General features: G+C 37.9%; 3 protein-coding genes and 2 non-coding genes across 8 annotated transcripts; 2 read left to right on the top strand and 3 right to left on the bottom strand.

Annotated features, from left to right (window-relative positions):
* Positions 1-27,756: 27,756 nt before the first annotated feature.
* On the top strand, positions 27,757-84,356 carry GPR1 (G protein-coupled receptor 1). 2 transcript variants are annotated; one of them, XM_037849840.1, is made up of 4 exons: positions 27,757-27,789; positions 33,842-34,012; positions 38,372-38,523; positions 82,952-84,356. In XM_037849840.1, the coding sequence occupies exon 4, from the start codon at positions 82,979-82,981 to the stop codon at positions 84,044-84,046; it is 1,068 nt and encodes a 355-aa protein (XP_037705768.1). In that variant the 5' UTR covers positions 27,757-27,789; positions 33,842-34,012; positions 38,372-38,523; positions 82,952-82,978; the 3' UTR covers positions 84,047-84,356. The 2 variants fall into 2 exon arrangements, with proteins under 2 accessions (XP_037705768.1, XP_037705769.1); XM_037849841.1 differs by lacking the exons at positions 27,757-27,789; positions 33,842-34,012; positions 38,372-38,523 and adding an exon at positions 82,501-82,566.
* An 8,496-nt stretch (positions 84,357-92,852) lies between these two features.
* Positions 92,853-95,889, bottom strand: EEF1B2 (eukaryotic translation elongation factor 1 beta 2). Its single transcript, XM_037850075.1, has 7 exons — positions 95,873-95,889; positions 95,495-95,644; positions 94,823-94,945; positions 94,075-94,201; positions 93,712-93,778; positions 93,165-93,290; positions 92,853-93,051 (listed from the first exon to the last, which is right to left on the bottom strand). The coding sequence occupies exons 2-7, from the start codon at positions 95,572-95,574 to the stop codon at positions 92,897-92,899; spliced, it is 678 nt and encodes a 225-aa protein (XP_037706003.1). The 5' UTR covers positions 95,575-95,644; positions 95,873-95,889; the 3' UTR covers positions 92,853-92,896.
* LOC119545031 lies at positions 93,424-93,556 on the bottom strand. Its single transcript, XR_005219012.1, has one exon. It is a non-coding gene; the product is annotated as a small nucleolar RNA SNORA41 (small nucleolar RNA).
* On the bottom strand, positions 93,862-93,941 carry LOC119545028. Its single transcript, XR_005219010.1, has one exon. It is a non-coding gene; the product is annotated as a small nucleolar RNA SNORD51 (small nucleolar RNA).
* Positions 95,890-96,043: 154 nt separating the features above from the next.
* NDUFS1 (NADH:ubiquinone oxidoreductase core subunit S1) lies at positions 96,044-139,090 on the top strand. 3 transcript variants are annotated; one of them, XM_037850074.1, is made up of 20 exons: positions 96,044-96,241; positions 96,322-96,576; positions 99,585-99,646; positions 100,177-100,271; positions 102,544-102,651; positions 103,417-103,493; positions 104,205-104,286; positions 104,378-104,508; positions 105,686-105,871; positions 118,593-118,727; positions 119,393-119,507; positions 120,244-120,389; positions 126,281-126,409; positions 127,606-127,735; positions 130,479-130,639; positions 133,262-133,416; positions 136,516-136,691; positions 137,268-137,402; positions 137,503-137,575; positions 138,839-139,090. In XM_037850074.1, the coding sequence occupies exons 3-20, from the start codon at positions 99,586-99,588 to the stop codon at positions 138,928-138,930; spliced, it is 2,187 nt and encodes a 728-aa protein (XP_037706002.1). In that variant the 5' UTR covers positions 96,044-96,241; positions 96,322-96,576; position 99,585; the 3' UTR covers positions 138,931-139,090. The 3 variants fall into 3 exon arrangements, with proteins under 3 accessions (XP_037706002.1, XP_037706000.1, XP_037705999.1); XM_037850072.1 differs by lacking the exon at positions 96,322-96,576 and having other exon boundaries at positions 99,582-99,646; XM_037850071.1 differs by lacking the exon at positions 96,322-96,576 and having other exon boundaries at positions 96,045-96,241.
* Positions 139,091-144,179: the final 5,089 nt, after the last annotated feature.

Raw genomic sequence — 144,179 nt, 5'->3', positions numbered from 1 at the left:
ATGGATAATAAGGTTTTGACATGCCCAGGAGTTACTGGTCCTATGAGTATGGCTGCAATCAATCAAAACAGGACAATCAAGAGCCACCATAGAGCAATCATAAAAGATAAATAATCCAATAGAAAATGGAAATTAATATGATCAGGCCATTCACAGAAGAAATAGATGTAGTCTATAAATGTATAAAAGAATATTCTATATTTGATTTATTTGCTCATCAAAGTGACAAAAAATTTACAGTAATATTAAGGTCTGGCAAGGGTGATAGAAAACAGATATTCGCATTTACTAATGGTGTTATCTAAATTGGAAAAGCCTTTGTGGAGGGACATTGAAGGGTATATGAAGCTTTGGACCAAGAAACTCCATTTCTGAGACCTATGTTCCACAATTTTCTCACAACTGCACTGAGAAATATATGTAAGCATTTTCTCTATAACATTGCAATTTTAAAAAAACAGCCATGAAGTATCTAAATGATTACAGTAGGAAAATCAGCAAATAAATAGCAAGGAATACTTACTATTCATCCATTAAAAAGAATGGCTCAGGGTGTCAGCAAACTATGGCCCATCTGGCCTGTTCTTTGTATGGCCTGCAAGATGAGAATGAGAATGTTTTTTACATTCTTAAATGGATGTTAAAAAAAAAAAAGCAGAATATTTGACAGAGACCATATGTGGACCACAAAGCCTAAATTATTTACTATCTGGCCCTTTACAGAAAGTTTCCTGTCCCCTGGGTTAGATCTTTATTTCCTGACATGGAAAGATTTCCAAGTGAAGTTATGAACTGCTATTATCATATTTATGTTTTTTGAAAGTCTTAGATATATGCACAGACATATCTAAGATAAATGCACAGACAAAAGATTAGACAGATAGGAGGTAAATTGAAATTTCCTTAGGGGAGTAATGTGGGAACTGTGGAGGTTGGGGTCTGTATTTGTTTCTTTTTGGAGCAATGGGGTTGTTTTCAAATTGATTGTGGTGATGGCTGCACAACTCTGTGATTATACCTATTGATTGTACACTTTGGATGGATTGGATGGTGTGTAAATGAAACTGTTAAAATAAAAGCTCTAAAAAAAAAAAACAAAAAACAAATACCATACAAAGGTTGGCTTAAATAATGGGAATTTATTGGCTCACGGTTTTGAGGCTAGGAGAAGCATCAACAAGGTGAAGCTTTCTCCCTGAAGACTGTGGCAAATTTGCAGCTAGCTGTTAGTAATACTTCAGTCCTTGGCTCTTCTGTCACATGGCAATGCACATGACAGTGTCTTTTCCTTTCTCTTCTGGGTTCTGTTGACTTCCAGCTTCTTGCTCTTCCCATGGCTTTCTCCTTCCATGTTTATTTTCCTTTGCTTATAAGGACTTCAGCTGTATTAGATCAAGGCCCACCCTCATTCATTTTGGGCACATCTTAACTAATAACATTTTCAAAGATCCTGTTTACAAATAGGTTCACACCCACAGGACCAGGGGTTGGGACCTGAACATGCCTTTTCTGGGGAACATGATTCAATCCCTAACAGGATCTGAAAGTGGAACTGCTTTCTACTCTATAGATTTGTTTTGTTTTTCTACAAAGAGAATACCTTCATGTGTTGCTTTTATAACATAAAAATAACAAAAAGAGAAAATAATAATACTTTGATAAAAGGTACTAGAGTGCCTATAGCAGATTGGTACTCAATATCCATTCCAGTCTCTTTCTAATGTCCCTTCCTCTAGCAGAGAGATTGAAGGAAAAGAAATCCTTCATGCTCCAGACTCCCTTGCAGCTTGGCTCTAGATGTGGTTTAGAGCCCTCTAATCAGGTAGAAACCCTGCTTTTGTTACATCTGTGTTTTTGCTTTAAGGATGGTTATGGATGCATGTGGTTTATATGAAGGAGAAATAGTAGAGGTCCCAGCATCCAGGCACTAGCTCTGCTGTTTAGAGGCAGGGCAGACTAGAAGTTATGGTATGGTTCTGAAGCTGGTAGCTGAGGAGCAGCTTTCTACCCGTGGTAGCTTCATGATTGAGTCAATGGTGGTGTGACTTCATGGCCAGCGTTTGTTGTGACACTTTCCCAATTTAGCAGATGGCCTCCTGATAACAGAATATGCAGGAGCTCCCTTGGTGGCCTGGTTCTGCAGTGTGGCTTTGAGAACACTCAACCTGGAATCTGTTCCTTTAGCCCTCCAAATATTGACTACTTTTCTGCTTTAACCAGCATTGAGTAGAATCTGTTTTCTACAAATGAACTCCAACAGCAACAGTAACCTGTTTAAGTCCTATAAAGGAGAATAAAGAAGGAATTCCAAGGAGGTCACATGCATTCTTTCTTATCCTGACAACATATGAGGTATGATTCCCATTTCAGAGAAAAGAAAAGAGTCTGAAAGAGATGAAATTCCTGGGTCAAGATATAATTATTTATGTAATTACTAAATAGCAGAACTGGGATTTGAATCCAGTTCCACCTGAATATAAGACCCATGCATTCACCCAGTCATCCATTTGTACCTCCACCTGAAGTCTGGGGAGCTTACCCGTCTTCATTCTTCCTTCCACCTCTGGTCTTTTACTGTGCATTCCTTTCCAGACTCACCTTGGTTTTCACCTGGAATAAGGAACTTGCCTTCTGACTCTTTAGATGATAGACTGGGGCACCAAAGTTTTAGGTGCTCTCTTGGTCCAAGAAAGAGCGTTTCTTCTGGTCTCAGATCATCACCTGTACTTTCACCCCCAAACCAAATCCAAGTGGCTCTTCTAAGAGCAAATACAAATTAATGATAATAATAATAATAATAACAATAATGGACTTCTCTCTGTCTAAAGGAAGAGACTTCCTCTTGCTTTCCATCTCTCTTTGCATTTACTTTAGAAAACTTGTCATTATAAATTCTCTTTTTCTTTGTCCTTTTAAAAGGTATATACATTTAAATGTATCTCAAAGTTTGAATAAGCCTCTTGCAGATTTCACCACACAAGAAGGTCTCCCAAAGGAAGGCATTCATTTCTTGGTAATAAAATCAAGGAAGATATTGCTCTTATCTCCCAGTATCCTGGGAAGAAATTAGCAGAATTTCGAGGGGGGTCCTGGCTCCAAATTGCAAAACTACCTCCAAAATAACTTGAGAATGTGTATGTAATGGGTTGTATCTGCTTAACCACATAAAGGTGAACTTTCTTTCTGTCTTTGCAATCTCGTTGTGGATTTCCTGTGATGTAGCACATTCAGGTTTAATGCTTATTCAATAATAAAATTGATTTTCTTTCTCTTCTATCTCTGTGGAAAGGTTCTCCAGGTTGGGAGAAGATTTTATTTTAAATTATATTTCCTCAACCTCTCCATTTCCACCTTTTGCAAGATCCATTTCAGTTGCAGAGTTATTAACCCCCCAACACATTCACCCCCACCATGCACTTGCACACAAACCTCTCAAAGCCGTGAAAAGGACGATTCAGAGGCTTCTCTCAGGCTTTCAGACTAAGACAATGGATGGAATATTTGAACATCTCATTTGATTCAAAATCCAATGTTTTTTTTCATTCTTATTGAAGTGAAATTTCTAGACAGAGCAATCCACAACTCTTAAGTGTAAAATTTGATGAGTTTTGACAAATGTAACATCATCCATATCAAGATGTAGAACATTTACATCATGTTAGAAAGTTTCCTTATGCGTCACTTCTGTCAGTCTAACAGGCAAACTGTTCTGATTTCTATCATTACGTGTTAACTTTGGCTATTCATGAACTTCACATATATGAAAACATATACAATGTACTCTTTTGTGGCTAGCTTTTTTGCTTTGTAGTAGTTATGTTTTGCTCAGCATAACTACTATGAATTGATCCATATTGTTGTGTTTCAGTAGTTCATTCTTTTGTATGTTGAGCAGTAAGCTTTTATTTGAATGTAACATAATTACTTTAACCATTTTCATGTCGATGGTCATTTGGGTTATTTTCAAGTTTTGGCTATTATCAATAAAGCTGCCATGAAGATTCACACACACACACACACACACACACACAAAATACAAAAAAACAAACAAACAAAAAACATGCTTTCCATACATGCAAAAGCATGTAAGTCAGCCTGGCAATCATGGTCCTCAGGCTCATTATGAGGGTGAAAGTTGCTGCTGCTGCTGCTGCTGTTGTTTTCATTATTGCTTTAAGTACAAATCCACACATCAGTAATGCACACAGGTTAAGTGTCAGTAGCTTTATGTGACCCAGACTTTTTTCTCTTCTCAAAGTACACCAATGGTTTTCAGTTTGGGGGAGGTCTCTAACCCCAGTGAGAATCTGATGAAATTATAAATCCTTTCTCCAGAGAAAGTTCACATTCAATTTCAGGAAGTTCATATACCCAGGTTAAGAACATATTCAATAAATTTTATTCCTTTGAGCTTCACTTAGTCATAAGGTTCCAAGAGTTTGCTTGATCTTAAAGCAGCTCTATAATTGTGCTTTCATTCTTCCCAAGAATTGTCATGCAACCTCCCTAGTGAACTTTTCTTAGGAGGTTCATCTCTCAAACAACTCCCAATTCTAGGCTTTCTTTGTGGTGTTAAGATGCGCTTTCTTCATGGTGTTAAGGTGCACTTACTTCGGTACAATTCTTGCTTACAAGGCTCTACCTACATCCAAATATGCCTGGACCTCCAGGCTCACACACATCTACCATCATGCTTTGTTTTGTGGAAAAATATTCCTTTGTGCCTCATTTGTCCATGAAAGTACTAACATGCATCCAGTTTAGTTGAATCAAAAAACCTAGAGAATGTGGAAATTAATCACAGCCACTTTAGTGTAATCCATGTTCTCCAGGCCACATCAGCATGGAGGTTAAAAAAAAAAAGTCAAAATCGACATCACCTAAGAGAATAGCCTGCATTTCATTCTCATCTAGGTTGTGGGAACTCCAGACCTCCCTCAAATTCCTCTCAAATTCCTACTTGTTTCTGGTAGGTGCCTCTGTAGATATATCTTTGAAGCAACCCTCCATTTGAATCACTCAGCAGTAATATCTGGGGCCAAGCCCTCTGAAGCTACCATTCTGTTGTTGAGGCCCAATGTCCTTCCTGCTTCTACTCCATGAGTCAGTGTCCACTGCTGCTCCAACAGCATCCAATGAGTAAAATACCCTCTGGATGGAAAATACTAAAAAGCAAATTTACTGCAGTTACTTCTGCAGAATATAGAAATGTGCATGATTTATATCAAAGGAAAAAGAAATCTCTTCACTGTTCCCTTCTCCATACAGACACTGGTGAAGGAAGGAGGAAAAGGAAAGCTGAAATATCAAAGACACAGCTCTTCTGGACTTCTAAACTGTGTAACACAGAGTAGATAGCCCATTATTTTAGCAGAGACATTTATGAGACCAGATAGAAGAAGAAAGGCCTTAAGAACCAAGAAAGGGTAGAGAATTGAAATTGGTGTCAACAAAGGAAAATATAGAGACTGGTTAACTCAGTTTGGTTTCTCCCAAAAGCAACCCCTGAGGAAAGGCTTGGTTGGTTGCAGGCAGTTTGTTTGGCAGGTGTTGCCAGGAAGCACAAGTGAGGCAGTGGGTCAAGTGCAAGATGGGGAAGAGAGAGAAGCCAATAAAGGGTATATTAATGAGTGGATGACTGGTGTGGGAAACTATGGCTCAGTCCTCCTGGGGACCCTGTGAGAAACTGTGTTGAACATGCTACACAACTGTCCCAATAAGGCATCAGGAAGCTGGGTATTTATCTACTTATTTCTGTCCCTCCTTGGCTAAGGGACGGCTCAAGAGGATGGCTCAAGAGACAGAGCATTAAATCCCCTGTCCTGGGCCTGAGGAAGCACTTCTAGTGGCTGAAAAAGCCATTAGGCAGCCAAGCCCTCAGGGCCTTGACATGGAATGTGGTCAACATGCTTGATAACCACCCACCTAAGTGGCCAGTGACCCTAGAGGCAGGCAGATCCCTGGTGAGATAAGAAGATTCTTCAGGGGAGGTTGCACAATGTGGAGATATGAAACCATTCCTGGACTCTAAAACTTCAGTTAGTGCTGCCACATATACAGACACCTTATGTGATGGCCTCTTTAAAAGTACCTGAGTTTCAAGAAAGGAAAACTACAGGCCAATTTCCCTAATGAATGTAGATGCATAAATTCTTAACAAAATACCTGAAAATCGAATCCAACAGCACATTAAAAGAATTATATACCACATCCAAGTGGGTTTTATTCCAGGTGTGCAAGGGTGGTTCAACACTAGAAAATCAATGAATGTAGTACAACACGTTAACAACCCAAAAGGGAAAAATCACATGAACATCTTGATTGATGCTGAAATGGTATTTGACAAAATTCAGCATTCTTTCTTGATAAAAACACTTCAAAAGGTAGGAATCAAGGGAAACTTCCTTAAAATGATAAAAGGTATATATGACAAACCCACAGCTAACATCATACTCAATGTGGGAGACTGAAAGCCTTCCCTCTAAGATCAGGAACAAGACAAAGATGTCCCCTGTCACCACTGTTGTTCAAAATTGTGCCAGAAGTTCCAGCCAGAGTAGTTAAGCAAGAAAAAGAAATAAAAGGTATCCATATAGGATAGGAAGAAGTAAAACTCATTATTTGCAGATGACATGATCCTATATTTGGAAAATCTTAAAAAAAACTATGACAAAGCTACTTGAGCTAACTAACAAATTCAGCAAAGTGGTGGGATACAAGATTAACATGCAAAAATCAGTAGTGTGGCTAGCTCGCAGCTCTGCTCTCCCTGGCTCCACCATATTGAAATTTCTTTCAAGATCACACTGATGTCCAACCTGCGACTGCCCTACAAAGTACTCAGTGTTCCTGAAAGCACCCCTTTCACAGCAGGCTCAAAGTTTGCAGCAGATGAATTTAAAGTTCCTGCAGCAACAAGTGTGATTATTACTAATGATGGGATAGGAATAAACCCCACACAGACTGCTGGGAATGTTTTTCTAGAACATGGATTATCCCGAGATTGTGTTGGACAAGGTTAACATGTGCCATTTGGAGCACGAGTAGCTTCAGAATAAATATTGGTTTTTTTGTTTTTTTGTTTTTTTGTTTTTTGTTTTTTGTAAAATTGAAATCAGCCAATTTGAAATACTCTGAAAAGGCCAGTTGTCAGTGAAGTAAAGACAGATGACTGTTGTATCTCATTCTGTGAAGGGGGAAGCTTGTACCATGAGGCAGCCACTGCTACCACATTTTGCTGCTGCCCCTCAATCAACTGCTCATTCATTTGGATAAATGGATTATCTGGCTGTGTTTTATACTGGAAGATGCTTTTCACGATATCTTCTGAAAACATTTGGAAAGTTAAAGTGTACTAAATTGTAATTATTTATCTTTGGGTTGAAATCTTTTTAAAAATATATGGTTCAGTGTGTGGTAATGAAGGTGTCAGGGATTGATTTTGGGGATAAATGCACAACTATGTAACGGTACTGTGAACAATCAAATGTATGATTTGTTTTGTATGACTGCATGGTATGTGATTATATCTCAATAAAATGAATTTTAAAAATATATATATATGGCTCATAGATGGCAGATTGCTGGATAGCATCTGACTTGCAGGGCTCATAAATAGGTGAATTTCTAGTTATATGTAGTTTATGATGAGGGTCATAGACTTGCCAGTGAATACACAACTGTTTTCAGTATTTATCCTTTAGCTAGGTTTTTTACATTTCAAACTTCCTGTGTGCCTATACATTTCAATTTAATATCAAAGTGCCAATTTTTTTAGCTGGCTCTCATGAATAAATTGATATCCCATACCAAGTGATTTTAACTGTTAACAGAGTCCATTCCCTCAGTGGTGAGAACTGGTAGCACATAAAGAAGAAACTTCTGCTGAATTACGCATTTCTTTACCAATCATTTTAGTACCACCTACAAGAATCCTCAAGAAACCATTGTCTTTTTGAGGATAATAAATCTAAATAGCATTCAGGGGGAGATTATTATTTGCATAGATCTGAAACTTAATAGCAGAGCTCAAGGAAATGCTCATTGGAAATGCTGATTTGTTCTACTAGACCCAGCATTCAAGGAAGAGTTAAGATAAGTCTCTCAAGTGAATCAGAAGCCAGGAAAGGGAAGCTGGGGAAGCCCAGTGGCCAGGCTGGTAAGGAGGAAAGCAAGAGAGGGCCATGGTGAGGGGCAATAGAAAACTGAAGCCAAGGGGGCCCAGAAAGAGCCAACTGGGCAGACAACTGCGGAGGGCGTGCTGGGGAGGTTGAGGGGGAAAGCAAAACACAGAGCATTGTCAGAAGGAGCAGAAGGCAACTGGATCAGTCAATGTATAGTCCTTGTCAACACACAGATTTCAGAATGCTCTCAAGGAAACCCAGAGAAAGGCACGCAGAAGGAAGGATTTTGTTTATGCTTATAGAGGAAACCAGTATCTCTGCAAGTCCTACAAGAGGAAATGAAGAAAGGAAGGCCCCTGGTAATTGAGAAGCAGAAGGCAGCCTGGATTTCTAGGGGGCCAGAGCTCTGAGAGCAGGCACTGCACCTGTCCAGTTCTGTCCACAACTGGAAATACAGTAGGCCTTCCATAAACATTTGTTGAATTCTTCATGACTTAGGTCATCTCTAAGACCAGTTTTCATCTATGGTCATCTCCCTGTCATGGGCTCTGGCTTCACTGGGGAAAAATTAACAAGAAAACGCAACAGAATCAGCCTCTGAAGGGTGGCCTTGGTAATCAAGTTTAAGAAGTTAGACAGATATTGATCACGACTTTGGCAAATGAACTGTAGGATTCTGAATTATCAAAGGGGAAACATCTTTGCTGAGGTAGAAAAATATACTACTGATATTTAGAGAAGTTTTTATTTTTATAGACAATATGATGCTCATAGATTCCTAGTCCTTACAAAGTTGAGCCTCATTTAACCAGACGTGAACACCCATTCACTGAATTTTTGGTTTAATTTAGAGTCTTCATACTGTTTCTAGCCCAAAAATCTGCCTACTGGGTTACATAAATAAGTTTATGATGTCCTGTGCCACAAAGTGATTTGTATACTATTTTTGTTCTTTGGTTTTGGAAATTTTATTGTAGTAAGTTCTTAACATTTTAAACAACTAGACATTTTGTTAGGAAATGTGACCTGTAAGTTCTTATTTTGTTCCAAATATTTTGAAGTATTTAGTTTAAATGCATTAATGGTATGTAATTAATACCTTAAGAAAATACATTTTGTTTTCCATAAAAAAATCAACAGTGTTTCTATACATTAGTAATGAGCTATTTGAGGGGGTAATTAAGAAAAAAATTCCACTCACAATAGCAACTAAAAGAATCAAGTATCTAGAAGTAAACTTAACCAAGGATATGAAGGACCTGTAAACAGAAAACTACCAAACATTGCTAAAAGAAATCAAAGAAGACCTAAATGGGTGGAAAGACATTCCATGTTCATGGATTGGAAGACTAAATATACTTGAGATGTCAGTTCTACCTAAATTGATTTATAAATTCAATGCAATATCAATTAAAATCCCAACAACTTACTTTGCAAAAATAGTAAAATCAATAACCAAATTTATTTGAAAGGGCAGGGTGCCCTGAGTAGCCAAAAATATCTTAAGAGAGAGAAATGAAGTGGGAGCTCTCACACTATGTGGCTTTAAAGCATATCACAAAGCTACAGGCTCAAAACAGCATAGTGCTGGCATAAGATAGATATATCCACCAATGGAATCAAACTGAGGTTCAGAAATAGACCCTCTCATCTACAGACAATTGATTTTTGATAAGGCAGTCAAGCCAATAAATGGTGTTTGGAGAACTGGATATCCATATCCAAAAGAATGAAAGAGAACTCCTATATCAAACCTTATAAAAAAATTAACTCTAAATGGATCAAAGACATAAACATTAGAGCTATGACCATAAAACTTTTAGAAATAAATGTAAGGAAATATCTTAAAGACCTAGTAATAAGAGGTGGTTTCCTAGACCTTACACCCAAAGTGCAAGCAATGAAAGAAGAAATAGACAAATGGGATCTCTTCTAAACTGAACACTTTTGTGCATCAAAGGACTTTGTCAGAAAAGTAAAAAAGGCAGCATATGCAATGGGAGGCAATATTTGGAAACCACATATCAGATAAGGGTTTAATATCCAGAATATATAAAGAAATCCTAAAACCCAACAACAATAATACAAACAGCCCAATTATAAAATGGGCAAAAGACATGGACAGACACTTTTCTGAAGAGGAAATACAAATGACTCAAAGAACATATGAAAAGATGCTCAACTTCACTGGCTATTAGGGAAATGCAAATCAAAACCACAATGAGATATCATCTCACAGCTACTAGAATGACCATTATCAAAAAAACAGAAAGTTACAAGTGCTGGAGAGGATGTGGAGAAAGACACACACTTATTGACTGTTGATGGTAATGTAGAATGGTGCAGCCACTCTGGAAGGCATGTGGCAGTTCCTCAAGAAGCTAAGTATAGAATTGCCATATAATCCAGCAGTTCCATCACTCGGTATATACTTGGAGGAACTGAAAGCTAAGACAAGAACGGACATTTGTAAACTGATGCTCATAATGGCATTATTCATGATTGCCAAGAGATAGAAACAGCCCAAATATCCATCAACAGACAAGTGGATAAACAAACTGTGATATACACATGTGTTGGAATATTACACAGCTGTAAGACAGAATAAAGTCACAGAGCATATAATAATGTGGATGAACCTTGAGGACTTTATGTTGAGCAAAATTAGCCAGAAACAACATGACAAATACTGTATACTCTCATTAATTTGAACTAACATTAATGAGCAAATTTTGAGAGTTAAAGATGAAAACACAGGTTATCAGGAGATTGAAAGAGGGTAGAGATCAGGCATTTGATGCTGAAGGAGTATAGAATGTTCAACAGGATTGATTGTATAGATCCAGAAATTGATAGCACTATACTGTGTGATGGTAGTGCAATATTGTAAGTACACTGAACAAAGATGGCTGTCAGTACAGTTGAAAGAGGAAGGCAGTTTGACACCAGAAAGAAAGATAGAAGATAAAGACTGGGACTATGTAACTTAGCGAAACCTGGAGTGGTCAAGGATGGTGATTAAATGTACAAATATAAAAATGTTCTCACCTGAAGGAGAAAAAATGAATGTCAACTTTGCAAGGTGTTGACAATGGGATGGTATTGGGGAAAAAATATAATCAATGCAAACCAGAGTCTCTAGTAAACAGTAACATTGTAATATGCTTTAATTAATTATAACAAAGGCAATATACCAAAGCTAAATGTCTATAAGAGAGGGATATAAGGGAGGGGTATGGGATTCTTGGAGGTGGCACTGTTGTCTGACCTTTTTAGTGTATTGTATTTTTGTTTTTTCTCTTTTTTATTATTCTTATTTTAATTCCTTTTGGAGTAATGAATGCATTCAAGGGTTATTGTGGTGATGAATGCACAACTATATGATGACACTGTGAACAAATTGTGCACTGTGAATGGTTGTATGGTATGTGAATATATCGCTATAAAATTGCAGGGAAAAAATAAACCGGGATACAAGTGCTGGAGAAAATGTGGACAGAGGGACATATACCTGTTCACTGTTGGTGGGGAAGTAGAATGATGCAGCCCATCTGGAGGACAATGTGGTGGTTCCACAAGAAGCTGAGAATGGGGGTGCCATAAGGTCCTGCAACCCCGTTATTGGGTGTATACTTGGAAGAACTGAGAGCAGGGATATGAATGGATGCACACTGGAGTTTATGACAGCAGTATTCACTATTTGCAATGGATGGAGATGGCCTAAGGGTACATCAGCTGATGAACAGAATGGTTAACTGTGGTGTATGCATACAATAGAATATTGAGCAGCTGCAAGAAGGAGGAATGAAGTTGTGATCCATGCTATTAGGTAAAAAGACCTTGAGGACAGCATTTTGAGTGAAATAAGCCAGAAACAAAAAGACAAACATTATGACGCCTCACTAATACAGACTAACTGTAATGTGTAAACTCTGAGAAGTGAATCTTAGAGCATAGGTTTTCAGGGGAAGGCTTATTATAAAGGTCCCTAAATTGTAAGCTCTTACAGCAGTCACATCAGTTCCTGAGTTGTAATGGTTATCTCCAAATGTTGAGGTGCTGTGCTCTTTGTATGTAACCTGGTCAGTCTCTGGAATTTCAGGTAACTGTTTAACACCTGAGACTCAGAGCTAGAGTTTGGCAGCTATTAATGTCAGTATTACTCCATACAGCAACTGTTTAGAAAGCTGAAAAAGAGTTCAGACTTCAGTTAGAGATATGAATAAAACAGATCTGGTTAGGACTAAGGCAAATCAGACTAAAGGGTAAAGAATGATAATGACAATGTTTTAAAACTTCAACTTCTGTATGAGAACAAAGAAAGTGATGTTTATTTGGTGCAAAATCTATATTTTCTGTAGCACACTCCTATATTCAGACACCATAATTACATAGAACTTTGAATTGGGAGTGATATCCGATTGGTTTATTCAGTTTAGTGTGAAGCCCCAATATATCCCAAAGTAATTTGGGCAAAGAATGAACAGTATTTGCAAAGCCCCCTTGAGGGGCTGGGGGAAAATGTGGAAATAAACTTCCCCACCTGGGAAATTACTGATATTCTCACAAGCATGGAGGACTATCAATTTAGAATGCTGAGCCCTTGATCTTGGGGTTTACCCTTATGAAGCTTGTTACTACAAAGGCGAGGCTAAGCCTACTTATAATTATGCCTAAGAGTCAAACCCAGAGAACCTCTGTTTTTGCTCAGTTGTGGCCTCACTCTCCAAGCCAACTTGGCAGGTAAACTCACTGCCCTCCCCCTCTACATGGGGCATGACTCCCAGGGATGTAAATCTCCCTGGCAATGTAGGACATGACTCCTAAGGATGAGCCCAGGCCTGGCATCTTGAGACTGAGAAAGCCTTCTTGACCAAAAGAGGGAAGAGGAATGAAATAAAATAAAGTTTCAGTGGCTGAAAGATTTCAAATGGAGTAGAGAGGTCATTCTGGAGGGTATTCTTATAGGTTATATAAATATCTCTTTTTAGTTTTTAGTGTATTGAAATAGCTAGAAGGAAATACCTGAAACTGTTGAACTGCAACCCAGTAGCCTTGATTCTTGAAGACAATTGTATAACTATATAGCTTCCATGGTGTGTCTGTGTGATTGTGAAAACCTTGTTGCTCACGCTCCCTTTATCCAGTATATGAACAGAGGAGTAGAAAAAGGGGGAGCAAAAATTAAATGAATAATGGGGGGATCGGGGGATGGGATGTTTTGGGGTGTTCCTTTTTACTTGTCTTTTATTCTTATTTTTATTATTTTTGGAGTAATGAAAATGTTCAAAATTGTATTGTGATGAATGCACAACTATATAATGGTACTGTAAACGATTGTACACAGTGGATGATTGTATGGTATGTGAATATATCTCAATAAAACTGAATTTTAAAAAAACAAAAAAGGAAAGTACTGACATAAAGATAGACATATTGATCAATGGAATCGAGAGTTCAGAAATAGACCCTCAGACCTATGGTCAATTGATTTTTGACAAAGCCCTAAAATCCAGTGAACTGCCACAGAATAATCTCTTCAATAAATGGTACTGGGAGAACTGGATATCCACATCCAAAGGAAAGAAAGAGGACCCCTACCTCTCACCCTAAACAAAAATTAACTCAAAAACCTAAAGAAGAGCCAGTAACATAAAACTCCTAGAAGAAAATACAGGGAAACATCTTTCAAGACCTAGTGATAGGAGGTGGCTTCTTAGACCTTACACCCAAAGCACAAGCAACAAAAGAAGAAAAGAAATAGGAACTCCTCAAGATTGAATATTTCTGTGCTTCAAATGACTTTGTCAAAAGGGTGAAAAGATAGCCAACTTAAAGGGAGAAAATATTTGGTAACCACATATCTGATAAGGGTTTGATATCCAGTATATATAGAGAAATCCTACCACTCAACAATAAAATGGTAAACAACCCAATTATAAAATGGGCAAAAGACATTTCTCCAAAGAGGAAATACAAATGACTAAAAAGCACATGAAAAGATGTTCATCTTCATTAGCTATTAGGGAAATACAAATCAAAACCACAATGAGATATCATCCCACACCTATTAGAATGGCCACTGTTAAACAAACAGGAACCTACAAGTATTGGAGAGGATGTGGAGAAATAACTTATTCACTGTTGGTGGGAATGCAAAATGGTACAGCCATTATGGAAGACAGTTTGGTGGTTCCTTGGAAAACTAAATATTGAGATGCCCTATGACCTGGTAATTCTGCTACTTGGTATATACCCAGAAAGCAGGGACATGAACAAACATTTGCACACAGATGTTCATAGCAGCATTATTCACAATTCCCAAAAGAGTAAACAATCCAAGTGTGCATCAACCAAAGAATGGATAAACAAAATGTGGTATATATATAAAATGGAATATTACTTAGCAGTAAGAAGGAAGGAAGTCCTGAAGCACGTGGCAAACATGGATGAACCTTGAGGACATAATGCTGAGTGAAATAAGTCAGACACAAAAGGACAGATATTATATGATTTCACTAATATGAACTAACTAGAATATGTAAACTCATACCCATAAAACATAGAATATAGGTTACCAAGAGATAGATTGAAGCTGGAGAATGAGGAGCTGTTGCCTAATATGTACAGAATTTTTAACAAGGTTGAACGTAAATGTTTGGAAATGGATAGAGGTGAGTGTAGCTTGTTATTGAGATTCTAAGTAATAGGACTGAATTGTAGGTGAATTTGGTTGAAAGGGGTTGTTTAGAGTCATGTATGTCACCAGAAGGAAAGCTAGAAATTTAAATATGGGATTGTATAACACAGTGAATCTTGAGGTGGATGTTGTTTAAGATTAACACTACAAATATAAATAAGTTCTTTCATGAACTAGTACAAATGTAAAATATGCACAAAGAGTTAATGGACTGTAATTAACAGTAATATCTTAATATTCTTTCATCAACAGTAACAATATTAGGGGTCAATAATAGAGGGATGAGGTGTATGGAATGTTTTGGGTTTTCTTTTTTCTGTCTGTTATTTTGCTTTTTGGAGCAATGAAAATGGTTTGAAATTTAATGTGATGATTACACAGTGAGGTGATGACACTGTGAGAAGTATACTTTGGGTGGATTATATGGTATGTGAATATATGTCAATAAAATTTGCAGTTAAAAAAAGTACTTGAGTTTCAAATCTGGGTCAGTGGAGAAGAGCAGAGAGGGTTGAGGGAGGAGATGGAGAGTTCATCGGGAGCAGGAGCCAGACAGAACAGTGAAAATTCGGGGTGCTCTGATGAGGCTTCAAAGCATAGTCTCCTAGTCCTTTTAGTATCTTATAGAAGTTGATGGTGAAACAGATCTTTCCATTTCACTTGCTACTGATTTTATCTCCCTCTCCCAGGACTCAGGTGTGCTGTCCAGTGAGCTGGGGCAGAGGGTAAACCAAGTGACAGACATCCACCAGAATACTCAGAGCTGTCCTCAGAATCCCCTGCTCCAACAATTGCCCTCTCCCTGTCTATGAATCCAACCTGTGAACATCAACTCTTTCTTCTCTTAAGATGATTTTTGTTCTACAAAGCTCCTAACACAAAAAAGCCAACCCTCTGTCACATTTCAGCCTTCCAGATCATGCCCAAGTAAGTCTGAATCCTAGGATGAACTCAGCTTAGGCGAGCAGGGATCCCCACAATAGCAAAACTGCCAGAAGGGTAGATAGTATCAGTCCTCACCATGGTTGGCTAATTGCTGCCTACTTGCTGAAATAAACCACAAAGTCAGCAGTTCTGTCAGCACTTTCAGAAACAAACCCTGCAGTGAGCCAGAAAGAGCTGTTTTCCTGTCTGTCGAAAATATTTCTGAAGACAAAGCCTGGTCCTGTGAAGCATTAGCTAGGATGTGATATGCCATGGGCAAAAAAATCACATTCCTTCACAGTGGGGCTCACAGGAAGGAAAACTGGGAGTATTGCTAAAAGGTAACAGCAGTGTCTGAATAGACTTCCGAAGATAAAGGCAGGAAACATATTCCAGATCCAGCCTGCAGATGGGGAAGGAGTTCCTAATATCCTGTTATGATTGGTTCTCAGAGTTTCCAGGCCTCAACTGTGTCAAAATTTCCAATCATTTGACTTTCCTTAATAGTATTTTTTGAACATTTACCAAGTCGCCTACAAGACTTTCTAAAATTCAGCGTCTCATACTGCAACTGCCCCATCCCTAGCCCCTGCTCCAGTCCCTGGCCCTACCCCAATTCCAATTCCAGCTACTTCCTCAGCAACAGACCCAGCCCTACCCCAACCCTTTCTGCTCTGTTTCTGTGGCCACTTACTGCCTCTTACTGCTACTGAAACCCATTTTAACAGGGACAAAAGGGCCAGGTATCATGGTGCTGGCAACAGGAAAATCTATTTTCAGCTTCCATTCCTGTGAAAAGAAATGTAAAATCTTCTTTGGAAACATAGAACAGTGGTCCTTAAATCCTAAATATCTTTTACTTTATAATAGTTCCCTCTTTTTTCCTTCTTCCCCATACCACAGATATGTTGGAGAAATATTTGTCCTTTAGAATGTTCTAAATTCTGGATGTGGCTGATTGTTTTCTCTTAGTAGTCTTTGACTTTTCCTTCATCTCCTGCATTTCCTGTAAAATTGTTATATGTAGAGGCTTGATTAGATTTGTTTCAATTTATTTTATGCTAGAATACTTCATAGGTGGTGCTATGCACTTTCTATTGCATAGCATTAAAAGGCATATGATGTCTGTTTGTCCACTCTCAGTGATCCTAGGATTGAACAATGGGTTCAGGTAGAGACAGCCTGTAACTTAACATTCCCCATCGATCTTTAGCCTAATTTTTTTAGCATCTATTGAAGGTAATCACATAGGTCTTTTATATCTTTAAAGGTTGCAAAATAGTAATTTTCTAATTCTATCATTTTTTCAATAATTATTAACTGGAATTCTCCTGTAAATAATTAAAAGTTTATTAAAAGTTAATAAAGGAGAGGACAGAAGAAGATGGTGGTCTAGAGAGGAGTGGAAGTTAGTTAGTCCCCCAGGAGCAACTAATAAACAACCAGGAACAACTAGTAAATAATCAGGAATAATTGCTGGGGGACAACCGTTACTGTCCACACATTGTGCACCAACCTGGATTGGGAGGAATGCCTGAGATCACAGTGTGGAATCTGTGATTAGAAACTGCTAACCCAGGCCAGGAGTCCCCTCCCCCCAACGGCAGCCCCAATTGCAAAGCCTCGCTGTGATAGAGAGCAGCACTCTCTGAACAAGCAAATATTCATCAGTCCAGCTCCAACAGGGGTTTTAATTGGCAAATGTGGACTGCTCAATGCAAGCTACAAATCCCCAACAAGCAGAAGCTTTTAGTGATGACTGACACTGAAGAGCCTGGGGACTTCTCTGTCCCAGGAGGGGGAGCCCAGAAGACTGTGTGCAATCTCTGGCTGGTGGGTGAAACTGGGGGCCATGGACTGGCCCTGAAAGGGGACTTTCTGTCCCTTTTTCTCCCTCACAACCTGAGTGGCTCAGTGGAGGAAGTCTCAGCCATTTTCAGTTCACAGCATCCTGACCCAGACAAGGGTGGAGATAACATAGTCAGAGAGACAAAGAACCTATTCAAATGCAGATGGTAACTCCCTAGGGGGTGTATCTTCCCTAAGAGGAAGGAGGTGTGCTCAGCTCAGCTTCCATTCAGAACCAGACCACAGAGCCTGGGGGAAAACAGCCAAAACAGAAACTAAGTGGGCCACACCTCCTTACACCAGTCAGGAGCTACAGGCTGACAGACGCCACCTGCTGGGCAGGTTAGGAAAAGAACAGCACTTTGAGGTCTCATAGGGTGTGTCAATCTTCTCTAACACACCCTCAGGGAAACCTGATAATGAATATTGCCCCCTTCTGGGACCTGAGCCAGTTCTGGTCTGGGAAAACCTGATTGGGGTAACCAAGGAAACCAGATACCTAGAAAACAGAAAACTACAGCCTACACTAAGAAAAATGAAGTTATGGCCCAGTCAAAAGAACAAACTTACCCTTCAACTGAGATACAGGAATTGAAACAACTAATGCTAAATCAATTCAACAAATTTAGGGAAGATAAGGCAAAAAAGATGAAGCATATAATGAAAACCACTGGGCGTACATAAGGTAAAATTGAAAGTTCAAAAAAACAACTGGCAGAATCTATGGAAGTGAAAGGCACAACACAAGAGATGAAAGACACAATGGGGACATACAACAGCAGATCTCAAGAGGCAGAAGAAAACACTCAGGAACTGGAGAACGAGACACCTGAAAGCCTATACACAAAAGAACAGAGAGGGAAAAGAATGGAAAAATATGAGCAACATCTCAGGGAATTGAATAACAACATGAAAAGCATGAAAGTACCTGTCATGGGTGTTTCAAAAGGAGAAGAGAAGGGAAAAGGGGCAGAAGCAATAATAGAGGAAATAATCAATGAAAATTTCCCGTCTCTTATGAAAGACATAAAATTACAGATCCAAGAAGTGCAGTATACCCCTAACAGAATAGATCTGAATAGGCCTATGCCAAGACATTTAATAAATCAGATTATCAAACATCAAAGACAAAGAGAGAATCCTGAAAGCAGCAAGAGAAAAGCTATCCATCACATACAAAAGGAAGCTTGATAAGACTATGTGCAGATTTCTCAGTAGAAACCATGGAGGCAAGAAGTAAGTGGTGTGATATATTTAAGATACTGAAAGAGAAAAATTGCCAGCCAAGAATACTATATCTGGCAAAACTATCCTTCAAATATGAGGGAGAGTTTAAAATATTCTCTGACAAACAGACAATGACAAAGTTTGTGAAGAAGATACCTGCTCTACAGGACATACTAAAGGGAGCACTACAGACAGATGGGAAAAGACAGGAGTGAGAGGTTTGGAACACAATTTGGGGTGATGGTAGCACAGCAATGTAAGTACACTGAACAAAGATGACTGTGAGTATGGTTGAAAGAGGAAGGCTAGGAGCATGTGGGATACCAGAATGCAAGAGGGAACATAAAGACTGGGACTGTGTAACTCAGTGAAACCTAGAGTGCTCAACAATTGTGATAAAATATACAAATATGTTTTTTCATGAGGGAAAACAAATGAATGCCAACCTTGCAAGGTGTTAAAAATAGGGAGGTGTTGGGGAAAGAATACAATTAATGCAAACTAGAGACTATAATTAACGGAAACATTGTACTATACTTCCTTTAATGTAACAACGGCAATATACCAACACTAGATGCATGTAAGAGGGGGACATAAGGGAGGGGTATGGGACTCTTGGCATTGGTGATGTTGTCTGACTCTTTTATTGTACTTTAGTTTAATTCTATCTTTTCTTTTGTTGCTTCCTAGCTATCATGGTTTTTTTTTTCCTTGTTCTTTTTTCTCTTTCTTTTTTCTTTTTCTTTTGTCTCTCTACCCTTTTTGACTCTTCCTCCTTCTTTGTGGATAGTGGTGATGGTGGTGAATACATAAATACATGTCTATACAGGGAACCATTGATTGTTTACTTAGGATGGAATGTATGGTGTGTGAACAAAACTGTCTTTAAAAAATGGGTTGATGAAGAAAACTTGACACTATATTGAGTGAAACAAGTCGGACACATAAGGACAAATATTGCAGAGTCTCACTGATATGAACTAATTGTAATATGTAAACTCATAGACATGAAATATAAGTTACCAGGATGTAGAACGAGGCTAAAGAATGGGGAGCGGTTGCTTATTATGAGCAGAATGTTCAACTAGGGTGAACTTATATGTTTGGAAATGGATAGAGATAATGGTTGCATGTTGCGAGAATAATTAACAGTGCTGAATTGTGCATGAATGTGGTGGAAAGGGGAAGCTCAGAGTCATGTAGGTCACCAGAAGGAAGGTTGGAGGTTACAAGATGGGAATGTATAAAATCTTGTCGTGGGCAATGTCCATGATTTAACTATATAAATATTAGAAATCTCTTTTATGAACCTGAACAAATGTATGACACTATAACTAGAAATTAATAATAGTTGGGCATATAGGGAAAAATATATACCTATTGCAAACTATATACTACAGTTAGTAGTATTTTAACATTCTTTCATCAACAGTAACAAATGTACTAGACCAAAACTATGAGTCAATAATGGAGGAGGGTGTTTAGGTGTATGGGAGGATTTGAGTTTCCTTTTTTTTTGTCTTTATTTCTTTTCTGGAGTAATGAAAATGTTCTAAAAATTGAAAAAAAATTAGTTATGGTGATAGATGCACAGCTGTATGATGGTACTGGGGGCAATTGATTGTACACTTTGGATCTCTGAATAATTGTATGGTATGTGAACAATCACAATTAAAAAAAAAAAGGCGTAAGGAAAAAAAAAGAGACCGGGACCCAGTTAGTCAACAGGGTTTTGAAGGAAGGATAAGGTAGTATGGTACACCAACCATTTTGAAACAAATTGCCCAAAAGTGACAATGAATTGCTGGTCCTGGGGGATCTCAATGGCCAGGATAAGGGATGCCAAGTGAATAACAGGGTTGCGAGCTGACCAAGTACCAGATGACCTCTGATCTCCAATATCTTTACTTTGCCCAAAGCTTTTGGGATTTTATCCAAACCCAAGGCAAGCCTCCAGAGACTGAAATTAAGTCTCTTGCTTTCCTTTCCTGCCAGTCTGCCATAATGAGGTCTCAGTCAAAACTCAAGCTAAGCTCTAGATAGTTAATGTTCTTGCACAGCTGAGTCCACAGACCAAAATTTATAACAGTTACAATTAAAAAGTGTACATGGTGACACACTGGTTAAAAAAAGTTAATAAAGGAAAACTTTATCAACTTTTGGCTAATCTGTATTGCAGTGTGTAGAGGAAATACAAGAAAAATGCTTCTTTCCCTATTTTCAGAGTAGTGAGAGAGAGAAATGAAGAGTGATACCCTATCAACCTCCAAATGGTGACTGTTGAGTTGGGCTTTTTAAGTATCATTATGAACTTATACATTTTCATATTTTTGATGTGTTTCAGTTATTATTTATCTTGATTCCCCACATACAAAAAAAAAATTGCCTCTTCTCAGGCCAGAGGAGGCCCCTTCAAGATGGTTCTTTTATTCTTTTGACTTGATTCCATAATTTCCTTATTTCCCAAGCTCAAATTTGCCTTTTTTGGTTATTTTTTCAAGGAGCCCTAGTAGCATCTTGAAAAAAATGGGTATTTACAGACTGCAATCCAGAGCTACTGGTGCTCACTGCTACTGGGCTTTTATTGATTGTAGGTCTTTCAGAGGACAGAGTTAGTATGCACATTTTTTAAAGAGAAAAATAACTTTGAATTCATCTTTATATTTCCAATTCAACTTTAAGATTACAGAATTTTTACTTAACTTCCTTGATTTTTATGCAATATTCCTTTGCTTTTTTTACTGAGTATCTTTTTCCTAATGATATTAACATAATTTCTTATTTTACCTTATTTTTCAGTATATCTGTTTTAGTTTCCAAGCTGCTGAAACAAATAGCATACAATAGAATAGCTTAATAACAGGAAGTTATTGGCTCACAGTTTCAGAGACTAGAAGGCTTGCTTCCTCCTGGGTCAGTATCTTCTGGCTGGCTGGCAATCTTTGGAGTTCCTTAGCTTTCCTGTTACATGGAAATGCACATGGCAGTGTCTTCTTTCTGTTATGGGCGCTCCCCACTGCTTCTCTCTCCATATGACTTTTACTCTACTTACAAAGGACTCCAATAATCCGAATTAAAGCCCAACCTGATTCAACTGGGGGCACCTTCACTGAGGTAACGTCTTGAAGAAACCCTGTTCACAGTGGGTCCATACCCACCAGAATATGGAGCAAGATCAAGAACATGTCCAAAATGGTGTACACAATTCAATCCACCACAATCTATAATTCCAAACAATGATTCCAATATTTCTACTAATAGTAACTACCGGTGGCCGTTTAAAATTTCATTGCTGTTATTTTGTCCTTGTTTTATATCCTACAAGGATGTAAAACAAAATACTATATTTTATAGTCACTTGATGTAATTTTTTCCTCAGTATGGGTATGCCACCAACTTGATATGCAGTTGGGTTCATTAATTTCCATTTGTTTTCAATTTTTAAGTATTGTGTTCTTCATTTTATTCAGTTTTTATTTTAGTTATGTAAAACAAATACATGGTTAAAGGAAAAAATTAAAATCAAGGTTTAGAGAGGTCTAGCTGTCTCCTCTATCTCTTCCACCCTGTATCATACACCCTCTGTAGATAACCATTTTAATGGATTTTTATATATGCATGTAGAGGGGTGTATGTTTGTGTGTGTTTGTGTATATATATATATACCATTTCTAATTCAAAAGGTAGCATACTACAACATGATCTGGCACCTTTCTTTTTTCACTAAAATATATCTTGGGGATCACACTAATTCAATATATAAGGATATTCTATATTCCTTTTTTACCTGCAGAGGAAACTCATTGTGTGGATGTATAATCTCTTTAAGTTTGCCTCTTATATATCACATAGAGATGATTTAGCTTATCTTTTAATGCCACTAATAAAAGATTTATAATTTTAGAGTGTGGCATTAGTTTTACAGAATATATGTATGACATATCTATGAATGATACCATAGAAAATATTTCCTTCCACTTAACTTAGGTCAAATTTGGATAAATAGGGCAGAAATTCTGGGAAAGCAGTAATCTTATCTTTTGCATGTTTTCCACATAATCTAGGACACTGACTGTTCAATAAGATGTCTGTGACAAATTCATTCTTAGTTCACTGCCAATGTTTTCAGAAAAACCGGTCTTCTCAGTCCAGTGAAAATAAATTTAAGGTGAGATAGACACACATTGTCTGGGAGCTGTTGCTTCCATTTTATTGCTCTTTTACACCTTAACAAAAAAGCAGTGTGATGCTAAAACAGACTAGGACAACAAAAAGTCCTCCTCATGTGAATAGGGTTTCTGACAAGGATGTCCATCTGAAATTTTCAGTCACCTGTTAGTTACATTAACAACTACATGTTGGCTTGAAGATCCCTGCAGATATTTTCACATTTCAAAAACTTCATGCAGAGCCACTGAGATCATTCCTATTCCATGTTGTGTTGTACTAGTTGTATCACTACCAAATAGGAGTAGAGAATCAGGATGTGGTGAGCCAAGCTCTCGCTCCAGGCTCAGCTGTACTTTTCTGAATTTACATCCTGCCTAAGCTTTGAACAATGACATAATCAGTTCAGAACTTGGGCACAGGGTACAGTTATATGATTTCTCTCATATTCCATAGACATAACATCAGGAGATTATAAGTTGTTGCCTGCTACTCTCCTCAAGTAGAAGGCCACTTCTTTTGTGCTTCCAGACACAGTCTATTGACTTTTCTCCATGCCTTGTCTTCTCATTCACTTTTGCATTAAAATCCTCCTGAATAATGAATTTGTCAGATAAGGAGTTTAGGTAAATAATAATAATAATACAGAATACCAACTGCTGAACTATAAAAATGATTGTCATCGGTTCTTACTACCAGGACTAGGCAAGATTTTTCTCTGGCTTGGCTCCTTGTACCATAGCCCTATATTGTTAGCCACTATGACCCGAGTAGTCACTCCATGCCAGGGATTGTATTAGACAAGTCAATTATATGTTTTCTTTACATTTCTTCCTTACAACTCTGTGTGGTAGAGTTCTTAGTTAGCTAAATGTCTTTTGTTGTTTCAAAAACCAGCTCTCCGGGTTATTGCAAGTAACAAAACTTTATTATAATGATACCATGAATAATGAAGTTGTCATTATTTTCTAATGGATTTATCATGGTGTGATGTATGTGAGTTACAATTTGGTTTGGAAACAACAAAAAAGAATACAACATACCCAATGTAACAGCGATATAAATATATGAATGCTTGTGACTCTCAAGAAACAAGAAGTTTAGGAAAAGAAACTTGGCATTACCTTCAGTACTCAAGAATTTCAGGTTTGAGATCTCTAAGATTTTAAGAGTTTTTTGTAAATTTTTGCCTTGACTTGTCCTTCCCTTATAGTTCCAAAAGAGCTGCTGAAGCTCTAGCCATCTTGCCAACCCTTTAGGCAGAGTCTGCTTTCCTTGAAGCCCTACTCAATGACTTCTACTTAACTTTCAGTGGCCATTCTCAGCCTCAGTGGAAGCTGACCCAAATAAAATTGTGTTTCTGATGGTAAGAAAAAAGGAGGTTCTTGTGGTCTCTGTGGCCAAGTGAATAGGTGGTAATAGCACCTCATCAATAGAAAGTATAACCAGAAAGCACTTGGGCAATTCATGGCAAGTAATAATAACAGCATAAACATTTATTGACTGTTTATTCTTTAAGTGCTTTACGTATATTGTCTCACTGAAACCTCACAATACCATTACGATGTAAGTAATATAATTCTCCCCATTCTGCAGGTAAGAAAACCAGTACTTGTAGAATTTCAGAAACTTTCTTAAGGTCATTCAGCCAATCAGTGAGGGAATAGCCAGCGTTAGAACCCAGGTCCTTCTAAAGTGCAAGATTTTGCAGTCAACGTTTGATGATTTCTCCTCTCTCTCTGAAACAAATGACTAATTGCAAAATTGAAAAATGAGAATCACTGTTCTATAGAGGAAAGGCCTCTTCTGGAAAATGTGTGGCTCCTTTCTTGGGATTGTGCCCTTCACTTCAAAGTGCAATGTTACTTAATCAATCTGACTTTGTTTTTCCTCAACAAGTCATTTCTGTAGAGTCATTTCCATTTTCTGTTTTGGCCAATAGAGCTCTGCCCTTTACATTTATCATCCTTATGTGCATTGGTGTCATAATAATTTTTTCCTGAGGTAAATTTCCAAATGTGACATTTGTTGTACCTTTTTAATAGCTGAAATGAAATAAAATATTAAATATTTTATTATGGTTTACAGTGCCAAATATTTTTGTTCATGAGAGAGTTTGTGGACTCTTGGCTGAAGTTATAAACTTATAACTCTGTTGTTAACTAACTCCAGAAGATGTAAGAGACACTTTCATTTTTCATTTCAATATGCTTATAATTCAACAAAAATTTCTCCCTGCTTTGCTTCCTGAAGCTCGTAAAATTTAACTGGAAAGTATTAAATACTTAATAGCAGAGCACACCAAGTAGTATGCTTGGCATGACTTAACATTTTAAAAATCTGGAGTCTCATTATATTAAATATGTCTTATTATTATAATTATACTGCTACAAATGCAGTGGATAACACATCACATCATTATTTAATTTTATGGAAAAGCTTTCTAAGTTGTTTTCTTATAGATCATATCAGATTTTGTTTCTAATTTATAATTTATATATATATGTAATTTATAGCCTGTGGTAGAGTTTTATATTTCACTATAATATTTCTTAAAATGTGCTTATCCTTTGGGATTCAGCTTGATAGTACATTATGTCAGGATAAGATGTACCAGTGATTGCTTTAAAGGCAGATTTGACAGCACTGAAACTTTTGTGTTTTGGAGTCAGAATAAAGTTGCCACATTTTAAAATGCCTTGAAAAACATCTATGGAAAGTGATATTTTGCAGTCATTAAAAACAAGCTTTTGAATAATATGTGATAACATGGGAAAATGCTTTTGCTGTAAGTAAAACAAGCAGGTTACAAAACTGTAGGTGCACCCTAATTTCACAGAGACATTTAAAGAATATAGAAATATACCAAAATGTCAAAATTTTTATTTCTCTAAACAGTAGTGTTAAGAATGATTTTAATTTCCATTTTTATATGTTTTTTCTTGTATTTTCTGAATACACTATGATAAGCATGCTACTTTTTAACTGAAAAAGAATATTATTTTAAAAGTTACTTTGAATGGGTGGGTGGAATGTGTTACGGCAGGTCATTGACTTGAGAGCAATAAAACCAAAACAACTGGTTCCAACTCATTACATGGGAGTTTCAGTCTAAGAATACCAAGAATCTTCAAACCTGTGGTAAAAATAATATCCTAGGCCCCTTTTTAGCCTCCTCCTCCCAGGATCTTGACTTGGAACTCAGTATTCCAGCCAAGTCATAGCCAGGACCTACATGTACTTCCTTTCTATCTATTCAAATTGCCACTGTGAGGTTGGCTCCCTCACCCCTCACAGGGCTGTTCTTCCTGCCTTCCTCTCCCTGCAGTGCTTCAGGCTGGCTGCTTAGCCTGGGGTCCTTCCTTTGCCTAACCCATCAGCAGAAGCCTTCTTTTTAAAATTCAGTACAGACGACAACTCCAGCACAATGAAATAAACCCAGGGGACCTGGACATACGTTGCTCAGCTCATGACTGTCCCCGTGTGCCTTGGCAGAGGGGCACTTGTACATTGACACCTGGGACAGATCAATCTTTAGCACCCCCTCAATAGGACAAAATTATTTTCATATCATGAAATGAAACAAAAATAAATATAGACTATGAGAATTTACATTTAATGAACTTCATATATAACTATGCCAGGAAACAACTTTATAAATAAATAAATAATACATATTGTCGCTACAAAAAAAGAAAAAAAAAATGGCAACTATTTATTCAATAGTTTTTATATCTAGCTACCAACTTGACATAGATTTGTTATAGGCTGATATAATAATATTTCATGTAAATAATTGTCCCCCCAATTAATAACTGAATTTTAATAAAACTAGAATGTCTAACAATTTAGATAACTACTGAGTCACATCATTGCCAGTTTTTACTTTTTTATTCAGTCTTTTATTTTACAACAAATAATTTAAAAAGAATGTCTTTCAATTTTAAAGATATTATCCAAATTCAGTAAAAAAAAAGTACATCTGTGAACAAAAATATACATTTGCCAAACAAAAAATATTATACCTTGAAGCTCACACTTTGTTTCGCAGCTTTAAATTTTCAATACAAATTAAAACTCCAAGTGGTCACATGGAATGAAGAAATTTAAGTGACTCAAGTTCTATTTCTTTGTCTTTACCATGACTGTGCTAGCACTGTGTATTTCAAATCCCCCAGTTAAATGCAGGAATATGTAACATCAAGGGTTGAGACCCACACCAGTGATTCTGAACCATCATTAAAAATCCCCAAATCAGCAGGTAATGGAGACCACCTGTATTGTTCGGGTCCATTGCGTAACTGTGAGTTCTTCCAGTTAATGTCCATGTAAAATGTATTGTCTATTAAAGGATAGATAACAAAAATAAAAATAAGAATAATCAATTGCCATGTAAAATACATTTTCTATGAAAAAATAATTAAAAGTGCATATGTATATATAGATATACATACATACATATAATTAAAACTCCAATATATGTAGATATACATACATATATATAATTAAAACTCCATAATCACAATTGTTTAGAAATTAAACCAACAAAAGATTTTTTGAGGGGAGGAGTATTGCATCATTAGTGTTGTTTAAAATTGCTGCCACATGATGATAACAAAAAGCAGTCTGGGACTTCCAGGGAAGATGGCAGAGTAGAGAGGTCCAGGACTCAATCCTCTCACCAAAACAACTACTAAACAGGCAGGAGCCATCTAAAACAACTATTTTGAAATTCAAGAAGCCAGAAGAACACTATGCAGCGTCCAGGGAAGAGAAGGAAGAAGAGGCTGATCAATTAAGGTAAAGAATAGTAAATTGCTTTCTCCACACCATGGCTACTGGTGCACACCCCCAACTTTAGCGGCAGGCTGCCATGGTGTCCAGTACCTGGCTGGTTGCTGGTGACAGGGATATAAGGGTCCTCTTCCCCAAGAACAGGGGTGTGCATGGCTGATCACTGGTCATGGCTTTTGATTAGCAAATCTGGATCTCTGGGTCTTGGCTCTAAAGGCAGCTATTGTTGCAACCTGCCTCGGACAAAGGCAGCAGAAGCCATTGTTTCAACCCTCCACAGATGGGGACAGAAGTGGTAGAGATTTAAAGACACAGGACTTCCTTAGGACTGTGGAGGAAGATTAGCAGAACAGCTACATTTGCTGGGCAGACCAGGAAAGCTCAGCTTTGGGGACCCATTGGAGAAGTTTTTGGCACACTTCCTGACCCCCTCCACAGGGCACTTTGGAGCCAGTCTCCATCCTCTTCATAGATCCTGTCCCCTGTTTTGGCTGAGAAAGACAAAATAGGGAATTCCTCCCCAGGGTTCCCCTCCCCCCCCCCCCCAAATTTGCCAGCCAGTTAAAAGCAGCATAAGAAAATGAAAAGAGTTTAAAAAACTATAGAGGTGGATATTCTGGGACAAAGTTCTGCCAGCTTCAGTTACCTGGGAGAGAGAAATTTGTCCCCTGGTAAACAGAGGAGAAAACCAAACTCCCATAAACAGGAGAATGCCGAAACGATTAAAAAGCAAAAGCCCAGGACAAGACAGAGGCCCAGTAAGACAGGGAAAACCCTACACACTGCATTTGCCTCAGGCAGAACTTCCTGTTTTATCACCAACTGGTTACAAATCCAAGAAACACACATCCCAGGGACTAAATACGAGAGTTAACATTTTAAAATATTAAAATGTACAGTGTGCAACAAGAGTACAAGACAATGAAACAGGAAATGAGGGCCCATCCAAAGGAAGAGGGTAAAAATCCAGAAAACACCAATGAAGATGAGAATGTGACATACTGAACAAAGCCTTTTTAAAAAAATTATATTAAAAGTGCTTAAGGACTGAGAGAGACAAGGAAGAGACAACCAAAAGAGAGCTGAGGTGGCTAAACTAATATCAGATAAAATAGACTTCAAGTAAAAAATAGTTATGAGAGACAAGGATGGTCATTACATACTGATACAGGGGATAATTCAACAGGAAGATGTAACAATTATAAATATATATATGAACCTAACAGCAGAGCCCCAAAACATATGAAGCAAATACTGACAGATTTGAAAGGAGATACTGACATTTCTACATTAATAGTAGGAGACTTTAACACACCACTCTCAATAATGGATAGAACATCTAGTCAGAGGATCAATAAGGAAGTACAGGACTTGAATGATACATTAAACCAACAAGACCTAACAGACAGATGGAGAACACTGCACCCAAAGAAAACAGAATATATATTCTTCTCAAGTGTGGATCATTCTCCAGGATAGACCATATGTTGTGTAACAAAGTAAGTCTGAATAAATTCAAAAATATTAAAATCATGCAATGTATATTCTCTGACCAGAAAGGAATGAAGCTAGAAATCAACAACAGAGGGAGAAGGAGAAAATTCACAAATATGTGCAAATTAAACAACATATTCTTAAACAACCAATGGGTTAAAGAGGAAATCAGAAGCAAAATTAGGAAATAACTTGAGGTGAATGAAAATGAAAATACAACAAACCAAAATTTATGGCATGCAGTGAAGGCAGTGCTGAGAGGGAAATTTATAGCTCTAAAGGCTTATATTTAAAAAGAAGAAAGACTTCAAATTAGAGAGCTAACCTCAAAACTGGAAGAATGAGAAAAAGAAGAGAAAACTAAACCCAAAACAAGCAGAAGGAAGGAAATAACAAAGATTAAAATGGAGATAAATGAAATAGAAAACATCAACAACAAAAAATAGAATCAACAAGTCCAAAAGTTGGTTCTTTGAAAAGATCAACAAAATTGACAAATATTTAGCTAGACTGACAAAGAAAAAAAGAGAGAGAATACAAATAACGAAAATCAGAAATGTAAAGGGGGACCTTGCTACCAACCCTGCTGATATAAAAAGGACTGTAAGTGGATACTATGAACAACTGGATGCCAATAAATTAGATAACCTAGATGCAAATTCTAGAAACACATAAACCACCTACATTGCCTCAAGAAGAAAGAGAAGGTATCAATAAACCAATTACTAGTAAAGAGATTGAATCAGTAATCAAAAACCTCTCAACAAAGAAATGCCCAGGACAGATGGTTTCAAAGGGGAATTCTACCAAACATTCCAAGAATTGACTCCAATTCTGCAGAGACTCTTCCAAAAAATTGAAGAGAAGGGAACACTCCCTAACTCATTCTACAAGGCCAATATCACTCTCATACCAAAGTTGGATAAAAATACCAAAAGAAAAGAAAACTACAGACCAATATCTTTTATGAATATAGATTCAAAAATCCTTGACATAATACTAGCAAACTGAATCCAACAGCACATTAAAAGAAGTATATACCATGATCAGGTGAGATTTATCCCGCATATGTGGGGTTGGTTCAACATAAGAAAATCAGTTAATTTAATACACTACATTAATATAATGATGGAGGAAAAACATGATCATCTCAATTACTGGAGAAAAGGCATTTGACAATATACAGCACTCCTTTCTTGATAAAAACACTTAGAGCACTTGGAATAGAAGGAAGCTTCCTCAACATGATAAAGGGCATAATGAAAAGCCCACAGCTAACATCATTCTTAATGGTAAAAGACTGACAGCTTTCTCTCAAAGATCAGGAACAAGACAAGGATGCCCACTTTCACCATTGTTATTCAACATTTTACTGGAAGTTCTTGCCAGAGCAATTAGGCCAGAAACAGAAAGAAAAGGCATCCAAATTGGAAAGTAAGATGTAAAACTTTCCCTATTTGTGGATGATATGCTGCTACATACAGAAAATCCTGAAAAATCCACCACAAAGTTCCTAGAGCTAATATATAAATTCAACAAAGTGGTGGGGTACAGGATTAATACCCAAAAATCACCAGTGCCTCTATGCCCAAGCAGTGAACAATCTGAAGAAGAAATCCAGAAAAAAATTCAATTCCCAATAGCAACTAAAAGAATCAAATATCTAGGAGTAAATCTAACCAAGGATGTAAAGGATTTGTACACAGCAAACTACAAAATATTGCTAAAAGAAAGTAAAGAAGACTTAAGTAAATGGAAAGATATTCTGTATTCATGAATAGGAAGACTAAATATTTGTCAAGATGCCAATGCTACCCAAAGCAACTTATAAATTCAATACAATAATGCAATCCCAATCAAAATTCCAACAACCTTCTTTGCAGATATGGAAAAGCCAATAACCAAGTTTTTATGGAAGTGTAGGGGACCTAAATAGTTAAAGGTACCTTTAAAAAGTGTGAAGTTGGAGGACTTACACTTCCTGATCCCAAAAACTTATTAAAAAGCCACACTAATCAAAACAACATGGTACTGGCACAAGGACAGACATATAGACCAATGGAATAGAACAAAGAGCTCAGAAATCAACCCTCACATTTATGGCCAATTGATTTCTGACAAGGTGGCAAAGGCCACTCAACTGGGAAAGAATAGTATCTTCAACAAATGGTTCTGGGAAAACAGGATCTCCAAGTGCAAAAAAAAAAAAAAAGATAAGGAGGACCCCCTACCTCACATCATATACAAAAATCAACTCCAAATGGATCAAAGACCTAAATAGAAGAGCTAGAACTATCAAACTCCTAGAAGAAAACATAGGGAAGTATCTTCAGGACCTTGTATTAGGCAATGGTTTCTTAGACTTTACACCCAAGCTACCACAGAAATAGATAAATGGGACATCACCAAAATAAAAAAACTTTTATGCATCAAAATACTTTATCATGAAAGTAAAACAACAACCTATACAATGGGGGAAAATATTTGGAAACCACATATCTGAAAAATGATTTATACCCAGAATATATAAAGATATCCATCAACTTTACAATAAAAAGATAAAAAATCCAGTTACAAAATGTGCAATAGATTTGAGCAGACATTTTCCAAAGAAGATATACACATGGCCAGAAAGCACATGAAAAGATGCTCAATATCATTAAACATCAGGGAAATGCAAATGAAAAACCACAATGAGATACCATTTCACACCCATTAGAATGGCTGCTACTAAAAAATGGAGAATAACACACGTTGGAGAAGATGCAGAAAAATAGGAACACTCATTCCTTTGCTGTTGGCAATGTAAAATGGTTGAAGACAGTTTGGCTGTTCCTCAGAAAGCTAAGAATAGAACTACCATATGACCTGGCAGTCCCACTACTATGTATAAACCAAAAGACTTGAAAGCAGAGGCTTGAACAGATACTTGCACACTGATGTTCACAGCGTCATTATTCACAATTGTCAAAAGATGAAAGCAACCTAAGTATCTATCAACAGATGAATGATAAATAAAATGTGGTATACACACACAATGGAATATTATTCAGTTGTAAAAAGGAATGAAGTCCTGATATATGCAACAACATGGATGAACCTTGAAGACAACAAGTTGAATGAAATAAGCCAGACACAAAAGGACACATATTTGTATGATCTCGCTGATTTGAAACAATTAGAATAAGCAAATTCATAGAGTCAGAATCTAGAATAGGTTTCCAGGGGATGACATAGGGAATGGGAAATTAAGGCTTAAAAAGTACAGAATTCCTATTTGGAATGATGGAAATGTGTTGGTAATGAATGGTGGTGATGATAACACAACATGGTGAACATAATTACCAGCACTGAAATATATATATGAATATGATTAAAAGGGGAAATGTTAGATTATATATATGGTAACAGAATAAAAAAATTAAAAAAAATCCTTGGAACTACACTATACAAACAGTGAACCCTAAGTTAAACCATGGACTTTAGTCAATAGTACACAATTATAAAAATATGCTATCATCTGTTGTAACAAATGTTCCACACCCAATGCAAGGTATTGGTGGTGGGGTGGTATATAGGAATACTGTATTTTATGCTTGATTGTTCTGTAAACCCACAAAATCTCTAATAAAGAAAAAAAATTTTAATTAAAAAAGTAATCTTGCTTTCAGTTGGTTTTATGATTGTATTAAAATTCTCCACACCATGGTTTCATAGGTAAGCTGGTTAAAGCTGGTTTTGTTTTATTGAATCTTGATTTATAATGCATTCATATTTTACATAGGAAACATAAAGGAATTATTTTGTAATAAACAAACAATAAATTCCTTATGTAATAAAAATGATCATCCTGTGACTTATCTTTCTGTGTATTAGATTCTATTCAATTGAATAAACTCAGTAAGAAAAGGATTAAAAAGAGACTCAAGGGCCAAAAGTGCAAATTCCTGGAGGGCCCAGGAGGATGGTGTCCAACAGTGAAGAGGGCAAGGGAGAAACGTGTGGAATGGAGAGTCATGCCCTGCCAAACATGGGCAGGCAGACCCCTTCCAACTGTGGCCCTTTGGGAAGGTGAGCTTAGTGTTATCGGAATCTTTTGATTTTTCCATGAGGAGTGAAAAATCTTGATGGCTGTGTTTGATTTCCTGATTTCTAAATGTTGGGAACTAATTCAAACTTCAGAAAACACCATATAGTGCAAACAAAACACATCCACAGGCTGCATCAGACCCTTGGGCAGCCGGTTTCCTACCAAAAAATGCAAAAGTAGCTATTGAACAGCTTAAAGAGGTCGAGATAATGTGCTTCATTCTCCAATTTCTTTCCTTTCCTAAAATGTGACATTTGGGGGAAAATTCAGACACACTTACATCATAACCACAATTAACTGTAGTTTAACGAGCAAAGTAGTATAATTAGAGTCGGCAGTTGGGAGTGGACTGAACTCCCACAGCAGTCATCTCTCCTCAGTCAGGGCCAAGGATGGTGTCACCCAGATGCCTGTCAACTAAATGATATATAAGAGTTTCATTTAACCACTGACAAACCACATTTCCTTTTCCAGGGCAATGAGTTAAAAGATTATTTTCCTCGCTTGGTGACACAGAGAGGAAATACTTCTTCCTAAACTCAGGGAAGCTGCGACCAGTTCTCCCAGAGAAGGTTCAGAGTGCAGAGCCCTGAGGACCACCCCCACTCCTTCCTGTAGCTGCTCAGCCCAGCCACCTTACCAGAGGTGAGTGATTGCTTTGCCCCCCAAAAGCTACAGTTAAGAAAACTAAAAGCTCAGTTCTCAGAGATAGGAAAATTTACAAATCCTTTTATCTAGATTCATTTTTATTGGCATTTGGCCTATTGAAAGAGGTTTATTCAAATTAAAGATAAGAGTAATAGAAGCTGTTCCCCACATTTCCACAGGCAATTAGAATTTTGTGTATTTTAGTGGAAAACAAGATGTAGAGCTAAATCTTCCAACAGACCTTCCGATTGAATATCCTCAAGGCTCAGTCCTGGCCGGGACAATGCAGAATTATAAGCAAGAATTTGAGGAAGGCTTTATCCTCAAGTGACCTTTAAAAACTCCCCTGCTTAAAGTGGCATGAAATCTTCCCTGGAGGACTGGATTGACAGTTTCTCGTTTTGACCGTGGGGTTCTGGGACGGGAGTCCATGTCAGTCCCCGGAAACAGCTTTACATGGTTCCAGCCTCACTGTTTAACCAAATAAAGGCCCTAGAGTCTAATCTCTGATCCTGCCTATCCTGAAGAATTAGGACTAAGAAGGGCACTTACAAATAAGATAGTCATCGCCCTGTATGACAAGAGGAAAAAAATGTAAAAGAAGTGAGGTCTTCCAGTTTTTCACAAATCAGTTTCTTTCATAAGAAATTTTCCATTTGTATAATATTATCCCTTTTCCAATGATTATGCTTTGTCCTGAATGGTTTTTTGTTGCTGTTTCTTGTTTTGTTTTTTACAAACAGAAAAATAAATTAGAAATGATCATTAACAAAAATGAACATGATCTGATTGCGTTCTCCCAAATGTCTATTTCCAAAATTCCTATCATCAGAGTATTTAGGGGTTTGGGACAGAGATGCTATTTAACATCAAACAAAACAGAGAAAGGAATGACAAAACCTTGATCATGTCAAAATATGGGAGGCCCAAATTTTTTTCTGCTTGGGGGGGGAGTGGGTAGGATTAAGAGAAGATGACCCACTTAAAATTGCCCAACACATTGTAACTATTAGAACTTCATTAGATTAGTAAAATTCTCCTCTTTTAAATTGTGATATCTTTAAAAGGACAGTTCTCTAACAGTGAAATTTTAAGCATCAGTGGGAACAAGCTAATTTTAGGGAAAGGGAGATCCTGTTCCCTGAAATGATATGATAGAGGCACTGCATATCTTGCCCCCTGAACCAAGTTGGCCCTACAGACCTATTTACATGCACATACCCCTAGACCAACCTCTTGAAATACTAACCACAGGCTCCAGGGAACCTGGAATGACTTAGAAAGTGGTGAAACTGTCCTGAAATCCCTCTATCTATAGAAGTTATTTCTACCCCTTCCTCACATCTAACTCAATTCTATAAACATCTCTTCTCTTAGAGAGAGATGGATAACCCAGTAGTTAAGCCTCTTAACTTAAAATCATGGCCTCTGCAGTCAGAATTCCTGAGACCAAACCCCAAGTCAGCTATTTATTTTAGAGGCTCTGACTCAGTTTGCCAGAGCTACTGTGACAAATAGCACACAATGGGTTGGCATTTATTGTCTCATGGTTTTGAAGGCTAGAAGTTCAAAACACAGTGTTGGCAAGGCCATATTTTCTCACAGTCTATAGCTTTCTAGCGACGGCAGTCCTCCGTCACATGGCAATGTCCTTGGTCTTCTCCTGTGTCTCTCTCTGACTTCTGTCTTCTACATCGTCTAGCTTTTTTGGGTTTCTGGTTTCTACTGACTGACCACATCTGCATTTACTCTCTTTTTAAGGCCTCTAGTAATATGGATTAAGATCCACCCTGATTCAATTGACCTTAACTAATAACATTTTCAAAAGGTCCTAATTACAAATGGATTCACACCTGATAGGAACGTGGATTAAAATTAAGAACATGTCTTTTGTTGGGGTACATGATTCAGTCCCCAATAGGCTCTATTAATACATCTCCAATTAGCTAACTCACAGGATTAACCAAGACACAAAACAGCCTGGCTGAAGTTCATTGCATCCCCAATGCTCTGGGGTGGCAGGTAGGTTATCTCTAGTACATCTGAGCACTTCCGATTCAACCACTTTTAAGTAACTGATCAACCAGAGGTCTGGATCTTACAGGATAGGTGATATTGACAGCTACTACCATATAGCACTATTACATAACCTTGACACTAGCAACATTTTGGACCAAAAAAGTATTGTTGGGGGCTGACCTGTGCATTGTAGAATGTTTAAGCAGCATCCCTGGTCTCTACTTACTAGATGCCAGTAGTTCACCCCCACCACAGTCATGATAAGCAAAAATGTCTCCAGAAATTACCAAATGGTCCCTGGGAGGACAAAGTTACCCCCTTCCCTCCAGTTGACAAGCACTGATGTAGCCCATCATGTGTTCCTCAGTTTCATCATCTCTAAAACGGGACTCATAACAATACTCCTTGCCTCAGATTATTGTAAGGTTTAAATCAGATGATGTATGTTTTAGGGTTCCCTAGAAGCAGAGCTGAGATGGGGATTCTTGTGCAAGTGATTTAACAAATTGTGCTCACAGGAGAACCTGATAGGAGTGGAGGCAACAGGGTGGGAATGGGGGGAAAGTAAAGCAAAGCCGTGATCTCAGCTGTATTCCAGACACCACCAGATCCCTCTGGGCTTTGGGGCATAGACAGCCCTGCAGAGTCTGTCCCAATTTGAGGCAAGGCAAGGGAAGAGGGCTTCTCACACACATGTGTACACACCCCACACGACTCAGTTACCGGCTCCAAGCTGCCCTGGATTGGAGGGTGAGATATCTAGGCACCTTTGGAGAGACAGTTCGAATGTCCACAGGCAGTCCTGTGGGGAAGGAACATCCACCACAGATGGTAAGAGGGATTCCCGAGGATCTGACTGGGGAACCAGCAGCCTCTCTTCAAGTGTGTGTACTGTGGGTATACTGTGCTTGGCACATGGTGAGTGCTGGCCAGTATCCATTGTTAGTACTGTTTTGATTTTCTCTCTCTTTCTCTATCCTTTGCTACTCAATGTTCCTGCTCTACCACCCAAAACAACTCAAAACCACATAAAGTAACCAAAACTTCCTGAAATTCTCCTCAGAATGCCTTTTGTGGATAAAATCATGCATTTGTGTAATTATGGAACATAGCCTGGAACTATTAGCAAACACTGACACTGCTGGATGCAAAGAAGTGAGGACAGGTAGGCAGATATGGGTCTCTAGCAGAGAACTTCATCACTAGCCCTTCACTGACCACATCTACACTTAGAAAAAAAAAGACTGAAAAGAAATATGACAAGGTCACGAATAGTAGATAGTTCTGTGGCATCAAAGGATTGTGGGCAAGCATGGGAGGAATGTACATCAGTATGGGCTGAGGGATATTTGCAGTCTGAAAAAGCATATCCACCCACCCCCAGGGTTAATCCCATACCCTGCCTCTTCTACACCGCCCCCCCATTTGAGAATTACTGACTTAGATTCTCTAGACATGATCTTTAACAGCAGACAATAATAATTAAAATACAAAATAGTGTGCTTCTCTGGCAGCTGATCTTCTATGACCTAACAGTGTTCAATTTCCAATATTACATGGTCAGGCTAATGTTAGACTTTACAAAAATCAAGTTAGTTCTGCAGAGAAAAGCTAACCACATCAAGGTTTGCTTACCTTCAAATTTCTGAATTCTGAGTCCTGTCTCAGGGACACAGATGTGCCCACATCTGCCAGGGCCGCCATCATAGTGAGGGAGAAAGATCCAACCTTCAGTTTCCTCGTGGCCAGGAAAGTTCCCTCTCGACCTACTCAGGTAAAGAACTAAAATAAATACTTAACCAATGTGTGATTCCATTTCTTCAATATCAGAACACACTGAAACCCAGGATATGGCTTGAAATTGTATGCATTTTTAGTTTTATGCTTTAGCCACCAGCTGAAACAACAGAGGTGAAACACACGCTGGCTTGGTTTTGAAATAAATACAAAAAGAATCAGGAGCAGTAAATAAAATCTGTCTCCTAATGTGCCCTATAGTTTGCTGTACTTTTGAAGAGCTCCCCATTGACATTCTCAGGCATATGTTCATTTTATCACTGCTAATTTAACTTAACTTTTCATAAGCAAAAGACCATCCAACAGAGGATCAGTGTCCCCAACACCACTGCTTCTCAGCCTGCAGCAGGCAGCTAGAAGCAGTGATTTCCATTTAAAAAAGCAAACCTCAGTTACACACTCACACGCTAAGCAAAAGAATTAATTTGTCCAGTATGTCCATTTCTTATTTTTCTCCTGGAATACAAGATGAATTTTTATGGAGGGCAGTGGAGGAGGGGAAGAACAACATTCAAAACCCAACATCGTTCTCCTGTACAGTGTCATTTCAAAAGCCAGATAAAAGCCACATGAGGAGGCTGGAAAAAGAGTGTACAACACAGTCGTTCAAAAACCACCCTCCATTTCATTCTGGAGCCCGGAGGTTACACCCAGGCATCACAATAGCTTCTCTACTTGCAGAACATTAACTGGTAAGTGCTTTCCAGTTTGTTTTTCTCAAACTGACACATTTGCAGCTGATCTCATGAGGATTCTTGCAGATTATTCATTTACAAAGCAGCATTTTGACTAAGTACCAGCTGGCAAGAAAAGAAAAAGTACTCCTGACAGTTTACAAAAAGCTCTATTTGCAGAATCATATATTTGGTCCTATCAAAAGTGTTTAGGGATCATACAAGGTCTGCTACAGCTGCAGATTAACTCTAAAATGCTGAAAGAGAGAAAATGAGGACGTAGGGGTGGGGGTGGGAGGAGACAAAGAACTTTCAGTAATTTTCATGGTTTTTACCTACTTAACTACAGCTCATAAATTTGGATTTTAAGTAGTTGTAGTCCAGAAATGGTCAAACAGCATTTGCGGAAAGCCCACAGTGGAGAATCTAGTAGGAGAAAATGGTACTCTGTGATGAAAATTGAAACTGCTCTCCTTATATTACAAGGTAGGAAAAAGTTCTAAATTGAGTTGTATTGTGTGTGGGTTGGGTTGGTTGGTTTGTTTGTTTTTTCCTTTTTTAAGGATGAACAGCCCGTTTGTTTTGAAGTGTGTCCCTTGTTGTTGTTGCATTTCTGAGATCTCATAATCAATTGGCTATTAGAATAATTGGCACCTGGTCCCTCCCAAGTGGGAGCAAGTGGCTAACTGCAGTTAGGGGAGGGTGCAGCTATTTGATTTCTCCTTTTCTCGTCAGATAACTGGGAACACTAGTTGCTTTTTGTCTGAAAGTTTACCTTTTCATCCAAATGAAAACTAATGCAAACCAAGTAAAGGTTCATAACACAATTCTTACTGGCAATTACTCTTAAATTGGCCCTTCTCACTTAAGACAAACTCATTTGCTCAAGAAGCCACAAATCTTTCGCTAATTTAATCCACTAGTATCCTTTTTTGTTTGTTTTGTAAAGGAGGCCAAGGAACCTTCCCCCCACCCCGCCCCACCCCTGGTCTCAAATTACCTAGTACAAGTAATTCCTCTTGCTGAATAATTCTTAGCATGTTTGCACATCTTTTCAGCACTATATGATTTTTTTAAGCTTTTTCAGGGCTTATGCTTTTGATTTTATCTCAATTTAAGTCCTTTAGTTTATGAAAGAATGTCATACTTTTTCTATGTAGCTTTACCGCCGATTTTCATCCCCTAAAGTAGATACATAACAGTGTTCTCTTTTTCAAATGTCACAGTACTTGGAGCAATAATTTTGGCAAGCAATGTAGTAATGTATACGTGCATATGGCAATATTTTTATTCTCTTTGACCCAACAGTACTCTTTTTTGTGAAAGTAACCTACAGACATAGTTTTAAAAAGGGAAAAGCTTTATGCTCAGATGCTTTTTTTGCAATTATATATAATTGTAAAAATTCAAAAGCAATCTAAATATCCAAAACTAGGGGAATAAAGAGCTAATATATCATCTCAGTGGGCCATTTTGCAATCATTAGAAAACCATAGTTTTAAAGATTATGTAGCATCATGGATAGGTGCTTATGTTATAATGTTAACTATGATTACAATTCTGTAAAAAGTAAATGAAGTTGAAACAATGGAAAAACATGCAAAATTGAGAATAATTGTGTTAAGCTAATGGTGAGTCTATGGTTCACTCTTTCTCTTCTTTTTTCTCCCCAAACTTTCTCTACTAGTTTATTACTTTTATAGTTAAAAACTTTATAACAACAAAAAAAAAATCCTACTTATTTTTTTCTTCTGGTCTCAATTTTCATACAAACCCCCCAAACTTAAACCCTCATATCTGGTGGAGCTAATCATTTCTAATTCAGATGGGTTCTTTCATGACACTGACTTTAGTAAATGTTTCTGCCTCACAAAACTTTTAATGAAAGTAATAAAAGCCAAGACCATAATAAAAGCTGTAGTAGAAAAATGAAAAAGACAAACATAACTAAATGAAAATTACTAAAACAGCACTCTTTTAAAACTGAACACTTTCTACATATATCTCAAATATATGGTTGCATGACCTCTTTCAAATTGCTGTTTTGATTTTGTCCACGTTACCCCAGAGTTCTGACCTTAGCTCACCCTCTAACTTATTGAGTGGCCTGAGACATAGCAAACTCTCTGGACTTCAGTTTCCTTTCCTCCGAAATAAATCTGTTGGGCAAGGTTCCCTCCAGCTTCTCAACTTTTTTTGTCTCTGCTCAGTAAAGGGTGCCTAGCATACACAGGGACTATATAATAAATATTTGGTGAAAAAATCTTATATGCAGGCTTTTTGTTGTCTTCTATAATTGTCTTATTGTGTTCTGATTATTCCACTGATAATCAAACAGTTCACTGAAAATGCCCATCATTGTTAAAGAAAATGGTATCAGTAGAAACAAAGTATACATGACTCAGGCACAAACTCTTTGCTAGGAATTATCCCGTTTTCATTTCAGCCAAACACAGGTATTGGTCAGATAATTGATTAGAGGATGGAAAGGAAGGGGTTAGCACTGGGCCTGGCTTTGGTTGAGCAAGAGTTAATCTCAGTGTGAAGCACATTGACCCCGAGAGGGCCAACCCAACCCTGGTCTCATTGGCCCCCCAGTTTGGCAAACAACATCCACTGGCCCAGGTAAACTCGTGTGTGAGACACTGCGTACAGCAACTGTCTGCAGGACAAACGCAAATAGCAACTCTCTGCAGGACAAATGCAAATAAAGACTTGTTTATGACAAAGAATTCATTACATCAAAATAAGGAATGTTGGGGCTTTTTGAATGATTCAATTTTTTGTTTTACTCTCAATTTTCACCTCCATGTTCAAGCAAAGGAAGACAGAAATTGGAAATTTTGATTATTTATTTGGAAGTCTATTTTCTCATTTTTTCTTTTTACCTGTTTTCCTTTTTTGTTTGTTTATCATTAACTAATACAAGTCACCTTTATGTGTCACTTTCAGTCTAGCAAATATTGACTGAACCCTCAGCTAGTGTGATGGGAGGAGATTTTATGGAAGTTTCTTGTCCTCTGTAAGCTTAGAGTTGGGCTGCCTGGAAGACAGAATTTAGCCATTAAACTAAAAAAAATATGAATTGTGTAGTACCTACAAATTACGGAGTTCAGTAAAGAGGGATGGGTGTGAACTGAAGTAGGCAGGTTAGCAGTTTACTGGGGAAGTGAAACAGTGAGAGGTGTGGGTACTGATGCCCTATTGTAAGTATGAGTAAAATGAAAAGATCTGAACTTGACTGGCAGGCTGATGGGGCAGACCACCACAAGTGCTGCATAGCTAAGGAGCCTCATGGAAGAATTTGTTGGAAAAGGAGGAGCCCAGAAGAGACTGTGACCTCTGGGAGAAGAGGGAGTGCAAGAGGAGTTTGCAAATAAAAATGGGAAGAGTTGTTTCCACTAAAATATCAGGGCCCAAGTAGCCCTATTAGGGGTCCCTCTAACAAAAAGTAACATAAAGGAAGAGAATTCTCAAGCCCAAAGCTCTGCCCAGCTCTGATCAGAAAAGTATCCCATTGATCTGCCAGTGAGAAATTGACATCAAGGAGGAGCAGATTTATATACAAACGTATGTAATTCTCTTCTGGAAACCCCAGAAATGTTTTTTTAGGGAAACATTCTCGGGTGAGATGTATTTATTGGGCAAGCAGTGGGTAGTACATCAGCCAACAGGGACACCCCAAGGAGTCCTGAGTTAAAACTCTAAATATAACAATATAATCCCATTTGTACCCACTATAACCTGGGAACATTTTCAGTTTTACAATAAAAATATATATAGCACTTTACACTTTTCACTGTGCTGTTCTTGACAAACTGCTGATTACTATGCTCTGGGAAAACCACATCAGACTCAACTGTGTGGTGAAAGTTCTTAAGTCCTCAAAATCTGTAATATAAGCGTTGCTGATCTAAATACAGTGTTTCAGAATTCAACCAAGCCAGATAATACAAGGGCGCTCAAAGCCAGGCTAACCCAACTGGAAATAGGAAATTTCCAAATGGACTTTGCTTTGAGTGATGCTTTTAAAATGAAGACTGAAGTAGGGTAGGAAAAAGTCAGGTCTGCCGGTAGTTTAGGTAGATATTCTTGGAACACCAACAGCAGGAAGCCTTGTTGGTATCATTTGCAAGAAGGTCATCCCTAGATAACAAAGTTCCAAGCAACAGACAGATGAACCCAAGAACATAATTCATTTCCTGTAGTTTAGCACAGAGTTCAATAAGGAGAGATTCTAGTCTTCCAGGACACATGCAGAAACAAATCAGATTGCATGTATGCTTAAAATATCCTCCAATGTTATTCTCTGAAGTTCTAATTTTGAATTTCTTTTAATGAAAGAAACAAAACAAAAAGTATTGAAGAACTGTTCATGGTCAACCAGTCAGTTACCTGGAATAATAACTGAATCAGTTGGGTATAATCCCTCCATTTCAAGTGCTTTGCCTAGTGAATATGCTACTCAACAAAAGTGGTCATTATAAACACATGTAATATAACCATTGCTAAAGTGCTTTAGGAACACTAGGGGGTGAGTGAGGGCTTCGGATAAAGTCAGAGTTAATATTAAAAAGGAAGAACTACATGGAGAAGTACTTTGAAAGAAGGCATGCAACTTGGCAGCTAGAAAAGACAGAATCAAAGCCAAGCCTAATAAATATGTGCCAGGTTGAATTTTCATAGGATCAAATTGTCTCTAATGGCCTAAAAATAATTTGTATATAAAATTAGGTCATTGAAATTTGAAGAAAATTCATATAGATAGACATACTTATTTTTCATAAAACTTTCCCTTTAGCAGTTTATGATAAACCTCTATTTGAATAGAAAAATCTGGCAATGGAGCATTCTACTTAATTAAATACAACTAAGGGTTGACATAGTTTTGTTTTTTTTATTAAGATATACCATTAAAAGTGCTGTTTTTAATGTATTTGTATTATTATATGAATATTTGTTTTACTTGTGTGTTTTATTTATACATATTATTTGGTTAATTATCTTTAACATTAAAACCATACTAAACATAATACAGCTTTTTGTGTGTGTGTTCCAATAAAACTTTATTTACACACACAAAAAGAACAGGAATGCCAACCCCTGTTACAGATCTTTTCAATACTTTAAAATGCATTATCTATCCCTACAAACATGACAAAGTTTTGACTGAGAAAACATTTCTTCCTTCATATACTAAACATTTATTGAGCACCTTTTATATTTCCAACACTCTGTTCTGTGCTTGAGATACAAGGTTGACTAAAACGGAGTCCTTGCCATTAAGGCTCTCACAGGTTACTGAGGGAGATTATCACATTCACAGATAATTAATACTACAGAGAGGTCAAAGTATACAGTGTACATACAGGGGTTAGGAAGAAAGACCCTGAAGTTAAACAGAACCAGCTAGTCTGGGCTCCACCTCTTCTGCTAATAGCCCAATTTATTTTAGCCTCATGGAAATAATAAAAGTACCTCCCAGAACTGTTGTGAGAATTAAATGGAAAAATGCATCCAAAGCTGCTAAGCACTGTATTGTACTTAACAAATACTCAGGAGATGTTAGGTAACACCATAATGTGTTAAATGCTACTCACTTAATTAAGTATGGTGGTTGTTTGTTACCTTTTGAATGTAGTTAAGTAAACTGTTTTTAATCAGTAAGTGATTGGACCGTCATAACGGTTTATGGAGGACCTGTTTGATTTTGTAATAGTTTGGAGACAAATCTCATCACCTTTCTCTGGAAAGGGGACCTGTTGTCAATCAACAGTCCTACCTAATTAAAGGGCTGAGCAGATTTAACACATTTCTTAGGAGTGAGGCTAGCTTTCCTAGGTACTCAACATTCTTTTAACACCTTTAATAAGAAAGAGGAACGAAAAATAGGAACTAATGGATTTGATGATAATTAGGAACTTAAATTCCCTTCTCAAATTCACCCTTGCCTTTTCAGACAGAAGGAAACAGTTATTGCAGAGATACACATGGCATGTATACCTTTTATCAAAACCCAATGAGTAGTCCCCTGGATTTATTGCATTCTTTCAGTTAATTGATAAATATTTATTGAATCCTACAATTTGCCTGGCACTGTGCTAGGCTCTGGGGTGAAAAGGTAAGCAAAACTGCAGTCTACTGGGGGAGACAGACATTCATCAAATAAGCATTCAAATACCTAACTAAAAATTTCTTTAACTGAAGGAAACATATGACAGTGTAGAGCAGAGGCCCTGATTTAGAATGGGGGACATCAGAGGGTACGCGTGGTCAGGGAAGAGTTAATTTAGAGAGGTAACATCTAAAAATACAATGTACATTTCAGAAAAGCTGATGATTTTCTAATTCATTCCCAAACCACCAGCACATTCAGGAAATAAAAGTTTAATCAAATCAATTGTTTTGTTACCATATGGAAAATGCTAAATTGATATAAATTATTTATTCTATTCTTCAATCATATTGATAGCATGAGACATGAACTTTCTGTTTGATTGTCATTTGACTTCGTAAGGATTTCATTTCATTAACTATTCAAGATAAAGACATTCATCTCTGGAATGATTTTATCATTATTAACGAACAAGCACACACATACAAAATGTATAATTATAATTAATTCTTTACATGCACTAGTCAAAAAATTGGGAAAAGTTTTAGAAGACAGATCACCCTTGGTACATCCTTTGTACCGTGTCTATGAGGGACACCTTGCTCTAAAAAGGCATTTCACATATAAACATGGTGTTTCTCTATGGTTTGCCATTTCTTCTGTGGGAGGTTGAAAGGAAACAAGGGAGTTTCAGCAAACACTTAAAACTCCTTGTCTTGTAGGAGGGATTATAATATACTGAATACTATATAAAAGGGTGTTTCAGTTCTCCTCAGAAATTTGTTAAATCTCCCAAAATGCAGGGAATTAAAAAAAAAAAAAAAGACTGTGGGGAGAGTCTCAGGGCTCTCTTTTGCTTGTCTTTCTAGCCTCTATATTTCATATATTACTCAAATTTGGTCAAATGATAATTAATACCATCTATAGCTATTAATCATTTTAACTTTTTATTGGGATATTTACAAACAAATCCATACTCATTGATTTCAGCCTCAAGTGAAAAAGAAACTTGATTTTTTAAAAATATAGACTTATTTTCTTGTTCTGGCAAATAGAATCTGCTCAACTCCATTGGGTGGTCTTCAGTAATTCCTTAAAAAAAAAAAGTGACCATTTCTTCTTTTTACTTCTTTCTTAAGCAGTCAGTAAATAACTTATTTATCAAACTTAAGAAAATGCCCAATAGGAATTTGTCTGAAAAACCTGTTTTGTTTCTCCCTTGCTGAGGCAGGCAGTTGAGTTGTTCTCTAGCCAGTTGGAATACAAAGGAGGTCAGTGAGATTACAGCAAGAAACCCAGATATGTTGCACCAATATTCATCACAAGAAATGAACTCATCTACACTAATCATTTGGTGCAAAATAAATAAACTCCTTTAGTAGAACATTACCACAGGATCAGAATGTCCTACTTTGGAAAGGAAGAAGTGAGCACAATGTAGCTTTACTGTAACAGCCAGAAACCATTATTTACTTATTTCTCTCTCAGATGTTTCCTCTTAGATTTAACATTATCTCAAGTAACCACAATGTCATCAAATGAGCTTTCTGTTTAAAGTCATTGATCATTAAATCTGCTGGAAGTCCAAGAGTTTGCTATCTTTCAGCAAAGTTGTATGTTAGTTATATGAATTGTTTCAAAATGCATCCTAATAAAAGAACTAACAAAATAAGATTCTAATGATATCTTAAATATTTTGAGCTCTTACTATGGACCAGGCATTATGCTAGGCACTTAGGCACATTATCTTGTATAATTCTTACTGCAGCCCTAAATTGGTTTACCAATGGGTTTTTCTCCCTAGATCACAGATGAAGAAACTGGAGTAGATCATAATTAAAAATATATATGATACATGTGATCACTGCCTTTAGTTTGGTCTCTGTGTTGGGTTGAGCAAGTGTGAGGTAGTACGTACAGATAAGAAAATAGGAAATAGAAGGAAACTACCAGAAATAGAGGGGAAATAGACTCAGGAAAGAGGGAGAAGAAAATTATCATAATAATTGTAGGGTATGTGTCACACTGTACTGTGAGCTTCATTTGCCTCATTTCATGCTTGTACCTGCCCAATAAAGTAGATATTATTATTATCATCCCTATTTTACAGATGAAGATACTGAGCACATAGAGACAAATATTGTATCATGTCACTTATAAGAAATATCTAGAAACAGCAAATTCTCAGGGACAGAAAGTAGATTAGAGGTTAACAGAGGATGGAGAGAGGGGTGGAAGGGGCAGTTTTTGCTTGGTTTATATAGAGTGGAAAAAAAAAAAGCTAGTAGCAAATTCAGCCATGGCCATTTTTTATAATGATCATCTCTTGACCCAGCAATGTTTCAAGCACATAACACCTGTAATTTTATACAAATTGCATATTTATACTATAATAAAATGAAGAATTGGAAAGAAAAAGAAAAAGATACCGAGGCATAGAACTTTGGTTAACTTCCCAAGGCCAAGTAGATGGGTTAGAAGTGACACTGTAATTAGAAAGCAGGGGCTGTCTGATTCCAGGGCCCCAGCTCTTAACTACCACAAAATACTGCCCAGAAACATAGTACTTTTTAAAAAAAAAGATTTTTTGTAGATTACATCAAAGCACTTGGGGAAGAAGAAATGGTGGGAAAGAGGGGAGTTTTAGCACCTGGAGGATGCTAAAAGTGAGAGAAGAAAGGTATGTCTTCTGAGAAGGGAATGTAGAAATCAAACTAAACTTATGTAAAAACTCTAAAAATTTTAGATATCCCAAGGGAGAGTTGAGGTGAGGGCAGTTACAGAAAAGATGTAACTAGAACTTCTTTGGGGGCTGCTGTGATTTCCTTTATTATTGCTTTGTGAGGCAGAGAGTATCACCCCAGGCAGAGGAAGTCATTCCGGGTCTTCAAACTGCATTCCGTGTTCTCAGACTGCAGTGTTGATCAGGTAAAGTGCCACACCTCACCAATTATTCCAATTATTTTGAAGTTCGGGATAGCTAGAAGATTGGCTTGGCTCCTTTCCTCCTTTGGAGTAGCTGCAGTAGGGATAAAGTGGCCTCAATCTATTTGCAAAAAAAAAAAGGAAATAAAAGGAAAACCACACATTTGAATACTGTGTTGATGCTCTGGCTAAGCAGAACAATTTTATTAATCTTGCTTATTGGCCTCTCTCATTTCTAGCAGTTAGGTTAATGACCTGGCTTCTAAGACACAACCTTCAAAAAGAACAGATAGTGATAAATAGGAAAGAGTCTGGGAACCCTAAAGAAAGAATTTGCCTCGGCAATACCAAACTTGTGATGATTTCAGAATTTTCTCTTCCTGAAGCCCTTCCCCGATTTCCTGCTACATTTAGTCTTTCATTCCCCAAATGAGTAGTTCCCCTTTCCTGATGTTTAGTTCCATAATTATCCCAGGAGTGGGAGGTAAATTTAGTGTTGCAAGTTGAGGGGACCGGAAAGAAACTTCATAGATATTTTAAAAAGTCTTACCACACCCCCGCCATCTTCTCCCTACCCTTGATTGTCTTCCCAAGGTCAGACCAACACCTGACTAAGTCTTGTCAAAGGATAATTTTTTAAAAAACAGGTAAAATCATGACTCTCATTCAAATAAAAAATGAACATGTGTCAATATTTTATTTAATGCATCAATTAATGAGGAAATCAGTAAGATGTTTCAACTAGTTAAAAAAGAATTCAAGGAACCACACATATATAGGTCATCAAGAATGTTGAAATGAATTTTAAAATAGATGCAAAACTGGCAAAAAACAGGACAACTATCAGCTAGTTGCATTTCACTAGACACAATTCATTTGCATTTCTATGGACAAGAGCATTTGCATTATTATGAGCTTTCTACAACTTTTTTACAAGAATTGTTAAACAGCACAAAGACTATGACAGGCAGAGGTAACCTGAAAGGATACACTGCCCATTTTAAAGTCTTTCCTGACAGGCCCTAAATGCCAAAAAACATTATGGGGCCCTCTTCATACATAATTTGATGTAAAAACAATACTAAACCAACACTTACAAACTTTGTAATGAAAGCAGAATATCTTCTTTCTAGAGTTTCTCATTACAAATTTCTGGGTAAGTCCATGGGAGCCAAACCAGCGTAAGTTTTGCTGCCTTTGCTTTGCTGGTGCATTGACCTGTTCTGCTTCTGGAGCAGTACTGCCCTCCCTCCCTCTAACCTAGCGCTCAGACATACTGGTGACAGCTTTAGTAAAGCTTCTTACAGGCCAAGCCTTAGTATAAGCCTACTGCTGACTATTTCTTTATGAAATAAATCCAAGAAGAAAATGGGAGACACTGTATATGGGTAAAATATCTAAAATAAAACCCAACCATAAGTCATATTTTTCAGAGTGCCTGTATATCATAAATCATATCTTACAGGATACCCCTGTTTAAACAACAACAGAAACATTGTACTTCTAATTTTTCACTTCAGTTGTGCCAAGAGGTTGAGGAATGTGGTCCATTTAAGCAGTATGATAAAAAGCCACCTTGAAATCATTTCAGATATTTGCTGGGTCTATCAGTTAAAAGGATAATTTTTGACTACTCAATGCAAAATAACTTTAATTACACATTTCAAAAAATTATTTGAGATCATAGTTGGCCAGGATGCTAGAAGCTTTCTAGACTCAGAAAAGAGAAGGTGGGAGCTGGACAGGAGAATAAAGATGGGAAATTGAAGACTCTTGATTATAGTTTTCTCAATTCTGATTCTGAGCTGGAAGTGGAAATAGTGACTGTGGGAAATTATGGTATAAAGGGTCCCTGAATAAACAGCAGCAGTTGGCCTCAGGGTGACACTTGCCAGTTAGGAAGTGAGCCCTGGTTAGCCACCAGCACCATTAGCAAGTCCCCAGTGGTTTGCCAGGAGGCCATGAACACAGGAAGTGTACATTTCTTCCCAGCTCGGTAGGGACAAACATCCACATGAGACAAATCTGCTTCCCCAGGCTGCTGCACTCCATTACCACATCTGTTTAGGTTCCTCTTGGTTCTGGCTCCACACTTGACTTTTTGTTTAATGTAATTTTACTGAGATATATTCACACACCATACACTCCATCCAAAGTATACAATCAGTGGTTCACAGTATCATCACATATTTGTGTATTTATCACCATGAACATTTTTAAAACATTTGGATTACTCCAGAAAAAGAAATAAAAAGAAAAAAGAAGACCCCAAACATCCCATGCCCTTTACCCCTCCCTCTTGTTGATCACTAGTGTTGCACCCTATCCAATTATAAGACTTAAACAATAGAGGTAAGTTAACTAAGACAGTGTTGTATTGTCAGATATATATATCAGTGGAACAGAACAAATCATCCAGAAATAGATCCATACAAACATGGACAACCAACTTTTTTTTTTGCTGGATAGTTATACAATCATCAAAGATCAAGGCTACTGGATTATAGTTCAACAGCTTCAGTTGTTTCCTTCTGGCTATTCTAAAACACCAGACACTAAAAAGAAATAGCTACATAATGAGTCAGTATTGGCAGTCATTTGTTAAATCCAAATTTCTCAGTTATACCTCCTCCCTCTCATTTGATCTTTCAATCTTCAGGGATATCTTGGCAATGACAATTTTAGCTTCTTTGTGCTGGAAAGGGGTAGAGGCATGATACTGGTTGATGTTCTTGGAGAGACTGGTACCTCTGGGTTTCAGGGCTTATCTGGCATAGGATCAATCTGGAGGCCTTAAATTTCTGAAAAAATAATCTTACTAGGGAAAACTTTTACAGAGACTTATAGCCCAGTGCACTCCCTAGGGTTTTCAGGAATACTGTTGGTTGGGGCTTGGCATACAGTGGTAATCTTCAATATCTGTCTAAAGCTTACATAAGACTAACCTCCAGAATGACCTCTAGACTCTATTTGAAATCTATTAGCCACTGAAACTGTATCTTCTTCCATTTCTTTTCCCCTTTTGGTCTAGAAGGCATTTTCAATCCCACGATCCCAGGGCCAGGCTCACCTTGGGAGTCATGTCCCAGGAAGAGGGAGTATAGTGACTTTATTTGCAGAGTTGTCCAGCCTTGATTTCTGCCTTCTGATTCCCAGTTGGTCCTTTTCCTTCAGTTTTAATCAATTCTGTCGTCATTTAGTGAGTATTGATACTTTGCTAATAAATAAGCTATATTCTGTGACCCATGGTTTTATAAAGCCCCCTGACCTCATACTTCCATGTGTGATAAAGGCTGCATTTGAGCATCGTTTCTCCTGGTCTCAAGTCATCTTGATCCAATGTGGTGAGTCCTCCACTTCCAAGTCCTCAGCTGTTGCAGCACCTCTTTCCTCAAGGTCACTGTACACCTAAGCACCCAAATGAGCCTACCTTCTGCTATCTCCCTCAGGAACCCAGTAACACTACCTCAAATGTTTCCTGACTCTGGTTCATCCAGATTAACTGCGTAGTTAATTGTTGAAGTAACGTAAATTGTTGAAATAATCCCAGAATGCTGATGTGAGGCTTCTCCCAACTTGCAATAAAGAAAGATAAAGTAAGAAAAACAAAACAAACAAACAAAAAAAGCTGCATTTAATTTCGGCCATAATGTTAGAAATCAATGTTTAATAAGTAAAATTATTTACCGATATCAAGCTTATATTTATTTATATCTTTCTCTCTTTCTTCCAATACGTATTTATCAAGCATATTCCATGTTCCATTTTTCTAGCAATTAAGGATAGAGCAGGGAATAAAACAGACAAAGTCTTAGGACTCACAGTTTATACTATAAATCTGGTAGGGTTTAACCCACATAATTTTTACACATTTCTTAGAGAGAGGAGTGAAATAACTAATTTAAAGATCTCTGTTTTATAGGGGGGAAACTCAAAGTCTACTTGGTGTGCTAATCTGTTTTCTGTCAATTGTTTACAAATAATGTAACCATTAAACTGGTGGCAACCCCTGAAATATCAGCATACTGCCCCAAAAGGAACTTCATAGTATAGCAAACTTTAGAGAGTTAAATGATGGCAAACATACTGGCCTGGTTTTTCTCCAACTTTTTATTAGGAAAAATTCAAAACATTCAGGGAAGTTGAAAGAATTGCAGAGAGAATAATCATACCTATAACCTAGATCAATTGTTAGCATTTTTCCTTATCTGAATGATCAGTAATTATTTATATTTGTATTTTTAAAATTTCTTATTTGAAAATAATTTCAAGTTTACAGAAAAGTTGCAAGAAAATACAGAGTTCTCTCATTTACCCTTTACCTGGATTCACCAATTGTTAAAAGTTTTCTCATTTTCTTTTTTATTCTTTCTGTGTACGTGTGTATATAGTTTTTTTCTCAATCATTTGAGCATAAGTTGCATACATGAAGCCCCTTTTCCTCTATACATTTCAATCTATATTCCTAAGAACAACAAGGACTTTCTCTTATAAAACCACCATATAGTTTTCAACTTTAGGAAATTTAAAATTTATGCAACACTCTGATATCTATATTCCAGTTTTGTCAATTGATCCAATAATTTGTCTTTTATGGCATTTTATTTTTCTCCAGTACAGATGAAGTCCAGCATCACAGATTATATTTAGTCACCATTTATCTTTAGTTTTTGGTAATTTGGAACATTTCCACAGCCTTTTTTTGTCTCTGATGACACTGACATTGTTGAAGAAAACAGACCAGTGTTTTGTTTCTGTTTTTCTAAGAATGTTCCTCATTTGTGAGTTGTCTGCTGTCCATTTCATATTGCAGGTTGAATTTTCCTAGAAGACTCTGACACAGAGTCTAATGTTCAGGCATTTATCAGGGAGTCTGTTGGGGATCAATAGCTATGAAACTGGGTGGAACAGGGTGAGACATGACTGAGTAGGGGAGAAGTTGAGCTGGAATGCAGGGCTGACAGCTTCAACGAAGAGCTCACGAAGCTAGAATGTACCCATCAGAGTTGTCTCCCATTGGGCTGAAATGGCCAGGCCTTTTTTACCTCCATCTTGATCAGTCATTGGAGGTGAGCCACCACCAGAAGGGCATGACCTTGGTAAGGCCATTCTATGCAGGAGTGGCAACCTCTGAAGGGATTCTAGTTGAAGGCTGTCTCTTGACAGCCCTCTAACAGCTGGGTCAACAAGTTCTTTCTTGAAGGGAGATCTGAGTGGTGCATTTCCATTCACCACATTTCATGATCAGAATCAGGTTATAAATCCCTAGTTAGACAACTAGTATGGTTTCTTAATTTTTTTTCTGATAGCTTTGAAAGTAAGCTGTAGATTTCAGCCCCCCAAACTTCATTATACAGCTCCTAAAAGGACATTCTCCTATAAAAAATTACCATTAGCACATCTAAGAAAATGAAAAATAATTTAATGATACCTAATATCTAATCTATATTCAAATTCACCCAATTGTCCTCGAACTATCTTTCATAGCTCTTTTTATAAAAGAAGTATCTAGTCAAAGTTCACATATTACATTTGGTTTTTGGGTCTTTTCCATTTTAATCTAGAACAAGCTCCTCCACTTTGTTTTTCAAAGACAAAGACCAGGCCTGATGTCTTAAAAAGTCTTTCTGTTTTTCAGAGTATTTTTCAAATTTGAAAGACACAGGACTTGATGTCACAAGAACTGAAGAAAACACCCATTTTCTCTTTCTTAGATCATTTTAAGATTTTAATACAGAGAAATAATTTCAAAAGATGTGGACTATCTTTGCTAGATAATAATTGCAGGCCTACTTTTATAGTCATTAATTAAAGAGACTCATAGAAAAGTAAAGAAATACAATAATTTATTTCACCAACTTTATGACATTTATAAAACTGAGTTAACTCAGTATTACCACGTGTGTTATGTATATACATGCACACATATACATATATATAGCCAGATTCTGCTTACACTCATATCTTCTTTGATGAAGAATGAACAAAGGTAAAAAAACGCCTTAATTTTTGTGTAATGTGCTAGGGAGAACAGAAACTGAAAGAATCATGCTATAGTGTCATATTATATTAGAACTGCATTATATTACATTGTTACTAAAACTTCCTTAGTCCTTTAAATGTAGCACTCTCATAATAAACACCCTCTTAAACGATTATGGCTCATTCATTGTAATAAATTAAGAGGCACAAGAATCTTTTCAGATTACATTCAAACTGACTTCTTTAACTAATATCCTTCAATTGAGCTACTTATGCATTTCTGATAGAAAATAATTATATCCCTGCTCTGTATTAGTCAAAATGGTTTCACAATTTGTCAGTAGCCATCACCTTAACAACTGGCAGGAGTATTTTCCTCCCTCCTCCCTCCCTTCTTCCATCCCACCTTTCTCCTTTCTTCCTTTCTTTTATGGAAAGCATTTACTGTTAAAACTATAGGTTAGGACTCATTTCCCTCCAACTATAGATATATCCCATAAAAATTATAGGAAGTGAGAAATCTTCAATATAAACGATTATAAAACTTTATGTGTGGTAAATATAAACTAAAGATGTAATTTTATGGGTAGGAGAAGATGTACTAGAATAACAGGACAATTTTGTCTCTTTTCAGAATCCATTTTTATTCAGCACTGTTCCCTGAGTACCCATTGTGTTCAGAGCCCTATACTGGACCCTTTGATGAGGTGAAAATTTTACTTATTCATTCATTCATTTTTATAGTCTCTATAGCTAAAGTGAATTTAGGAAGGGGAAGGAAATGGTGGGAAAATGTATATTTTCCACAAGAGTTTAACTTTAAAATGGGCCATGTTCCTCTTTTTAGATTTCATAAATCTAAGTGCTATTTGGGCCCTGGGTTTCTAGATGCCCATAAGTGTGCCTATTCAATCTCTCTATCCAAGTTACATCAGCTTGGGAAATTATCTTCTCCATAAAAGCAATAAGAAAACTGGCAAAAATTGTCAGAATGAATTTTTTCAGAGCTCTGGAGATTACCTAAAGAATTGCAAGATTACAGGGGGCATTTATTCAGGAAAAAGGAGCCGGATCTCAGTAAAAACCATGAGCTCTGTGACTTTTTAACTTGTCCTAGCTCCATACCCCACTCTCCAGCTGTGTGGTAGTCTTGAAAACAAAGAGCCTGCATTCGGGTTGAAGTCCCGGCAGCCTGGAAGCTACAGGAGGGAACAGAAAGGGGTTGGAGCTCCTTCAAAGCCTCATTCCCAGAAAATTGTCATTATTTGACTGATATGGTGGTTCCCTGGAAGACCCCATTTTCCAGCCTATCTGTATTTGACCTGACTTGGCGCTCATATGGTATGAAAAGCCTTTTTCCCCATGAACATTCATCAAAAACCATCGAAGGCAATTTTTCATACTTCACAGCTTCCTGAGGCATTGGATACCAGTTGTAGAGAGTAATCAACTAACAAAAAGTTGTAAAGATAAAGTTGGCAATGAAATATACAGAGGCACTTTGAAAAGCTCCAACATATTCCTGGGAATCAAGAAGGTCACACACATGTGTCGGGCTGTGCACATGCCCTGGGCTCTGTACCTGCTCAGGAAGGACCTGAGAAGGCCATAGCTCTCACCTATGGATGACTTCAAGGCTCTGTGAAGGCAGGAAGAGAAGCTAAAGAAGAATTGTCAGCTCCCTGCCTGAGAGTTGAAGGCATGCCCCAACATACACACAGAGCCCCTCAGCAAAAACTGGGAGATGTATTGGCTCCAGACATTTAAAGAAATCCCTGATCAGTCATTAGCTAAATATTAAATAAACTGAGCAGAGACTCCAGTGGCCAAAAAAAAATACAGAATTACTTCAGAAAAACCACTAAACAGAAAAGAACTACTACAACAAACAGTAGATGCAGAAGGAATGCCACTAGCCTATTTAAGGTTATTAATGTCTACCTATTGTCAGTTAGATGCCTTTCACTGATTCTTCTCAGCAACTTTTTTTCTAACGGCCTCTTTGGAAACATTCTTTACACCCACCTTTGTCTTTTTTCCTAGAAGTCTATTTTCTCAGATAATAACAAATCTATACCAGCAATTTCTTTGTTGTTGTTGGCCTTTGTGTGGTATATTGTTTTTCATCCTTTAACTTTCAATTTATCTGTGTCCTCCTGTAAACAGCATGTGGCTAGATTTTGTTCTATTACCCAGTCTGACAATTCTGCCTTTTACTTGGAGCATTTTATCTGTTTACATTTATTTGATTATAGATATGTACAGATTTATTTCTACCATCTCAGTTTATTTATTCTAATTAGCTTCCTTTCGTATATGTCTTTTATCCTTCTTTCTTGCTCTCTGTTGGTATGGAAGTTGTATGCTCTATTTTTATTACTTTTGTGTTTATTCTAGAAATTGCAACATACATGCTTAACTTAGAAAAGTCTAAACTTGATCAATATCTTAATTCTCTTTTCAAATAATAAAAGGACTTCGTAATGTTTTAATGCTAATCACACCCCTTACTTTAATGTGCTAATTTTGTCCTGTGTTTAGCTTTCTCTTTTTCCTACTTTTTAAATTTCATACATTACATATTATTATTATTCTATAAAGTCAATATTTGTTTTGATTTACCCACCCATTTACCTTTTTTTCTTACCTTTCATTTTTGCATCTCAGACCTTTTTTCTGGACTCACTTTTTATTTTTCTAAAGTACATCCTGTAGAAGTCCCTTCACTAAAAGTCTGTCGGTGGTAACCTGCTTTAGTTTTTGTTTGCTTGAAAATCCCTATTTTGCTTTTATTCTTGAAAGATTATTTTACTATATGTACAATTCTAGATTGACCATTTATTTTTTCTCAGTACATTGAAGAAATTATTCCACTGTCTTATGGATTCCATTGTTGAGAAGTTAGCTGCCAGCCTAATTTTACTTCTTTTGTGGATAAACTCTTTTCTCTTTCTCACTGCTTTTAAGATTCTCTGTTTTGGTTTGCAAAAGCTGCCGGAATGCAAAATACCAGAAATGGGTTGGCTTTTACAATGGGAATTTATTAGCTTACAAATTTACAGTTTTAAGGCTACAAAAATGTCCCAATTAAGGCATCAACAGGATGATACCTTCTCTGAAGAACAGTTGCTGGGCATGATCTGGATTCTTCTGTCACAGGGCCAGGCACATGGTGACATCTGCTGGTCCTTCTCTCCCAGGTTTTGTTGCTTCAGCTTCTGGTTTCTCTGTCTGCAGCTTCCTTTCTTAGCTTCTGTGTGCGTCTCTGAATTTCATCTCTCTTTTAGCTTCTGACTCTCTCTCATAAAGGACTCCAGCAAGAGGATCAAGACCCATGCTGAGTGAGGCAGGTCACATCTCAATTGAAATAACCTAATCAAAAGGTCCTGCCTATCATAAGTCTGCACCCACAGGAATGGTTTAAAAGAACATGGCCTTTACTGGGGTATGTAACAGCTTCAACCTACCACATTCTCCAATTTTCTTTGATATTCTGCATTTTATTATGATGTCTCATTAGGTATTTCTTTTTATTCATTCTACTTGGCATTCATTCTACTTGTGCTTCCTGAATCTTTTATTATTCTTATCTTCTTACTATTTATTATTCTTTTATTAATTTTGAGATTTTTTCATCATGACTATTTTCCCCTTCTGAAATTTTATTTGATATATTTTTGAACTTCATATGCTCTCCTCCTCATCTCTTGCCTCTCTTTCATATTTTCTGTCACTTTTCCTCTTTGTTCTGAATTTTGGATTATTTCTTCAGAGCTACCTTCAGGTTTATAAGTTGTCTCTTTGACCACATCTATGCTGCTGTTTTACCAGTCCATTGAATTAAATTTCAAATGTTATCTTTGTAATTTTGGAAATTCTGTTTGATTCTTTATAAAGCCTGACTGGTTATTTTTGATAGTCCCTGGTTTCAATTCTTTCTTGTGTATTTAAACATATTAAACATACTTATTTAGTATTTTGTATCTGATAATTCCAATATCTGAAACCTTAGTGAGTCTGATTCTGTTGTTAGTTATTTCTATCACTCTTACTAATGATTTCTTGTTTATTTATGTAATTTTGCATTTATTTTTAATCATGAGCTTATGTTTATTTGAAATTTATCCAAGGATTTGAGGACTGTGTTGAAAATATGTTCTTCCAGAGAGGACTTGTTTTTGTTTTTGACAAGAGCCTGACAATTCAGGACTACTTTAAACTGAATTCTAGGTTTAGGGCTTTTGAAAGAGAACAAATTCATGCTCTCATGAGTTTCAGAGAAGATGTATTTTTTTTTAATCTGTACCCAGCACTAAGTTTGCAGCAGTCAGGTTTACTTGCTGTTTCCTTTTGCAGGGACCATTTATTAGTTTTTATTTCCCTTTTTATTGAAACTCAAGGGTTTCAGCTTTATACAGGGGTCTCTGCTCATAAAGCGTATCTAGTCCAGGTCCTACTTTTCACCTTCTGACCTTTCATGATGGTAACAACCAAATCATAGTGTCACATGGGGTTGGCTGAGGACCATAGAGCAGCCAAAGGTTTGGGGTCTCTGGATTCCTGCTCTCATTTCAGTTCAGGCCTACAAGGATTTTCCTTACTTTCTTGCCAATTCAGTCCTACATTTAAAAAAAAAATGACCTGTACATTTAGTGCAGTGTTTTTAGAGACTTTGTTTAAAAAAAAAAAAAAAAAAAAATCTGGAGTACTATATTGCCAGAAGCAGAAACACCCCCTCCCCCACCAAGATTTTGTGAATCATTACATTGTCATCTTGATCACTTTGTATCTGAATATACTAAGAATCAAAGGGTTATGAAAATGGCAGTGACTGCTTTGTTGAGGAATCCCATTTGTCTTTTTCTACCATTCAGCCTCAGAACCATATTTGAGCCACCTCTCATTTTCCTCTTTTCTTCTTTGAGGGGCCCCAGGAACTCAGACATTTCCTTTCCCTCAATAGCTGATTCTGCCCGTTTCTCTTGTCATAAGTCTCTCCAACTTCTATCATCATTACCCCACAAAGATTTATTTTCATTTTAAGGCTTTACTACAGGAAAATAGGAGATAACAGAAAGTGACCAACATGAGAAATTTACAAACAATCCATAATTTTACAAAAGCTCTTATCGCCGTGGTACTGATTTCTTCTTAGGATGAGCTTTTGCTTTCCGATTTTATTCTCTTAATTAGTGCTTCACATATAGGTGAAAACACAGGGACCTTGTTTTTAAAGATGACTCTTCTTCCCAAACTCAAAATATAACCAAGCCTGAGGATGCTATCAGGCCAGAATAAAAGGTACCCCTTTCCTCTCCAGAGGGCATTTGACAACTCTGAGGACCACCAGACTGAATGATACCCAAATCAATCATACTCTGGTCAGGACATTATTTTGTAATCCTCTATTATTATGTGACCAAAACACAAAAATATAAACTAGATCCTGATTGTGGATCCACTTTTAACCACATGTTAACCCAAGGCTTTATGCCTTTCTGAAGCTTTGATTAAATATATATTAGACCTTCTTACTTTCTACTCCTCATTTCTTAGCACTTCTTTCCTATTTTTCATCTCTCTGTACTACATTTTGGATAAATTTTTCAGGTTTATCCTCCAGTTTACATTCTCCCTTGAGCTGTTTTACCTGTCCATTAAACTAAATTTCAATATTATCTTTGTAATTTCTATAAGCTCTAGTTGATTGTTCATAAAATTTTTCTGGCCCAAATTTGAGCTACCAAAATCCTGGTAGTTATTAGTGCTTCTATCTTTAGTATTCAAGTCTTTTTGAGTGTTCTGACAAATTTCAGTTTTCTCATCTATAAAATGAGGAGACTGGATTAAATTATCTCTCAGAATCCCATCCAACTTAAACAGACAATGGTTCTATGATCTCTAGTCACCCTGACTTCACCCCTTTCAAAGAGATGAAAGAATGGGAAGTTGGTTTCTATAGAAAGAACTCCCATCCCCCAACTGCTAAAAGTTGAAAAGAAGAAAAGTAAAATAAATGGCAACCAGATCTTTGGGGGTGAAGATACCACATAAAAAAATTGTTTCCCTTTACCACATACTCTTGACTTTCATATACCATCTCCTTTAAAGCCCAATTTCCTTTTATAAAAAATGTTAAAGCTTAAGAGAACTCACACCTAAAATATTCCAGAATAATTAAAATCTATTTTTCAAGACACTTCTAAGAAAGAAATTTCATGATGCCCTTTCTCTCTTTGTGCCACCTGATCCCTCTAAAAACCTTAGCACAGGCAGCATTGTATATAAGTTTTTGCTCAGTGGAAGGAGACCATGGCTAAGTCACAAAATCAGAACTGCATGTCCCCAAGAATAGCCAGGAGAACCATCAAACTGCATCAAGGGTGTCATTAGAGTGACTGAACCATACTGAACCACAGAGTTTCAGGCAGAACTTTAGATATCGTCAAGTCCAGTCATGTTTAATGCCTGACTTCCCACTACAAAACCCCCAGGTTATGGTTATCTCATTAAACATCTCCAGGCATGAGAGATGTACCATCCTCAGGTGGTAGCTTTGCATTAGAATGAAAGCTCTATGAGAGCAAAGACTTTGTTCTGTTCACTGCAGTTTCTCCAGGGCCTAGAACACGCAGTAGATGCTCAATATTTATTAAATGTTTATGCTATATTTTACAATCAGAGTATATAGCAGACCTAGAGATAGCAGTTAGTAAAGGAGGAACGATAATCTAGTAAGAACAGATAAGATATTGAGGGTAATCTTAATGATATGGGAATGTTCAATGACTATAGTTTGTTAATTTTTTTGTGGTATGGTAGGAGCATATTGGAAGCAATGAAGTTATATCAGTTATCTCAGTTATATCAATGAAGTTATATCAGGATATTTCTTTTTCCTGTTCCTTTGTTTTATTTTATCTGGAAATGTTTTTTTTCATTATTTATTTTTTTATAAATAAAGTTAATTAAAAATTTTAAAATGTTGATGCATTTAACATTAAAGATTTTTAGCAAATAAATTCTTTAGGGTGTTCTGCCTAACACTGAACTTCCCTCATATTCTTAGTTTACTCTCTAGCTGCACAGATAGTTCCCTCTTCTGCATGCCAGCCTTGGAAACATTTGAAAAATGCTGCCCTGCCTTTCCTTTTCCAGGATAAATAACTTCCAGCAGTTCATCCACTGCTCCTCACAGGATGTAGTTTCAAGCTTTTTCTCCATCTGTTTTCCTATTCTCTGGACATACTCCAGTTTATCATTGTTCCTTTTGTATTCCCAGAAAGGAACCCAATGCCCCCAGATGCAGTCTGACCACATTAAGTCGAGTTGGAGAAACATTTCCTCAATTCTATCACTGCAGTTCAAAGGCGAATTCACTTTTTGGGGGGGAGGGGCAGTCACATCCCTTTGTTGATTCACCTTGAGCTCATAGTCAATGAGCTGCGTTTGGGCAGAAGTTTAGCAGGTCTAAATGATGGAATGCATCACTACAGGGCACTAATTGTAATGCCCCTGGTGAATGATCACATCCTAGTGGAAATGCAAGTGAAAGATGGTTGATTGCCTTGGGGTCCACCATGTCGACTTTCTTCTCATGGTGAAAATACAATGAATAAGCCATTAATCAATATGATATACTTACCAAATCCATCTTCAGAAAAGAATTCAGGGACTGTAATTGCTGCCTATGCACATTACCAACTAGGAAAACCTGTTGGAAAAGATTGCATTGTACCTAGCATAAAGTCTGAGGCAGGTGTTGCTCAACAAATGATTACCAGTGGGAAAGAAGACACGTAATTTCCAAAGAAGCTTCTGGACATTGCCTTCCAGTCCCATTTTCCAGGTTAGTATGGTGAAATTAAATTTTTTATAAATGGTGGAATGGCCAGTCTGAATTTCTCTTTTCAGAACCTTTAAAACTTTATCTTGGATGCAATGAAAATCAAGTGTTTTCAACTTAAGATACCTATGGTTACTATTTTTACATCTATTCTTGGGTGGTTTTAAAGATGAACGTAGAATTGCCAAGCTTTTTTGTTTTTAATAGGTAGTCACATGAGGTATTAAACATGTTGTCAGGGAATCAGGTGTTAGGTTTGGAATGGTTTGTCCAACACTGACTTATTAGAGAAAACCTGTGGTGAGCAGAAGAGAAATAAGAAATGTTCTAAAAATAATTTTTAAAAAAGAAACTTTATGGTATCAAGTGGTGTGTCACTGAAATCCTTGTCAAAAAATCAACCGATTGCATTATGTTTCACTGAAGGTATATTATATTACTTCTACAGGTGCCAAGTCTGACTGCTTTTTTTGAACTTGAGTACCTGGAGAAGTACTTGGTTTTTGAGATATACAAAGCTCTGAGGCCACAGGGACAGGATGCCTATGTCTATCCTTTCTCATGGGCCACCATACTTAATTACCTTTAGAGAGTCACATTGCTCATGTATTTATGGGACAGGGCAATTAATAGCAAATATGAAAGTAAGATATTAAATAAATTAAAATTATTTATGCTACAGTTACTGCTATACATCCTTTGTGTCCAGAAACAATGTGCAAAATAATATAGTAAAGAGATTTAGAGGTACCTTAAAATATCAGTTTACATTGAACAAGGATTTTTTTTTTTTTTTTTTTTTTTTAGTCAAGGAAAGAAGGTGAGAAAAAGGGGTTTGGGCAATATAAACAAATGCTCTCTCATCCTGCTTTCCACCTATGCAAACTTAAATATGAAGAACTATGAGGAACTAGTTGGAAGGTGGATTCTCTTTCTTCTGCAGTTCTCCAGTTGTTCTGGGCACTGCTGCATGTTTATGACCTTTTCTAACAGATGTTACATTTTATGAAATATGACTCATTAGGGTGGTACTAGTATCTTTAGATGGAAAGAAATTCCTGAGGGCTGAATTATTACACATGTCTGCTCTACTCAAAACCTGAAATATTTGAGTAGAATATTTCCCAGAAAAATAATAAGACTTTTCCATACTTAAATGAATCAGAAAAAACAATAACTTCACATTCATTCTTTTCTCTGGGAGGAATGTGGGAAGGACAATATTCTTGTTTGGGGAAGTTTTGTTTTCCTTTGCAGAATGTTTTTGATTTGTGTGGGTTTTTTTTTTGGATCTTGGGTCATATTTTTGTTCCAACATAGAAAAACATTTACTAGAAGACATTTCTTGAATGCCCATTCTGTGCTCCCTTGGTGCTGCTTGGAGGCATGGAGAATAAAAGGGAGCTAGAATACATTGTCCTGCTGTGTTTGAACTGCTTCTAGTTACAAAAGCCCAAGGGCAGGATCACAAATGTTTAGAACTAGATGTCACCTGCACTTTCCAGATGAGGCACCTGGGGTCCCAAATGGGAAAGTGACTCATCCAAAGTCATGCAGCTAGTGATATTCAGAGCCAAGACTTAGAACCATCTCTTCTGACTTCCAGTGCTCTTTTGACATACCACACCACCTAATACCCATGGACTTAAACAGGGCCAAGCGTAATAGCAGAGCTGGGGCTAGGATACAGCAATTCAGGTAAAAATTAAGAGGGTGCAAAAAAATGCAGTAATCAAAATTAATGCAAAAAGAATCAATGATGAACAAAATATCAAAATTGTGAATGAAGACAGGATCTGACTTGCCCTTGCATCACCCTTCCTCACTTTCCTTGCCCTAATCTCAGCCCTGCATCCTGAAGTCTGAACTTTTAGGTGAACCACAGAGGAAAACCACTATGGAAAATATTCCCTTGGCTAGGATAATTGTAAGGAGATCCCTAAATATGTAGAATGAGATACCCAGAAGTTCAGCTCAGAAGACAACCGAGTTGGATCACAAATCTTTATCCATGGTAGTGTATTGAGATAAAATAGGTCTCATTTGTTTTAATAAGAAACAGTATTACTTTTCACCCATGTCTTTAAGTATCAGAAGATAGCTATCAACCTCCTTAAGTCTTCCTTTCTCAGCTGGTTGCACCAACTATTCCAACAAAGACATAATTTCAAGTCATCTCATTATCCTTAGTACTTCCTTTTATTCAGCCTCAGTTTTCCAATGGCCTTCACAAAGTCTGCTTTGCAGAAATTAACAAACTACTCCTTTTATAGATTGTTGCCAGCTTTTTTTTTCATTACCATAAAAATGATTAAGGGTGTTTCTGATCAATGTCTCTAAACATCATGATAATTATTCTGGTGTCCAAATTGCTTGACTATGGAGTAAGTCTTTCAATAGGTGCTTGATTTTATCTTTCACTACAACATTTAATTTTATATTTTTTCCCATACTCTCTCCTATCTCCTCCTAGGAGAAATAAAGGCAAATATATCTTGTAAGAATGGAGGAAGTTCTAGAACTCTTGTACTCCCCCCAACCTTTGCCACAATTTTTTGCTTCTGTGTTGAAAAAGCATTAATGTTGCTATCAAAACTTTCTTCTGTACCCCCTCACCAAGTTCACTTATTACCTCTCTGGAGGATAAACAGTATTGTTTTTTGAAGTGGCTGCAACCTCAATGTATTTTTCCTGATTATTGTTCCTTTTCCTTCAGGAGAATAGTCTTCTTTTTCTTTCTTTAAGATTAGAAATATGTTGATATAAATTTTTTTAAAAAAGAAAATACTGGCTGTCAACTCATTTCCAAACTAATTTAGGGATTCTTTCTGGTCTTCTGTTAATGTCATTTACAAGATGCGTTGGAGAATGAAAACATCTTTATTGCCAAATAATGAAAAATAGAAAGCAGAGGTACATTATGGTAGCAGAACAACTTCCATTATGTGGCCCTGACTTTTCTGAAATATATCTTTGCCTGCAGAGATTTTAGGTCATGGTTAGATTCTAGACTCAAACAAATGTAGTCATGTTCAGCTTTTTTTATTATTTAAAACCTTGGTGGTATCTATTTAAAAGAACTTTTATAATCAGTTATTCTGCCTTGACTCTTGCTTCCAAAATCTGTTCTTCACTAGAAATAATATTGCCTAGAAGATGGTAAGAGAGATATATCTTTCAATCTGATTATATCTATGGGTGAACATATCCTCAACATAAATCAGACAATTCAGATCTCCAGTAACTGTCCAGTCATATGCCCTATAAGAATGACTCCTTAAGCCCATGCCATCACAGTTTCCAAATTCAGTGCCGACACTCTTCTTAATAATAATAAAAAAATCACTGTGTGCATAAAAACCCTTTTCAAGGAAATACTGATTGGGGACTTCTCTCTGCTATGATCAAAGTTTTGAAACAGTACACTGTTGATGATGGTCATTCATTTCCAATCTCCAGATAAAACTTGGGGAATGAGAGATAAAGACCTAGACTATATCCTCTAATCAAAGATAAATAAATAGCTTTTTTAAAGATGAGAAATAAGAGAAATGTGTTGCTACACATTATTCTATTTTCTCACCACTCCTAGACAGAAATGGGGTTAAATATGACATTTAGGGGCTGGACACAGCAGTCCCCAACACAAATGCTTTCAGAGGCCAGGCAGATAACCATGTGTAAATTCCATACAGATTCAAATGTTTTAAAAATATGAAGCCCATAAAACAAAACTTTTTTTTAATTCCCTACTTTGAACATTCTTACCCTCTCTGGAAGTAACTTAAAAAAAAAATCCCACTCTCTACCTTCCCCTGTATTCCAGTTTGCTAAAGCTGCCATTATGCAAAATACCAGAAATGGATTGGCTTTTATAAAGAGAATTTATTAGGTTTCAAATTTACAGTTCTAAGACCATAAAAGTGGTCTTAGGCATCAACAAGAGGATACCTTCACTGCAGAAAGGCTGATGGTGTCCAGAATAACTGTGTCAGCGGAGAAGGCACGTGGCTGGCATCTGCTGGTCCATTTTCCAGGTTGCATTTCAAAATGGCTTTCTCCAAAAGGTCTATGGGCTTCTGTCTCTTTTAGCTTCTCTCAGCTCTCTGCTTGGTTCTCCTGGGCATTTCTCTCTAAGCATCTGTGAGTCCTCTCTTAGCTTCTCTAGATCAATCTCTGGACTTCATCTCTTAGCTTAGCATCTCCAAATGTCCTTCTGTCTGCATCTCCTAGCATCTCCAAGCATCTAGGTCTGTGTCAGTTCTTAGCTTCTCCCAGGGGCAAACTCTGGATTACATATCTTAGCTTCCCTCCAAAATTCCTCTTTCAGCTTCTCTGAGCTCCTTCTCTCTGTGAGCTCTCTTAAAGGACTCCAGTGATCTAATTAAGACCCACCTGGAATGGGCAGGTTCAAACCTCCATGGAAGTGATCTAATAAAAAGGTCTTACCTACAGTTGGGTGGGTCACATCTCCATGGAAACAACCTTATCAGAAGGTCCCACCCTAATCAAAAGACTAAAAATTCTGCCCCCATAAAACATGGGTTTTGTGGAGGACATAATAGATTCAAACAAGCACACTCTGTTCCCCTCTCCATGGTGTACTGTTTTTAGTCCAACACTGATAATAATCAATGGTTATATTTATTGGGGCTTGTTTATGTACTAGGTACTGAGCTAATCGCTTTTTGAGGATTTTCTCATGTGATCACATAAACCTTATGGGTTAGGTACTATTGCTATCCACAGTTGACAAGTGAGGAAACTCATGTTTTGGGGCAGGTAATTTGCCCAAGATCAAAAAGCCAAGAGGAAGGAATGGAATTTGAAGGCAGGCAGTCTGATTCCAGAGTCCATTGACAACTATACTATATTGCCTGATATTTACTTTATACTTTTGTGTTAATTCTCTTGAAGTCTTGAAAAGGATTTGATACTGAAAATTTCTCCCTACCCCAGGGTTAATCATTCACTTTGTTTCCTTAAAGCAATCAACAGAACTGTACAGATTATACAAGTCCAGACACTAACTTCTAGGTGGAGCATTAAAACAACTTACATAAGTAGGTGTTGACTTTCCAAATATGTGCTGTGTCCTCTTTCTCAAACTGTCCAAGTGAAGCATGGGGGTTAGACATGCAGATTAGCCTGCAAGTGCCTTTTATGAAAAGAGCTTGATTCCAGCATAGTGAAAATGAGTATAATTTCATCTCCACTTGATTCAGTTGTGTATTTTTTTTAATAAAGGAAAAAATGTCTTTCTCTTTCCCAGCCTCACTGCTTTTAAAACTGAAGAAAACATTTGTATGCCTAAAATTAGCCAACTTTTATGTCTGGGTAGGTTTTCAATGTGAACTCAATAAAAAAATTATGAAGGTTATACAGTATTCAGTTCAGCTAAACTTCCTGAAGGAGTCTGTTAATTTCCTTAGTGAATGTCACTCCTATATTTCTCCTTCATCTCCAGTCTAACTCTCACTGTCTAAGGCCCCTCTGTTACCTTAATTGTGGCAATAATCTTCACCAATGGATCACCTTGCTTCCAATCTCATCCCTTTCCAATGCATCTCCCAAATTGCTACCAGATGCTCTTTACAAAAACATGACATACAGAGGCCTTCAACATCCTACCACTCCCTTTTATATTGTCTCCTATCCAGCTAAACCAAAATACTTGCATTCTTTCTAACATACTAAGGAATGTGGTCATTTGTCTCAATGTCTGGCATTACGAAGTCATACGGGAACTACAGATAGGCAAGATGTTTTGTCTATTAAAGGATAGGGCTAGGCCAGGTTTGGGGGTGGGAAGGTCAATCTGACCATAACTGTTCCTACAGAGGGTACCACCTCTGACCAGCAAGAGCTGTCACTATTTCTTCCCAACCTTCAGTTTCAATTTACAGCCTCCATGCTTTCCTTCTGGGATGGGGTACGAAATTCATGTTTGGCAGTTTGTGGAAAATACTGAACTATGGCTCTAATAAGCCCAACACACACATGCACACACAAACACACACACACAATCATTCTTTCTTCTCTTGGAAGACAGCCCTTGAAAATTAGTTTGCTGACCATACATGTTTGCTGGGTCATAAATCTGTGGTTTTCACCAGAGAGTTTCTCTCCCTAGTCCATTGATTCTTGCTACTTATTCTTGTCATCCAATCAAAGGCAAAATGCATTCATGTTCCTCCAAAGCCCCTAGGGTTTTCCCAGGAGACACATTCAGCTCTTGAGTTATTTTTAACAAGGTATATGGGAAACTCTACACAGCCAATCTTCATAGTCAAATGTCAACCACCTCAAATCCTTTCCTTAGGTTGGAACCTAAGCTTTCTTAAGATTCTGTAAGGTACTTATTTTTGCAAGGGTTAAAGAAAAGTCATTTAACTCAAAATATGGAACTAAATTAAATCTCTCTTCATTAACCAAATGGTCTGCCAGAAGGGTTCTTTGTGTTTTGTCAAGATAGATAAAACATTTCGCGTTATAGCCAAGCCTCATTTAAATCCACATTTAAAGTCTAATGGTAGACGTTTCTACCAGATGTCCTTCCCCTAAATCATCTGGATTTTATGTTTATCACTAAACTTTCTTCCAGAACTCTTGTAATGAAATTTATTTATTCAGAAAGGAGTTTCAGCTCACTGTCTATTAACATCACAGTAGATCAGAAACCAGTTTATTTAATTCGATATAAAGTTCTGTGCTCCAGAGCTAGACATCCGCAATTTGAGTTTCTTGTGTAAATGTAACCCAAGAATATAATACCATGGGTCCTCGCAGCATCTGAATCTCCACAGTAAACATAAGTCTTCACGTTCTTTGAGAACCAAATGACTGGCATGACTTTCCCGAACTTTGCTCCCCACCAAGCATTTTTCGCATGTTTCTAACAGACTTGGGTGGACCTACGTGTATTCAAGTCTACAGTGCAAGCTTGGCAGTCACTTAAGTAGCTACTCAAAGATTTTATTATCATGTAGATCTTTATGAGTGTCCATTTCAGTTGGAATTATTTATGAGTGTGTATTTCAGTTGGAATTCTTTATTTGCCTTTCAGCAGCACATATGGTTTAAGCAAAATACAGTAGCTATTTCCTCTTTTCAATCGAAGCCTAAAAGCCTCATCCTGGCATTGTTATTGTGCTCTTTAGAGCACTTCCAACTTGAGAGAACCATATAGGTATCTCAATGGAAAGTCCCTGCTAGTCAAGACTGGCAAGACCCTGCCTGTTTAATAAATGACAAATTTTCCTTTAAATCTGTGTTTAACGACCCAATGTTCACCTGCTATCCATCTTCATTTATGGTTACTGTCCAGTAGGGCTCTTTTCATTGACCACACATGTCCTTCCAGTTCCACCTCTGAGTCTTCTTTCAAGTCCTACTACTACTTCTCAAATATATAGATACAGATATATCCACAGGGTTAAATTGAGGACAAATTTGTCCATGTTTTCTTACTGTATGTACTTTTTCCCCTCTCTCTCCTGTCCCACCAAAAATAAACAAATAAATATAATACCACGATTGATGAAACAGCATAATTCTGTTTTTTTAAAGTTTAAAAAGACAACTCTCTATAGGTCCTTAGATTTAATTTGGGAGATATGCACATGGTAGTAAGCTTTCTTTGTAAACTATGTTTTCACTTTGAAATTGCACATGATACTCTGAGCTTGCATTATCATATACTTCATTTATTTTCTCTCTCATATGGTACAGTTTTAATTTGTTCACTAATTTTAAGACCCACCTGGGCCATGCCTCAACTGAAATAACCTAAATAAAAGGTCCTACCCACAATAGGTTTACATCCACAGGAATGGATTAGCTTTAAGAACATGATCTTTCCTGGGGTACAGACAGCTTCAAACCATCACAGGTCTTATAATCAGGGATGGCAGGAAATAGGTTGGGAGGCATTTATCAGGGGGGCTTACCCACCCAGGAGCTTTGACACAGCTGCAAAGAATAGCTTTTGTCCTGGGTGCTGATCCTTTGTTTTGCTGTGCTTTCCAGGGCCCTAATTGGTAAGTTAAATAGAAACCCAGTAAAGGCAGAGATCTGTCCATGGCTTCTTTCCTGGGGATACTGGGAGACCACTTCCCAACTCTGAAGTCAGTCTCCTTTGTCAACTGGGGAGAAGATGGAACTGAAGGTCTTCAGAGAAGCCTCTGTGTAGCATTAAATTTTGTGATTGCCGCCCTAGGACCAAGGAGAACATCATCCATTGTTCTATAAGGGAAAAGGCAAACTCAGACTTTCTATTTCCATTTTAATTCATAGTTTCCTCCCTCACCATTGAAAAGATCAAAGATTATAAGAGTCTGCCTGCCCCAAGGGTGTCAGTTGGCAACTGGACTGAATGTGGTTAACAGCTGTTTTGTTTTAGAAATGTTTTTAAAGTTGGGAAAGTTTCACATTAAAAATATAGATATCCAGCCACTCTTCAAAAACTGGAAGCTCTGGCAAAACTAAGCCCAGGTTTCCCACACGGAAACAATTAACTACAGCTGAGTAGCTGCTGTCTGCTGAAGACAGTCTAGTGTTCTTCAGTTCACCCAAATCCCACTGTCTCCCCAGTATGGCCTTTTTCACCCATTCAAGTTACCTGCCCCTGTGGGCATTTAAATTATGAAAGAAAGGGCAGAGGAACTTTAACCTCTGGCCATAAACAGTATAGGTCTAATGTCATCACAACTCAAGGTCTGTCCTTAGAAAGCAGGATTCTTACCAGCAGCACCTCCACAATCCCACCAGGGTCAATTGAAAAAGCTGCCTCCTATTCAGTCTCCATGGTTAAAAAAGGGTGTTCCCTAAATATCTTCCTGACCTTTGCAGGAGTAAGTGAATTCCCCCCTCAAAAGGCCACATCCTTCCCCTTTCTGTCCTCCCTAAGGGAAGCTCCCCTCTCTCTCTTCCAGTAAGCTTCCGGATGTCATGATCATTATTATGAGTGGCTCTTACCTTCAGGGCTTCTTTCAATATCTTGTCATAAGAGGTGGGCACTGCCAGGGCTCCACCACAGTACTTAAAGACGGGGCCTATAGAGTCTATATTAGTTAGAATATAGTTTCAGCTGCTTTAACAAAAGCCCAAAAGTACAGTGGGTGAAAAACTTTCTTGCTTAATAATCTGGAAGGAAGCGATCCAGAGCGGGCAGGGGCAGCACTACTTTATGAGGTCATCCAGGGACCCAAGCTTATTCTGTCATGTGAAAAAACATGTTTTCCTCACCCATTTGATCCAAGACAGCTCATCACTGCATTCTAGCCCATGAGAAGAGGGAAAAATGGGGTGGTAGAGGACCTGGACTCTAATACAAAGACTCCAAAGTCTGGGAGCCATTTTTTATGTCTCTCTTTTTTTCATATGTAATATCTAGTCTGTGGGGAAAACTGTTGGTTCTATCTTCAAAAAAATCTAGAATCCAATCACTTCTTGTCATCTCCACAGCTACCACCTTGGTCCAAGCCACCTCGTCTTTGGCTAAGATTACTGAGATAATCTCATAACTGGTGTCCTTGATTCCATCTACACTTGCCCTCTCCCTCCAACAGTCTATTCTTAACATAGCAGATAGAAAGATGCTTCTATAAAACAAACCAGATTTTTTTTTTCCTTTGCACAAAATCCTTCAGTGATCTCCTATTTCCCTCAGATTAAAAGCCAAAATCCTTCAAAGACCTCCAAGGATCTATATGACCTGGCCACACACATCCTTGTTGAGCTTCTCTCCTTCCACTCTTCCCCTTGCTCACTGACATCCTTATTGTTTCTTGACTATGCTAGATATGTTCCTGTTGCAGGGCCTTTGCACTGATGTGCCCTCAGCCTGGAAAAACCTACCCTGAAATATCTACATGACTAACTCACTCACCTCCTTCAAGCTTTTGCAGTTGTCTTCTCTTCAATGAGGCCACCTAATTGAAAGTTGAAACCAGCCCACCATTCTCCTTACCTTGCTCTATTTTTTTATTTTTTCTTAAATAAATGTTTAAGAATAACAACATTTTTAAATGATACTCTTTATTTTTTAATCTATTTTTTATAATTTTTTGTGTGAGAAGTTGAAGGTTTACAGAAAAATCATGGAGATAATAGAGACTTCCCATATACTCCCCTTACACACCCATTTCCCCTATTATTAACACATGGAATTTGTGTAGTACCTTTGGTACAATTCGTGAAACAATATCATTACAATACACTATTAACTGTAGCCCGTAGTTGATATTAGGAACAATCCTATGGTTTTGAAAAAATTTTTATTCTAGTAACATAGATACAACCTAAAAATTCCCATTTTCAAATATGCAGTTCAGTGGTGTTGATTTCATTTACAGTGTTGTGCTATCATCACCACCATACATTACCAAAACTTTTCCATCACCCCTAACAGAAACTCTGTACCAATTAAGCATTGACTCCTCATTCCACACCACTCCCAATCCTGGTTGCTGATAACCTGTATTCTAGTTTTTGACTCTATGAATTTGCTTATTCTAATTATTTCATATCAGTGAGTTCATATAGTATTGCTCCTTTTGTGCTTGGCTTATTCACTCAACATGATGTCTTCAAGGTTCATCCATTATTGCATGTATCAGAACTTCATTCCTTTTTATGGCTGAATAATATTCCACTGAATGTATATAATATATTTTGTTTATCCATTGATTGGTTAATGAACATTTGGGTTGCTTCCATCTTTTGGAAATTATGAATAATGCAGCTATGAACACTGCTGTGAAATTATCTGTTCAAGTTCCTGCTTTTAATTCATTTGGGTATATACCTAAAAGTAGATTGCCAGGTTATATGTCACCCTATACTTAACTTTCTGAGGAACCACCAGACTGTTTTCCATGTCAGCTTCCCCATTTTACATCTCCATCAACAATGCTTGAGTGTTCCTTTTTGTCCCTTCCTCTTCAACAGTTGCTATTTTCCATTTTTCTTTTTTTAGAAGTAGCTATTCTAGTGGTGTGAACTGGTATCTCATCATGGTTTTGATTTGCATTTCCCTAATAGTTAATGGTGTTGAGCATTTCTTCATGTGCTTATTGGCCATTTATGTATCTTCTTTGGAGAAATGTCTATTCAAGTCTTTCTGTCATTTTTAAAGTTGGTTATTTGTCTTTTTGTTGTTGAGTTGTAGGATTTCTTTATATATTCTGGATATTATACCTTATCAGACATGTAATTCCCAAATATTTTCTCCCATTCTGTAGGTTGTCTTTCATGATGAAGTCCTTTCACATGCAAAAGTTTCTTATTTTGATGAAGTCTCACTTATCTATTTTTTCTTTTGTTACTTGTGTTTTTGATGTAAAGTTTAAAAACACTTGCCTAACACAAGGTCCTGAAGATGCTTCCCTGTTTTCTTCTAGGAATTTTATAGTTTTTTGGTTCTTATATTTAGGTCCTTCTTCCATTTTGAGTTAAATTTTGCATATGGTGTTGAGGTAAGGGACCACCATCATTCTTTTGCATATGGCTGTCCAGTTTTCCCAAAATCATTTGTTGACAAGATTAGTCTTTCCCCTTTGCTTGGACTTGGCACCCTTGTCAAAAATACATTGACCAAAGGGAGATGGAGGATAAGATGGCGGCATAGAGAGGAGTAGAAGCTAGTTAGTCCCCCTTGAACAACTAGTAAATAACCTGGAACAACTGCTGGGAGACAAACGTTATTGTCCACACATCGTAAATAAAAACTGCGGACCCAAGCCAAGAGCCCCTTCCCCATGGTAGCCCAAACTGCAAAGCCTTGCTGTGCTAGAGAGCAGCACTCTCTGAACAAGTGAATATACCTCAGCCCAGCTCCAACTGAGGTTTTAATTAACAAATGTTGACTGCTCAATACAAGCTATGAATCCCCAAAAAGCAGCCAGAAACTTTTGGTAACAAATGACCTTGGAGAGCTGGAGGACCTCTCTGGGAGTGAGGGGGAGCCCAGAGGACCAGGTGTTGTCTCTGGCCAATGGATGAAACTGAGGGTGACCATGGACTGGCCCTGAAGGGGGGCTTTCTGTCCTTTTTTCAGCTCAGTGGAGAAAGCCTGAGCCATTTTCAGCTCCCAGCACTCTGACTCAGAGAAGGATGGAGATAGCAGAGGCAGAGAGACTATTCGAATGCAAATGATATCTCCCCAGGGGCTGTATTTTCCCTAAGAGGAAAGAGGTGATGCCAAGCTTTACTATTGGGCTTCCATTCAGAACCAGACCCCAGAGCCTGGGGGAAAACAGCCACAGGCCACACCTCCTTACACCAGTCTCAGGCTACACGCTGACAGGTGTCACCTGCTGGGCAGAAAAGCACAGTGGTTTGAGGCCTCAAAGGATGTATCAATCTTCTAAGACCTGATACTTTTGCCTCCTTCTGAGACCTGAGCCTGTTCTGGTCTGAGAAAACCTGATTGGGGTAACCAAGGAAACCTGATGCCTAGACAGAAGAAAACTACAACCTACACTAAGAAAAATAAAGTTATGGCCCAGTCAAAGGAACAAACTTACACTTCAGCTGAGGTGCAGGAATTTAAGCAACTAATGCTAAATCAATTCAAAAAGCTTAGTGAAAATATGGCAAAAGAGATGAAGTGTATAATGAAAACACTGGGCGAACATAAGGTAGAAATTGAAAGTTCGAAAAAACAACTGGCAGAATCTATGGAAATGAAAGGCACAACACAAGAGATGAAGGACACAATGGAAACATACAACAGTAGCTCTCAAGAAGCAGAAGAAAACACTCAGAAACTTGAGAGCAAGATATCTGAAAGCCTACACACAAAAGAACAGATAGAGAAAAGAATGAAAAAATATGAGCAACATCTTTGGGAATTGAATGACAACATGAAATGAAGGAATGTACATGCCATGGGTGTTCCAGAAAAAGAAGAGAAGGGAAAGGGGGCAGAAGCAATAATAGAGGAAATAATCAATGAAAATTTCCCATCTCTTAGGAAAGACATAAAATTACAGATCCAAGAAGTGCAGCATGCCCCAAACAGAATAGATATGAATAGATGTACACCAAGACACCTAATAATCAGATTATCAAATGTCAAATACAAAGAGAGAATCCTGAAAGCAGCAAGAGGAAAGTGATCCATCACACACAAAGGAAGCTTGATAAGACTATGTGCAGATTTCTCAGTAGAAACCATGGAGGCAAGAAGGAAGTGGTGTGATACATTTAAGATACTGAAAGAGAAAAACCACCAACCAAGAATCCTATATCTGGCAAAACTGTCCTTCAAATATGAGGGAGAGTTTAAAATATTCTCTGACAAACAGACAATGACAGAATTTGTGAACAAGATACCTGCTGTACAGGAAACACTAAAGGAAGCACTGTAGACAGATAGGAAAAGACAGGAGTGAGAGGTTTGGAACCACAATTTTGGGAGATAGTAGCACAGCAATGTAAGTACACTGAACAAAGATGACTGTGAGTATGGATGAAAGAGGAAGGCTAGGAGCATGTGGGACACCAGAAGGAAAGAGGAAAGATAAAGATTGGAACTGTAAAATTCAGTAAAACCTAGAGTGCGCAACAATTGTGATAAAAGGTACAAATATGTTTTTACATGAGGGTGTACAAATGAATCTCAACCATGCAAGGTGTTAAAAATAGGGTGAGATTGGGGGGAAAATACAATCAATGCAAACTAGAGACTATAATTAACAGAAACATTGTGTTATGCTTCCTTTAATGTAACAGAGGCAATATACCAAAGCTAAATGCATTTGGAGGGGTGGGGCATATGGGAGGGGTGTGGGTCTCTTGGCATTGGGGATGTTGTCTGACTCTTTATTCTACTTTGCTTTAATGCTATCTTTCCTTTTATCACTTCCTAGCTGTCTTGTTTTTTTTCTCTCTCTCTTTCATTTTTTTTTCTCTTGTCTCTCTAGCTTCTTTGACTCTTCCTCCTTCTTTGTGGAAGAAATGGAGATGTCCTTATATAGATAGTGGTGATGGTGGTGAATACATATAAACATGACTATACAGGGAACCACTGATTGTTTACTTAGGACAGAATGTATGGTGTGTGAACAAAACCATCTTAAAAAATGGGTTGATGAAGAAACCTTGAGGGCGCTATATTCAGTGAAATAAGACAGACACATAAGGACAAATATTGTAGGGTCTCACTGATATGAACTAGTTATAATATGTAAACTCATAGACATGAAATATAAGTTACCAAGAAATAGAACGAGGCTAAAGAATGGGGAGTGGTTGCTTATTATGAGCAGAATGTTCAACTAGGGTGAACTTAAATGTTTGGAAGTGGACAGAGATGATAGTAGCACATTGTGAGAATGGCTAACAGTGCTGAATGGTCTATGAATGTGATGGAAAGCATAAGCTCAGCATCACATATGTCACCAAAAGGAAAGTTGGAGGTTAAAAGATAGGAATGTATAAAACAGAATGTTATGGTAGACAATGTCTGTGATTAACTGTACAAATATTAGAAATCTCTCTCATGAGCTAGAGCAAATTTATGACAATATAACTGGAAGTTAATAATAGAGGGGCATATAGGGAAAAAAATACCTATAGCAAAGTATATACTACAGTTAGTAGTATTTTAACATTCTTTCATCAACAGTAACAAATGTACTATACCAATACTATGAATCAATAATGGAGGGGGATGGTTAGGGGTATGGGAGGATCTGAGTTTCTTTCTTTCGTCTTTACTTCTTTTCTGGAGTAACGAAAATGTTCTAAAAATTGAAAAAAAAATTAATTGTGGTGATGGATGCACAGCTGTATGGTGGTACTGTGGGCAATTATACACTTTGGATCTTTGGATAATTGTATCATTTGTGAGCAATCTCTATAAAAAATATGTATTAAAGAATATGTTGGCCATAGACATGAAAACTTATTTCCGAACTCTCAATTCCATTCCATTGGTCTATATGTCTGTCCTTATGCCAGTACTATTCTGTTTTGATTAATGTAGTTTTGTACTAAGTTTTAAAATTGGGAAGTGTGGGTCCTTCAACTTCATTCTTCTTTTTCAAGATGGCTTCAACTATTTATGGTCCCTTTTCCTTCCATATAAATTTGATGATTGGCTTTTCCATCTCTGCAAAGAAAGCTGTTGAAATTTTGATTGGGATTGTGTTGAATATGTAAATCACTTTGGGTAAATTGACAGTTTAAAATATTTATTCTTCCCATCCATGAATACAGGACATCCTTCCATTTATTTATGTCTTTTTACAATTTTTTTTAGCAATGTTTTGTAGTGTTCCATGTATAAGTCCTTTATATCCTTGGTTAAATTTGTTCCTAGATATTTGATTCTTTTAGTTGCTGTTTTAATTTCCTAGTTGCCAAAGCAATTACCAAGCAGTGGTTTGGCTTAAACAATGGGCATTTATTGGCTCACAGTTTTGAGGCTAGGAGGAGTCCAAAGTTAAGGTGATGCTTTCTCCCAGAAGACTGCAGCATTCTGGGGCTGGCTGTCAGTGATCCTCGGTCCTTGGCTTTTCTGTCACATAGCAATGCACATGATGGCCCCTCCTGATTTCTCTTTTCTCTTCTGTAGGTTTTGTTGACTTAGTTTCTGGCTACTCCCTGTGGCTTTCTGTCTCTCTCAGACCTTCCCAATAAGGCCTTCAGTAATAGGATTAACACCCATATTAATTAAGGTGGGCCACAACTTAACTGAAATAACCTCAACAAATGATCTATTTACAAGAGTTCACACCCACAGGAGTGGATTATGTGTAAGGGCAGGTTTTTCTGGAGTTCATAGCATCAAACCACCACAATTGCTATTGTAAATGGAATTTTTTTTCTTGATTACCACTTCAGATTGTTCATTAATAATGAACTACTAATTTTGTGTGCTGATCCTTACTCCACCACTTTGCTGAATTCATTTATTAGCTTTCATAGCTTTGTTGTGGATTTTTCAGTATTAGCTATATATAGGATCATGTTCTCTGCAAATAAGGAAAGTTTTAATTTTTCCTTTCCAATTTGAATGCCTTTTATTTCTTTTTCTTGCCTAATTGCTCTGGCTAGAATTTCTGATACAACATTGAATAACCATGGTAACAGTGGGCATTCATGTCTAAGAGGGAAAGCTTTCAGTCTTTCACTATTGAGTTGAAGAAGTTTCCTTGAATTCTTAGTTAAAAAATTTTTTTTAGCAAGAAGAGGTGCTGGATTTCTCAAATGCCTTGTCTGCATCAGTTAAGATGGCCATGTGTGTGTGGTTTTTGTTGTTGTTGTTCTATTAATGTGGTGTATTACATTAATTGGCTTTTGAATGTTGAACCATCCTTGCATACCAGGGATAAATCCCACTTGATCACAGTGTATAATTATTTTAATGTGCTGTTGGATTCAGTTTGCTAGTATTTTGTTGAGGATTTTTGCATTTATATTCATAAGGGATATTGGTCTGTAATTTTCTTTTCTTGTGGTATCTTTTTCTGGCTTTGATATGAGAGTGATGTTGGCCTCATACAATGAGTGAAGGAGTGTTTCCTCCTCTTCAATTTTTTGGAAGAGTTTGAAAAGGACTAGTGTTAATCCTTCTTAAATGTTTGGTAAAATTCTCCAATGAAGTCATATGGTCCTGGACTTTTCTTTGTTGGGAGGTTTGTGATAACGAATTTAATCTCTTTACATGTTATTAATCAGTTGAGATCTTCTATTTCTTTTTGAGTCAGTGTTGTAGTTTGCGTGTTTCTAGGAAATTTTTTCAATTTCATCTAGGTTATCTAACTTGTTGGTGTATAGTTGTTCATAGTATCTTCTTAAAATCCTTTTTATTTCTTGAGGTCAGTAGCAATACACTGCCTTTCATTTCTGATTTCAGTTATTTTTGTCCTCTCTTTTTTCTTTATCAATCTAGCTAATGGTTTGTCAATTTTATTGATCTTTTCAAAGAACCAACTTTTGGTTTGGTTTCTCTCATTTTTGTTTTTTTCTCTCATTTTGGTTTGTTTCTCTCATTTTTTCATTCTCTGTTTCATTGATCTCCACTCTAATCTTTGTTAATTCCTTCCTTCTGCTTGCTTTGGGTTTAGTGTGTTCTTCTTTTTCTAGATCCTTCAGTTTTGAGGTTAGGTTTCTGCTTTGATTTGGTATGTCCGTATCTGGTATTCTTTGTTGATGGTTTCTGTAGTTAGATTTTGTTCCTCTGGATGGGTAACATTCCCTGTTTCTTTGTTTGTATCGTAATCTTTTGTTGCATGTACATTTTAATAAAGTGTTAACTTTGGGATTTAATCCCTCTTGTTCCTTAAGTTTGTATCTAGCTAGTGATATGACAGTTGTTCTAGTTTGCTAATGCTGCAGAATGCAAAACACCGGAGATGGATTGGCTTTTATAAAAAGGGGGTTTATTTGGCTACACAGTTACAGTCTTAAGGCCATAAAGTGTCCAAGGTAACACATCAGTAATCGGGTACCTTCACTGGAGGATGGCCAATAGTGTCTGGAAAACCTCTGTTAGCTGGGAAGGCACATGGCTGGCATCTGCTCCAAAGTTCTGGTTTCAAAATGGCTTTCTCCCAGGACGTTCCTCTCTAGCAAGCTTGCTCCTCTTCAAAATATCACTCACAGCTGCACTGAGTTCTTTCTCTTTGAGTCAGCTCATTTATATGGCTCCCCTGATCAAGGCCCACCCTGAATGGCTGGGGCCATGCCTCCATGGGAATATCTCATCAGAGTCATCACCCACAGCTGGGTGGGGCACATTCCAAGCAAATCTAATCAGCACCAAAACGTCTGCCCCACAAGACTACATCAAAGATAATGGCGTTTGGGGGACACAATACATTCAAACTGGCACAACAGTGATTTGCTAAGTGCTAAGAGCTGGCAAAAATGACTCAATACAAAAAACAACTTTCACCCTCTCTTCACAAATTGGCTCTGAGTTGGCTTGTGCTCTCCTTAAGAATTTAGCCCTTCTATCAGGAAAATCAGCCCAAGGTGAATGTGAAGTGCAGGGTCCTCTTTGTCTTTTCTGAGCTTGTGTCTTAACCTGGGCTTGTGCTTGCTCATTGCCTTAGTAATTCCACTATTTACAGGAATTCAAAAGCAGGTAATTCTCTGTCCAAGGTGTCTTTGACTTAAAATTTTCTGACACTGCTTTAGCAGTCTGCTTCTGCCTGCAAGGCAAGTTTCTGGAAGGGGGAGACAGAGATGAGTTTCCTGGTTCAGTCTTTCAGGATGCCACCCAATAGATTGACAAGGACATAGAGGCACTCCAGTATAAACATAGAGGTTACTCCACTCCCTCCAGAGTAGGGTCGGGGACCCACATTGGGAGCACATTGGCTCTACACTGCTCAGGGAGAGAGTGGGGAAGGGGCAGCAAGACCACCACAAGCTTCTCCTACCATTTGTAAAGCTGTATTTTCTTGATTTGGCACTCTCCTAGTTACTGCAACCCTTGAACGGTTTTCCAGACTTTAAGGAAGATATCTCTGCCAGTTTTTGCTAGGTGTTCAAAGACTCTGTGGGCATCTTATGCCACCATCTTGGTCCTTAGCATCAGCACTTTCCATTTTAACACACTGTTTTTTAATTATTTTTAAAATTATTTTCATTGTCGACTGTCTATTTCCTCCTGCTGGAATATAAGTTCCAAGAGAGAAGAAATAGTTGACTATCTTATTTAGTGAAGAATCCCAATCAGCTAGAATAGTGCCTCACAAATGTAAGCCCTTACTATTTGCTGAATGAATACATAATATGAATTCAGAAATGGTAGTAGCTAGTTCTAGGTAAGCCCCTAGATACTTGGGTAGGTCTAAGTGAGCTTTGGAAACTTAATTAGATCTGGTGGCACCTGCAGAGTATAAGCCAATAGAAAAACAAGGTATAATAATTCTGCCTGCTCGAGGCTTGTTGCCGTATTACCCCTTACTTCTCTCCTTTCTCCACCTCACCCTTACCCCTCACCATTTCCACCACACATAAAAATATCTGCTTTAAGTCATAGAGAAATCCTAATTTATATTTTCCATGAAGTATTGTGCTGGGCAACATTCAGCTCCCCTTGAAGATCCTTCTCAAAACTTGAACTAGTCTTCATATCTAACTTACTCATCTGTTTTCTGGAAGGACTTCCTATCTGGTACAGGACTTCCTGTCTGAGGGAATTCTTTTCAGATAGATCACTCATCCTCAAGAAACCCCCTACCCCCTCAAGAGAGTCAGGAAGAAGGGGGTGGCTGGTACACTTCAACAGGCCCTATAGTCATGCTGCCCCAGAAACATCAGTAATGACATTGGAAGGAAGAGCATCCTGACTTTGGTGAGGATAGTGCTGTGTGCAATTAGGGGATTTCCATGGGCTTTTCTATATTTGGACAATGAGTTTCCATCTACCTACCACTTAGGGTTTTGTTAGGTGATGCAGACTACCACCTGTGCCATATGGCTTCAAAACTGCTAATAGCCTAGAGAGGATTATAGGCACCAGCAAGGTAAGTGTATCCTCGTATGCAGGCAGAAAACCAAGACAGGGAGTTTGAGACTAGGCTGTACACAATTTTACACTGGGGAGGGTCAGTCACCAGAAGGAGTGGAGAAGGCAGGGTAAGATCCCAGGCCCAAAATAACAGGGCAGCAAGAAGAAGCCAATTCTTGCCCATGGAAATAGGATATTCTAGGGAAAGGATTGGTTATCAAGGAACAAGGCAAATTCCCAGTGATAGAACTGTGTCAGTCAGAGAGATTCTGGCAGCTGCATTAACTTAGGGGTAAACCTAAGTTAAAAGCTCTGACCTGAAGCTTTTAAAATTACATTTGGTTCTAAACAAGTTTAGGAAGAAAGCCAATCAATTATTAAGCATATGCTAAGTACCTGTGATATGTTAATAATTTTACTAGGCATTGGGATGTGCAGAGATTACAGTCATTGTCACAGTCTGGCAGGGGAGAAATTTTTAAAAAAATCATTGACATTATAATGTATTAAGTGCGATAAGTATATACAGGAGAGGGGAATATCATACAAAAGAGGGGAATATCGTAGGGTTAGAAGCTCCAGCTCTATGTCCAACAGATCTGAATTTAGATCTTGATTCTCCACTTATAGATTGTGGGATCTTGGGCAATTCACCAAGCTTCTCTGGGCTCTGGTATCCTTTCTTGATTATTGTGAGGATCAAATCAGATCATATATGCCTATCACATAGTAAGTTCTAAATAACTTTGGCTATTATTTTGAATAATAATAATTATTATTATAATTGCCTGAGGGGAGGTGATGTCAGGAAATGTTTTTAAGAAAAGGTAGCATTTGGCTGAATATTGAAGAACAACAAGAAGTTGGCTGGATCTGGAGTGGAAGGAAGCTAACAAATTGCTCTTGTTTTTTAATGGATGCCCTGACAGTTTCCTCATATGATTTTAGTTAAGATAATGAATTCAGTGTTAGTTGAGTTATTTGAGATGCCTGTCAGTAACATAGGATGTTTTGGCCTCTTTTATCTGACTCCCCTATATATACTAAATATTGGGTTTGCCCCATTAATGATTGCTTCTCAATGAAATGAATACAACTGTTAATCATTTTTCAATTTGATTTTGAATACTACTGAGAGAAATAATCAACAGAAAATAAAATTGATGAAGCTGAAATTGCACCCCAGTAAAATTTGTTTGAGTTGAAAAACTGACATTCAAGTCTTCTTAACCCAGGAAACCTGGCCTTGGTAGGAAAAAAATAAAAAGGCCACAAAAACATACTTTGGTAGAAATTATAATAGATAAAACTTGGTATGGACAAAAATAAATAAAGGAATAAGTAAAACTGATTGATGAATCAAATATTTGTTGTAAAATTATTGTAGAAAAGAATTATTTCCAAAGAAAGGAATTTCAGTAAAATAAAACTTTACATAAAACTTAACTCATTCTATAGGAAATTAATATAAAAATTAAATGATCACAACAAACTTCACTTAAAAGCTTGATGAAAAGTCATTCACATTTACATAATTCTTATTAACATGTTTGTATTCATAACTATGAATTAAAATATCCCTGGGTGCAAAATAGTGGGTAAAAATCTCCAGGACTTGCCTGTGACATCTAGGTAGATGAGTTCGGGAAGCAGCTGGAACTCTGTAATTGGAATTCACAAAGTCAGGACTGGAAATACAGATTTTGAAGTCATCACTATGTAAGTATTAATCATCACTGGATAACATACTTCTTGAGCACAGGAACTGTTTTCTCTTGCATATTCCATAAAATAATAATGCACAGTAGTCACCTAATAAATGCTTGTTGAATTTTAGATTCTTTCTTGTCAACCCTGCAAGTATTATGAACAGAGAAACTGCACTGGTAAAGTCATTCACTTTAATTTGGCAGTTACTTAACACCTTACAAAAATGACTCACAGCTTCAAGAGAGATAATCAGAGTGAAACTGAGGACCAGCAAGACTTGGATACCTATAGTGTAATCAAAAGTCCTACCAAGGAATATACTATGTTCCTTATCATTCACTGAACTTTTTTTCTTCTTTAAATTTTTTTTTCTTTTTGAAATTTGCCTCTATAGATTTCCTCATCTCCACATAGCAAGGACATGGAAGATCTAGAAGAAACATTATTTGAAGAATTTGAGAACTATTCCTATGCCCTGGAATATTACTCCTTGGAGTCAGATTTGGAGGAGAAAGTCCACCCGGGAGTTGCTCACTGGGTGTCCCTAGCCTTATACTGTTTAGCATTTGTTCTGGGTATTCCCGGAAATGCCATTGTCATTTGGTTCACGGGGTTCAAGTGGAAGAAGACAGTCACCACTCTCTGGTTCCTCAATCTGGCCATCGCGGATTTCATCTTTGTTCTCTTTCTGCCCCTCTACATCTCCTATGTGGCCATGAATTTCCACTGGCCCTTTGGCAAATGGTTGTGCAAGGCCAATTCCTTCATTGCCCAGTTGAACATGTTTGCCAGTGTTTTCTTCCTGACAGTGATCAGTTTGGACCGCTATATCCACTTGATCCATCCTGTCTTGTCTCATCGATGCCGAACCCCAAAGAACTCCCTGATTGTTATTACATTAGTCTGGCTTTTGGCTTCTCTGATTGGTAGTCCTGCCCTATATTTCCGGGACATTCTGGAGTTCAATAATCACACTATTTGCTATAACAATTTCCATGAGAATGATCCTGACCTCACTTTGATGAGGCACCATGTTCTGACCTGGGTGAAATTTATTGTTGGGTACCTCTTCCCTTTGCTAACAATGAGCATTTGCTATTCTTGTCTCATCTTCAAGGTGAAGAAGCGAAGCATCCTGACCTCCAGTAAGCATTTCTGGACAGTCCTGGCTGTGGTTATGGCCTTTTTAATTTGCTGGACTCCTTATCAGCTGTTTAGCATCTGGGAGCTCATGATTCACCACAATAGTTATTTCCACCATGTACTGCAGGCTGGAATCCCCCTCTCCACTGGTCTGGCATTCCTCAATAGTTGCTTGAACCCCATTCTTTATGTCCTAATTAGTAAGACATTCCAAGTTCACTTCCGTGCCTCAGTTGCTGAGATACTAAAGTATACGCTGTGGGAAGTTAGCTGTTCTGGCACAGTGAGTGAACAACTCAGGAACTCTGAGACCAAGAACCTGTGTCTCTTGGAAACAGCCCAATGAGTAATTATTTTTCCACAAATCAGCGCAAAGCTTTTGTGTGTCTCCTGACATGTAATTTCAGATTAAATTTGGTTCCAAGATATACCACTGAATATGTTTTTTTTTGGTTTTGGCTACTTTATTGGCATCACATTTTTGTGTGAACATGAACTTCAGGAAGACTTTTAAGTGTTTTTTCTGCAAGTTAAATTATCTGAGTCATTCTTGCTTATTATACTATAGTGGATTAATCACTATTGTTGAAGCAAGTTCAGTTATTAATTTTTTAATCTTAATAACTTCTTAAATGCCCTAAACCTTAATACTAAATGCATGATGAACTAATTTCAAAAATGTTAAAATGTTTGCTTAAGATCATTTTAACTTTGTGCAAATAACCTATTGGAAATATTTTTAAATGTCATGTGTACTTAATCTCTTTATTTTATGTAATCTATGTATAAACATTTATGAATTAAAGTAATACTTGGTTATATTAATATAAAATATCTATTCTAATTATCTATTAATACATAATAAACTGCTTCAAAACCCAGTGGCTTAAAATTTTTTTAAATTTATTATTATTATGGCTCACAATTCCGAAGGTCAGGAATTCAAACAAGGTATAGAAGAGAGTTTTGTCTCCCTGCTTCACTACATCTGGAGACTCAGCTGGACTGGGATGACTGAACCAGCTGAAATTGGGGAAAGCTTGGGGCTAGTGAAGCAGCTTTCTTCCTTCCTTTCTCATCTCTTCGCCCCTCCTCTCCTTCTCTTTCTTGTCTTCTTTCCCTCTCTATACAAAGCTTCTCAAGCATGGATCCTCAGGGTTGTCTGACTTCTACATGGCAGCTCAAGGCTCCAAGAGACCAAAATGGAAATTGCTAGTCTTCTTGAGGGCTAAGTAGGCCCAGTGCTGGCATAGTGTCACTTTTACTTTACTCTTGGCCAAAGCAGTCATAGGCCAGCTCAGATTCCAGAGGAGGAGAAATTGACCCCAGAGACAGGAGCCCAGAGACATTTTGGGGAAAGCCATTTTGAATCCAGAACCCAGGAGCAAAGGACCAGCAGATGCCAGCCACGTGCCTTCCCAGCTGACAGAGGCGTTCTGGATGCCATTGGCCTTTCTTCAGTGAAGGTAACCTCTTGTTGATATCTTAGTTTGGACACTTTCATGGCCTTAGAACTGTAAATTTGTAACCTAATAAATCCCCTTTATAAAGCCAGTCCATTTCTAGTATTTTGCATAATGGCAGCTTAAGCAAACCGGAACACATGCCTTAAGAGAGCCAAGGATAAAGTACAGATTGTTCAGAGAAGAAAGTTATTGCATCCAGCTGTGGAGATAAGGAACATCTTCATGGAGGAAGTGGTGTTTATAGATGAAAAAGGAAGAAACACTTGAAATCTGTGTCTGCCTTTGGAGTTTCATAAAGATCTCACTCTTGTCCTTATCTCTGCTGGTAGCCTTGTCTTTTCTAAATACAAACTTTGCTACTTACTACAATTTCTAGTTAATTTTCTGTAACTTTTTAATTTTCTTTTGAAACTTATGAGGACAGCTGTGTAACTTTTCAGATCAGTATCCTTTTTATTTCATCTCTTCTTAGTTTTTGGAAAAGCCAAAATCAGATCATTTATTGGCTATGTTCTTAACTGTTAGTGGCATGCAACAATCAGATCTGGTTTGGGAAGTTATTCTAGAAAAATATGTGACACAACGCAGCATAACCCAAACTTCTATCATTCCCAAACTTCATGGTTTCTGTCATATTGAGTATGGGCTAAGGAAACGTAGGGAAAGAAAGGCTCATTGTGAGTTTCCGGTCATTTTTGCAGGCTTTAACCTTGTCTGCACTTTCCCCCACCCGCACCAGGGGTTGAGATGTTCCCCACTCTTAGAGCCCCCTTGGCCCTCAAGTGACAGGCCCTGGGTTCCCAGGAGCAGGAGAAAAACTGGAGGATCCAAGAGAGAAAAGAGAACTCTTTAGGCTCATCCTTAATTTGGGCAAACGGAGACTCAAAGAGGAAGGCTGAAGAGCAGGAAGGGGATAAAGCAATCAAGGATGGAAGGAAATTATGAAGCAGGTAGTTTCTGGAAGTTAGATTTCAGGGGAGTGCTTCCTAACTCTGGTTAGTTAGGAACCCATTCAGAGCCAATTTTCCCACTAGGCTTTAGGGACACAGCATCTAGGGCCTGTGAGCTTTCCAAGGGCCTGTGAAATTGAGACAAAAAAAATTATTGAAACACTAAAAAGAAACTTGAAAAAGTTAAAATTAATAAATACTAATTACATATCTATAAATCACAACATTGTCTATTAGTCAAGTGAAGTATTTCATAATTATATAAAATTATATCTAATAAGGGATTTCAATATGTTTGATATAAATAGTGGAGCTTCCAAAAAAGAAAGATGACTTAGGGTTTGCAAAGCTCTTAGAGGAGCTCTGAATTCGTCTGAGTACTGTTTGATATGCTATGGGCCCTCTTCCCAGAAATCTACTTTTAAATAAAATTTTAGGAAGTTCTTAACCCTGGATTGAGAATAGCAGTATTAGTGGCTTTAAAAATAGTTGATGGTGGGGGATATAATAGGAATCTACCTGCAGAGAGTAGTGACTAGTACAGGCACTTCCAAGGTTAAATTTTTATTTTCTCCTTGAGGGGAGATCCAAAGAGTTGCATAGGCCCCCAAACGTGAACATGGATTGGGGACTCCAAGCCTTCTCCCCTGGCAATAGGAAATAGGTTAGTGGGACTCTTCAAAGGTCTACTGACCAAGAGTAGGATGTGGGACCAAAAGGACAGAGGGGCTAGAGGAGGGGGCAGGCACTGAAGTAAATTGGGCTGTAACACAAATGAGGCAGGGCAGGGAGTGAGGGGATCAAGTACCTAGCTGGCAGGAGAATATGAAAGATGGACCTCCAGGGACCAAGGCATAGATCCAGTGAGACAGACTTTCTGCCTCCTCCTCAATGGAAAGAAGCTCTTTGCAACAGAGGGTGAGTCCCAGGGCCTAGGAGATTGGAGATGAAAGAGCCTGAGCGCCTGTGGATTCTACCTACAAAACAGATCTTGCATCCCTCTCTACTCTTCATCTCCACTACCACCCCCTAGTGCAAACCACAATCCATAATAGCTAACATACACAGCACTTACTTTCTGTCAATCACTGTTTTAACTTCTTTACATATATTCTTTCATTCACTCTGTATAAAACTATTCAAATTCTTAAATTTTCTCCATATCCCACTGAAAACATCTCTTCTTCTGCTAATAGCACACACACCATGCTGTGGGAAACTCTAGACTCAGGGCTAAGAGACCTTGATTCCAGTCTTGACTCTGCCCCCCTCAAAAACTATGAGCATGAGTTCATAATGGTTTTCCAGGCTTACTTCTCCTCTCCTGTTGGATGAGGGCTAGTGGCCTAGATAATGGTCAGTGCCCTTGGAGTGCTCATGTTTTATCATTCATGTTTTATAATTCTAAACACAAAGTCAATGAAGGGTGATGAATCCTATTATGGAGCACCTCCTTCCCAGGGACCTGCATTGGAGGAGGAAGTCAGTCACTTGCTTGCTGGTGTTCACTGTGGTCCCAGAAGAAAAAATATGAACTCTGACTTATATATTAATACTTTAAAAGTTGTCTTCCCCATCAGCAGCTTCAAACTTATGCAGCTGAAAGCAGAATGCTTGTAAACAACAGGGACCTTTTCTCATTGCTAAAAAGTGTGAAGTGTTAGAACACTTTTTAACAGTATTAAGAAATCAGAAATAACTGCAATATAACTTACAGAACTAACTTCCTGCAAAGGGATATCTATAGTAATTGAAATGCCAGTGAACTCTTTAATGACTCAGAAGTCCCAACTGAAGAATACTTGAAGTACACTAACTCTTAGGTTTAACAGATGCCAACTTCTGAGTTGAAATTCCTGGTTTTATATTATTTTCCAAATCGTAAAATATTCAAAACTCAAGGAGCAATTCAAAAAGCAAATTGTTTTTCATAAAGCAAATTAAGTCACAGCAATAAGTGTAGGCTCTCTAGTTTGAACTTCTTTTTCTCTTCTTTCAAAAGCCTGGTGACACCTCTTGTAGCAAGCAGACAGACTCCTTGCAAAGCATTCCAGTCACTATAGACACGTCCACATTGTTTTTAGAACTGGAAGAGAGGTTCCATCGTTTCCTTTAAGATTGACAGGAGTGATATCCCAGAACTTCAGCCAAATAATCTAAATTTTTCCTACTGAAATCTAAGCTTGTTTCTTGTTGGGAGAAAGTTAAAATTTAAACATTTATTTTCCTTTCAGCCAAAAAATTTGGGTCTTACATCATAATGGAAAATAAAAGTGCCAAATGTGAGACAGGCTCCCAACCCAGCCTTAAAGGAAGTTTGTACTGGGTCCACATGGGATAGAAAACTCCCCTTAATCCTAAAATCTGGAATGAAACATAGTAAAGTGTTAACAGTGATTATCTGTGGGTGACAACATTAAGATTTTTTTTTTAATTTTTCATTGTATTTTATTCACCTACAATACACAGGAATAGAAAAGAATCCCTCTGAGATCAACTTATGCTTTATTTAGCAGGTTGCAGTCCATAAACTTCTCCAATACAGCCAAAGCAGAATCAGTTTGTCCATTCCTTTTCTCTTTCCTATATTCACAAACTCTTACTTCAGCTCATTGTGACTTGGGCTACTTACTTTGCCTCAGATTCCTTATCTGTAAAATGTGGAAATGACCATCTCATGGGTTTGCTGGTGAAGATTATATAAGATGGAAATATCTGTAACAGTTATGAACCTGGGCTCTGAAGACAGGATGTCTGGATTTGAATCATGGTCCCAAAACATTCTATCTCTGTCTTTAGCTAAGTTAATTCAACTTTATACACTGTAAAATGGGTATAACAATAGTAGTACCTCACATAGTGTTATTGTGAAAATTAAATGAGTTAATGAATGTAAAGCACTTAGAGCAGTGCTTAGCCCTGTGAATACTTGATACATATTAACTGGTATATACTTATTCAATTAAATACCAGGCATGTTTTGACATAGTTGCTCTGCAAATGTTAGATCCCTTTTCCTCTTGAATGAACATAAAAATCTCACAGGAAGAATAAGTGAACTACACAAAAAATTTTAAATCAGGAGAATTTATAAATGTTATAAAAGAAGCATTATGTGCTAAGAGACTGCAAGGTGTGGGGAAGGAGTAGGATGAAAGAAGCCTATTTGAAAGAGGTATTTGAAGTGCCACCTTGAAGAATGATTACAGTTTTAACAAGTGGAGGTGAGAAAAGAGGCTATTTCAGGTAGGTGGCACAGCAAGAGCAAATATTCAGAGGTTGGAAAACATTGGCTGTGTGCAGAAAAGAAAGAACAGTCCTATTTTATAGGGACATGGTGAAGATAGAAGGCCCATAATTTGGCATCAGAACCAACTACAGAAGGCCTAAAGAATGTGGCTTTAATTCACTAAGTATTTTATATTTCTTCAATGTAACAGACCCTCATTTGGGAAATTTCCTGAATGCAACTATTGTAATCCATACACAGCAGGTAGTTAGAGAATGTCTGTCAGTCTCAATTTTCATTTAAAATTTCCTCGGTGTGATGTTATCTTCCCACCCTCCCTGGGTGGGGGTACAAAGCTGGGATTAAACTGATGAAACAAGTATAAAACTGTCGAAAAGCAGGGATGAAGAACTTTCCCCATTCTACTGACAACACATTATCTGGCCTGTAACTTTGAGAGAAGCCCTGCATTGAGCTGCCCCCTTGCACTTAGTTGAATAATCTCGAGCAAGTCATCTTTCAGAGTTCAGCTTCCTCATCCGTAAATGATAAGTGTCTGTCTTATTCGCAGGCTTATAATGATATACAAATTAGATAATGCATATGGGGCACATAATTTTTTTAGTTTTTTATTCTAGGGACAATAATTGCCATTGCCAGATTGCACTTGTTTGGGGAAAAAAAACCATCCCAATATCCTAAAATGCAAATGTGAACTTTTATACTTGTGTTTTGGTCCATAAACATATTTTTTCATAGTGATAGTCAATAGTATTTGAGCATAATTACTTTCTTAATTATGTTGTTTAAAAAATTTCCATTGAGTACATGCCGTAATTTAATTTGCCATTTCCATTTATGTTAGATTATAAATCTCTTGATCTCCCTGCTTCCATTCCTACCATCACCAGATTAACATTCCACCTTTATCTTGTCACTCTCTGGCTTATGAGGTTCAAATTTATAAGCCAGCCTGTATTTCAAATGCCTCTACAACCCCACCCTATGTAATCCCAACTAAACACTGCAAAGTCCAGCCAAATCATGCCTCCTAAATCATGATACTCTTTCTGCCTTTCAAATCCTCCTGGAAGGTTCTAGTTTTTTTTTTTTTTTTTCACAAATTACTCATTAAAGTCCATTCAGCTCAAATATCAATTCCGCCAAAAAACTCCCACCTTCTCTGACCCTCCAAACTTTTAGAGTACTTGTTTAATCACAGTGTAACGTTTACTCTTCACAATTTTGTGTTTTAACACCCTCCTATAGTGATTTTCTTCTCTTTTGTATCCTTTATAGCATCGAAATCATACTGAAGTTTTCACATTGTCTCCAGCACTGTGCTAGAGATGCTAAACAAGACATGAAAAAATAAGATTTCAGAGTTACTATAATCACGTATGGGGCATACTAAAATGAAGGATCTCTTATTTTTTCTGTCTTTACTTTCCTTCCAATCCAAAGACAGAAACAGAAAAATAAGCATATAAACATGTCTTCTGACTCACTGGTTCAAAAACAGTTCATTCAGTATACTGGCTCACATGCAAATGGCATATATTCAAGGTTTTCTACTGCAGCATTATTCGTAAGAGCAAAAGACTGAAAGCAACCTACAAGTACAATCAATATATTAGTTAAATAAATTATAAGACAATGGATTATGCAACTGACTTCTTAATGCTTTAGAGTAGCTCTGGAAAGAACTAAGAACCTGATTAACATTGGTTGCTTTCATGGAGGTGAACTAGAGACCTAGGGAAAAGGGGACTTCACTATATAGCCTCTGGAATTTCTAACTATGTTGAAATATTATCTATTTTTTAAATGAAATTAAAAGATAGCATTAAAATTATTTTTATCATTAACAATTTTTGTTAATACTTAACACTTTGGCCAAGCTATTTGGTACTCAACCCTCTTAATATGTCAATGATTGTGAATTAGTTTTTGGTTACCATTCACTAGTTACTAAACCTCTATCTAGCAGTAAATACAGTATTTTGCCATTTCCCAAATCCTCAGGCTCTCTGGTTCTTGAGATGAAGTGCTGCCCTCTGCTGACTCTCATGATACTGACAACCTAAAATTTTCTCCAGTGATTTTACGGTAGGACTAAATATTGTTTAGTGAAGATTTTATTGAATACACAGATGTCTGATTAAATAAATTTTCTTTAGATTTTACACAATTGCTCATGCTCAAGGTAGCCACAATGTAAAACAAACTAGATTGAGGGGAAGGTATCAGCACAATCTTGTTCTGCCATAAAAATGTCGGCATATAACAAACCATTTACTCTTTTGCCCGTATCTACAAAATTAGGAGGGACTTGTTCCCACTCTTTTTACAAAAACTACTGTTAAGAAAAATAACCAAATTTCATATCTACCCCCAAATGAACATTTATAGTAGTTTCCCATACTTGACTAAACATACTATCCTCATCCTAGTGCATTATCTACAGGCTCATCTCAGTATTGAAGTCCCCACCTCCCCCAGCCAAATAGGTTCAATCCGATTTTTAAATCCAAATAAAATGTCCCACCTCCACACCTAAGCACCTGATCAAAACCTGAGAACCAATAAACTACATAACTGCTCTCCCAGCACATACATTCCCAACCTGGGCACTTAGAACAGGTGCTCACTGTTTTTAACAGTCAACTTTATAATTTGCAACATCCATGCTGATATATGGCTCTAGTTGGTGACAAATTCTGGATCACCTTCCCTGACCTGATTGCTCTGGATTAGGTGTCCTCCAATAGCATTGATGTCCCATCTCATAGCACTTAACACCGAATTTCCCAATAAAGAATGCAAATTTGAAGATGCTGGATTACAAACAAATGATCAACTCAGCCACTTCAATCAGTTACTCAACTAGAAATGCAGTCCTAGCTCATTTAATCCCCTCACTTCATTTCCAAGGGCTTCATTCACTATCCTACAAAAAATTGACATTCGTCACTACATGGCTGATACTGTCCTGAAAGCTTTACATGAATTAATTTCCCATGATTCCATAGGGTCTGCCTAACATTACCATTTTGATGAAAACCAGCTTAGGTACTAAATAACTTTGTAATCTCTTACAAAGCCCAAAATCTGAACCATAATAAAACTACAGGGCTATTTTAAAATCAAAACTTGTGATACATATATTCCCATAAAGTGAAATTTACTTCTCTAATATTAGTTTTTAAAACAAGGCAAATATGAAAACTAATCGTACTGTGGTAAAACTGGTATTATGCATTGCTCAGGGCATTACAAGTGGGTATCAACAGTTCAACGTGCTAAGATTGAGTCTATTTCTATTGATTTAATTAAAATCTACTCAACATCTACCTATATTCATAGTATAGATATTACATTTTTAATATGTAGTTTCTTCCATTTCTGGCTAAATGTCTAAGAGTACTTAACCAATTATTTATTAACTACCTGGCCATGAATTCTTTCACTTCTCCACTTAACAGACTCAAGAGCCAAGACAAAGGCTGTTTTTCAAACTTTTATTTAAGTGCAATGATCCACGATGGATTTTAGATCTTGTTGAAAGCAGCAACATCCATGGACTGCACATAATCCTCAAAAGCAGTTATCCGCTCCTCCAGCATATCTGTTCCAACTTTATCATCTTCAACTACACACTGTATCTGAAGTTTCTTTATTCCATATCCCACCGGAACTAGTTTAGCTAAAAAATAAAAAATTATTTTAAAAAGCTAGGAAAATCATGTTAATTGGCAAAGGTTGAAACCACATGCAAATTCCAGATGCCAATTTCAAAAAACCAAAGACTAAACTCACAAGAGCCCCAGACCAAGCCGTCTGCTTGAATGCTTCTGACGCACTCTTCCAATTTTGCCATATCTGTCTCATCATCCCAAGGCTTCACATCTAGTAAGATGGAAGATTTGGCAACAAGTGCAGGTTCTAAAAAAAGTACAAGAAACAGCATTATTCAAACAATCAATTATACCTTTTCACTTCTGTCCATTACACATAAAAAATCTATTTTGTTTCAAAATGGACTATCTTCTTAACTAAATAAGCTATTTCATATATCCTTTGTCTGTCACACACATGCCCACTTTCTGTTTTGCTAAGAAAGAGGTATTTAACTGTGTAACAGTTTCTTTCCCACAGAGGAATGCCACAACTGCTACCATAAGAACAGCTGCAGACCAGTAGCTGTGGAAATTTTATGAGGAAGACTCTAGGGAAGGTTTTTAAATAGTGAATCTATTCAACGAATGTAGAGGAAATTATTGTGAGGTCAAGCTTAGAAAGATTCCTCACATCATTATTATGAAAAGAATAAAGTTAAATAAATACAAATTATAAGATGACGTACTTTTGGCTTTCTTTGACTCATACTGGGCAAGGCGTTCTTCCCTCAGCTGCTTAGCTTCTTCACTTTCCTGTGAAGAAAATTTTAATATGTTTCACAAAGCTAGTTGTTCCTCAGCTTAAAGTAGGTAGGGTCATCAAAAAATAAACAGACCTGCTTTATCAGAAAAAAAGCAAATCCATCACGAGCTCAGCCGAAAGATGGTGATTTGATTTTATTCATCATGTAACCATTAATAACAAAAACACAGGTAAATAAAGAGGTGAAGCCACAATTCAGATCCACAGAATTTGGCTAGAAAGCCTGTGCTTAAAGCACAATGCTCTATTATTACCTATCAATTTATGCTCTCAGAAGATGACATACCTCCTCATCATCGGATCCAAAAAGGTCAATGTCATCATCATCTTTACTATCTGCAGCTGCACTTCCGGTGGTGTCTTCCATATCAGCCGGGCCATACTTGCCCAAAGCTTTTTTCACTCCTGGCAGGCTTGAAAAAAATTCAAATTCAACCACTGTCTGGTTGGGATAATGTCCTTTTCCAGACAATACACTAGAACTTGTTACCATCACTACTCAAATAGATCCCCTCCTTTTGTACTAAGAAATTTACCCTTTTAACACACTCCCAGGTAAATACTTCTATATGTTCAACTCCTCACCCAACAAACATTAGTACCATGTGAGACATTATATTCAATACTCACTATGATTTACTCTTTCAGTATGAACATTTCTTTTTGAGATTTCATTAAGTATGCTCAGTTCCATTCTTAGTGAACTGGAGTCCACTTCCCCAAACTTCCACCCTTGCTGGCAGTTTCAGAAGAATGGCCAAGGACTGAATGAATGAGCCACCCTCTCACCCCAGAGGTGGCCCCCCCAGGTCAGGGTCCACGAACACTGGCAGGGCAGTGTGGGGGAAAGTTGAATTGCTGTTGTCCATGTTCTACCTGTTCTGTGAAAAAATGGAGGACTTCAGTCTCTCGGCCTCACAAAGAAATTTATCTTACAATATATTCCAACAAAACTAACTCAGTGTGGGCCCAATCTTGTAATGTGAAAATCCTGGTTTAGGGAGCATTATATTCTCAGACAAAGATAGTTTTACCTGGCTTTTTCCTTTTCATAAGACTTGATGTGATTATACCAACGTAGGGCATGATACAAGTCGGCAGGTGGTGGGCTGGAGACTGCTTCAAATACTGCCACATCTGCTTGTGATGGCACATAGCTGCCAATAAAAAGAAAATTAAACACGCCTTAAAAAAATGAAAGGCACAAATTCCAGCACATAAATCGCAAACGCCACATCAGCCAAATTAATTAGTGGGACCGCCTCCATTTATAACTGGGTTACCTAGCCTACTTCATTTTTTAAATAAACTTTTTAAGAACAGGAACCATATCTATTATTCGCCACGCTACAGTGAGTTAACACCTGCCACTGAATAGAGTCTCAAGGACTACAACCTCTAACGTAGCTCCTTCTACGGGCATATAAAACACGGCAAACCTTTATTAAATGACCCAAGATGCGGAAAAATTTGACTGAGTCAAGCAAGATGGAAAACCCTTCTTCCCCAGAACCCTACCCACCCCCGAGCTCGCACCACACGGCAGCCTCGGGGGTGACAGAAAAGCGAGGTTTTCCGCCCCACCCTCAAAAAAGCATTCGGTCCCGGCCTTCTCTTTGCCGCAGAGGGGGCTATGCCACGTGTCCCCGACAGTACTCGGCCCGCCCCAAACCGACACGTTCCCTCTCTTTCCTTTGAGAGCTCACCCCTCGATGTAGCTCTTATCCGCCAAGTAATCGTTGAGCACCTGGAGGCCGGCTGCGCTTTTCAGGTCTCCGAAACCCATGGCGACGGCTGTATCCGGGAACTGGGCAGCAGCGGAGGAAAAAAGGAGAGCATGCAGTCTACGCCGAGCACTGAGAGAAAAAAAAGGGCCACGAAAGGCCGGGAAATTCCTTATATAGAGTCGGAGGCGTTTCCCTCCACTACTACCCGGCCGAAGGTTAAAGGTCAAAGTACGTTACTTCTCATATTCTTCAACGTAAAAATTGGAAACTCTCAGATAAGTGGCCGAGGAATTGTCCGTGAGCCTTTCCATGTGTTTGGCAATAAATTAATAAAAGGAGCATTTCTTAAATTCGTACCTCCGCGGCGCTTCAAAATTACCGGAACCGCTCCTCGAGGCGCCGGAGATGACCGAAGACGCTCGGCTGGGGGTTTCCCGGCTGCTTCCGGCGGAACTACCGGTGCAAGCTGTCCTCCCCGCCCCTGCCTCCTCCTTGCTGGTTCGCCTTCCGCTCCGCCCCCTGTCAAATTGACGGAGATTGCCGAGCTTGACCCAAGCGGAAAAGTGTCGAATCTGGTGCGTCTAGTCCCTCCCGGCTTCCCGTTCTACAGGCCCGGCTGACAGAATTAACCAAGGCCGCCATATTGAGTTTGCGGCCCCGGCGTCTGAGAGGGTCGGTGTGGACCTTCCCGTTCAGCAGAGTAGCCTTTGCGGCTCCGGGGAGAAGGTGAGGTCGTGTTTAAGTGGATGGCTGCAATGCCTTGGTCAGGGGTTTATTTCTTGACGGAGATGTTTTCTTTGACCCAGGTGACTCTTTCTCCTCTTGTCCTTGACTGGGCGGCGGGTCCCGCCCGACGTCTGGGGAACCCCGCTGAGCAGGCAGGTAGTAACTGTTAGCCATGGTCTTTGGACTCGTGGAGAAGAGAAGAGGAGGATCAAGAGAGCCTTGGGAGCGCAGGCCCGAATGCAGGCGTGTGGGTGACCTTACCTCTGCAGCAGAATTTCAAGACATTTTTCTCCCAGCGGAGGCGGCCAATTGGTTCCCCGAGAGTGGAATACTGTGTCAGTGGCTTAGGCCTAAAACATAAGCATTTTCTCCCAAATTTCCATTTACCTGGTACATTGCAAACATTGTTTGGCGGCTGTTGCATTAGCAGCCGCGCATGCATCTTGTTTTGTTTGTTTGTTTGTTTGTTTTTGTTTTGTCCGTTGCCGGCGATGGGTAATACTATTTATCTCTTTCACTGATGGGGGGAAACAGAGTTAGGAGAAGTTTAAAAAGTTAACCCAGGGTCGGCACTGAGAATCACAAAGCTATGTTGTTTAAAGTACTGGGTTCTAATACATACTGTAAGATGGTGGAGCACAACTGTTCAAAAATGAATTGACAGTATAGAAAATGTAAAGGGTGAAGTTTTTGGTGAATGCACATAAAGGTCGGTGTTGGTGGGATGTTCTTTTCACCGCGTTGCGGAGTGTTATAAGAGCATCTCCACTTTTTAATTCCAGAAAGATGGTGCTTATAAATTACGACCAGAAAGTGGAGATGAAATTAATTCAGCAAATAGTTATTGAACTCCAGAAATGAGTCCATGAAGGAAAAGAAAATGGGGTGATATGACTGGAAAGTAATTGGGAAATTTTAGATAGGTTGGCCAAGGAGAATCTCCCAAGGAATGGTTTTTAAGCCAAGACTTGGATGAGGAGGGGCCGGAAAGATCTGAGGGAAGGGCATTTCAGTTAGGGTAACGGCCAGTAAGAAGGAAGGGGCTGGAAGATCTGGGTGGAAGCCGGAATACCTGTTAAGAGGCTATTGTCAATAGTCCAGGTAAGGGGTGGTGGTGGCTTGGAATAGAGTGGTAGTTTAAAAGTGAGAAAAGTGGAAGGATGCAGGATGTATCTGGAGAATAATGGAATATATGGAAGGGTGTGTGTATATGTATATATATGTATGTATGTAAGTATATGTGTATAGGTGTATATACATTATTGTGCTGTACATATGGAAAAGAATAGTCCCTATTCCAGATATATCTAGTCTAATTTTTGGTCAGTAACATTTTCCCTTCTAAGGGAGACAATTATTTCAGTTCCTATGTGGTAAATAGGTGCAAGGCATATCTTAGAGTTTTGCAAGTCTGTATTTCTTGTGTTGGGACTATGTATGCCCTGTTGGGTTTGACCCTGGGTGTTCAACAGCAGCATAGTTCAGGTTGATTTCCTAGCTAAAGTGGGCACTTTTTTTTGTTTTTTTACAGGAGTGAAACAAAATACTAGTATTAATTTAAAAAAAATTGTTGTTATGAAGATACCAAATGTTGATTTAGGATCTGTCAGCACTTTTAAGTTAGCAACTATTGAGGTGGTATTGTATTCAGGTTTACCTTTATATCTGACATCAATAGTTTTTAATAGGACAGGCGTTCTTTCTGGGACTTGATGATAAGACTATTTATGGTTTAGGATACCTAAGGACACTATGTTAGGTCATCAGAAAAGGGAAATGATCTAAGTGCACCATTTGTTGTCCTTAAGGAGCTTGCAGTCTAGTAGACACTAAAATTGATTTATCTACAGTTTGTAGTAAATGGAATATATACACAGTGTGTGCTGGTATTAAAGAGAAGCAGTACAAAGAAAGAGCACTCTAAAACTGATCTTTGAGGCCCAGTAGTACCTAAATTGAATTCAGTTTTAACTGACATTTATTGTGCTTCTACTAATTACACATATACCTAGAACATATTGTTTTCCCCCTGCTTTATAAACAATCAGAAACTCTGGCTCACTAAAAAATCAATCACTAGTAAGTGACAGACTCAACCTCTGCAAATTCAGTGGCACACATTAATGAGTTAACGAAGTAATGAAATTAATGAAGTTTGAATTAATGAAATTTTTCTTAATACATCATCTACAGTACGTATGTAATGCTTTGTGCTTAAAACCTACATTCTGTTTTCCTCTCTCTTTACTGTTGATTTTCTTATGTTGATAACATTCTATCATCACATAATTTGCATTTTTAATACTTTTAAAACTTCCGAATGAAAAATTATAATTTTGGTTGCTTACCCCATATGATCAAGTGAGTGGACTAAAAACCCTAAAAATTCAGTTAACTTTTTTTCTCTTCATCTATGTATATTTTTAAGTGGTGTTCTCTATATAATCTGCTCCCATTTATTTCTGTAATTCAACAGTCCTTTTAAAATAGGATACTAAATTTAAAATACTTTCTCAACTTCAGCAGTATTGACGCTTTAGTAGGAATAATTCTTTGTTGTGGGGCACTGTCCTGTGCATTGTAGGATGTTGAGCAGCATCCTAGCCTCTATCTGCTAGATGCCAATAACTTCCCCCCAACTGTGACAACCAATAATGTCTCCACATGTTGCCAGATGTCCCCTTGGGGGCAAAATTGTTCTGGTTGAGAACCACTGTTTTTGAGCTTCTTGTATGTCAGGCTTCAGAATAGGTGATGAAGATAGAAAGATTCAAGGAGTTCATAATACAGTGAGGGTAGAAATGCATATAAACACATAATTTGAAATCTGTAAAATAAATGTACTACTTAGCATAGGGGGTGCCACTCAAGATTCCTGAGAGGCTTAGGCTTATGAACTGGCTCAGAATGTCTCACAAACATGTTGATAGGAATGAGGACAAAAAAAGTAGACTTAATTTTACATAGCCATTAATGATAAATTCACCTTTATTCTTGCAGTTCATTTTACTATTTAGTAGGGTTTAGGTTTGATTGTTTCTTTATAATTAAAATAGCAACAACAACAAAACTGCCTTTTACTTAGAATCAGAAGTACTAGGTTTATACACTAGCTCCTCCTTTTTTAGGTCCATGACATCGTACAAACCAGTTATTCTATCTGAGACTGAGTAATGTCATTTACAGCATTTGAGGCAAAAGATCAGGACTTGAGAAAATTCAGGGACATAATATATGTGAAGTGCTTTAAAATCATAAGATACTTTAAAATATAAAATATTACCAAAAAGTTTTGGATTAGGTGTTTTTATTTCCTATAGTAATTCTGGTTTATTTTTAGCAGAATGTTAAGGATACCTGTAAGAAGAGCCTTAGCAGGCCTTGCTAAGCCACCTAAAGGATGTGGTGAGTTTTTTTTTAAGTCTGCATTTGTGCCTACTAGACTTTCTATCTTTGTAAATTCATAGGTCTATGAAATGTTTCTTGCAAGACCTAAACACATCATTAGTTTTAAATAAAAGTAGAAACAAATGATCCAAGTTGAATAGGATAATTTTCAAAATATAACTTTACCTTAGATATTTACAGAAATTATCATAGAGTAAAATGTAGTAAGAACTGCCCAACAATGCCAAAATAAAAAAAGCACAGTCATTCTGTTTTAGAAAAGTAGTCTTCCCATGAGCATATTTTCAATGGTATTAAAAGTTTCAGATTAAATTATTAAAAGTAGACAACTATATTCTATATAGTATTTAATACTGTAAAACCTTTTTTTTCTAATTCAATATTTTAAGTTTGCATATAGAAAACCAGAAGGAAATGGAGTAAAATGAAGAAAAACTGTAGGCTTGTGTGTTAGAATTAATCTATTATCTTCTGCTATAATAATTTCAACTCTTAATGTTTTTCACCTCAATACTTTTGATGGTCAGTGCCCCGAACAGCTACCACAGCAGCAAGCAACTTGATTGAAGTATTTGTTGATGGTCAGTCTGTCATGGTGGAACCAGGAACGACTGTCCTCCAAGTAGGCATATATTCTAATTCTTTATTTGTATGAGAGTGTTCTGGTTTTTTAAAATACTGGTTTTTTTAAATACTGTTTATTTACTTCTAAAATTTTCAGAGTTCCTCGATGAATCCTCATAAAAGAATTATAGATAACAAAATTGTATGAAAATAAGTTTGATTTTAAGTCTTGGCATTTCAAAGTAAGCTATCATTTATTTGTTTCTGGAATTCTTAGTGAAGCTTGGCAGTTATTTTGTTTTACTTAATGAGTACCCACTAAGAAATTTGAAATTATCTAAAATAAACTATTATTTGCTATAGGTAAGTTTATGAAAAAGATAACCTTTGTTTCCTGTGGGCCAGCTTGATGTTTTCATTTCATGTAAGTTTTCTATTTTTAGCAACATTTCTGTAAATGTGTTCTACAAAGGAGGTAAATGGAGGATAATACTTTCTTGAATTTATGCTTTAAATATTTAATTTTTCCAAATTCCTCTTATTTCTTGGTCATGAGAAGTAATGCTTCATTCCACCTACATGGAATGTTCTTTGTTCTTTGTACATTTCAGTAGTCATTTTTAGATATCTCCCAGGAGTAAACATGTAAATAGTAACTATAATACCATATAACAAGGTACAGTGGAGAGTATTTTGGCAGAGATAGGAAGTGGTAGAAAGAGATACCCAGGGGCATCTCAGGTAATCCCAGAGGAGGTCTTGACCAAAAGGGGGAAGCAAAATGAAACAAAATAAAGTTTCAGTGGCTGAGAGATTTCTAATGAAGTCGAGAGGTCACTCTGGAGGGCATTCTTATGTTTTAAAGGTATTTATATTTGGGTAAGGAGGGATGTACATTTCCTGTGAAAAAATAATTAGCTAAGGAAAATAGCTTGTTGTGTTTAGGAAGCTTCAAGTAGTTTGGTAATGATGGAATATAAGAACTGAGTAGATGATGACAGAAATAAGATTATTGATGTAGGGAAGTTTCAGCCGTGAAAGATGGTATATGCCATGTTAACCAGCTTGTAATTAGGCCATTGGTGAGTTCTGGTGGCTATTATAAGCAAGGCAATAAAATGCCAGGGTAACAGTGATTGTAGAGTATAATGGTTTGGAGAATAGCAAACCTATAATGAATGGCAAGGAAAGAATATCTTATATTAGTGGAGCAAGAAATGAAAAAGCCTAAATTAAGTTAGTGGGAATGAAAACAAGAAGACAGATTAAAAGATTTATGAGATTTAGATAGGACAAAGGACTTTGGGATTGATGAAGAGTACAAGATTTTGTGTCAGGGGGGCGGTGGTTTTCTGGCTTTGTTAGCTTATTTGGGAATATATAGTAGGGGGAAGAAATAGGTTGAGGTTAAGATGCTTATAGAACATACATGCAAATGCCACCTTAAAGAGTCTGGAGCCTGGAGAAGTGGGGAACTGTCAGGGCTATAGATGAGGATTTGGATGTAATCATGGAATGTAAGCTAGTATGAAAGCTGGGACAGTGCCTGTCTTGTTCACTACTGTTCCACTGCACCTAGCACATAGGAAGCACTTAGTACATTTTCGTTGACTAAATAGTGAAGGCATTGGGGATTGATGAGAGATTGCTTTAGAGTGAGGGCTGAGGATGGAAGAACTAACTGTAGAGGAAATTTGAACACATTTATAGGCTGAAGGGAGGAGCTTGCAGAGATGGAGAGAGTGATAGTTCATACAGCAGAGCCCCAGAACTAATCCCCCTTCTCTAGGCAAACAGGAACTAGGAAGAGCTTTAGTTATAATGTGAGTGTAGGTCCTGAGTGGGGTCTGTGGAGCCAAGGATATGGTGTCTTAAGATAGTAGAACTGGATTTTAGTCAGCAAGACTTTGTGAAATGGAATCTCTAATCCAAAGAAAGGTAGGTAGGTATAGAGGAAGTCACTGTATGAAACCACTAGGACAGAGTTCGAGGGGAGTGCCTCCTTTGTGAACAGTGGTTCAGAATTTATATGAGGAGTCAAATCTTTAGCACAGTTTGAGGATACTTTATCCATTTTTTTTTCTCCACATAAATTGTGAGCATACTGAGGATTGTTAGAGAGGCAGCATCAGAGCAAACAGGGTTTGGGATTAAGAGCAGAGGCAGGAAGTTTTTTCAGAGACTGAAGTAAGAATGGACAAAGATAAAGATATTTGTAGATAGGAGTTATAAGATAGGTAGAGTGTGGCTTAATTTTTTCCCTGGATTTAGGCAATGACCATGGTGAAGTCAGGAGATTCTATGCAGAGTTTTTTTACTTTATCTTCTAGGCCTGTGAGAAGGTTGGCATGCAGATCCCTCGATTCTGTTACCATGAAAGGTTATCTGTTGCTGGAAACTGCAGGATGTGCCTTGTTGAAATTGAGAAAGCGCCTAAGGTACTTGATACCTAAAATTCCACACCATGCTGTAGAAGGTAGAAAACTTTAAATATTGCAGCAAACTTTATTTGGAGTCTAGCCCTATATTTTTACTTCTATCATTTGATATAATATTTTTTGTGTGATTGAGTCTCTTCATTTCAAAGCTGGAAATGAAACTGCTTTATAAAGGCAAGTGCCATGTAATTGTAACAGATTTAGAAATTAAAGATGACTTCTTATAGCTATCAGTATTTTTGGATGGTGATATAAAAAACAAGTCAAATACGCAGTAGCTGATGCCACTCCACTTTTTTTTAATTAGTGATGTTACATTTACAGAAAAATCATGCATAAAATAAAGTTTCCATATACCACTCTATTATTAACATCTTGCATTAGTTAATGCCACTCCATTTTCACTAGAGAGAAGTGTTGGCAGTGAAGACTTTCATTTTAATTGCATTTTGGCTTATACAATTTTAATTCAGTAGTGCCTACTGATCAAAGCACAGTTCTTTAATGTTCTGTTTCAGAAACTCTTATGAAAGATTGCATTGACTATTAGAATCAGCTTAAGAAGTAGTATTTATTTCTATTGTAAGGTACCAGATTAAGTCATAATAGGAATATGAATGAAATTTTTAAAATTCAGTCTTGAGAAATACTGTTTTTTGCTTGTTTTCAAATGTATAATTTAATATTTTTATGTATTTGGTTCAGTTATTAAGGATATGGGGTACAAAAATTTTCCATTGAAAGATTTTTCCATTGAAATTCCAGGTTGTAGCTGCTTGTGCCATGCCAGTAATGAAGGGTTGGAATATCCTAACAAACTCAGAGAAGTCTAAGAAAGCCAGGTACTATATTGTTACTCCTGGTAGTGACCTTTCGTGGAGCAGAAGATTGCACATTTCAGTATTTAGACCTTCCTAGAGATCAAGAATTCATTATCAAACCCTAAATAATTGGTATACTCAGCTGCTAGGGGCAGTGGAAGTGAGTTATAGACATTAGAGGAGGTGAGTCAGGAGTTTATGGTCTTGAACCCAGAATGGAATCATCAGTAAAAACCCTGTTCAATGTCTTGCTTAACATGTGACAAACAGTGAATCTGGGACTTACTGAGCTGAGATTATTGCACTTGTGTGTTGGGCAGAGTGGTTTCACCCTTCACTGTGTAGGCACTGTCTGTATTTATTTTTGTTTTGTATTCATGTGTATTTGTTTTGTTTTGAATGCATGCAGGAACTATTTAATTAGAGATTTTTTTAATGAGATGCTGTAAGTTTACAACAGGACCATTCAGAAACTTTTGATAATTTTGTATGGTTAAAAGTCGCAATTTTCTAAATTCTCTAATGCCATTTTATCCTAGATTCCTGTAAGTATTTTTTAGATTGTGTAACTAGTACTACCAGAATAAGGGTTACTGGTATTGTTGATAATAAAATTAACACTAATTGTGTAAGAGAGCATACATCAGTGGAGATTATTTATATAGCCCTTATGTAAATCATTTTTAGTACCAGCAATTTATGTAATTTTATGTATTATGATTTTCCATACAGAGAAGGTGTGATGGAATTCTTATTAGCAAATCACCCACTGGACTGTCCTATTTGTGACCAGGGAGGTGAATGTGATTTGCAGGTATGTAATCTAATTTCATAAATCATTTTCATTGTCTCAAGTTTTAATTTCATTAGCAGCAATAGGTTGACTCTTTCGTGATCTACTTAAGGACCAATCCATGATGTTTGGAAGTGATAGAAGCCGATTTTTAGAGGGGAAGCGTGCTGTGGAGGATAAGAACATTGGGCCATTGGTAAAGACCATCATGACTAGATGTATACAGTGTACTCGGTGTATCAGGTAATGTTTTTTATTCTCTCCCTCTGGAGTATCAATTGTACACTTATTTAATATTCCAAAATTTGGTAGAATAACAACACTGGAAAGGAAGACAACTGTTTTTTGGCAATAGAAGAGAGGGATGTTTTTTTTTTTTTTTTAATTCAGTTTTATTGAAATATGTTCACAAACCATACAGTCATCCATGGTATACAATCAACTGTTCACAGTATGATCATATAGTTATGCGTTCATCACCACAATCTATTTCTGAACATTTTCCTTACATCAGAAAGAATCAGAATAAGAATAAAAAATAAAAGTGAAAAAAGAATACCCAAACCATCCCCCCATCCCACCCTATTTGTCATTTAGTTTTTACTCCCATTTTTCTACTGATTTTTTTTCAATTTTTTAACTTTGTTTATCAAAAAATTAAAAACAAACAGGCAAACAACAACCAAAAAAACCCCACAACATTTCAAACAAAGCAATGGATTAAGGAAAACAAATAACCTAAAATAACTACTTTGCTTCCAATATGTTCCTACCATACCCCAAGAAAATTAATAAACCATGTCCAAACAGAGGAGTAAGAAAAACAAATAATCTAAAATAACTACATTGCTTCCAACATGTTCCTTCCATACCCCAAGAAAATTAACAACCCCTAAGAAAACAAAGGAATAAGAGGAAAAAAAAAACCTAAAATAACTCTATTGCTTCCAACTTGATCTTACTATATCCAAGAAAGTTTACAAACCATAATCATTCCTGAGCATTCCCATAACATTGAGAATGTTTATCTCCATAGTTTATCTGTTCTTATTAGATTATCATTCCCGAGAGGGATGTTTTTAAGTTTTTCACATGAGCTAAGAAAATGGAATATGTTGTTAACTTATAGTTAATACCAACTTCAGTAGGATTTAATAATAAAAATCTACAAGCATCACTTTGTGATAACTTGAGCTGTACACACATGATGTAAACAATTTTCTGTATGTGTGTCATACCACAGTTAAATTTAAAAATCAAACAGTTTTTTCAATTATTCTCTTATTCAGATACTATGCTTGCTGTTGAAAATACACTCATGTCTTTTTATTGTTCTGAAGTCATTATCTCTTTGTAATTATGCATAGAGGAGGTAATTTTGCTGGATTTGACTATTTGACCTAACATTTTTATCTTCCAGGTTTGCTAGTGAGATTGCAGGAGTAGATGATTTGGGAACAACAGGCAGAGGAAATGATATGCAAGTTGGCACATATATTGAAAAGATGTTCATGTCTGAGCTATCTGGGAATATCATTGATATCTGCCCTGTAGGTGCCCTGACTTCTAAACCCTATGCCTTTACTGCCCGACCTTGGGAAACAAGGTATTTATCTTTGTATTTTTTGACCATTTGTTTTTTTGCCCTTAATTCCTTACTGTTCAAAAATTTTAAGGATCATTTTCTTCCCAAGTTCTAATTGTTTTGGTCTGCCAAATTTTTATTTGTTTGCTTTAAGTAAAATCCTTTTAATAGAATGTGAGTAGTTAGATTAAAAGGATAGGATTAAGCTGTGCAAATTGATTGTGCTTTTCTTGGAAAGTAATTCCAGAGTACTTAACCACAAAAATATTATATTCACTTGTTTTTCCAAGGAGTAAAATAGTCCTGAATTTTTAATTTATAGTTTCCTCTCTTATTGTGTATTAAGTTTTCAAGCATGTGGATATATCATACTTTAACCAATTCTCTATATTAGACATTTAATTTATTTCTATTTTTTATAATTACAAATAATGTGATAAACATTGGTATTCATAAATTTTTGTGAGTAACTTGGATTCTTCCTTGATTAAACTCATAAATGTAATAGATATGAATGATTTTAAGATTCTTGAAATAGCATAAAACAGCACTCCAAAAAAAAATTGCACTCCAATTTTCAGCTTCTCCCAATGTATATGCAAGTATCTTAAAACTCCAGGTTTTAAACCATGTATTTATGTATGCAAAAGAATTTAAAGGGTGGGAAGAGAGGAGGCAGGGGTGGGAGTGGAAGAGAGGGAACATTCCAGTCTAGAGGTTTTTTTTTTTTTTTTCCATTTAACAGTCATGACATTTTATAATTAAAAAAAAAACAACCCCTATTCTCCAAAAAGCTGACAGCTCCAAAATAACTATAATATCTTAATAACTTTAAGATTAATAGGGGTTGGCCATGCTTTTCTACCTTGTCTTCACTTTCAAACTATGAAAACAAAATAGAACCATCAAATCTAAATTTAGCTTTTAAAAAAAGGAAAACCATAACTTAAAAAAAACAGTTTAATGTTTTCTCTTTTACTGGAGAAACAAATAGGATACCCAGCAGGTACCTGCAAATGTATATAGAGAGGCTTTTCTATTAACACATCTTTACCTTTTCCAGTGCTTTACATTTCTTTCCATGGATTTGAGTTACTGCCTTATGTCATTTCCTTTCAGCCTGAAAGACTTCCTTTAGTATTTCTTTTAAGGCAGGTCTGCTAGGAACAAATTCTCTTTGTTTTTATTAATATGGGACTATATTTCACCTTCGTTTTTGTAGAGTAATTTTGCTGGATGTAGAAAACTTGGCTGACATTTTTTTCTTTCAACACTTAGAATATGTCATCCCACTGCTTTCTGGCCTTTATTGTTTCTGATGAGAAACAAACCATTAATCTTATGGATAATCCCCTGTATGTAATAAGTTTAGATCTTGCTGCTTTAAAAACTTTTTGCTTGTCTTCAGCTTTCAGCATTTGACTGTGATGTATCTAGGTGTGACTCTCTTTGTATTTATACTACGTGGAGTTCACAGAGCTTGAATGTGTAGATGAATAGTATTTCATCAAATTTGGGACATTTAAGGTCATTAATTTTTCTCCATATTTTCTTCTGCCCATTTCTCTCCTCTGCTTTTAAGATTCCTCACAACACACATGTTGGTATGCTTGTGGTACCAATAGGGCTCTAAGAAAATTAATTTCTCTTTAATCCTTTTTCTCTGTGCTCTTCAGATTGGATAATTTCTATTTCTCTGTCTTCAAATTCACTGATTCCTGTCTTTTGCCATCTCAGATCTGCTATTGAACCCCTATAGTGAATTTATTATTTCAGTCATTACACGTTGCAATTCCAGAATTTCCTTTTTATGTTATATAAATTCTATATGCTTATTGAAAATCTCTATTGGTTGATTCCTGTTAACCTACTTGGTTTTCTTTAGTTTTTAACATATTTTAATATTCTGGTTTTTATACTTTATTTGTTTATATATATATTTTTTTTATTAGGTAACTTGTAGGTATACAGAAAAATCATGCAGAAAATACAGAATTCCTTCTTAACTATAGTCCATAGTTTACCTTAAGGTTCACTCATTGGTTTGTACAGTCCTGTGTTTTTTTTTTGTTTTTTTTTTTACCTGTTACTCTAGTAACATATACACCATAAAATTTCCCTTTTTAACCATATTCAAATATACAATTCAGGGGTGTTAATTACATTCATAATATTGTCCTACCATCACCACCATCCATTGGCAAAATGTTTCCATCACCACAGACAGACAGCTATACCAATTAAGCATTAACTCTCTATTCTGTACCCCCATGCCAGCCTTTGGTAACCTCTATTCTAGATTCTGATTCTGAGTTTGCTTATTCTAATTACTTCAAATCAGTGAGAACATACAATATTTGTCCTTTTTTCTCTGCTTATTTCACTTAATAGTATGTCTTCAGGGAATATCCATGTTGTTGCATGTATCAGGACTTCATTTCTTGTTATGACTGAATTATACTGCATTCTGTTTATCCAGTTCATCTGTTGATGAATGGTACCCATCTTTTGGCAGTTGTGAATAATGCTGCTGTGAACATCAGTGTGCAAATAGCTCTTCGAGTCACTGCTATCAATTTTGGGGGTATATACTTAGAAGTGGGATTGCCAAGTCATACGGTAATTCTATACCTAACTTTCTGAGAACTGCCAATTGTTTTCCACAGAAGTTGCACCCATTTTACATCCCCACCTTCTTTCTTTTGCATTATGAATATCCGTTTACCCTGCACCATTTGTTGAAGAGTCTGTTCTTTCTCCATTGAGTAGACATGGCACCTTTGTCAAAATCAGTTAGCCACTAAGTTCCCCTGAGGAACTGGGGAAAAATGCAGAAATGTTGGACTTCCCCACCTGTGTTATTACCAATATTCTCACAAACATTGAGGACTACCAATTTAGTAGGCCAAGGCCTCAATCTTGGGGCTTGCCCTTATGAAGCTTGTTGCTGCAAAGGAGAGGCTAAGCCTACTTACAATTGTGCCTAAGAGTCATCCCCAGAGAACCTTTTTCTTGCTCAGATGTGGCCTCTCTCTGTCTAAGCCCACTTCGCAGGTGAATTCACTGCCCTTGCCCCTGCATGGGTCATTACTCCCAGGGGTGTAAATATCCCTGGCAGCATGGGACATGACTCTCAGGGATGAGCCTGGACCTGGCATCATGGGACTGAGAAAGTCTTGACCAAAAGGGGGAAGCAAAATGAAACAAAATAAAGTTTCAGTGGCTGAGAGATTTCTAATGAAGTCGAGAGGTCACTCTGGAGGGCATTCTTATGTGCAATATAGATATCCCTTTTTAGTCTTTTGTGTATTGGAATAGCTAGAAAAGGAAATACCTGAAACTGTCGATCTGCAACCCAGTAGTCTTGATTCTTGAAGACAGTTGTATAATTATGAAGCTTACATGGTATGACTGTGATTGTGAAACCTTGTACCTCACACTCCCTTTATCCAGTGTCTAGACAGATGAGAAGAAAAATGGGGACAGAAATTAAGTGAAAAATATGGTGAAATGGGGAGTGGAATGCTTTGGGTGTTCTTTACTTTTATTTTTATTCTTTTTTTTTTGGGGGGGAGTAAGGAAAATGTACAAAAATTGATTGTAGTGATGAATGCACAACTATATGATGGTACTATGAACAGTTGATTGTACACTGTGGATGATTGTGTGGTATGTGAATATATCTCAATAAAACTGAAGTTTTAAAATATCCATTGGCCATAGACGTGAGCGTTTATTTCTGAACTCTTAGTTCCATTCCACTGGTCTGTATGTCTGTCCTTGTGCTAGTACTATGCTGTTTTGATTAGTGCAGCTTTGTAGTAAGTTTTAAAATTGGGACTGCGAATCTTCCAGCTTCTGCTTTTTCAAGATAGTTTCAGCTTTTCGGGGCCCCTTACTCTTTCTTATAAATTTGATAATTGGCTTCTGCAAAGAAGGCTGTTGGAATTTTTATTGGGATTGTGTTGACTCTGTAAATCACTTTGGTTAGAATTGACATCTTAACAATTAGTTTTCCATTCCATGAACATGTACTGTCCTTCCATATATTTAGTTCCTTTTTATTTCTTTCAGCAATGTTTTATAGTTTTCTGTTTATAAGTACTTTACATCCTAGGTTAAATTTATTACTAGGTATTTGATTCTTTTAGTTGCTGTTGTAAATGGAATTTTTATTTTATTATCTCTTCATATTGTCCATCACTAGTGTATAGAAACACTAGAGATTTGTTCATGTTGATCTTGCACCCTGCCACTTTACTAAATTTGATTATTAGTTCTTGCGGTCGCAGTTGAATCGTCTGTGGGGATGGCGGCCGGTTGCTGAACCCTCAGCTCTCGGTGCTGCTCTGAGGGTACTGGCGGCGGCGGCTCTTTCCCGGAGGCGAGGGCGAGGCGGGGGACTTGGCCAGGTCCCCGGCGGTGGCGTGCAAGGTGTGGAGGGCGGCGAGAAGGGAAAGACAAGACACTCTTCCTCCAGTGGGAGTAGAACAAAAGGAACTTTATTCAGGGGTGAGCACAGGTTATATAGGCTGGCAAGAAGGGCGGGGTTGGAGTAGGGGTGTAAGGGCCTTAAATGGTAATGCTGAGGGGAAAAAGGCTAGGATTGGTTCTGAGAGAACGCGGAAGCTGTTGCAGCGGGCGGGAGTTGCTCTGGCAACGGTGCATGCGCACTGGCGGTGGTGGGAGTTGCACTGGCAACGGGGAGTGTACGGGCAAGATAAGGGGGTGGGGAAAAGGCGGTTCCCTCCGGCAAGCCTCCCCTAACGGTTGTATTTTGGGTGAGGAAATGGGGCCTGCCTCCGGCCTCACTTTCCCAGGCCTGGGGGGCTGTGGAGGGCGCTGTCGCCCGTGCCCACCACCCTCCCCAGGGGCTGATCAGGTCCCCCAGCCCAGGCCCGCCAAGTCAAAGCACGTAATCAGTATCCCGCATTTCCCCCTTCTGTTCTAATTAAAGGAAGAAGCTTACCGGAGAGATCCGCTAAGGGATGAGGGAAGGGGGAGGCCGGGGAGGGGAAAAGGGGTAGACGGTGGCTCAGCGAGGCTGGAGCTTGACATTGGTGTGGCGCCCGGGCGCTCGAGAGGGGCCTCGCTGCTTGCGGGATGGACGAGGGTGGCGATGCTGCGGAGGGTTAGCTTCTTCAGTGGAGGCAAGTTGTTGATACTGGACTTGCACAAATGATGAGAGGACAGCATTGGTATTGGCCTGGCTTTTAGCAAGTTGGCGAAGTCTGCGGATAACCCAGGGTCCTAGGGTGAGAGCTAGAATAATTATTAGTAGGGGGCCTATGAGGGGGAGGAGGTAAGGGAGGAGGGAGGTAAAGATGTGGGACCAATAGTTGGCAGCTTCACGGTCCCTTTTGCGCTGTTCTAGTCCCTCTCGGACTTTCTTTAGGCTGTCTTCGGCGAGACCTGTGGAATTGGCATAAACACAGCACTCTTCTCCTAGGGCGGCGCAAAGGCCTCCTTCTTTGAGGAGAAGAAGGTCGAGACCTCGGCGGTTTTGGAGCACGACCTCAGAGAGGGAGTTAACAGAGTTTTTAAGATGGGAAATAGCGTTTTGTAGGTGACGAATGTCCTCGTCAACGGCCGCCCGGAGGTGAGTTAGGGCGGAACCTTGACTGGCTAATGCAGCGATTCCGGTGCCAGCGCCTGCAAGACCTAGGAGGGAGGCAATCGTGAGGGCGGTGATGGGCTCTCGCTTTTGCAGAGGGGCAGGAGCTGCAGTTCTTTCCAGGCGGAGGAAGAAGTCTTCCTCGCTGTGGTATAGGACCCTAGGGATAAGGACAATTAGGAGGTAAGTTTCATTAGTTGTATTGAGGGTTTGCACATTAAGGCAGGGGGTAAGTCCTGTAGAGGAGCAGAGCCATTGGGAGGAGTTGTGGGGAATAAGAAACTTGGCAGAGCTGCTGGGAGATGAGTAGTTGGCACAAGCTGTGAGGTTGGGAGAGTTACTTGAGCGAGGGCGGATGCACTTTCCTATAAAGGAGACCGAATGAAAGGTTAGGGGGACGGCAGAGGTATTCCAATTGCATTCCAAGGGGCTATTTTCTGTATTTTCTGAAAAGGAAAGGTTGGAGGCGATGGGCTCATACAGGGAGGAGGAGGTGGAGAGGCAAAGCCAGCAGGAGGAGGTAAGATTGGGGTTGGAGAAATTCACCGAGGTGAAGGCTGCTTGGATAAGGCCGAGGAGGGGAGAGGAGTAATGAGAGGGGGGTAGGAAAGGTTGGGGTGATGGGGTTGGCGATGTGTTGTTTGCAGCTGAGGTGCGGCTGGTTGGAGCTGAGGTGCGGCTGGAGGGCTGTGGAAAAAGGGGGTTAATGACTTTATTGGGACCAATGGCAGAGGGGTTTTTTAGTACAGCCTCCTTTTTTATCAAAATAAGGGAACCTGGGTCGACTCCTTCCAAATAGATTCTGAAGCCCCAGGTTTGACCGAATAGCCAAGAGGGATCAGTAGGGAGCTGTACGGTGAGATTTAGTTTTTGACAATTATATTTATCGTAATAAGGATTGGTGGAATGGTCACGGGGCTTGCAACCAAAAGGGGCCCAATTTAACGTTAGGTAATGATCAGGGGCGTAAGGCTTCCAAGTAGTGGCTAAAGTTTCACACCCCCAGTATGCACAGTAGTATTGGTTGGGAGCATTACAGTACTGTTTCCCGGGGTTTGAGGATGGGCACATGTAATATTGGGCTTGGTTAAGGCAAGGTGTGCCCTCCGGGAACAGGATTAGGTCGCAGGGGTAAATGACGAAGGAAGGGCGTCCTGCGGTAACGTGGGTTTGCACAATCTTGGAATCTTCCCATCGTGCCAAGGTCCATTTCCAAGGCTGGTGGGGGTTGGCCTGGGTAGAAGAGGCGAGGGCTAACATGACCATTAGAAGGGAAGCTATGCTTGGGTGAGGGTTGTGGAGGTGTAGGGGGCTGGCTTTTGCCTGTCTATAGAGGCGTATGATTTCTCTGATTTCTTGTTTCTCCGGGGTTTCACTCGGACTGGGGTCCAGGCCCAGGTGTACTGTTGTCATCTGGTGCACCAGGTTGCGGAGACGACGGCGTTCTCGTCTCGTTAGACGCGTGGTTGCTGGTGGCGGGCCGGATTGCCCTTCCTGGGATCCAGATTGGTTGTGCTGCATCATCTGGGAAAACACAAGCAAACCCGCGCCCCTGGGCGAGGAGTGGGGAGGGACCCTTCCAGGCATTATTCTCTGGGTCCTTCCAGTAGACCATCGGGGCCTGGGTGGGCCTATACGAGGGCCCCCAATGTTTATGTAGGGGCGAAAGCCCTTCCTTATTGAATGTGAGTAGATTAAGGTGAATAAGGGCTGCTATGATAAGGTCCCCTGGAGTTGCCTGGGGGAGCATTGCCCTTTCTTTTTCAATTTGTGTTTTTAAGCGGCGATGGACTGCTTCCACAATGGCTTGCCCCTGAGGATTATAGGGGATGCCGAAATGATGGGTGATGTTATATAACTGAAGAAAGGCCGCAAAGGAGGCACTGCGATAGGCAGGCCCATTGTCCGTTTTTAGGTCCCAGGGGACTCCCATGAAGAGAATTCCTTGTCTCAGGGCCTTGATACAGTGTTTGGCCGTTTCCCCGGCAAGGGGGACTGCATAACACATGGCTGAGAAGGTGTCAATTATTACATGCACATATTTGAGGCGTCCAAAGGACGGAACGTGAGTTACATCCATTTGCCATCTAGAATTGGGTTTTAGGCCTCGTGGGTTGACTCCCTGAGGTTGCAGGGGGCCAAGCGGCGCAAAGGGCGCACAAGTTGCGCAATTGCGGACAAGATGTTTACAGGTATCTAGGGGGAGGCCACATAAATGATGCAACGACGTAGCCGAAAAGTGAAATCTAGAATGCAATAACTTGGCCTGGTTAACAGCATCCCCCGGAGGGGCTGCCGTGTGGGTTAGCATAGCTTGGGTATTCTGAGCTGAGACCGCTTGGTCTACTATACTATTGCCATTAGCCAAGGGCCGCGGAAGGCCTGAGTGACTACGAATGTGGCTAATGAACCAAGGATCCTGTCGATGCTCCAGGATGCTCCTGAGGTCAGAAAGTGCTTTATCAATGGCCGAGTCTCCCGGGAAAAAGGTGGAAAACGCGAGGACTCGGCAGACCTGATAAGTGTAGAGACTGTCAGTGAAAATGTTTACTGGGTGGTTGCAGTGGGCGTTCAGCGCGTATGACACCGCCAGAATTTCCCCCACTTGGACTGAATGAAGGTTGACATAGCTGAATAGGCGGGGTTTTGGGTGGTTCGGGGGATAAGAGAGGAAGGCGAAACGGGTTTTGGAGGCGTCAGTAAAGACGGTAGTGGCACCCGGGATGGGTGCAGAGGAGGGGAAAGGATGGAAGGGGCTGCGGAAGGGAAGCTTGGCGAGTCCCTGTAATAGCCGATGGCTAGGATAGTGGCAGCTGAATTCCCCATGAAATCCTTCTAAGAGGATTTGCATGTCCGGGTTATCACGTATAAGCAGGCGAGTTTGGCCTGCGTCCAGGGGCCAAACAATTTTTTCCGGCGGCTCTCCAAATACATGAACAGCCAGGGTGACTAGATCTGAAGCTAGGCTGATCCAGAGCCGCACTGCGGGGCAAATTTTCCTAAGCCGGCTTTTAGCAGGGTGCACCCAAAGTAGAGGGCCTTTCTGCCACAGGCAGCCCATGGGTGTGCCGGGCGTAGGAAGGATGAGTGCTATAAGATTGCCCTCTCTAGTGCTGAACCTGTTGAGACAGCAGGCGGCGAGTGCCTTGTTAATGGCGGCAATGGCTTCCTTTGCCTCCTGGGTGAGCTTAATGCGCCGGGAGATTGCTAGCGGCGGGGCTTCAGGGACACTCAGCAGCATAAAGAGTGGTTGGAGCTGCGCGGTGTTGACTGGCAACGCAGAGCGGAGCCAATTGATCTGGCCACAGAGCTGTTGGAGCTCAGTGATAGTGACCCGATCCGGTATGTCCATCTGGGGAGCGGACGGGGCAATGGTTTTATCAATACTAAACCCTAAGAAGGCCAGTGGCGGCACAATCTGAACCTTTTCGGGCTGAACCGTAAGGCCGAGGTCAGCTAAATTAGTGGTGAGGTCTTTAAGGATTAGAGGAAGCGCCTCGGCGTCCTCAGAGGCCACCAAGATGTCATCCATGTAATGGATGAGCATGGCCCGCTTTCGCAGGGGGGCCACTGCGTGATTAACATACATTTGGCAGATGGCCGGACTGTTATGCATCCCTTGAGGGAGGACTTTCCATTGGTACCTGCTAGCCGCACCCGCGTGATTGGGGACGGGAACTGTAAAAGCAAAGCGAGGGCGGTCTCGCTCATGTAGCGGGATGGAAAAGAAACAGTCTTTGATGTCAATGGTGGCTACGTGATAGTGGGCCGGGATGGCCACCGGATGAGGGAGGCCAGGCTGCGGGGAACCCATGGGAAGAATATGCTTATTGATCTCCCGCAGATCATGGAGGAGTCTAAATTTCCCTGTGGCCTTTTTATGAATAACAAACACTGGCGAATTATAGGGACTAGTAGAAGGTTCTATGTGGCTTGCGTCCAATTGTTCTTGGACAAGGGCTTGGAGTGCCACTAATTTGTGCGTGGGAAGGGGCCACTGCTCCACCCATATAGGTTCCTCAGTATCCCACTGCAGAGGAACGGGCGCTGGAGGTGTTAAACGAGCAGTGGCGCACATTATTGGGGGGGCTGCGTGGTAAGCACTGCCCCAGAGGCGGCGAGGATATCACGGCCCCATAAAATTTGGTCTATGGTGTGTAGGAACAACGGGCGGAAGGTGCCTGAGTGGCCTTCTTCATCCTCCCACTTAATGGGCCCTATGGCCTGAAGAGAAGTGGAGGTACCAGTGGCTCCCATTACCGAGGGACCATCAAGAACCATGCACATGGTGGCATACTGAGCGGGCATGCAAGAGACTTCTGCCCCTGAATCGAGCGTGCCTGTGTACCATTGCCCCCCTATTCTTAATTTACGAGTAGGCTTTTCCGGAGTGATAGGGACTGTCCAGAGAAGCGTTTTATTGCCGGTGAGGTGATGGGTTTTAGTAGAACCGGCCGGCACACTGCCTCTTAGGGGCGGGGCTGAGGCTTGCCCCGCTTGGAGTTTAAAGCTTGCTCAGCGCCTTGGCGCTGATTAAGACCGGGGCAGCGGCAGAGGTTTTTGGGGTTATTTTTGCAATCGCGCGCCCAGTGATAGCCACGCTGACAGCGTGGGCAAGGAGTGGAAGGGGGGCGCCCATTGCGCGGCATGAAAGGCGGGTGGTTGACCTCCGCATTGGGGCACTCCCGGGCAAAATGGCCGTTTTGTCCTCACTTAAAGCAACCGGCGGTGGCGGCTAAGGCGGCAGTGACAGCACCAGAGACAGCCTGGGCTAGGGACGCGGCAGCTGGGTCAAAGGCGCTGCAGGCAAGTACCCAATCGTGCAGGCTCTTCTCCCGTAAGGGAAGAATAGCCTGCTTGCAAGGGGGATTGGCTCCCTTGAGAATGAGTTCTCGAGCGAGAGCCAGTTGGGCCTGGGGATCACTAACCTTCCGAGCGCAGGTTTCTTCAACCCTGGAGACAAAGGTGGCAAAAGGCTCATTTGGCTCCTGGAGGAGCTTGGTGAATTTGGTAGGCCGACAGGTGGAACAATTGGCAAACGCTCGCAAGGCGATTCCCCGAAGGATAGGCCAAAAGGTGGCAGGTGCATTAATATAGGCGGATGCATTTATAAACGCTCCCGTGCCCAAGTAAGCTTCGGGGTGATGATAGACTCCAGTGGCTGCGTCTTGCTCGCTTTGCCTAGCTGCTTCCGCCTGGAAGTGGGCACGCCAATCAACGAACTGGCCGGGGTTAAGGATGGTACGGGTAAGCGAGGCCCAGTCTTGGGGGAGGCAAAAGTCCATGGCGAGATCCTGCAGTATTTGGGAAGTGTATGGGCTACCTAACCCGTCTTCCTTGACGGCCCTGCGAAGCTGCTTGATAGTATCTGAGTCAATGGGATACCAGTCGTACGGTTTCTGTGGTGTGGGGGTAAGGTTAAGGGGAAAGCAGCGAAAAGCACGAGAGAAAGGAGGACGCGCTTGCAGAGGGCCTGGCACGGGAGTGGGGGTAGGGGCAGCGTTGTCCCAAGGGTTGCCTTGAGGTGTAGAAGGCAGCCAGGGGTTGTTAGTCAGCAGGGTGGGAGGAGCGGCGGCAGCTGCCGGTAGCGGCTCCGAGGGGGAGCTCGCCGAAGGGGGAGGCGGAAGCGGGAGGCCCCAAGCGTCGCAAGACGGCGGCGCGGTGGGAGTGGCTATGGCATAAGATGGCGGACTAGCTCCGCCCTGTGGAAGGGCGGGGTAAAGCACATGCGGTTTCCGGCCTAGCTTAGGGCTGACGTCATCGCGGGAGCACTTCCTCCCCTCGATGGAAGAAGAAGGAGGAAGTTCGCCATTTTGGTGAGACTCGGTATAGTTTCGTTTTTGGGGGGTGACTTCGAGCGCATTGTTAATTTGCTCGACTAAGGACTCTGTGTCCGAATCGTGGTCCGCATTGGTCTCACTGTCCGAATTTGCCGATTGAGTTGACAGGGCCTCCTTGGATTTAATGGGGCCTTGATCAGGGGGGAGGGAGCCTTGAAGGCAGGAGCGGACGGTTATTAAGGTGGGGAGCAAGCCAGGAGGGAAGCGCTTGCTCTCATGTTCCATGGCGTTGGTGACCCGATCAATAAGGCGATCATAAGTGACGGGGTCCCAAAGGTGGCATGTGGTGAGCCATGGATTAAAGGGCAGCAGGAGGTCCCAGTATACTTGCAGCTGCCGGACAGACACCAGTTTTCCAGTATTACAACAATAATGGGACACAAATTATGCTCAAACACCTTGAGCCAGTATGACTTCCATCCTCTGGCAGTGAATCTGTATTTGGTAGACAAGCACATTCAAAGTTCAGACTGTTTTAAAATCTCTCCAGCTTTTACTTTCTGCTAGGCCCTTTGAGTTTCAATGTTGTCCAAAAGTGATAGCTTTGCCCTGCTCTTGTCTCAGCTGCACATATGTATAGCCTCAGCTGGGGATGCCTACCCCTACTATGACTTCCATCTCAGGTTGTAAAGCCTTAGATCTCCTAAGCTCACCAACCACTGAGATACCACTTCCACAGATAACTTTTCCTGTTGTTCCTAATCAAGCCGGTCTTCTTCATCTGCAGCAGAGAAGCTCCCCATCTTCACAGGCAGAATCTGCAGCAGGGGGTTGCTGCAGAGAGATAGGAGTAGCTCCCAACCCAGAATAACAGGTTTTTTACCGTCCTTCTGGAAGTTCAGCAGTTTTTCATGCAAAAACATTTCTTAGGTTGTTGTATGCTTTTGGTGAATTTCCATAGTGCTGATTTTCTCTGTTTTGTCCAGCTTTGATTTTGCTTTTTGGGAGAAAGATTTGCTGAGGTCCTCAGCTGGCCATAGCCAGAAGTCCCACCCTTCTCAATATTTATTTTGATACTCAAATTGCCCTAGATTTGGCCAGTTGAAAACCCTTCAAACTGACTTCTTTTTCAGGTAGCAGTTTCCAGGGCTTCATTTCTGTTTTAGGAATTTATACAATGTCTTCAAATATATGGGAATACTTTTTATTGCTAATTCCCCTAACCTCTGTTATTTTTAGAAATTCAGAAAGGGAAGTGGTTCTAATTTTTTTCTATAAACCAAGTACCAGAAACTTTGTACTTAATCTCAAAATTAAGGTAATCATGTTTGTTTTTTCCTTTTCTCAGAAAGACAGAATCCATTGATGTAATGGATGCAGTTGGAAGTAATATTGTGGTAAGCACAAGAACTGGAGAGGTAATGAGGATTTTGCCAAGGATGCATGAGGACATCAATGAAGAGTGGATCTCTGATAAAACTAGGTATGTGTGTATTGTTTTTCCTTAACTTTTGCAATTGATTTAAAGGTATCTTTATTTTAATTTTAAAGAACTGTCTTTTAAATTTGCAAATTTAAATGAATATAGACTATTGAAATTTGGACTGCTTATATAAAGAATTGGACAAAACTAGCAGGTCAGTAGCCCTAGGTCTGTCACTGGCTTTAATATTAATTTTGAAAAAGGTCTTTTTCCTCCCAGTTGGAGAAACTGAAGTAGATTAAGATATTTCTGATACTATTTCAGTTTGTTCTTGGGAGAAAAAAGACAACCTATAAGTTAGAGTTTTCACTATGTGATTTTGGTAAAATATCTAGGGGTATTAATGTTTTATAAATAAAACAATGATTTTGAATTTTTGGCTATTAGATTTTTTTGTGTCATGATTTTAAGGTTGTTCAACTTTCTGAAAATGAATGAAAGGCAACAAGACATTTTTAGATGGTATTTTAGTTTCAGATGATGTTTATAAGAATCAGTTTATTAGTGTTACCTCCCAAAAAAGTGGATATATTATTTATATCTAGGTATTTACTATTTTATATGACACCTTAACCAATGCATAACATTTCTTGTGGCCTTTAACTTGAAAATTGTAGTTGCCTTTTTAGAGAGATTCCACAAATGGTCTAATTTCTGTTCTCTAGATTTGCCTACGATGGGCTGAAACGCCAAAGACTTACCGAACCTATGGTCAGAAATGAAAAAGGGCTTTTAACCTATACTTCTTGGGAGGATGCGCTCTCTCTTGTAGCTGGAATGGTAAAAAATTGAAGTATAGAATAAGTATATTCATGATTTTCAATGGTCTTCATGGCAGTGAAGAGGGGACGTGTGTCTCTTCTCTTCTTTCTTCTTACCAAGATTATGTTTACTCACCTTTTACTTAACAGACATTGATTGAGAGCCATATGCCAGATGTCCTGTGGTACACTGAGACTTGGTTCTGTCCACCCCTCAAAGATGCATAGTTATCATATGCTGCTGTAGGTAGTTGTGCAGGGAGTGGTATGAGACAGATCACATAAGAGGCATGCTTAACCAGGACTAGGGTATCAAGGATGTTTTCTTAGAGAAGGTGACTCCTTAAGCAAAGTGTAGTGACAAGTGCAAGCTTGCCAGAGCAAAAATCAGGGCGAAGGATATTCTGGTCAGAGAATACACTTAGAAGCAACATAGCAAAGGGCTAGAAGGAATGGCAAATAGTTCAGAGGAGGTTGCATTTAAGGGAACTGTTAACTTCATAGTCTTCATCCTCCGCACCTTGTTTTGGAGGCCCCTTTTTTCTTAAATATTGAACAAACAGCTTCCCTCCAAGGCAGTGTCATTAGCCTTAGCCCTACATATACCTCTGTTTCTCACTTTGTAGATTAATAATTTTAGTCAGAAGTATGTAATCTTTTTCAGATTTGAAAATGATTATTTTATTTTCTGAATAGCTCATTGTGCTTTTTTCTGAATGTTGGTTTCTCGGTGAATCATTTTCGTCCATTTCTAGTTGCAGAGTTTTCAAGGCAAGGATGTAGCAGCAATTGCAGGTGGCTTTGTGGATGCAGAAGCCCTAATAGCTCTCAAAGATTTGCTTAATAGAGTGGACTCTGACACCTTATGCACTGAAGAGGTCTTCCCCACCACAGGAGCTGGGTGAGAAATATGAAGCTATAAGCTAGGCTTTCTTTTTTCCTTTTGGTTACAAATTGTGTAAAAATTAACCATATATATGGCATCAATGACTAATGCGACAACTAGGATTCTCCAGCACATCCACCAATTATATTTGCATATAGATTAAAACCAAATCAGGCTTCTTTTAAAATGGCAAGGCAAGATGGCTGATTAGGGAGAGTCTGAGCTCACTTCTGTCCCAGAAAAACAACTAGGGAACAGGCAGAAACTGTCCGGAGCAAAAGTTATGGAGCTCTGGAGATTGGAGAGAGTACTGTGCAACACCCAGGAAAGTGCAGGATGAAGAGATGGAGAAATTGCAGTGAGAGATTGTGAGTAACCCCTCTCAATCCTGGCTCCTGGTGCCCATCCCCTACTCTTGGAGCAGAAAGCTTCGGTATCGTCAATCCCTGGCAGGTGGGCAGAGATAGACTAAAAGGGTAGTGGAGGTCCACTCTCCCAAAACAGGATGGGGCATGGTCTAGTGCTGTTCCAGCTTTTGGCCGGCAAATGTGGACTGCGGGAGCCAGCAGTTTCAACTCACCCCACCCAGTACGGCTATGCCATTTTCTGGAGCCAGCAGCTAAGAATGGCCTGCCTTCTGAGGGCTGTGGGGAATAGGTTGCCACAGAGTGCTATCTGTGGCAATAAAGGAAAGCACACCTCCAGGAAGACATCTAAAAGGCTTTTGAGTAAAGAGGGCCATATATCTAGTGGCTAGGAACGCACACCCTTAAGGAGCAGAATTGAAAACTGTTTGGGAGTCTTTACTTCACCCACTCCCTGGATCCCTGTAAAACTGGTGTATGCCCCCTTTGTGGGTCCCTCGCCTAGCCTTAATTGGGTAATACTGATGAACAAAGTATCAAAGAAAAGCATTAACAAACCCAACAACAATGAAAGCCTTGACGAGAGAGGATCTAACCTTCAGAGAAAACTCACCAAGATAATCTGATGCCCAGACATCAGCAAAAAATAACAAACCATGTCAGGAAACAGTAAGATATGTTCCAGTCAAAGGAGAAAATCAAAAAGTTGGAGGAGATACAGAATCTGGAACAACTAATCAAAGATGTTCAAACAAATCTCCTAAACCAATTCAAGGAGATAGCTAAAGAGATAAAGGGATATTAAGATGGTGAGCATAAAGAAGAATTCAAAAGCATTCAAAGAAAAGTAACATCTTATGGGAATGAATGGCATAATAGATGAAATTAAAAATAAACTAGAGGCACACAACAGCTGATTTGAAGAGGCAGAAGAATCAGCGAGCTAGAGGACAGCATCCAAATTTGAACAGACGAAAGACCAGATAGGGAAAAGAATAGGAAAAATTGGGAAGGATCTCAGGGAACTGATTGACAACACGAAATGCACAAACATTCACATCATGGGTGTCCCAGAAGGAGAAGGGAAAAAGGATAGAAGGAATATCTCATAAAAGAATGGTTGAGAACTTTCCAGCTCTCATAAGAGAAATAAATATGCATGTCCAAGAAGTGCTGTGTACTCCAAACAGTATAAATCTGAATAACCCACTCCAAGACACTTACTATTCAGGCTATCAACTGCCAAAGGTAAGAGAGAGAATTCTGAAAGCAGCAAGGGAAAATTCATTACATAGAAGGGATGCCTGATAAAACTAAATGTCACTTTCTCATCAGAAACCATGGAGGTGAAAAGGCAGTGGTCTATGCCAGCTAAGTCCCAAAACCCAGAGGCAGTAGCCTCTTCAAGAACATCAACCAGATGTGTCCCCTTTTCCCATAATGTCAGCACCCCTTTCAACATGGAAAGTGAGGGTGGTCACTGCCTAGACATCCCTGAATATCTGGAAAGTGATTAAACTAAGGGAAGGGGTAGCAGCAGACAAGATGGAATTTAACAAAGGATTGTGAATACTGATTCTCTATATAATTTTCTTCTCTTAGTTGCTAGGGTACTAGAATAGCTAGAAGGAAAGAATTGAAATGGTGAAACTGTAACCCATAGCATTCTTTGAAATTTGCTGTATAGCCACTTGTTAAATTGTAGTTTCAAAGTTATCACCTTTTTGTATATATATTATATTTCACAGTAAGGAAATAACTGAAACTGTGAAACTATAACTCAGCATTCTTTGAAATTTGCTCTCTAACTACTTGTTAAATTGCACTTGGAAAGTTATCACTTCTGTGTATATATGTTGTATTCCACAATAAAAATATGATTAAAAATTTTAAAAATAATTGCAGTGGTATGATCTGTTCAAGAAACTGAAAGAGAAAAACTACACAGCTGGGCAGTGCAGAGAGGGGAATTTATAGCCTTGTATGCCTACATTAAAAAGGAACAAAGAGCTAAAATCAAAGATCTAACTACACCCCTGAAAGAACTAGAAAAAGAACAGCTAACTTATCCCAAAGCAAGCAGAAAGAAAGAAATAGCAAAGATTAGAGCAGAAATAAATGAAATCAAGAACAAAAAAACAGTAAAGAGAGGCAACAAAATCAGAAGTTGGTTCTTTGAGAAGATCAATAAAATTGTCAAGCCCGTAGCTAGACTGACAAAGAAGATGCAAATAAAATCAGAAATGACAGTGGAGACATAACTACTGACCCCATAGAAATATGAAGATCCTATAAGGATACTATGAACAATGGTAGGTCAACAATTAGACCACTTAGATGAAATGAACAATTTTGAAGAACCACATAGATAACCTGCACTGACTCCAGAAGAAATAGAAGATCTCAACAAACCAATCAAAATAAAGATATTGGAACAGTTAACAGAAACCTCCCAACAAAGACAAGTTCAGGAACAGATAGCTTCACAGGTGAATTTTACGAAGCATTCCCAAAAGAATTAATACCAATTCTGCTAAATTCTTCCAGACAATTGAAGAGGAGTTAAACACTACATAACTCATTTTATGAAGTCACCATCAACCTAATACCAAAACCAGATAAAGATAACTAAAAGAAAGGAAAATTGCAGACTAGTCTCTCTAATATTGATACAAAAATGCTCAGCAAAAATACTTGCAAGTGAAATCCAACTGTGCATTAAAATAATTATGCACCTGATCAACTGGGATTTATCCCTGGTATGCAAGGGAAGTTCAACACAAGAATATCAATTAATGTAACACACCACATTAACAAATAGAAGGAAAAGAACCATATGATCATTTCTATTGACATAGAAAAGGCTCTTGACAAAATCCAGCATCCCTTCTTGATGAAAACACTTCAAAAGATAGGAATAGAAGGAAACTTTCTCAACATGGTAAAAGGCTTATATGAAATACCCACAGCTAACATTATAATCAAGGGTGAAAGACTGAAAGCTTTCCTGTTGATATCAGGAGCAAGACAGGGATGCCCACTGTCACCACTGTTAATGAGCACTGTGCTAGCAGTTCTAACTAGAGCAGTTAGTCAAGAAAAAGAAATACAAGGCATCCAAATTTGATAGGAAAAGGGAAAACTTTTGCTGTTTGCAGTTGATATGATTCTATACCTAGAAAGAACCAAAAAATCTACAGCAAAGCTACTAGAGTGAATAAATGAGTTCAGCAAAGTGGTGGGATATAAGATCAACATGTGAAAATCAGTGATGTTTCTGTACACTAGTAATGAGCAATCTGAGGAGGAAACCAGGAAAAAAATTCCATTTACAATAGCAACTAAAAGAATCAAATACCTAGGAATAAACTTAACTAGGGATGTAAAGGACCTGTATTCAGAAACCTACAAAATATTGCCAAAAGAAATCAAAGAAGACCTAAATAAATGGAAGGACATTCCGCGTTCATGGATTTGAAGACAATACTGTCAGGATGTCAATTCTGCTAAAATTGATTTATAGATTCCACAGAATCCCAATCAAAATCCAACCGCCAGAGTTTTCATTAAAATGTAAAAAAACAAAAACAAAATTCAACAGCCTACTCTGTAGAATTGGAAAACCAATTACCACATTTATTTGGAAGGGTACGGAACCCCAAATAGCCAAAAATGTCTTGAAAAAGTAAAATGAAGTTGGAGGTCTCTTACTTCCTGACTTTAAAGCATATTACAGATTTACAGTGTTCAAAAAAAGCATGGTATTGGCATAAAGATAAACATATTGAACAATGGAATTGAATTAAGAGTTCAGAAACAGACTTTCACATCTGTGGTCAATTGATTTTTGAGGAGGCTAACAAAATCCAACTAATGGGCAGAACAGTCACTTCAAAAAATGATGCCAGGAGAACTGGATAGCTGTTATCTAAAGGAATGAATGAGGACCCTCTGTCTCACACCCTAGCAAAAGTTAACTCAAAATGGGTCAAAGACCTAAATATAAAAGCCAGTACCATAAAACTCCTAGAAGAAAATGTAGGGTAGCAGCTTTAAGATCTTGTAAGAAGTGGTTTCTTAGATCTTATACCAAAAGCAGAAACAACTAAACTAATAATGTATCAATGGGACCACCTCAAAATTGAATACTTGCTTCAAAAAACTTTATCAAGAGAGTAAAAAGGCAGCCTCCTCAATGGGAGAAAATATTTGAAAACCACATATCTGATAAGGGTATAATATCCAGGATATATAAAGAGATCTTACAACTCAACAATTTAAAGATAAACAACCCAGTGAAAAAAGGGCAAAAGACATGTATAGACATTTTTCCAAAGAGGTATACAAATGGCTAAAAAGCACCTGAAAAGATGTTGAACATCACTATTAGGGAAATGCAAATCAAAACTACTGTGAATTATCATTTCACACCTACTTGAATAGCCACTTAAAAAAAAGCAGAAAACTGGAAGTGTTGAAGAGGATGTGGATAAATAGGGACACTTAATCAATGTTGGTGGGAATGTAGAATGGTATAGCCTCTGTGGAAGATGGTGGTTCTTTGGAAAGCGAAGTATAGACCTGCCATATGACCTGTCAATCCTTCTACTATTTATATCTACTCAGAAGAACAGAAAGCAGGGACACGTACAGACATTTGTATACCCATGTTCGTAGTGACATTATTCACAATTGCCAAAGAATGGAAGCAACCCAGGTGTCCATCAACCAATGAATGGATACACAAATTGTGGTATACACATATGATGGAATATTCTGCAGCCGTGAGAAGAAATTAATTTATGAAGCATGTGACTACATGGATGAACATTGAGGACACTAGGTTGAGTAAAATTAGTCAGACACAAAAGGGCAATATTGTATGACCTCACTAATAACTAGCTAAATATAACTAACAAACTCACAGTGTTAATATCTAGAACATAGGTTATCAGAAGATAGAATGAGGGCAGAGAATGGGGAGCTCATGCTTAATTTGTGGAGAATACTTAATAAAGTTGACTGTAAATGTTTGGAAATGGATAGATGTGATGGTAGCACCTTATATTGTGAATGTAATTAACAGCATTGGTTTGTGGGTGTGATTGTAGTTGAAAGGGAAAGTTTAGGGTTGTGTATGTTACTAGAAGGAAAGTCAGAAGATGAAACATGGGACTTTATAACATAGTGAGCCCTCTTGAAGATAAAAAGATTCTAGGATTGTTTGTGGTGATGAATGTACAACTCTATGAATTTATTAGAAGACTTTGTACACTTTAGATAGATTCTATGGTATATCAATTTATTTCAATAATTGTTTTAAAAAAAAAAACAAAAAAAACCCCACCAAACCAGGAGCTGTAGGAGGTAGGAGAATCCATTTATTAATAAGTTTCTGTGATTTGGGTGTAATTTTAAGAATATACATTAAAATTTTTTTTCCTGAGAGTGCCATGAGTTGGATGACATGAGACTATTCCACAGATTCTTGGTATTGATTGATTTTAATATAAACATCCATTTTATATATTGTATTTCTAGTACAGATTTACGTTCCAGTTATCTTCTAAATACTACAATTGCTGGTGTGGAAGAGGCAGACGTTGTCCTTCTGGTTGGTACAAACCCACGTTTTGAGGCACCACTATTTAATGCTAGAATTCGAAAGAGGTTAGTAATATTTTATCAGGGATTTAAACATATTTATATAATGTAATTTTTTCTGTTTTATATGATACATGACAGTTTAACTGATTTGTTATAATGTTAATGGGATCGAGACTGTAAAAGATAATTGGAGGGCAATTTCTATAAGCATCCACCCATTGATCTTTTATTTATGTTGTTAGCTTTTTATTTTGAAATAATTCAAAAATTACAAAACAGATGCTTGAAATGTTCTTTTTTTTACCTTTCACCCAAATTAATAAATTGTTAACTTTTTGCCACATTTGCATTGTTAATTCTCTCTCTGCATGTATATGTATGTGAATGTAATTTTATGAGTCATTTAAGAGTAAGTTGCAGGCATTATGCCCCTTTATCTCTCAGTGTAGATTTGCCAAGAACAAAGACATTCTCTTATATAATCAAGAAATTTAGTATTGAACAATACTATTATCCATTCCACAGTTGATATTCAAATTTCAATAATTTTCCCATAATTTCTTTTATAACAGTTAATTTTCCTGTCCAGGATCAAGTGTGGAGTCACAAAATGCAATTAGTGTCAATGTTTTAGTCCCCTCTTTTTTTGACATTTTAGTCTAGTATAGGTCTGTTATTTTGTAGAATGCCACTCCATCTTTTTTATTTATACCTTAGTGACTTATGAATAGCATGACAATATAATTTATTGGGACACTTTTAACTGTGACAATGTTGAGAATGAAAGGCAGAGTTATTGATTACTCCAGGATAACAGGTGTATGCCAGCGTTGTCCTAGACAAAGTAGAATGTAGGGTCACCACACTTACAACTATTTTTGGAAGAGCTAGAACTATAGTTCCCTGTTATAGAGGATAACATGAATAACGTAGTATATTTTCATGAACTTTATTTGAATTGTCTTATTTTAATGGGTAATTAAAAGATACCTGACCCTGTCATGTAAATACTGCAAAATAAAAACTTCAATTGTTAAAAAACAATTATTGTAAAATAAATAATAATGATAAAATTATAATAAAATAATATCTTTGTAGCTGGCTTATAGTTAGCATTCCTACTTAGCAAATTAATTCACTGAATTGCCTGGGCATGTATTTTTGCAACAGTATTTTGAAAGGTATAAAGGTTAAATGTGCTTGAGACCATTAACTGTGTTAACTTACTTAACTCGACCAACTTGGTTGTTTTATTTCAGCTGGCTTCATAATGACTTAAAAGTGGCACTCATAGGCAGTCCAGTGGATTTGACTTACAGATATGACCATCTGGGAGACTCTCCCCAAATTCTTCAAGACATTGTTTCTGGAAGCCACCCATTCAACCAGGTGCTTTTGAGTTATATGTATCTACTCGTTCTGGTTTTTAATTATTTAATTTCTTCATTGTTTTTGCAGTAACAATATGTGATTATTGGTAAAAATAATAGCAGTATAGAACCTGGGATAAATCCCACCACTCCAAAACAAATATTGGTGAAACTAGAACTGAATCTTAATCGACACTCCTTTGTACATGACACATTACTTCTCTCTTGTGGTTTTCAGTATTTGTGACATTTGAATTTGATTGTAACATGCCACAGTATGGGTCTGTTTGAGTTTGTCCTGTTGGGAGTTTGTTGAATGTCTTGGATGTGAATATTCATGTCTTTCATTAAATTTGGGATGTTTTCAGCCATTATTTCTTTAAATATTCTCTCTGCCTCTATCTCTCTTTCTTTTCATCCTGGGACTCCCTCAGTGTGTATATTGGTATGCTTGATAGTGTCCCACAGATTCCTCAGGCTCTGTTCACTTTTTTTTTCATTCTTTTTTCTGGTCCTCAGACTGAATTATTTCATTTGTCTTATCTTCAGTTATCTTCACCGATTCTTTTTTTTCGTCAGCCCCAAGCTGCAGTTGAATCCCTCTAGGAAGTTTTTAATTTCTTTTACTGTGCTCTTCACCTCCATTTGATTCCTTTTCATAATTTCCATGTCTTTATTGACAGTCTCTTTGTATTCATCTTTCATTTTCCTTATTTCCTTTAGTTCTTTGTGTTTTCCTTTAGGTCTGTGAGCATATTTAGGACGTTTTTATTTGCAGGCCCCGGGTTTGTTTCTCCTTACTGATGGTGTCTAATGCTTTTATCTTCTCTTTTGCTTTGGCTATTGTTTCTTGTTTATCTGTATGTTTTGTAACCTTTTGTTGAAACATGGACTTTGGTATTTAATGTGTTATCGCTGGAATTTAAATTCAGGCATCTGTATCCAGCTAATGTTGGGACAGAACTTTCCTTGAATGCCAAGAATTAACAAGAAAAAAAAAAGAAGACAGAGAAAGAAACCTACACCTTTCCCAGTCTTTGCAGATTAACCTGTGCAAGTGTTCTCCTTCAGGTTTTATACGCAAAATGAGTTCAGAGAATACCTCCAGGCCAAAGTAAAGGATCTCCCTGATCTTTTCTGCACATGCATCTTGTCTTGGGCATGTGCATGTGGCCCCAGGAATTCCCCTGTTTACATAGGGGAAATAGTTTCTTGATGGTCCAGGCATTGCACTCTATGTCCTGCAGACAGCAATCCCATGCCCCAGGCAGCCAACCACTTGATTGCTTTCTCACAGCACTCTTCAGTAGAGCTCTATAAGCTGTCTTCTACACACAGGACAAGTTCTGGGACAGTGAGTCCCTCAGGCCACCACCAGACAGATTGGACCAGACAAATATGCTCCCAGTATGCACATAAAGGTTACTCTGCTCTCTCCAGAATCAGGACCAGGGATCCACACTGGGAGGGTGGGCTGGTTTCATGCTGATCTGGTGAGGTGGAGGAGGGGCCAGCCAGGAAGCCACAAGATCCTACCAGTTTTTTTGTTTGTTTGTTTGTTTGTTTGTTTTTAATCTTCATTTTATTGAGATATAGTCACATACCATGCAGTCATACAAAACAAATCGTACATTCGATTGTTCACAGTACCATTGCGTAGTTGTACATTCATCACCTAAATCAATCCCTGACACCTTCATTAGCACACACACAAAAATAATAAGAATAATAATTAAAGTGAAAAAGAGCAATTGAAGTAAAAAAGAACACTGGGTACCTTTGTCTGTTTGTTTGTTTGTTTCCTTCCCGTATTTTTCTACTCATCCATCCATAAACTAGACAAAGGGGAGTGTGGTCCTTATGGTTTTCCCAATCCCATTGTCACCCCTCATAAGCTACATTTTTATACAATTGTCTTCGAGATTCATGGGTTCTGGGTTGTAGTTTGATAGTTTCAGGTATCCACCACCAGCTACCCCAATTCTTTAGAACCTAAAAAGGGTTGTCTAAATTGTGCGTAAGAGTGCCCACCAGAGTGACCTCTCAGCTCCTTTTGGAATCTCTCTGCTACTGAAGCTTATTTTATTTCAGCCCTTGCCCTGTTACTGCAGTCCTTTAACTGTTTTCTGGAGCTTTGAGAACAATTTTTCTGCCAGTTCCTGTAGTTCAAAGCTTCTGTGGGTAGATGGAGCTCTGAAGTATCTCACTCCATAATCTTGCTTGGGGTAGGGCCTGCCTCTTCTTCAGTTTTTTGCATTCAGAAAGTGACTATGCTTTGAAAACCACTGCCCTTAAATTGTAGGTAATCCTACATTATGATCAGGTGAACATTGCTTCCTCTGCTTTCTCCTCACTGTCTGTGGGGTGGTGGGTAGATAGGAGACAGTAGACATGGTACTTCATTGTTTCTACTGTTCTTCAGTATCATCTGAGTCTCGATAGAGACATTCCCAATTTTTCTGTGGCCTGCACATAGTGATTCCAACCAAATGATACTTGGTAGGTCTTTATTCCCAATGCCTTTACTTTTAGAAAAATTTGATTCATTTGATATTCATTTAGCCATTTCATAGTAGCATTGCTAAGATATTTTTGATTAAAATGATACCAAATCAGGTTGTATATATGATCATATGTTGGCTAGCAAATCAAAGATGTTCATGTTAGACCTAAAACTTAGGACAACATATTGTAAATGCAGATTTGGTTAGAGTTATATTACTTGTAATATTTTTAAATAAAAATTCTTTTCTTTAAATTAGGTTCTAAAGGAAGCTAAAAAACCAATGGTGGTTGTAGGCAGTTCTGCACTCCAAAGAAATGATGGAGCTGCAATTCTTGCAGCTGTTTGCAGCATTGCACAGAAGATTCGGATGAATAGTGGTGTCACTGGTAATTGGAAAGTTATGAATATCCTTCATAGGTTTGTTGAGTAATTATTTTATATTCTAAAATTCAGGTCATTTTGTGTATATGTATTCCTGATATACTGTCAGTTTTAGATTGGTAAGCAACTTAATATTAGCATTGTTACCTGTGTTACAGATGTAAAACAGAAACTTTTCACTCTCTGTGTGAGAAGAACCCAGGACAATAACTAATATTAAAAATGCCTGAAATAGCAGTGAGTGCAGAGAAGAAAGCAAATACTTGAGAATCTGAATCATATTTGTATACCTTGGTTCAAAAGTTCTAAAAAGTCATCTGACTTTGATTAAGTGATAAAAATATAAGTTAACGTAATAGCTCAGCTGAAGTAAAGTTTTTTCATTTTTTACTATATCAGTGATATAAGGTTATTTTAGAAAAGTTGGAGAGAGAAGAATATGAAAGAAAATGGAAATGATCTTTATTCCACTTTCTGCAGATAGTAATATTTTGGTGCATTTTCTTCTGGTCTTTTTTCTGTATGTGGAAGTTTTTAAGTTATGTAATTGGAATCATATTGTGTGTACAATTCTGTGTCCTGGTTTTAATAGGTTTACATTACCAAATAAGAAATCCTTCTCTGATTAGGAATTCTTTATAAAGATAAACTTTAATAGCTATTTACTATCATACATATGCTATAATTTTTAACCATTTCCTTCTTATTCACTCTTACATTTATGCTAGTTTTTAACTATTATAAATAATGCAGTGATTTACAGATATCTTTGAAATGTAAATTATTTCCATAGGATTAATGTCTGAAAGTAGAGCTATTGGGGCAGACAGAAAAAACACTTAGAACTTTGGGGAGTGTTGCTATCTTAATAATATTAAAGTCTTGTAATCCATGAGCATGGGATATCTTTTTATTTATTAAGGTCTTTAATTTATAGTTTCATTGTACAGGTCTTATACTTCTTTTGTTAAATTCATTACTAGCTGTTTTATTCTTTTGGGTGCTCCTGTAAATGGGATTGTTTTCTTAATTACATTTTCAGATTTTTCATTGTTTGTATATAGAAATACAATTGATTTTTTTATGTTGCTCTCATATCCTGCAACCTTCATATTGTTGGTTTATTAGTTCTAATTGTTTATGGTTTTTTAGTGGATTCCTTAGGGCTTTCTCTCTTTTCTCTGCAAATAGAGATAGTTTTATTTCTTCATTTTCAATCTGGATGCCTTTTAGCCTTTTATTTCTTTTTCTTGTCTAATTGTCCTGACTAGACCCACCAATGCAATGTGAATAGAAGTGGCAAGAGTCACCATCCTTACCTTGGAGGGAAAGCTTTCAGTCTCACTATGAAGTATGATGGTAGCTGTGCATTCTTCATATATGCCCTTTATCAGGTTGAGGAAGTTCTCTACTATTCCTAGTTTGTTGAAAGGGTCTTGGATTTTTTAAAATGTTTTTACTGTATCTATTGTGATGATCATGTGGTTTTTTCCCTTTTTTCTGTTAATATGGTAGATTATATTGATTGATTTTCATATGTCGAGCCAAGCTTGCATTCCTGGGTTAAATCCCACTTGGTCATTATATTTCTTGTCTTTTTTATATTAAATACTTATTAAAACACAAAAATGTTCACCTGTTTTATCTCCCCATTTGCTTAGTCCTCCATCCTTCCTTTTTTACTGTCAGCTTTTTGCTTTATTCCTTCCTTGTGAGACAACTGACTTAACTGTCAGTGAGTGACAGAAGAGGCTGCCTTGAAAACCCTTTGTCATTGTCTTCTCCATTTTAAGCCACTGCTTTTGGAAGGGTTTAGTCCATTGGTCACATATCAGGATAATATATTCTTAGGAAAAGCAAGACAGATCTGTGTCAATCTGAAAAAAATCATAGTAGAGATGATGATTTGATTCAGCCCAAGCGTTAATTCCTCTTTACTCAAATCAGGTAACCTGCAGAGTTGACAAAGCAGCAGTATCTAGTCAGGGGTGTAAGAATTTCCTTGACCTGCCTTAATAAATAGATAAAAGACCAAGCTACCTTTATACATAATAGGTTCTCAGAATAGCTACCATTGCTAGAAAGTTAATGATAGGAGACTACAGCAGTCTCCCTGTTATCTAAAATATAGTTATTCCATATCTCTTATTGAAAAGATTGTTTTCTGCTTATATGAGTAATATTACATATTCATAAAAAATTCCTTAAGGACATGCACCAACAAACTAATTATGGTTTTCTCTGGATTTTCATTTTATGAGTGGTTTTTTCAATTCCTCCTTTTTGGTTTTTTAAATCATCAGTTTTTTTTTTTAACGAGTATGTTTAGGTTATCGTGTTTTACGCTTTACTGTACTGAATGATAACTACCTTAAGGCAATTGCCATTGGCTTAAAGTTTCCAGATTATTCCATTAAATTTTATCTCATGAAGAGGCCCAGTAGCCTAAGCATTGTGGGTTTCTTTTCTTTTTGACATTCTCAAAACAGCAAAAGACAAGTACTTCTGTTTTTGACATCTTTGTTTAAGTGGGCAAGAAAAGAGCAGGGAAGTCTTTGTCAGCATTGACTAGCAACAAGACTAGGTAGCATACCAAGGATCACTTATTTTTTTACATTGAAAACTCTGCAAGTATGCTAAAATTCCATAATTGTACAGGATTGCAAGCCAAGTAGCCGCTTTGGACCTTGGCTATAAACCTGGAGTGGAAGCAATTCGGAAGAATCCTCCCAAAGTGCTGTTTCTCCTGGGAGCAGATGGAGGTTGTATTACCCGACAGGATTTGCCAAAGGATTGTTTCATTATTTATCAAGGTAAGTAGCATCTCGGACACCAGAAACAGAAGAGAACAATATATATATAATGTATTTTGGAAACTGTTCTGCATTATATTTAGTGGACTGAACATTTCCTATTCAGTAATTACCACAAGTTGTTTTTTATCCAAACCATAGTTTTTATTAGTTACCTAGTTGATACCGCTATTAAGAATTATTACCTGATGTAATTAAATAACAAAGAATTAGAAACAATCTAAATACTTAGTTCAGGAATGGCTAAATTATGGGTTTATTTATACAAAGGAATGTTATGGAGACATTAAAAGTCAACTTTATTTAATCAGAGGAAAGCACTTTTATATAAAAATATCGTAAAAAGTTTTAATGACCACTTGAGTTCTGTAAAAAATGGGATTACTTATATAAGGAGAAATTTATAGCTTAAGAAAACAAAATCCAATTAACATTACCTTCAGAGAAAATGACAGAGATAAGTGATAATAGTTTGACTTTGTCTCTTTAGAATGTCACCTTTTCAACAAAAGAAATTTTTAGGTAACTAAAAACCTTAAAACATTCTAAGTTTCATCCTAAGTTAATTTCATCGTGTGCTACGGGACATTTAATAAACATAGTTAAACATAGTATTCCTTTGGCTTTTTGCATTGGTCTCCTTTTCTTAAACTCAGTCATTGTAAGTGTAATCAAATTTTCCTGGAATAAATAGAATGCAGGGTATTCCTGGGTATTTTACAGGGAATACTGTTGGATAACTTTCCAACTCATTTTACATATAAACATCATAAATTTATCATAGCCCTCCTTTTTGTGCCATGGTACATGCAAAGCATTAAATAGTGTTTTGTATCTTTAGTTTCGTCAAGTTAAACAAAATGCATAAACTAAAATCCTGTTCCCTAGTCATTTCCAGAGATAATCATTGATGACAGTTTTAATATACATATGTCATACAATTTCATATGCATATACAAACATATATAGAGAAATAGCATGAAACTTTATATTTTGCTCTATAACTTTCTCTTGATTCAAATATATTACTAAAGCTTTTGTTTCTTTTTGTGAAACTTTTGTCTTTTAACATTTAAACTATTAATAGGGGAGAGTCTTTTAACATAATATTTTCTATAATTTTCTATCCATACCCTTTTTAGTATTATTATTATTATATTCCTGTTTTACACTTTGCATTCCTCCATTTCAGTTTACCTTACCAGATTTCACTTAACTGGTACCTCTGAACATTTCCATTTTATAAGTATCTAAAGAAACACTGGCTTGAGTTACCCATTACATATGCCTGAACAATATTATATCCATTTTTTTTTTTTTTATTTTTGTATTTGCATAAAATAGTCTTGAAAAGATATAGCAAATTCTTTAGCAGTAATTCTCTTTGGGAAGGGTGTTGAATTGGGTGAGGTGGGCTTTAATTTTTACTTTAAATTATTTCAGTACTGTATTGTTTTAATTGTAAAGATACTTTTGTAATTTAAAATATGGGATTTTAAAAGAATATATACACAAAGCACAAGTAACAACAAAAGAAAACATAAATTGGACATCATTAAAATTAAAAACTTGTGCATATAAGGACATTAAGATTAAGAAAGTGAAAAGACAACCAATAGAATGGGAGAAAATACTTGGAAACCATTTATCTGATAAATTAATATATAAAAAAATATATATAAAGAAATCCTACAACTCAAGAACAAAATGATAAATGACCCAATTAAAAAATGGGCCAAGGACTTGAATGGTTATTTCTCCAAAGAGGATATATGAAAGGCCAAAAGACATGAAGAGATGCTCAACATCATTGGCCATTAGGGGAAATGCAAATCAAGATCACAATGAGATACCACCTCACACCCACTAGAATTGCTACTATTAGAAAACCGGAGAGTAACATGTGCTGGCAAGCATGTGGAGAAATAGGAACCTTTACATTGTTGGTGGGACATAAAATGGTGCAGTTACTGTGGAAAAGAGTTGGCGATTTCTCAGGAAGTTAAGTATGGAATTACCAATAACCCAGCAATCTCACTTCTAGGTATATACCCAAAAGAATTGAAAGGAGAGTCACACCTGTGCACCAGTGTTATCGCAGCATTATTCACAATAACTAAAGGGGAAAGGAACCCAAATATCCAACAGCAGATAAATGGATAAACAAAATGTGTGATGTATATATAAAATGGAATATTACTCAGCCTTTAAAAGAATGAAGTTGTGGTACATGCTATACACCGATGAACCTTGAAGACATTGTGTTCAGTAAAATTATTCAGACATAAACGGACAGATATTGTATGATTCCGCTTACGTGAAGTATCTAGAATATGCAGGGAGGAGTCGGATATGGAGATTAATGCATAATACGTGTAGGATTTCTTTTTGAGGTGAAGGGAAAGTTCTGGTGATAAATGATGATGAAAGTAGTGTAACATTATAAATGTGATTAATTCCACTGAATTGTATGCTTGGGACTGGTTGAGATGGGAAAGTTTTTGTTGTATATATGTTTCCACAATTTAAAAAAAAAGGGACTAAAGAGAAAATGACAGTTAAATGCAATACATGTTCCTGGATTGGATCTAATAATAGAAAAAATGCCCTTCAGGACAAATGGAAAAAATTGGAATATAGACAGTAAATTTTATATCAGTTAAATTTCTTGAAGTTGATAATTCACTTAAGGTAGTTAACAAAAGTGAATATCCTTGGTCTTGGGAAATGTACATGGAAGTATTAAGTGTGCAACAAGCATGATGTACACAAATTACTCTTGAAAGTTTAGACAGTAGACAAATAGATGGACAGATGAGTGGATGGATTCAAGGATAGATGGATGGATACATAGACTGGTAACAACAAATGTGGCAAAATGTTAAAAATTGGTAGATCTTGGTATCTGGGTGGGGGCTATGTTTGAATTCTCTGTATAGGCTTTGTATTATTTTTACATCTGTCCTGTAAGTTTGAAATTATTTCAAAATAAAAAGTTAAAAGAAAAAAAGGATGTGTACAAGAGTGAAATTACCATGTATAAAATAGCTAATCAGTTTTTTACCAAAATGTGGTTTGCCATTTTCCATTTTCTTATAGGACATCATGGTGATGTGGGAGCTCCTATAGCTGATGTTATTCTCCCAGGAGCTGCTTACACAGAGAAGTCTGCGACTTATGTCAATACCGAGGGCAGAGCTCAACAGACTAAAGTAGCAGTCACTCCTCCCGGCTTGGCAAGAGAAGACTGGAAAATTATAAGAGCCCTCTCTGAGGTATTTTTTTTTTTTTTTTTTTTGAGACATTTCTTAGTGATAGAACATGCTATAGGGCTGTATGACATGTTAGCTTGTTAGCTTCAAAGTTGAAAGAACATGCCAATCCGAAATGCAAAAATGATTTGACTAATCTCTGTAGGAAAAATGTGTTCAGAAAATGGGGGTTTGAAATTAGTGTTTTTACTGTTGACTATTCTGCTTAAAAATCTCCCTTTTAACTTTTTGACGTAAATGATCATGATTTTTAAAATATTACCCTGACATCTGTGGATTTAGTATATGATTCATAACAGGTTAGCAGAAACATTCAGTTAACATAGTATTGTTTCTCTAATCATTTATTTCATAATAAGTCTTATTTTCTAAAGAGAAATTTTTGATGTACTGATAGCTGTCTGTGAATTAGAATTTTTGACAGTTATGTTCCTCACTTAACCACTTGCGTAATAAATGTGCGGTGGCTAACAGACACCAGTAGATGTTTCAGTAATCCTGCATTATTTCACCATAGTTGCAATTTGAAATTTCTAAGTATTAAAGCCTGTTTCATTTGGGGGACCTGATATGTTATAGATTGCTGGTATAACTCTGCCATATGATACTCTCAGTCAAGTGAGGAACAGATTGGAAGAAGTCTCTCCTAATCTTGTTCGATATGATGATGTCGAAGGAGCTAATTACTTCCAGCAAGCAAATGAACTCTCCAAGGTAATAAAAACTTGTCTGTATGCAGTTTTCATAATGGCATAATCAGTGGTTTAATAGTACCAGTTTTCTCTACTTTAATGATCACTTCTCTTTTTTGCAGCTAGTGAATCAGCAACTGCTTGCTGAACCACTTGTCCCACCTCAGCTAACAATAAAAGACTTCTACATGACAGGTATGTAACTGTAGTCCCCATCAATTTTGGTCCCTTACCAAAGTTGTTTTTGTCAACATGTCTATAAAATCATGGGAAGTAATCAAATCCCCTAATTTAACATTCCAGCCTGTATTTGGTAGTTTGATATATTAATTCTTTAAGATGGTTTTCAAATATCTGAATTAATGTAATTCGTATTTTTTTATTTTACTCTAATTTTTTGTTTACTTCTAGAACTAATCAGTAATAGAAATAACAGTAAAGTTTGAACATCCAGGAAGAGTTAAATTTTGAATATGAAATATTTACTGTTATATAGAAAGCACTAGGTGTGTAGTTATAAGGGAGGGTTTTTCAAAATGGCAACAACTGTGAAGGTTTTTCTGAGAATTGCAGAATGAAGATTCAAAACATTCAGACAAGAAACATTAGTTAAACAGTGGTTCTGATATAAATTGTTAGAGATGTTTTTAAGAATGTAGAAAGTGAGGCAACTTTATTGCAGATCTTACTGCAGTTGATAGAATATCTAGTTTATTAGGTAGTTGATATAGTTAGATGACTTTAAATAATCTGCTACCTAAGAGCAGGCAGGAGTTTATTTAAAATTTTTGGTACAGTTTCTGTCTAAGATTATTTTCAATAGGTTTTTCAGTTATGTTATGAATGTTTTGTGTTCAATGTAGAATTCATACCTGATCTCGAAAGAACAAAGAAAAGTCATTATGATCTCACTAACTAGAAATATCTACATTTATTTTTATCAACTTGGTCAGTGGTCTTCCATGGATATATACATATACTTTTTACTTAAACAATTTTTGAGATTATTCACATACTTTGCAGTCATTTTTAACAACTTTATTGAGATATAATAAACAATTATAATTATCATACGATTTTACCATTCATTTAAGTGGTTTTAGTACACATGCTGTTTTGTTTTGTAACCTTTGTTTAACACAAGTATGTATGCATGTTTTTCCTGTGTCCATATTTTTCTATAAACCTATGTTCATATTTTTCCTGTATTTTTCTATAATATTCTTAATGGTTGCATACTGATACATTGTATGGCTACATTCTTAGGAGTACTTACTAAAATCATTTAACCAAGAAGGTTAAATTTGAATTTGTTGGTTGATCTCAGAAAATTTACATATAATTACATAGAGCCTCATAATCTTTTTTTCCTCTGAATATTCACAACCTTAAAGCTTTGCCATGTACCTTTTAAAAAACTGTATTGTCAAAATGCATGTTTTCTTAATATCTTTACAGATTCTATTAGCAGAGCCTCACAAACAATGGCCAAGTGTGTCAAAGCTGTAACAGAGGGTGCCCAGGCAGTCGAGGAACCATCCATATGCTGAACTATTAGGAATCCAGTTTTACTACAAATACTTAATGGACAATTATATGGTGAAATGACCCCTTAAGAGGGCTATCTCTTTAAAAAAAAAAAAAAATCTGAATGATGTACTATTTAAGGTTACACCATGCTTGCTTGAAAATGATATTGCAATTATAAAAGAACCTTACGGTTTCGAAAACATTTATGTATTGTGTGTAAACATTGTCATATAGTTAATAAAAAGTTCTTTCCTGTAAGATAAATGGTGATCTTTGTGACAAATACAAAGAAAATCCTTAAAATAGCAATTTTTTCTTCATTGATCATTTATGTTTATAAAATAGATGAAACAAGAAGAGCTTCTATTAGGATCCACTTTTTTTAGTATTACAGAGTTAAGCATTCTTTCAATGTAATTACACATCAGGTATATATATCTTGAACAACCATAATTAATAATAATCATAGTAATGGTATCTGATGACTATTCAGCTTTTTCTATGTGCCGTGCACTCTGATTTTACATGCATTATCTTGTTTTGTCCTTGGAACAACCCTATGAGATAGTATTATAATTTCATTTTACATAAGAAGAAACTGAAGCACAGTGTAAAATTAAGTAGCTTGCCCAAGGCCACAAAGCAAAAAAAATCACAGACTCAAACCTAGCTCTCTCTGACTCCAAAGCCTGTTGGAGTTCTTGACTGCTACACATAATTCTTTCCCATTAAGATAGATTCTGTAGGTTGTTACTTCTAAGAATTAATATTGAGAACCTTAGTGAAAAGCACATTTTTGATTCCTCCTGAATATGCTTATGAACTGTCATGGTGATTTATGGCATTTTCATTTCTGTAATAGCTTACACACAGACACCCATCCTGTATTACTGGGGGACAGTGTTACAACTATAAAATTAAAATCTCCGAAAGAGGGAGACTTTCAGATAATTAGATCCTCATTGAGGTTATGTATTCATTATATTAACACCATCAATAGAATTAGGCAACAAAATTATTCCAGCAATAGAAGACAGATCATCTTTCATAATTTCCAATTGTCAGAACCAAAAGTTAGTAGAAATATTACAATGAATTTAGGAGATAATCCTAAAGCTAATTTAAGTTTTTTTCAAAGTCTGTGTTCATAATCCTTTTGCTTTGTAATCCTTATTCCTTTCTGCTTTTAGGAAAGACTTAACGCAATTAGGGCTAAGGGTGCCATTTTCCTGATATAACAGAAGATAAGGTTTTAAAATAATAGTGTGTCATCAGTACTTTATTTTTTTAAAGCCATACAGAATTTGTCACTTGCAATAGCTTTTTCACAACTGTATACTTTATCCTCTCAAGTGATATGCCATGAGGGTTGTATACTACTTTGCTTAAAATTCCCAGTTGCCTGAAATTGTGTAAATTGTTGCTGAAAGTCTTTGAATTCAGTCCAAACTTCCTAACCCTCACCTCCTCCTATACCCATTAGCACCGTGCTGACCAGATTGGTATTTTAAATGCTCTTGACTGCATGTTGTGGGAATACTGCTGTTGAAATGGAGAAGAGGTAATATTCATGCTCCTGCCTATTCCTTGGGCTGTCCTCTAGGCAGTAAGTGTTGAACCACTTGCAATTCTTTTATGAATAGCTTGCCTGGGGTAAATAGTGTTCAATAAAATTTGTTGGTTTTCACATCAAGTAAACAAGAAAATCTGTCTTGTGGGTATGTATTAGTCATATAACACTAATTATTAAAGTTAATGTCAACATAAACATTAAAGATGGTTGCAAGAAAGAGACTTTCTGAAGAAGAGCCACCAGATAGAAGAAAAATACATTTGCATGAGATGAATAACCTGGCTGATGGACTTATTATTAAGCAATGAAAGAGTTCAATGAAGCCATTGCCAAAGACTCAAGGCCAGGACTCTTTGGGTGAAGATGACCCTGGAATAATAATACCACTTATTGGAGACCTTCTAAGCTTAATGTCATTAAAGCTTTAAATACATTATGGCTAATTTTCACAAAAACCTTGCTAAAGGTAGGTATTAAATGAGGTTCCAGAGCTCGAGGCTAATGGGAAGAGTGTCTAGATAGAGGTATTTTTACTACTCCATTTTCCTCAAATAAAAATATTTTAGGTATAAAAGCTGAATTTGAAACCATTCTAATTTTTCCTTCTACTTATACAATTGAAAATGACTGACTTACAAGTTTTGTAATAAAAGAAAGAATAGAAAAATTTGGAGCTGTATTATTAAGAGATCTGCTATTCTAATACTTTTGTTTTATTCATTTCCTAAGGCTCAGACGAATTAAATGACTTCCAAGGCTAACCCACTTAACAAAATACTGCTTCTATAGAACATGTCCGGAGTTGTGAAAATAAATTTGTTACACAGAACAATTTATTTTGATGGGATTTTTACCTGTAGCAGTTAGATTTACTGAATGTTGGATTCTAAGGATTAGAAGACACTACTTTTAAGAGCAAAAACTTAAAACACTGCTCTCAGAAGAAGAAAAGCCATGTACAATAGAAAGGGTACTGAAAGAGAATTAGAGCTACTGATGTGTATAAACCACAAGAGGTGGATTCTTTCTCCAGCATAAACCTTTGGCTAATGTAAACCATCAGCTTTATTGCTGCCTGAACAAATTACCCCACCACTATTCAAGCTACCAAGGAGAGGAACTAAAGCAGCTTAGCAACTAAAACAGTGGTAATGTGCAGGGTTTTTTCGTTTTAATGTTAACATCATTCATGAATGCTGTTAAAATGCCACTAGCATAATTATTTATTATAAATCTCTGCTACCAGAGGCCCCAGTGTGGCAGTGAAAATTGGATTCAAGCAGAAATTGAGAGAGAAAATGAGATTCACAGGTCTGGGAATCTATGACAAACATTTTTAAGGACATTTTGTAGGACTAATACTATCTTAGCATATTAGGTCTTATGCTTGTGATTAACTCAGCTTTTGGAAATGTGTAGTCATGAAAAAATGAATCTGATAAAGATCTGTAGGACCAAAAAAAAATTTGTGTATATAAACATGTCCCCCATAAAAACATGTCAAGTCTTAACCCACATTCCTGTGAATGGGAACCCATCTGTAAATAGGACCTTTGAAGATATTGGATAAGGTGTTGATTCATTTGTGAATCGGATCTTCGAAAATACTAAATGAGGGCAAATTGAATCAGGGTGGGCCTTAATCCATATAACTGGAGTCCTCATAAGGTAGAGGAAATTCAGATGCAATCAGGAAGGAGCCAGAAGCCAGCAGTAGAAGCCTGAGACTGCCATGTGACTGACTTGCAGAGCTGCAAGCCAGCACCAGTATCCTGCAGAAGGGAGAAAGCATGGCCTGTCACATGATTTTGGATTTAAGACTCTACAAAACTGTGAGACAATAAATTTCTGTTGTTAAGCCAACCTATTGTGCGATATTTGTCATAGCAGCCCTCACAGACCAAGTTATCTTTTACAAAAAGATATGAAGATATCTGGTAATACCCTAATACTTTTTTTTAATAATTGTACTTTTTTTTTTAACAGTGGTTGCTTTTGTTACAATTAATGAAATATTAAACTAGTTATATCTATCATCCATTATTACATTATGTGTATTTTTTCCCCATATACCACCCTATTACCATCTTGCATCAGTATCATATATTTGTTATAATTCATGAATCTTGTGGATAATGACTGTGATTGACAGTAAAAATATAAAAAAGAGTTCTTTCATGAACTAGAACAAATGCACCTCATTATTACAAGGAGTTGATAGCAGAGTGGTCTATTGGGGGGGGGGGAAATGCACCTATTGCAGGCTATGGACTATAGTTAGCACACAGTAATACTCGAATGTTCTTTCATTAACATTAACAAATGTTACTACACCAATGCTCAGGGTCAATAATGGGGGGAAGGTGTAGGGTTTTTTTTTTGGAGTAATGAAAATGTTCTAAAATTAATCAATACACAACTATGTGATGATACTGTGAGCCACTGATTGTATATTTTGGATGGATTATTGCTATGTGAATATATATCAATCAACCTGCATTAAAAAAGAAAAAAAAGTTGCCTATTATACATAAACAATCTTCAGCTGATCAACCTCCTTCATGATTTCACTGACTTTAATCACAACCTTTCTGTTTAATTTCCTAGGCTGCTCCAAACAAATACCATGAAATGGGTTCCTTAAACAAAGGGAATTTATTAGCTTAGGTCCAAATCAAGGCAATGCGTTCTTCCTGAAGACTTGGCTACCATGATCCTTGGCTCCTCTGCCACACATGAAGACCCATGGTGATGTCTGCTGGTCTTTTCCTTCTCTTCTGGGTTTAACTGATAGCAGCAGCTTTCTTCCATGTTTTCTCTTTCTCTCTTTATTCATTCCGTTTATAAAAAACTCCAATAATAGGATTAAGTACCATCCTGAATGAGATGAGTCAAACCTTAACTAAAATAGCCTCACCAAAAGAGCCTATTTAACAATGGCTTTATATCCACAGGAATGGATTCAATTTAAGAACATATTTTTCTGGGGTACATATAGCTTCAAACCACCACACTCCATCCTCTGGACCCCCAAAAGACATTCTTTCCACCTACAAACACATTCATTCCATCACAACATTTCCAAAGCCTTAAGTTATTTCAGTAATAATGCTAAGTACAAGATCAGTTATTGGTGTGGTCTGTCCTAAGACACAATTCCCATGTCTGTGGATCTGTGAAACCTACAGAATAAGTTATCTGCTTCTAATATACAAAGGAGGGACAGGCACAAAATAAAGATTTCCATTCCCAAAGGGAGAAATTGGAAGAAAAACAATTCTGAGATCCTGCAGGGCATACTCCATTAGATTTCAAGGTCTGAAAGTCATCTATGGAACAATGTTTTGTCCTCTGGACTTGACTGGGTGGCAGCCGCAACCCTTCCAAGTGCTTGTGCAGCAGCCATGCTCTTCCGGAATACTGGGGTGAAAGCTTCACCCTCTTCAAGCATCAGGATGGCAGCCAGGCTCTCCTGGAATGTCAGGGCACGGGTTCCAACCTCATCAAGTGTTGGGGTGGCAGCCAGAGTCTCTGTAATCCCTGGGGCACAGGCTCCAGCCTCTTGAGAACAATGGGGTGGCAGTACTCTTCTTGAACAACGGGATGGAAGGTCCACCCTCTCAAGCACCAGGTAGACTCACCCTCTCCACATACATAGGTTGGGCCCACTCTCTTGGCCCGAGATATCTGGGGTCC

Source organism: Choloepus didactylus, chromosome 9, assembly GCF_015220235.1.
Source record: "Choloepus didactylus isolate mChoDid1 chromosome 9, mChoDid1.pri, whole genome shotgun sequence".
In the NCBI taxonomy this organism is placed as follows: Eukaryota; Metazoa; Chordata; class Mammalia; order Pilosa; family Megalonychidae; genus Choloepus; species Choloepus didactylus.
Note: the sequence above shows the minus strand (reverse complement) of the source record. Positions and strands in the feature narration are given on the sequence as shown.

What these genes read in the sequence shown, in the direction of transcription:
- GPR1 (XM_037849840.1), top strand. Translation starts at nt 82,979, where the DNA reads ATGGAAGATCTAGAAGAAACATTATTTGAAGAATTTGAGAACTATTCC.
- EEF1B2 (XM_037850075.1), bottom strand. Translation starts at nt 95,574, where the DNA reads ATGGGTTTCGGAGACCTGAAAAGCGCAGCCGGCCTCCAGGTGCTCAAC. An exon ending in TATGAAAAGGAAAAAGCCAG is followed by an intron (nt 94,202 to 94,822) that starts GTAAAACTATCT and finishes ATTTTTTTCAAG; the next exon opens with CCTGCCAGGAGTGAAAAAAG. An exon ending in CGGCTTGGTCTGGGGCTCTT is followed by an intron (nt 93,052 to 93,164) that starts GTGAGTTTAGTC and finishes TTTATTTTTTAG; the next exon opens with CTAAACTAGTTCCGGTGGGA.
- NDUFS1 (XM_037850072.1), top strand. Translation starts at nt 99,586, where the DNA reads ATGTTAAGGATACCTGTAAGAAGAGCCTTAGCAGGCCTTGCTAAGCCA. An exon ending in GAGAAGTCTAAGAAAGCCAG is followed by an intron (nt 103,494 to 104,204) that starts GTACTATATTGT and finishes TTTTCCATACAG; the next exon opens with AGAAGGTGTGATGGAATTCT. An exon ending in TTGTTTCATTATTTATCAAG is followed by an intron (nt 133,417 to 136,515) that starts GTAAGTAGCATC and finishes ATTTTCTTATAG; the next exon opens with GACATCATGGTGATGTGGGA.